The 144,179-nt window shown below is 42.3% G+C and overlaps 2 protein-coding genes across 4 annotated transcripts; both read left to right on the top strand.

The window, feature by feature from the left end:
• Positions 1-68,402: 68,402 nt before the first annotated feature.
• On the top strand, positions 68,403-112,781 carry AGR3 (anterior gradient 3, protein disulphide isomerase family member). 3 transcript variants are annotated; one of them, XM_083705433.1, is made up of 8 exons: positions 68,403-68,554; positions 104,117-104,252; positions 105,003-105,066; positions 106,564-106,616; positions 107,537-107,613; positions 107,722-107,785; positions 109,334-109,417; positions 111,237-112,781. In XM_083705433.1, the coding sequence occupies exons 2-8, from the start codon at positions 104,150-104,152 to the stop codon at positions 111,284-111,286; spliced, it is 495 nt and encodes a 164-aa protein (XP_083561559.1). In that variant the 5' UTR covers positions 68,403-68,554; positions 104,117-104,149; the 3' UTR covers positions 111,287-112,781. The 3 variants fall into 3 exon arrangements, with proteins under 3 accessions (XP_083561559.1, XP_083561560.1, XP_083561561.1); XM_083705434.1 differs by lacking the exon at positions 68,403-68,554 and adding an exon at positions 101,945-102,043; XM_083705435.1 differs by lacking the exons at positions 68,403-68,554; positions 104,117-104,252; positions 105,003-105,066; positions 106,564-106,616 and adding an exon at positions 107,025-107,260.
• An 18,016-nt stretch (positions 112,782-130,797) lies between these two features.
• Positions 130,798-141,615, top strand: AGR2 (anterior gradient 2, protein disulphide isomerase family member). Its single transcript, XM_083706169.1, has 8 exons — positions 130,798-130,867; positions 134,545-134,688; positions 136,328-136,391; positions 136,590-136,642; positions 137,476-137,549; positions 138,355-138,418; positions 140,458-140,541; positions 141,304-141,615. Exons 2-8 carry the CDS (start codon positions 134,553-134,555, stop codon positions 141,351-141,353), a joined length of 525 nt encoding a protein of 174 aa, XP_083562295.1. The 5' UTR covers positions 130,798-130,867; positions 134,545-134,552; the 3' UTR covers positions 141,354-141,615.
• Positions 141,616-144,179: the final 2,564 nt, after the last annotated feature.

The raw sequence follows: 144,179 nt of genomic DNA, 5'->3' as shown, positions 1-144,179 counted from the left end.
CAGTGTCTCCACTTCCCACATGATTTGCCAGGGTTTCACATCAACACATAAGCCTCCATGCACATTTATCATGCAACACTGAATATCAATCAGTAGTACCATTCAGCTGTGAGAGATTCTATTACTATCACTCTCTGAAATATGCATTAATGCTAACTGCCATTCTGAATAGCTCGGGTAGACCTTCCACTAGGAGAGGGAGTGGGGAGTGGGAAGCCACTTTTTAAAAGGGTGACATACTGCATAAATATCTTGCATATGTTTTGCATTGCTGCACCACTTTCAGCCTTTACACAAAATCAAGCAACTGAGGGTAGTGTTGTTCATTCACACAGTATTATCTCCCCAATTTTAACTATGATTCCTATAGGGAATCTTTTCAGAACAACTGGTGAAAGTTAAGTATATTGGCTTGGATGCCGACAAAGCCAGTTGCACTCAGTGCCCATTGAAATCAACAGAATGGCACCTCGTTGTGGTGTCCCAAGAGTATGGTCTGAAGGCACATAAATCCCTCACCTTGCTGAAGCTAAGCAGATCTGGATCTAATCAGTGCCTGAATAGGTAACTACCTAGGAACCCTGTGAATGTTGCATCAATAGTGGTGGTGGGGTATCCTTTCACCAGGATCAATCCTAATGGAGTTACAGTGGTACCTCGAGTTACATACGCTTCAGGTTACACACTCCACTAACCCAGAAATAGTGCTTCAGGTTAAGAACAGAAATTGGGCTCTGGTGACGCGGTGGCAGCAGCAGGCCCCATTAGCTAAAGTGGTGCTTCAGGTTAAGAACAGTTTCAGGTTAAGAACGGACCTCCGGAACGAATTAAGTACTTAACCTGAGGTACCACTGTATCAGCCAGCAAATGGGTTGGCTGATTCAGGCTACATACCCAAGGCCTATGCCAAATCTGACTTACATCTGTAATCAGTAGAGTTGTGGCCATTTCTATCTCAAGTTGGGTGTCACGTTTTTCCTACTGCATACACATGGTTAAGCCCCTCCCTCAGTAACCACTTGCCTGCTGTCCTTTGGCCCATTTCACTCATGTTCACTTCTCATGGCCTTCGGTCATTTCACATTAGTTCCTTTTAGTTTTCCCGCAGAACTTAGTTGATTTCAAGATAGGTACTTAAGGAAGTCTTCTTTCATTTTCCCAGGGCAATGAAACCCTCCAGCAAGCAGACATTACTGTAGGATTTAGGGAAGATTAAACTTTTACTAGCCTGCCAAAAAGGAATAATTAAAGTAACCAGGGTCTGCTTATGTAAACAGCTGTCACTTCACTTTAACTGGGGCTTTTGCCTTTTACCAGTGTCAAACTGAATAAGCTTTCACAAGACTCGGCTTTCAAGAGGCTCTCCTAAGCAACATTATCTCTTAAGAAACATTATCTTTTCTGAAGTGTTAATAGAACATGCTGAGCTACTGCAGAGTGGACATCATCCAGGATGTGATTCTAAAAGGGTTGGGATTGTTATAGTACACACACACACACACACACACACACACACATCACAGCAAATGTAGTAGCTCTGTTGCCAAAAGGTTCTAACCTCAGCAAATGTCTTTGCTTCCTTCCTGCATGGATAAGTTGGGTTTCAGCTTTCATAAACACACATCAAGCTGCTTTATAATGAATCAGATCATGGATGCATCTAGCACAGAACTTCCTACTCTTACTGCCAATGGGTCTCCAGGGTCTCTGGTGAGGGGCTCTTTCACAGCTCTGGTACCTGAGATGCTTTTAACTGGAGATTCCTGTGAACCTGGGACCTTCTGTATGCAAATCAGGTGCTCCTCAGGAGAAGAAAAGGCTAAGGAGTAAACCTGACATACCTATGGAGTGGAGTCCCTATTATAGTTGGCTGGCGTCTTGTACGCCTCCTTCCGGCAACTCCTGCAGCCAAGCTGGTCTCAAATGTATTGCTCTGATTTCCTTTGGACCACATCAGGGAGGCTGAGAGGGAGGGTCTTGTTGTCCGCCCAAGACCTCTATATACACTGCCCAGTCTTGTACCCCAGAGAGGTCATTTCGGTGCTGCTAATGGAGCAAAACAACACAGTTTGACTTTGCCCCCAGAGGCACACTCCATTGTCTTTTGAGAATGATAGATGCCAGCACACAGCACATACAATACTGCAAAATTGTGCTCAAGCATTTGTGCTTAAATCGCCTTCCTAAGAATTCTTGCAGACAAGCATCTAGGAAGATGAAGTTTGCCATTTTGTAACAAGCAACTGGCTTATCCAGTTCATCACCCCATCTGCGAATGGAATTGGTAGCAAATAGCCTAGAGGAAGCTTGATGAGTGGTTTTGATAAAGCCAGAACTTTCTAATCTATACAGAACTAGAGGAAGGGTTTTAATTTATCTAGTTCCCAGTTCTTGCTTTCTCTCAGTGCTTTCAGGTAGCTAGATGAACAGCAGAACAGAAAGCAATTCTGCCACACATTTCAAAACATGTTGAGAATCAGTAGAGACTTCCGGAGGCGGCGCGAAACAGCAATGGCGGTCCTCTTCGCGCTGTGAAGAGGGGCTCCGCGAAAAAGGGTCGTCCGCTATGGCAAAGCGGAGACCCATCAAGAAAAACCGCAGGCAGAGCGAGCCTGCGGCCGTGGGACTCAGCGGGCGCCTTGAGCCCCCCCAGAAGCGGAGAAGGAGCCTCGTAAGAGGCTCCGGAACGTGAAAGGGGGAGCGGCGCTGTGAGTTCATCGCTCTTTTCGTGGATGCAAAGCCGCGCTGCTGCTGCTGATGAGCGCCGACCTTTCTTCTTGAAAACATCGAAATTGGAGCAACATACCCGTGAGTAAGGGGTTTAAATTTTTAACCAAATTGGAGAAATTTGGCTGAAAACGGGAGGCGAGTAACAGGAAGTCCGCCTCCCGACTCTGCTAATTAGATCAAAGCAAGGGCTCTGAAGTGAGCTGAAGTGTTTAAAAGGGACTGTAAAAGTGGAAGAAAGAGTGCATTGATAGACTGTATATTTTTGAGGAGAAAAGGGAAAGAATTGTGAAATTTATGGACTTTTGTTTTCTGGAACTGTCCCCCTATTTTTGAGCTAAACGGAATTAAAAGGGGTAACCCCGTCATCGGGCTGCCAGTGTATAGAAGAGAACTGTCAAACTGCTGTCAAACTGACGACATTGTAGCAGAGACTTAAACTGTTGCATAGACTGAGATATTAACGTTTAACATTGTTGCTGGGACCTCCTTTGACACCTTGTGGCTGGAGTTTAAGAAACTGGAAGCTTTGGAAACCTTCCTTTTGTGCATTGGAATTACAAAAATTTAACATGGGGAATATAGGAACTTCAATGGCAGAAAATAGTTCCTTCCTTCTTTGAAACTTTGAAATACTCCCCCTAGAGGATTGTGGAAGTATAGTGGCCTGGGAATTGAACTTTATTGAAATTCTTTGTGGTTTAATTGTTTATACTGTGGACTCGTCTTTCTCATGGGACAAAAGATCATCTGACCTTGAACAGAGGCAGGTGTGGAATGAGCGGCTCAGGGAGAACAAGAGCAGCTAAAGCTAAAGATAAAGAAAAAGAGAAAAAATCTGGGCAACTTATGCAAACAACTTTAACTCATCATCGTAGATCATCCGTCCCAACTGTGCTGACAGCACAGGAGGTGGAATTTGTACAGCCTGCTGCAGAAGATATGGCAACTGGAGGATCTGAAACAGTTTTGAAACAAATTTTGGAACAACTGGCAGTTTTAAATCAAAAAGTGGATAATCAAACATCAAAAATTGACCAAGCTACATCCTCTATTGGCAAATTAACTGAACAGGTTTCGCAGCACACCCAGGCGATTGAGAAACTGCAAGGAGCTACGGCTGAAAACTACAAATTAGCTGTGGAAGCCAACCAAAAAGCAGAACAGGCGAACATAAAGGTTGATGAGATTAAAGGGGAAGTAAGGCCTCTGAAAAGACAGGTAGGGGAACAACAAGCCTACCTGTCATTGGTTGAATTGAAAAGTAAAGAAAATAATCTCAGGATAAGGGCTATCCCGGAACTGGAGAAAGACAACCTAGAGGGATTTCTGACACTTTTGTTCTCCAACTTCTGGGGAATTGAGGAAGAAAAGGACTTTAAAATTGTGACAGCCTTTAGACTGGGAAGATCTGTAAAGAAAGACAAGTCCAGAGACTGCTTAGTTATTCTGAGATCAAGAGAAGAGAGGGATAAGATATTAGGCCTACATTTCAAGAAATCTTTGGAGATAGAAGGCAAAAAGGCTGAAATTTACAGAGATATACCCAAATATCTCTTGGAACTTAGGACTACCTATATAGACTTGACTAAATTGTTGAGACATAACGGAATTCCTTATAGGTGGGAGTTTCCACAAGGACTTTCATTTACTTACAAAGGAAGGAAAATAAAAATTAAATCACCTGAAGACCAGCAGAAGTTCCTATACGACCACGAGGAGGACCTGCAAAAAGGAGCTGCAGCTTCTTGGCCTCCACCACCACCGGGACCACCTTCAAAAGTTACACCACCTGGATCTGGACCAGTACTACCACCTCCGGGATCGGAGGGAAACTTAGACACCCCATTGTAGGACCCGTCAATTGAATCAGGATGTCTCTGCAGCTTCTTAGTTGGAACATAAATGGCGGAAATTCCCCGGAAAAAAGAAGAAAAGTTTTTCATATTAGGAATATACGCTCCAAATGAGGGAAAATCGGAATTTTTCAGGAAGCTGCATGAGACTATGCTGGATTACTTGGACTACAATAACATCATTATGTTGGGTGATATGAATGGGGTTGTGTCTGTAAACATGGATAAGTCACAAAGTGCCAACATATCGAAAGATGGCAGACTACCTAAAACCTTTTTTGAAATGACTGACAATATGGACTTAATTGACATATGGAGGGTTAAGAACCCTCTAGGGAAAGAAGGAACTTCTTTTCTGAAGCTCATCTGACATGGACACGAATCGACCAAATATGGACAACTAGAGGACTGGCACCTAAGACTAGAAAAGTGGAAATCTGCCCAAAAACTTGCTCTGACCATAATGCTTTGAAAGTGGAACTGAGACTAAATACAACCGGATCCTTTAGATGGAAAATGAATGACACCATATTAAGAGATCAGGAGATTGTCAAGAAGGCCCAAAAAACTTTAAAGGACTATTTTGAGATAAATTTGAATACCACCGTGGAAAAAAGAATAATCTGGGACGCAAGTAAAGCAGTCATGAGAGGGTTTCTAATACAACAAAACACGATTAAGAAAAGGCTCTGGAATGAAAAGAAGGAGAAGATATTGGAGAAAATAAGAGAAGGAGAGAAAAAATTAAGATCTAGGCCTAAGTCGAAGGATGTGCTAAGAGAAGTGAAATTTTTCCAGGCGCAATATTCGAAATTGATAAATCAAGAGGTGGAATGGAAAATTAAACAAATGAAACAAAGATCCTTTGAATCAGCAAATAAGTGTGGGAAACTGCTAGCCTGGCAGTTGAAAAAGAGACAAAAGCTTAATACAGTTACAAATCTAGAGATTGAAGGGAGAATGGTTCAGAAACCTGAGGAAATTAGAAAGTGTTTCCAGAGATATTTCAAAGAACTCTACTCACAAGGGCCGCAAAAAGCTTCCGAGGTGGATCAATTTCTTAAAACTAATGGATTACAAAAAATACCCCAGGAAATGAGAACAACCCTGAATTGCAACATCACACAGCAAGAAATTGAAAGTGCCATTCAGAATCTTCAATTGGGCAAGTCTCCAGGCCCTGATGGTCTAACCTCCAAATATTACAAAGTTTTAAAGGATTATTTGATACAACCCTTGATGGAGGTTTGTAACCAGATCATGGAGGGAAGGAAGGCACCGGAAACGTGGAAAGAAGCTTTCATCACATTGATACCTAAACTAGAAACTGAAAAGACTCAGCTTAAGAACTACCGCCCCATCTCACTCCTAAATGTGGATTACAAAATTTTTGCAGATATCCTGGCAAGTAGATTTAAAAAAGTATTAAATGAAGTGATCCATAAGGACCAGGCTGGCTTTCTCCCTGGTAGGCATTTGTTTGACAATACAAGAAACATTATTGATATTTTGGAGCTTCTACAAACAAATCTTAACACTAGAGCGGTCTTAATCTTTATTGATGCAGAGAAGGCCTTTGATAATATTTCTTGGATGTTCATGAAGAAAAATTTGGAAGGGACGGGAGTGGGGCGGGGGTTTGAAAATGGTATAGAAGCAATCTATTCAGAACAAAAAGCTAAATTGATAGTAAACAATGTGGTGACAGAGGAGTTTAAAATTGAAAAAGGGACACGTCAGGGGTGCCCCCTATCCCCCCTATTGTTCATCTCAGTTCTGGAGGTGTTGCTAAACATGATTAGAAAGGACCGGTTGGTCCAAGGAATTGAGGTCAGAGTGAAACAATATAAATTGAAAGCATTTGCAGATGACCTGGTATTAACATTACAGGAACCAGTCTCTAGCACTAAAAGGGTGTTAGAATTAATTTCTGACTTTGGTCGGGTGGCGGGGTTTAAGTTAAATAAGCAAAAAACTAAAGTTTTAGCAAAAAATTTGACAGTTACAGAAACAGATGAGTTCTCTAAAGAAACGGAACTAAATGTGGTTAAAAAAGTAAAATACCTAGGGGTGTATCTGACCTCCAAAAATTTGAATTTGTTTAAAGATAACTACGAGAAATGTTGGTCAGAAATCCAAAGAGATTTGGAAACATGGTCAAGATTGAAACTTTCCTTGTTAGGCCGAATAGCCGCTGTAAAGATGAATGTATTGCCGAAAATGTTATTTTTGTTTCAGGCCCTACAGATCGTGGACAAGGTGGAATGCTTTGGAAAGTGGCAGAAGGATATATCTAAGTTTGTTTGGCAGGGCAAAAAGCCCCGAATAAAGTTTAAAATATTAACTGATGTGAAAGAAAGAGGGGGATTTGCCCTGCCAGACTTGAGGTTATATTATGAATCTGCAGCCTTCTGCTGGTTGAAAGATTGGATTTTATTGGAGAACACTGATGTCCTAGATCTGGAAGGGTTTGATAATGCGTTTGGGTGGCATGCATATTTGTGGTATGACAAGGTTAAAGAGCACAAATTGTTTAAAAACCATATTGTCAGAAGAGCAATTTTGATGGTCTGGACAAAATATAAAGACTTATTGGAGAGTAAGACTCCGAGGTGGCTCTCACCGGTGGAGGCCAAGGCACGTAAGAGACTTAACATGGAGGCCCATTGGCCTAAATATTGGGAAATAATCGAAAAAATTGGAGACAATTGGAGGTTGCTGAGCTTGGAAAAACTGAAAACCAAGGTGCGAGATTGGTTGCACTATGCGCAAATTCAGGAGGTCTTTAAAATAGATAAAAAGGTTGGATTCCAGGTGGAAAAATCGAAACTAGAGACTGAATTGTTAGAGCCAAAAAATAAACTACTTTCGAGAATGTATAACTTGCTGCTTAAGTGGAATACACAGGATGAGACAGTCAAATCCGCCATGATAAAATGGGCGCAGGATGTGGGGCACAACATTATGTTTGTAGACTGGGAAAGGTTATGGAACACCGGTTTGAAATTCACGGCATGCACTGCCTTGAAGGAAAATATTATGAAAATGGTATACCGGTGGTACATGACCCCAGTCAAGCTAGCTAAGATATACCATCTGTCTGACAATAAATGTTGGAAATGCAGAGAGGCGGAAGGGACATTCTTTCATCTCTGGTGGACTTGCCCGAAAGTGAAGGCCTTTTGGGAGATGATTCATAATGAACTAAAAAAGGTACTTAGATTTACCTTACCTAAGAAACCAGAGGCCTTCCTTCTGGGCATGGTGGACCAGAGAGTGCTTAAGAAGGATAGAACCTTTTTCATGTATGCTACTACAGCAGCAAGGATCCTGATTGCAAAACATTGGAAGACACAAGATTTACCCACGCTGGAGGAATGGCAATCGCAGTTGATGGACTATATGGAATTGGCCGAAATTACTGGCAGAATCCGAGACTTGGGAGAAGAAACAATCGAGGAGGACTGGAAAAAGTTTAAGGAACTTTGAAAAAACACCATAAGCTGTATGAATGTTAAAAAAAAATGCACCTTTTAGGAAACTCTAGCTTCAGCAAATGTAAGTTAATGAAATGGAAATTAAGACACAAGAACTTAGAGGTAAAATAATGAAACAACTTTATTGTGTTTAATATAAAACGTACAAGAATTGGGTTACAGTATATTTGAAATCAGGGAACATGATAAAATGGAAGATACAGTAAGCTTTGAAATAAGTCAACAAATTGCTGATGTTTTATATGACAGAGAATGCAGGGTTTGGAGGATGCGGGGAAGTCCTTTAGATTTGATGAAAAAAGAACATGGAAATTTGTTATTCTTCTATTCTATTTTCTTACATCTATCCTTTATTCTTTTTTCTGTATTTCTTAAACTCAATAAAAAATATTATATAAAAAAAAGAGAGAATCAGTAGAGATGCAAAGTTTATCCTAATGGCTGGAGATGGCGACAGCAGTAAAATAACAATAATGGTTGCTGATCCAAAGAGAGAGAGAGAGAAAGGAAAGGAAAACGATTTTTCTCAGTATTAATTTGCCTTTCCCCTAGAATTACTTGGGAATTGTTTGTCTAAACCTTGTGGGTGACATTGAGTAGAACCTAAGGAGATTTTTATTTTCGCTCCAGGGCAAGGTCAGATGGTGGAGGAGTGTTAGCTTTTTCCTTTTCAGTTCTGCTCACAAAGTGTGTTCTGTCACTCTGGATGCTACTCAGAGCAAATTGTGCAGACATGTCTATTGGGCTCATTCTGAGGTTACGTCCTGTTGTGTCGTTGCTTTTTAAATGCTCAGACAGCTGAGCTCAAAACAATAGTGTTATCTTATGACCCAGTGCTATAAGAGGCTGCAAAAGCCAGTAAGTCTATATAGGACCTGCCTGCAAACACTCTTGAGGCATTGCACTGGGAGTGCCAGCTAGTCAGTTGCATCAGCGCTGCTTTAGTTTCGCCAGTAGCCTCACAGCTGCCATGCATCATGGTTTTATAAGAATGAATATCATGCTTAATGGATAGATGTGACTGGATTGTTCCAGGAGCGCAGGGCAGAATGGTTCTGTTATTCTGGAGGCAACCATTGTGGTGCCTTCCATAAACTCCAGCCAGCTTAGCTAATGGCCAGGGATGATGAGAGTTGTAGTATTTTGACTCCCATGAAGCTAACTGTAACCGGATTTTAAACAGACAGCAGCAGCAGAAAATCACATTTCCTTACTTGTGTGGCATCAGCTATTTTATCAGAAAAATTTCACTGCATGCCACTGCTTCTGATAAGGATGCTTGGTACCAAAATGACATCACGAATGCAGCTGTGATGCTTGGCTGTTTATATGACCCTCGTTTGCAGGCATTTGATGAATTGCCAAAATATACCGTAGTCCTTCACTGAGCACCAAACCTGGCTCCTGCGTGATGCAGAAGGGCAAAGACGAGTCTGGAGATGAGGTCTCTTGATTGCTCAGATCAGTGAAGAATTTTGACGCAGAAGCTTTTATAAGACTCAAATGCTATTAGATGACCAACTGATATGGGTTACCTCCTTGCAGCTCTACTTTGACCAGAGTAAGGTGGTGGGACAAATGTTAAATCCTCAGTTGCCACCTCTCAGATCATGGCAGGTTTGGGATCCTATTTCTCTTGATCATTCTATGACCTGGGTTTTGCAACCCAGCTCCCAGAGATGATCCCCCCTTTCTTTTTAAAGAGAAAGGCCAAATTCAAATCAAATCAAATTTATTTATTTACGGCTATTAGCCCATAAAATGTGTACAAACCTAAAAGCACAGAAACATAAAAACCAATACATCTAACAACAGAAGGGGAACACCACGATGCAAGGGTGGGTCATTGAGCAGTGACAAATAACAGCTTGGGGCCCGGAAAGATCCAAGGGACGGTTCCCAGAAAAAGGAGAACTGGAGACGAGATCCGTCATGCACTCTCATCATAACTGTCCGATTAGTTTTTGTTGTTGATGTTGTTTTTTGGTGGTTTTTGTGTGTGAGATAACCGCATTCAGGAATCTCGCCACCTGCAGAGTTACAGAAGGATCTGTATCCTGCAAAAGCAGTGCGGCATGTGACTCAACAGGCCTGCCAACCAAGCGCAGTAAAGCAGGACCCAGGAATTTAGTCCTGGCTATGCTATGTAAGGGACAGTTGAACATTATATGTGGAAGAGATGAAAGGCCAAAGTTTATACCTGCCTGGAACTTATGCTTTCCAACATGCAAGTCTTCTTTCCTAATGTCAGATGTAAGGAATTGGCTATGGTTATTCAGCGTGAGATAAACTTCTGCATATGGTTGGAGGGCTTCCATGCTTCCCTTTGTTGTTACTTCGTATATCTCAAGGCTAAGGGAGGTGCACTATACCAAGTTAGATCTTAAGTCCATTTAGCTCAATATTGTCTTTACTGGCTAATGGTAGATCTCTGGGTTTTCAGATGCGGCTCATTTTCAACTGTAATGGAGGATGTAATGGGCTCATTTGCATACAAAGTGTATGCTCAACTGCTGCATCTGTTCCCCAGTAATAAAGATTTCCCAGTAATTGAGGTTATTGTATATCCCGCCTTTCAAAGCAACTCACAGCAAAGCAATAAAAATAACCCAAAAAAGTGCAAATCTGCCAATTCCAATATTCAAATGGTTTTCCAATGGGAGGACTTCCAAATACCTGCGACTTCACTGAGGTTTCTTGCAGGTTACCGCTTTCTGCAATGTATTTCAGAGAGAAGACTGGTTCTTGGGGAGGGAATTAGCAAAAGAGCTTCTTCACAGAAGGAAATGGATAGTGCTGAATGGCATGTGGTCAATGACATAATAGTAGTGGTTAGCTGAAAAACAAGAATGTCCTCTTCAGTCATGATCAGTGGGGATTTTTTAAAAATTGTTTTTTATTAAAGATTTTCTGGGGTTACAAAAGTACATACACCGTCTCTAAAGAAACTCAGTGTTGAATGCACTGGAGGGCTGGTGGTTGACTAGTGATGGTCTGCCAATGACTCATTCTGGAGGAACAAGTAGAGAAAGCATCAATGAAAAGCAAGACTGGAGAACCTTCTTCAGCCCCAGGATCATATTCATTCATGTCTAACCTTCTGGGGGCCACTTACAGGTTATGGGTGGGGCTACAGCCCAAAAATAGGTGGGACCAAAACAGAAGTGGGAAGGGCACTCTATACACCCACTCTCACATGAACATATCCATTCATACATATCCACCCATCCCGCTGGTGTAAATGGAAAGATTTTCCCCCAAACCTAACAGCTGAAGGGGTTGGCATCAGACAAGGGAAGACCGGGAGGAAAATGTGTGGGGCAGAGAAGGCCCTTTGGAATACATGAAGACCTCTGGAGGTTCCCTATACAGTGGTACCTCAGTTTTCGAACATAATCTGTTCCGGAAGATCGTTTGAGTTCCAAAACATTCGAAAACCGAAAACTCAATACGGAAGCCTCAAAACATATAGAAAACTCAAACAGGAAGCCTCCTTGGAAGTTTGACTTCTGAGGCATGTTCAAAAATGGAAGCATTTATTTCTGGGTTTATGGCATTAAGTTCCGAAATGTTTGTCAACGGAGATGTTCGAAAACCGATGTACCACTGTATCTGATGTAAAGAAATGTATATAAATTCTGGGTGCGATTCATTTCTTAGAAAATGATGGTATATGTCAAGCACATTTATTTGGGTAGCCATCACTGTGAAAAACAAACACATTCAATTTACTAAGAACAGGAACTGTTGGAGGAAAGCAGTTACGGTATATGTAAAGAACAATCTAACAAGATGTTCCCCTGCACATTCTCCACTGAACTGATTGGAAGCTCTACAAGAGCACTGCCCCATGCCCTCCAATATTTTCATCCCCCAGTTGGCACTCTGGGACATGTCAGAAGAATCCAGAAGGTGTTTTGGTACAAACCTAATGATTATTGACAGAATGAGTGTCTTTTGGTTCGGTGATCTGGCGCGAGGATTTTCGCCAGAGCACCAGTCCAGAAAATTAGATGTTCCAGGATGTAAACAGAAGCCAGGAATGGCTTCTGTGATTCTGGGATTTCCCACTTAAAATGGGTCAGTTGTGGGGTTTGCTGTCCTGGTATATACTGCCATGATCTAATGTGAAAATGAAGAACACCAGGGATTTTGTTTCTAGCCAGAGCTCAGCTCCAGCACCTCTCAGGTGGGCACCATTGCCATTCTAAGAGAACAAGGGTAAAGTTCGTTGAGAATGGCACCTCTTTTTCTGGAAGAATAGCACTGGGAGAACACCATCCTAAAAGGGGCATTCCATGTTCTCACAAGGGATGGAAGACTTCTCCTAAAATGTCTCCCAATTCGCACACGTGCATCATCTAAGGACAAAGGAAGGGTGTTCCTTTTGTTTCAGAACTATCATTTTATTCACATGCAGATTCAATAAATTGCCTGATTGTAGGGATTTACACCTTACCCTTCAATCAGACTGGCAGGATGACTTACAAAATGCAAAACTCAATTAAATAAATTTAAAATATAACACACAAAAAGTAACAGAATCTGTGACAGGGGTGGGGAGCCTGCAGCCCTCCAACCCTCATGTGCCTCAGTCAGCATGGGCAATGGTCAGGGATGATGGGAGTTGTAGTTCAGCGACATCTGGAGGCCACCATGTTGGCTGCGCATGGTTTACATCTGAAATGACAAATAGCACATTGATGAGAACTTAATTTTCACTCGAATTTGCAATGTTTTGGAAAACCAGTATTATGTATTATGACTTAACGTATTTCACAAGGATTGCTGCTAACAGTCAAGGAAATACCATACCCCCCGACCAGAACCTGCTGATTCTGCCTTTAAAATGCGTAATTTACCCTTTAAAAATATAAATGACATATTTATTCAACATCCTCAAAGTGGTTAAGGACAGGACTCTGCTAAAGGGTTCCAATTAGGAACCAGCCAAATAAGCATAACTGTGGGGGAAAAAATATGGGGGGGGGATAGATGACTGGATGAGTCACAGTGAATTAGAAAAAAGACTGGCAGCTTGTTGTGTATGAAAGTCTACTTTGAAACTCTTTCCTATTTCGCTCAACCAGAATCCAACCATAGGTCAAATCGGCAAGTGTGCTTTCCCATTAAACTGAAGTGCAGTCAAGTTAAGAGCTTAGAAGGTTGGATTTTAAATGTTTGCTGTGGTTAGAAAAAAGCAACCCCTGTGAATGTCAGATGAATAAGAAATAAGTGTGTGTGTGTGTGTGTGTGTGTGTGTGTGTGTAGAAGGGGCAAAAGAATTTAGCAAACTCAATAACAGGATTTGGAAATAATATTTAATAAGGAGCTATGAATAAAGTTTGAGTCTGCAAGACGGAAGAGGGAATCAGAGATTTAAACATGAAAACCTCAAGGCAATTTGAAGATGACCAGTACTGCATCTATGATGGGTGTGGTTTTGTTTTTTTAATCCATATTTTTTCAGAGATCTGTTTAAATTCTTACACCAAACTGATTGATCCACAACACATTTCAAGATGCAGATGCCCACTGAGAGAGAGCATCTCAGCTCTACACATTTATATAATTTGTGGAAGCAAATGAAAATATCTGGAAAGGCATCAACACTGTAGGAAAACACTTGAGGCCTGGTTCTGCTATCATTTACACACATGTATTCCATTGACTTCCAGTTCCATTACATATGTATAAATGGAGAGCAGATGCTAAAGAAAGTATCATAGTTTTGACAGTCATGGTATCTGGGCAACACTGGGGTACGTCTAGAGGCTTTTTGTGGGGAAGGGGGTTGTTGCTGTTACTGATATTAGTTTTGTGCATCTTTATTTTAGATCTTACTAAGATTTACGCAGAACGTGATTAATTTGGTTGTGCGCTTCTTGACGTTTCATTTATAGTTTATTAAGACTACTTGTGTTGTTTGTAATTATGTAATTGTTTTTCGTGTTGTAAGCTGCATTGAGCATGGTTTTAACTATGGAAAGGCGGCATGCAAATAAAATGATCTATGCAAGACAACAAGAGACTGTCTGCTACTTCAGACTCATTTTCCATGTACCGTATTTTCCAGAGTATAAGACGACTGGGCGTATAAGATGACCCTCCAACTTTTCCAGTTAAAATATAGAGTTTGGGATATACCGGTACTCGCCGTATAAGACTACCCCTTTTTCAACGCACACCAAATAAAAATTTAAAAAACCAGTCTCCAGTCTGGCTCAGAAATCCGCTCCACTTCCCAGTGGCCGGGGGCTTCTGGGGCCAATTTTCAGGCATATTTCTGTTTCATCTAGAGAGCTTGGTGTCCTCTGATTTAATTTGCTGTCTTTTTATCCTTTGGTGGGGAGTTGCTGCAGGAGCTGCTGCTGTAGCTGGCGTATAAGACGACCCCCAACTTTTGAGAAGATTTTCCTGGGTTAAAAAGTAGTCTTACATGCCAGAAAATACAGTAAATGTTTTGCTCAGTTTTTGAGGCTGGAGTGGAGTTACTGAGCAGTCAGCTATGGGCATTGCAGGGGGTTCAACAAGTTGATCCTCGGGGTCCCTTCTAACTGTACTAACTATGATTCTATGACTGTTATATGATTGTTAGTGTGAGTAAGGCAGATTTTATGCTATATCACAATATGAGGGTTGTACAGAAGAATGTTCTGGGGCAGGACATTCCGTAATTGTCCACGAATGTCCACTTTTGGGTGAGATATTGGGATTCCTAGAAAGAAGTGAGCTAGAGCTCTGTGTGAAAAGAATAGAGACAAAGGGGATAAAGTTTGAGAGAAGTGAGAGTTGAGCTGGGATCTGCTAGCTAAAAATATCTGGAGGTACTGGTGTGATTTGGGACAATGGATTTCTTCCTTTGTAGGACCACTTGTGTGCTGTCTGTTTCCATTAATGCTCAACTTGTTCCCAATATTACATAAGAATACAAGAAGAGCTCCAGGCTGATGGCTCATCTAGTCCAACATCCTGTTCTTACAGTGGCCAACCTCATGCCTGTGAGGTGCCTACAAACAGGACCTGACTGTGAGGGCTGGAGGGTGTGGAAGGAGAACATAGTGTGGTTAATGGGATCATCTTAATAGATGGTCCTGGTTGCGGGCAGGCTCTCCACCTGGTTCCCCCCACCCTGGCGTGGGTGGAGCTATCGCCCTCACGCTGGGGTGGCACCACAAAAGCCCAGGGCTATTGCCCAATCAAGTCAAGGGTAATAGTGGGGGAAAGTATAAAAGCAGCAGCGCGACGTGTGCCAGGCTCCTGCTTCGTGCTTCCAAACACCCGCCCACCCTCCCTTTAATTTAGATCCTTTGGCCTTGCTTTGGACTTTGGTTGGTTGAGTCGGGGGCCGGGTAGGAATTTTTTCCATTTGGCAAATTGGCACGGGCCACTTGGTTTTTGCCTACCTCTTAGCAATCGTCAGAACTTTGTAAGGTTGGCGGTTGTTGTTGTTTAGTCATTTAGTCGTGTCTGACTCTTCGTGACCCCATGGACCAGAGCACGCCAGGCACTCTTGTCTTCCACTGCCTCCTGCAGTTTGGTCAAACTCATGCTGGTAGCTTCAAGAACACGGTCCAACCATCTCGTCCTCTGTCGTCCTTTTCTCGTGTGCCCTCAATCTTTCCCAACATCAGGGTCTTTTCCAGGGAGTCTTCTCTTCTCATGAGGTGGCCAAAGTATTGGAGCCTCAGCTTCAGGATCTGTCCTTCCAGTGAGCAGTTTGGCGGTTAGGCATTAGCTTATGGTGAATGGGGGAGGGGAGGTCGGCCATCATCTGCCCCTCCATTTTCAAGGGTATTCCATTAAAGGAAGCCGGGGCCTGGTTCCTGTCCAAAGTCCGCTTGAAGGGTGAGGGCCATGCCAGGCCTCTGGGAACACCGGGGAGATGCAGGCGGGTTCCCCCGAAGCCATTTCCCTTTGGGTGGCTTACCCTTACAGACTTCCTGCAAAGGGGGCAGGAGTCAGATATAGTCTTGCCAATGCCTAAGCCAATACCTCTCTCATTCCTGTAATCAATAAAGTTGTGGCCAAATTTTTGCCCAAAAACCTTAAACAAAATATCCGTATCTGTGTGAATTCATTTATCTTACCATGCAAGTAGCTATTGATAGCCTTACCCTCCAAAGTGCCATTCCATCAGCCAAAAGCCGGCTCAGGTAAGCACTGCCCTTGAAAATTCTCAGTGCTCAGGAAATTGCAGAACATGTAAAAGCACACAGAAATGGAAATAAGAGGCTTGCTTTCTGAGACTTTTCTGAAATGAATGTCTCAGAAGTCAGTGCCATAATAATATTCATTTTCAGGGTGGCTTACTTATATTAAAAAAACCCACCCCCACACAATTTATTTCCTGATTTGACTTTCATCCTGACGGAAACTCCCTTTGTCAGCCACATTGCAGCCATTTCTTTGATTATCAGTTCTGATAAAGATGAACACAGATGTTAACTGAAATGCTCTTGGTTTGGTGTCATTTTGTGCTGGAGAGCTTATAAAAGGGGAAAACATCTTATTAAGAAAATATGGTGGTGGTATTTTTACATTTCACAAGTATACTGGGAGGGTAAAACACATCAAACTCTATGAAACAAGAAAGACTACAGAGTATGGTGCGGTTTGGAGTGAAAATTATAAGCGACTTCATTTTGTTCAACAGAAGAAAGAATCTTGGCCTCCAAGCTCATAGCCTCATTTTCTAAATTTAAATGCTCTTTAGTTTATGGTAAATGTTAAATACTTACATTTATAGTGGGAAGGAACAGGGCAAGGAACTCATTCTTGCTATTGCTAATAATTTATTATTTATTCTTACAAAGTTTCGTCCTACTAGAAGTCCCATTGTTTCCAATGGGCTTTCTCTCAGGTAAATGTTTCCTGGAGAGCAAAGTTCTGATATCCTTATGGCCAGCGCTTTTTTTCCTAAAAAAATATTTAGCGGTACTCTCATTTTGACTCAAGAAAATCACCATTTTATAGTTCAAATCGGGGAAAATAAATACAGTAAATGGACAAAAGTACAAAGATTCACAAAATGTTTAGGGGTATGCGTACCCCTGCATACCCCCAGAAAAAAGCACTGATTATGGCTCCATCTGCACTATTTTTTTAAACCTGAATCACACTACTTTTAACAGCCCTGGCTTCTCCTGAAGACTCCCAGATACAGTGGTACCTCGGGTTACAAACACCTTGGGTTACAGACTCCGCTAACCCGGAAGTAGTACCTCGGGTTAAGAACTTTACCTCAGGATGAGAACAGAAATCACGTTGTGGCAGCGGGAGGCCCCATTAACTAAAGCGGTACCTCAGGTTAAGAACGGTTTCAGGTTAAGAACGGACCTCCGGAACGAATTAAGTTCGTAACTAGAGGTACCACTGTAGTGTAATTTATTAAGGAGACAGTTGTTAAGAGACCCGTATTCCCCACATGGAGCTACAGTTCTCAGAGTGGCTGAACAGTCAATCTCTCTGTCCAGGGAACCCCCTTTTCTTTTAAAATTATCCCCTACTCAGAAGCAAAAAGCTAGCAATTCCACCACTCCTCCTCCTTTCCCCTATCTCTATTTACACGCCACTGCCAGAAGTCCTCAGTGTGTGGCTCCTCAGAGTTCCCCTGCAAGTCTTGCAAAGCAACATTGGGCTCAATGCATTCAAGCAAACACCTGCATATCCCATTTAAATCAGTGTTAAAAGTCAGTCATGACCTAAGTGCCATTAATTTTCAATGGGAACTAATTGCAATCAGCTTGGCCTGGCCCTCACCCACCATGACCTAAGCTGATCTGCATGGATTTATGTAGAATTTCAAGATGTCAAAAATCCAGTCTTCAAGAAGTATCATTGAAATGATGCTTTCTCCCCTGGAAAAAAGAGAGAGATCCATATGGCTGCATGGAAAACATCTAATTTCAGAGGAACATAGAACAGAGCACATCTCTAGGGCGAGCCAGCTATAGGAAATAGGAAACAAACAAATAACACAAGAGATGAGTGATTCAGAGTCACTGACTCTTTTGTTTAAAAAAAAAGAAAAAGAAAAAGCTTCATTGATCTCCCTGACACAAACCATCATCTCATGCCAAGGGGAAGTGCCAAAAACAATAACAAAATTGAGCAGGCATTTAGCGAGAAAACATAAAAGCATTTTCCAAGGGAATGTCATACAAATGTACACATTCGCATCGCTGTTCTGCCTAAGCCTCAGCGACCTTTGGAAAGTCACTTTAGGATCTTCTGAAGGGAGAGCCTTTGCCAAAATTACGTACGTTACTTGGGGTTATACAGTATGTTGCTAATGTTTGCCCCCTGAAGAGGAAAGCGATGTCTCCAGCAAGATGTCTCTTTGATGTGAGTGTTGCTGTTCCAAGCTGAGCTTGCCAGCTTTTGGTGCAGAAAGATGACATCTAACACTTGCTTGTCAATATGACAACCTCAGCACAATGAAGGAACTGAGAGGTCGTGCCCCCAACGGGTCTGGGACCGAGCTGAACTTTAGAGAATGACTGAATCAATGCCGTAAGACGAAACAGAAGTGCAAGTGTGTGGAAGATAAAAAAGATTTTTTTTAATGTGGCCATGTGCCTTACCACATGACTTGAGATGAAGAAGTTCGCAGAATCGGTTTCTTGAACAAAGGCCATTTCTATTCCTTCCTTTTTGAAAGCACTTTACATTATTTAATTAGCCAGCTTTTCATCTCATGCTTCTTTTTGTGTGCGTATTGTAATGTATGTAAATGAAAAAGTAACCACAACTGAACCAATGGGAAATTACATGCTAGTTTTGATCAGGATGAGAGTTGGGTGCCTATTTGACCACATTCTATTTCCATTCACAGTCATCAAAAGCAGAAAGAGTCTGGCTATGGCTAGCCTTGCTCTGGTAAGCCTCCCGCTAGACTACTGCAGTGTATTGTACATAGGGCTGCCTTTAATGACTGTTCAGAAAAGATAGTTAATCCAAAATGCAGCTGCCAGGTTTGTAACTGGCCAATGGGTGAACAGAACATATTACTCCAGTGCTGAAAGAATTGCACTGTTGCTGGTTCAGGTTCAAGCACAATTCAAAGTGTCCCAAGCTTACCATTGAAGTTTTAAAGCATGACTTGAAACCAGGTCCCACCAGCAACGTACCAGCAGGATCTTGTGTTGTGCTATGCTCTGGAGGCATTCTTTACACTGACCCTACAGAATAATATAGGACCTTGATAAAGAGAGAGCAGCTATTCTCTGTGGTAGGCATACCAAGGACAGAGTTTCTTTATAATGGCCAGATTGTTCTGTTGCTCTAAGTCCTTCAGACGCTGTCCAATTAGCCTTTTTGCTTTAATAAAGCCCATCGTGAGAAGCTGATGTGTTGCTATGGCCGTTGGCTAATGCGAATAAAGTTTATCTATATCTATCTATCATCTATCTATCTATCTATCTATCTATCTATCTATCTATCTATCTATCATCTATCTATCTAATCATCTATCTATCTATCTATCTATCTATCTATCTATCTATCTATCATCTATCTATCTATCTATCATCTATCTATCTATCATCTATCTCTGTGGTAGGCACCCGACATCTATGGAACTCTCTTTCCTCAGATGTTTGTCTTTTCTGTACCAGGCATAGACTTAATCTTTTGTAACATGGCGCCATGTGCAAGGCCAAAATTTGGTGCCCCTCCCCCAATGGATCTTCTCAGATATGCATCTTTTCAATTTTGTGCCCCCTTGGCTTGGCACCCTGTGTAGTGGAACTGCTGCTCGTGACCCTAAATCCAGAGCTGATTTATTTATCTTCCCCAGACTTTTTAACATCCAGTGTGATCTAAGCACCAGCTTGGTATTTCATTTTGAGGCTTCCCCCCCTGTGCTTCTCAAATTAGCTTCTCTTCGGCTTTCTGGTTTAAGAGATTAAAGTTGATATGCTGTGGATTTTGCTGTACACTTCTCCTGTGGAAAAACGAAACAACTTACACTCTGATTAAAGGAAATAACAGGAACCCTAGATCAGCTCGTGTGTTCTTTTTTCCTCCTTTATTTTTTAGACAATAAAAACTCGTTCACTTTTGGCTTGCATTAACTACTGGTCATTTTCTAGTCACAAATTATTTTTCAGCCCAGGGCTGATTCAGAGCAAGTAGAATATGACATTTCGGCCTACAGCTTAATTTTTTGATACTTTAATAGAATAAGAAAGCTCTGGATGGGATTTATTTGTGGTTCCCAAAGTGGAACGCTGATTGGCAAACTGAAGATCCTCAAATTTACTTTTGGCAAACCGAAGATCTTCAGTTCACATCAAAATGGCAGTCTTCCTTGGGTTACTACCATTCAACTAGCAGATAAATAGAGCAGAACCTCCATGATATACACTTCATTTATGCTCAGTACCTTGAGCATTGTTCTAGTGTTAGCCTAGTTCTCACAAACCATAGATGAGGTGTTAATGCTGTGTGTGAATTGTACCATTTTAGACTATGGCCCCATCTTCTCGCTATATTTAAATTAGAATCATACCACCTTAAACAGTCATGGTTTTCCCCAAAGAATCCTGGGAACTTTAGATTATTAAATTTGCTGAGAGTTGTTAGGACAACCTTATTCCCTTCAGAGTTCCCTGGTAAGAGGGATTGGCGGTTAAATCTGCTTCTGCCTGGGGTAGATCTTGAACCCATAGGTTCCCTTCTCCAGGTCACCAGAGACCCTTCCTCTAATAGCAGGAGGTCTGAATCTTGGGCCATGACACCAGTGGAGGAATGGCTCATGCTAATGAAGAGAATATACTCTATCTATCATTTATCTATCTATCTATCTATCTATCTATCTATCTATCTATCTATCATCTATCTATCTATCTATCTATCTATCTATCATCTATCTATATCTATCTATCATCTATCTATCTATCTATCATCTATCTATCTATCTATCTATCTATCTATCTATCTATCATCTATCTATCTATCTATCTATCTATCTATCTATCTATCTATCTATCTATCTATCTATCATCTATCTATCTATATCTATCTATCTATATCATCTATCTATCATCTATCTATCTATCTATCTATCTATCATCTATCTATCATCTATTTATCTATCATCTATATCTATCTATCTCTATCTATCTATCTATCTATCTATCTATCTATCTATCATCTATCACCTATCTATCATCTATCTATCTATCTATCTATCTATCTATCTATCTATCTATCTATCTATCATCTATCAATCTATATCTATATCTATATCTATCTATCTATCTATCTATCTATCTATCTATCTATCTATCTATCTATCTATATCTATCTATCTATCTATCATCTATCTATCTATCTATCATCTATCTATATCTATCTATCATCTATCTATATCTATCTATCATCTATCTATCTATCTATCATCTATCTATCTATCTATCATCTATCATCTATCTATCATCTATCATCTATCATCTATCTATCTATGTATCATCTATCTATCTATATCTATCTATCATCTATCTATCTATCTATCTATCTATCTATCTATCTATCTATCTATCTATCATCTATCTATCTATCTATCTATCTATCATCTATCTATCTAATCTATCTATCATAGATCTATCATCTATCTATCTATCATCTATCTATCATCTATCTATCTATCTATCTATCTATCATCTATCTATCTATCTATCTATCTATATCTATCTATCTATCATCTATCTATATCTCTATCTATCTATCATCTATCTATATCTCTATCTATCTATCTATCATCTATCTATCTATCTATCTATCTATCTATCTATCTATCTATCATCTATCTATCAATCATCTATCTATCTATCTATCTATCTATCTATCTATCTATCTATCATCTATCTATCTATCTATCTATCTATCTAATCTATCTATCATCTATCTATCATCTATACCCCACTTTTATTTTATTTTTAAAGACACCAGAGTGGTTCAGAGTAAGTACAACACTTCCATTTTTCTTTCTTTCAAAAAGGCAAGTTCATCTCCATTTCACAATATATAATGGGAAGAATAGAGGAAGTAGACATACTAGACAGCAGAGCAGCAACGTTGTCTGTCCAGGAATCTTCCCCTTTTCAAGTGATCAGAAGGCATGATTAAAAAGAAGAAGAGAGATTTTATCCACTATTGATGATTATGTTAGAAATTCCTAGAGGTAAACAGTAAAAGTCATGTATGAAATATTATAACACCAACAACAATATCTTCAAAGAAAGACAGTGGTTAGAATTTAGAGTATTCTTGCTAATATTGAAAGGAATGATATCTAATGCAAGAGAAGAGGCCTTATTTCATATGTGTGTCCTGGAAGACCTGCTCCCTGCCTTGCAGACCTTTTCCCACCTGACCTTGACTGACCCCAGCTACAAAAGCTGAGAATTATGGTTTTCTGTTGGTGGTGGGGTTGTTGCTGCTATCAATATTAATTTTTTGTATCTTTACTTTAGATCTCATACATATACTGAGGTACAGTGTGTAAATAAAATGAATACGCTAGTGAAAGTAACCTATAAGAATGCATTATGTAAAGGGGGACTTGCTTTGCCAAAAAAGTGCACATTAGGCAAAGTTTCACACAAAAATGCCAATATTGGGAGAAATTCACTCTAACATGCTGATTTATTTCCATGATTTTTTTTCCTTCAAAGATCCACCAATGTGGAATTGATGTGGAGAACAGAAGTTAAGATTGGAAAAATGAGAAACTGTGGGAAACAGAAATGGTCAGTTATGCCCAGTTTAGATGAGTGGTGATATGGGGAGGAGGACAAACCCTGGCATATATATATATATATATATATATATATATATATATATATATATGTCAGAGCCACCCGAGGTCCCAGCTCACAAGAGACCAAAATCCAGTCCAAGTTATATACAAAAGGTTTTATTGAAGAACATTGTTGTCGTTACATCCAAGCTCCGTGGCTCAGCATCTGTTACCCTTAGATGTTTGAAGTCCCCTCTGAGTCAGTCCCGCCCCTGCACCAGCTTAAGAGGCTTGTACTGCTCCACCTTTTCCTCTCCTTCCTTTTCCGCAGGGTCTTCCTGCCCCCCTGTGCTCCCTCCCTCCGGGACTCCCCCGAGGCTGAGTCTTCTGACGCCTGCTCCCCCCTCCTTCGTGCTTTGGGACCAGGCTCCTCCTCAGGGCTCTCCTCATTTCCGCGCGCCTCCACATTTGAACTTGGCGTGCGTACGTTGCTTCTGACCTTCCTTTCGACCGTTACGCTACTCTCGGTACTACACTCCTCCCCTTCCGGCAGGACGTTCTGCTCCGAACTCCTTCCCCTCTCTGCTTCCTGTTCTGCTCTTTCTGACACACTGGCCACTCCACCCCCTTCACTCCGTTCCGACGGAGAGGCCGGTCCCGATCTCCAACCCCCACTGGGGATTCCCTCTTCGTTCCCCTGCTTCTGACTGCTTCCCTCTCTACTGCCCCTTGGCCTGACCAGGGGGGCTCCCTTTTGGGAATCCTCGGATTCACTTGACGGACTCACTGACAACCTCGGGTCGTCGTCGTCCTCTTCCTCGTCACCCTGGGACCCCTCCCCCTCGCTCTCTGTCCCTGAAACCCTGACAATATATATATATATATATATATATATATATATATATATATATATGCAGGTTTTGGTGTCCTCGGGTGTCTTCCCGTGTAAAAGTTGGGGTGTCTAGGCGACGTTTCGACGAGGTCTCACTCGTCATCTTCAGGCTGGTGCTTTCGGCTTCTTGTTACTGGAACAGAGCGGGATCTCAATGTTTGAGTTCCTATAAATACTGTAGAGGGGGTGTGGTGTCTAGCCTCCAATGTTCTGGGCAGAGAGGAAGTTCCCAGGCTAGTGTGCCTTTTCACCCGAGGACACCAAAACCTGCATTCCTGTACCCGTGAAAATCTACGAAAGCATATATATATATATATATATATGCAGGTTTTGGTGTCCTCGGGTGTCTTCCCGTGTAAAAGTTGGGGTGTCTAGGCGACGTTTCGACGAGGTCTCACTCGTCATCTTCAGGCTGGTGCTTTCGGCTTCTTGTTACTGGAACAGAGCGGGATCTCAATGTTTGAGTTCCTATAAATACTGTAGAGGGGGTGTGGTGTCTAGCCTCCAATGTTCTGGGCAGAGAGGAAATTCCCAGGCTAGTGTGCCTTTTCTTCTTTTGTTCCTTAATTACTTGAGAGATACCTTGAGTGATTTCTTGAGTGATATCCTGAGTACCACTTAGGTGGGTCATTAGATGCTGCACCCCCCTGCAATCCCTACACAGATCTGGCTGACACAAGCCACAAAACCACAGCTCGCCCCTATACACGAAGCCAAGCCAAAGCACAACTAAGTGCAATACAGCCATCTTCTCAGGAAAACTCTTCACAAAGTTCAAGAGGTCAAGACACAAAGACTTTAGCAACTAATCCACACCTAATGACCCACCTAAGTGGTACTCAGGATATCACTCAAGAAATCACTCAAGGTATCTCTCAAGTAATTAAGGAACAAAAGAAGAAAAGGCACACTAGCCTGGGAATTTCCTCTCTGCCCAGAACATTGGAGGCTAGACACCACACCCCCTCTACAGTATTTATAGGAACTCAAACATTGAGATCCCGCTCTGTTCCAGTAACAAGAAGCCGAAAGCACCAGCCTGAAGATGACGAGTGAGACCTCGTCGAAACGTCGCCTAGACACCCCAACTTTTACACGGGAAGACACCCGAGGACACCAAAACCTGCATTCCTGTACCCGTGAAAATCTACGAAAGCATATATATATATATATATACACACACACACACACCCGCTGCAATGAGCAATACCAATGAGGTCCACTTCCCCACCATCTTAATCTCCACCCTCTCCCTGAGACAAATTAAGGAAGGGTTAAGGAATGCTTTTGATAACATAGATGGACACATGACGTCCCACCTTTTATGCTCATAATGAGTTATTACCTTGTCTTTTTTATTGCTTAATCTTTAATCATTTTATGCCACTATATCGGTGAAACACTGCTCATTTGTCCCTATGCAACATTCTACCTTTTTTCCTGCCTTCAAACTCCACCTCCCCTCCAATGGTATTTGAGGGGCAGTGTTCAGGGAGGGAGGAAGAATTAAAATGTGACACCAGAGGGTGGAGCAAAGCAACCGCCCACCAGCAGCAGGGAAAGAAACAGCATTTTGGAAGATGGTGTGGCTGGACATTACTTACATTTGACGGGGAAAAACCAAGATAAAAAAGGTTTTAATTCACAAGTATGCCCTGTGGCATTTTAGAACAACATATCTAATATTGTTCTGACAGGGGGAAATAACGTTAGATAGGTAAGTGTAGATCCCGCCCAAGAGCCAAAGGGTTTTATTTTCTCTTCTGGAAGTCCGTCAAAAGCCGCATATCTATATATAAATTAGCCTTGGCATATTGTATGCAAATCTGTGTCCCCCGAGCCTTTTAAGTTGTTTCCAGTGCACGTTTAGAGATGCTGATGATCAAGACAGGTCTGCTTTCATAAATGATCCATCCATTAGAAGTAAATCAAACTTTTTCTCATGCGCTGAGGCTGTGAACTCTGCATATCTTGTGCTTGTTGTTGGTTTGGCGTGGGGCTTTCTGTACATGATCGACTGAAGTGGTTCTTTCCCTTTCCACAACTCCCAATTGAGTCTTAAAGATAACCGGGTAACATTGCACTTGCAGTGACTCAGAGCGTAAGCAAAGGTCTATTTGCTTTTCGAGAAAATGTGCAGCAGGGAAAAAAAGACAATTGCTTCAGACCACACACAGCCTCAGCAACTCTCTGTTATGTATACCTGGCATTGAAATCAACTCAAATCGTGGCTGAATCCATTTGCTGCACTGCATTTGAAGGTTGTTTAAAATATGTAATTGAAACAGTCATGCTGAGAAACCATACTAGGCATGGTTTTTATCTCTTGTAAAAAAAAAAAAATCATACCCAAAGACATCTGGCTGCAATGTCATGTGTATCTGTTTAATTCTGATACACAAATCTCTGCTCCTCGTTGGCTAGTGGAAAAGCGTGGAATTCGCCTTCAACACAGAGCAAAGCATAGCTAGAAAGGGTCTTTCAGAGGGAGGACTTCTTGATTGCTTAACTACAGCTTGAACAACAAGTGACTCTAGGAAGCTCTCGTGAACAGGGTGGGGTTTTCCCCTCTGACCTCAGAGTTAGAGAACTGCAGGTTAGTCAAGGTCATTGATCAGAAACAAAGCATTTGCTCTGCACACAGAAGGCACCAGGTTCAATCTTCAGCATCACTCACCAGGGAGGGCTGGAAATGTTCCCTGCTGGAAATCCTAGATCAGGGGTCAGCAACCCTTTTCAGCCATGGGCCAGTCCACTGTCCCTATGAACAAATTCCTATGCCCCACAAATAACCCAGAGATGCATTTTAAATAAAAGGACCCATTCTACTCATGTAAAACACGCTGATTCCCGGACCATCTGCGGGCCGGATTGAGAAGGCGATTGGGCCGCATCCAGCCCATGGGCCTTAGGTTGCCTACCCCTGTCCTAGATAGCCACCGCTGCCAGTCATTGCAGACAATATTGAGTTAGCTGAACCAATGGTCTGACATGGTATAAGGCAGCTACATTCCTGTGTTCCATCATAATTTTGCCCCCCTCTGCCAGCTGTTTGCTCCAAGGCAAGAAGATGGATGATGTCCTCCTTTGCCTCCATCAACCCTTCAGAGCAGATGGGGGCGGGGAGTAGAAATTGCAAATTCCTGTTGCAATGCCTTTGTTGGATTCAACCCTACATTTCTAGGGTCTCTAACATGGCACCTGAGGTCACTATATGCTGCAGCTCTTTGATAACTGCCAAGACCCTTTGCCTCTCCCTAGATTTCTTTTAAATTAGATCTTTTCCATTGATTCTGCAGCAGATTGTCTTCTTCTTTTTGTCTGTGTTTTATTTGTATTTTGGGGGTCTGCAGCTGCTTTGCCAGTCTTGGGGATGTTCTGAGCTTCACCAGTTTTTCTTCTGTGAAAGGGTTCTTTTGTAGTACCCACAACAGTTTCTTAGATAGAACCCCTGCTTTATTTTATTTCCCCAAAATTTCATAGCACTCAACATATAAATACCAAAATGGTACACAATTTGAAAATCTAAAACCCAGTATAGCAGATACAAAATAAAATGCAATATATACAATGAACTGTTATCAGCAGTGTAGACACATGCTGAGGAACTAACTAAGCTGTGAGGTGAGATAAGTCTTGATCAAGCACCTAAAACATAATACGGTAGGCATTTCCCAAATGTCCAATGGCAGAGATTTCCATAGAGTTGGTACAGCATGCTGAAGGCCCAGTGATTATGGAGGAGACCTTGGGAACACATGCCGTAGTAAAAAATGCAACTCTTGAAGACCACAGTGACTGCTGAAGTGGGAAGGAAGAAAGTGGTCCCTCAATTAGGCCAGTCCTAAGTAGCAGCAATGTTATTTGCCCATGAAAAATGCATTTTTTAAAAAATTGTATTTTGACAAAGTAATAATCATAAATGAATCAGAATAAAAATGTGCACCCCACCACCGAGACCATTCCATTGTAACTACCCAACCTCTCAAAATTTCAACACCTCTTGTGATGGTTTGATCCCTTTACATTTTAACAGTACAAATTCTACAAACACCCTCCATATCTCCTCAAAATCATTTCTCCTGCATGTTCCCCATCTTACCTTAATGGCAAATATAAATTTATCATTAATAGCTATATCTCACACCTCTTTATACCATTCGTCCATTTTATATTCTGCTTGCCCCTTCCACTTCCTAGTTATAATATTGTGTGCAGCTGTCAATAAATTTGTGAGCAAGTCCTTCATAGCCTGTGAACTTTCTACCTCATCGTAAATTGATAATAATTCTACTTCTGAAAAATGTATCTTGATAAGGTCACCTGAGGTGAAGCACATGCAACTTATAGTTGCTGTTTTTTTATATTAAAAAAATTCATGTGCAGTATATAAAGTATACAGAATGTTTTATACCACCAGTGGCTTTGAAACTGGTTTTCCCTTTAAAAAACAAAAAAACCCCACAACGGTAGAAATTAACTTTCTTGTAGCAGTGAATGTACATAATGTTGAACAGCATTCATCTATATAGCATTTTTTAAACACACATAGACATATAAAACCTGGGTTTTGCCCTTCAAGTTGTGCCTTTGAGGATACAAATTGAATTTCCTGATTGCAAATGGCAAACTCTGCTATTACATACTTTGTGATTTCAGAAAGCATCTGTCATCACACAAAGACAAATACATTTCTCAAAGAAACATCTGGTGCTTTTTAAAACAAGCCTCAGGCCAGGTCTGTGCAATGAATGAAGTATGTACTATAGATAGAGTGTTATTTAGTGCTGCCTTTCATTTAATCAACTGTGCGTGGAATTTTTGCATTGAGTTAACTATCTCTGAAATATTGGCTCTCAAGAGATTCTTGATAATATAGATATAAATATATTAAGATGATGCCTTTAGGATGTCAACCAAGAGCAGTAAATAAACTCGACTTCTTTTCTTGAGCCCCTTTCAGCAAAAGGCAAGACAAGTATTTTTACTTTAGGAATTAGAAGACCATTCAGCCAAGCATTCAAACCCCAGCTAATGCAATATTCTCAGTATCAAATCTGAAACATAAAACCATTAGCCCCAGCTGGCATAAGAGATGTTCCCACCCTGTACATACAGCTGTCCTCTTACCCTGTTACCAAAAGAATGGAATTTGATATAACATGCCTGTCATTTTCTAACCTGTCACTGGTGTGGGATCTTTACTACTGGGCCACCTGCTCTCTTTCAGGCCGTCTCTGTGATGTTCTCATCCCCCCCCCCCCGCCCCACAATATTCCCATTTTAGGAAGAGTTGGTGGCCTCCATAAATGGTGCAGCTGAGCTGCGGGAAGGAATAGACTTCCAAAAGGCTTGTGCACGATTCACAAAATGTATAAGGGAACTGGATAAGATCCAAGTGAAAGAAGCAATGCAGAGGGATGAGAGAAATGCAATGCCATGCTTAAATAGGAGCCAAATGAACATAGTACAACATCTTTCCAAATGTCATCAGGTGGTTTGGCTTAACTCCATATTGGCTTACAGAGTCTCAGGCTACCCAGTGTTTTAAATGTGAACCTTAACATTTGGGTTTTGGCTTCGAAATATGCTGGAAATATTTGTTTCACCCTATACAGTGGTACCTCGGTTTTCAAACAGCTTAGTTCATGAACAACTTGGAACCCGAACGCTGCAAAACCGGAAGTAGGTGTTCCGGTTTTCAAACTTTTTTCCGGAAGCAGAATGTGCTCCATTTTGAGTTCCCTTATGTTTCCTGTTGCGCTGCTAATTAGTCCCCCCCACCCATTGTAATTCAAGTCTTCCATTTTCAACTGCAGTGTTCTAATGTGGTATTTGGAGCTTATATTTGGTGCTTTTGTTTTTGCTATTTATATTGTGTTTTTTGTTTTGAGGCTTTTTCAGTTACTTTGTTTTTGTGACTGTGTGGATCCCAGTTCAGCTACTGATTGATTGATTGATTGATTGATTGATTGTGTGACTACAGAACAGATTAAGTTTGAGAACTAAGGTACCACTGTAATTGCAATCTGCATGTTAAATAAGATGATGCAAAGAATGTAGAGTTAGTTGGTACTCAAGAGTGCTTAGGAATATTTGACCTTAATATGAAATGGCTTTGGGCTTGAAAACTTGGTTGGCTGGCTGACCAAACAGCATGCAAGGAGTAGAAGAAGTAACAGGCCTGTTCACTTTCCTCCTGCCAAAGTTATTTTCCTGTTCCATGTGCGGAAAAGAAAGCGTGGCATAAATTGTTAATTGTTTGACATGTGGGGAAGGGCAGAAGCTCATCAGTAGAGCCAATGACAGGCAGAGCCAATTAATTCTCCATTGTCTTCCCTGCTGAGTTCTGCAATGGCAACACTAAGACTAAGGAGGAGGAAGCTGAGAGGCAGTGCCACCCTGCAGACTGGGTAAGAAGGCAGGCAGATGGGGGTTGGTTAAGGATAGATAGAAGTTTGTGGGCAGTGCCCCATTTACCATAATGAGCTAGACTCCACTGCTCCTAACAACCGAGGATACAGCAGACCACTTATTGAATTAGATCTAATAATCTCCCTTGCAACAAACAACAACAACTCATGTGTGTCAAACAGGCACTTTAACAGCTTTTTGTATTACGTTGTCTAGCATGTGAGTTAAAGTTTTCATCTGTGATAAGGAGACATGCAGATATGCACTTTGATCTGCTCCTAACTATTTCTGAGTGTATACGTGCTATAGATAAGTCATTACATAAGAGATTGCAGCTGCCGCTGACATGCTAGCTATAACCATATGATACATATTTACATTTAAAGCAAAGGGTACCAAATTCAGACTTGCTACAGGCAAGGCAAATTCCATTTCCATCACTGAGACCAGACCCCCAGCAGTCCATCACTTGTCCTAACGTGACCTGGCAATAATTTTTTTCTCAGTTTTGCCAGTTTTTATTGAACCTTCTGATCTATGCATTCAACACCTCCTTGCACTCTCTACATATCAAACTATTACTTTAAAAATACATTTCAATTTTTTTGTATAAAAACGTAGGGGAAAATTGCGCCTAAATAATTCCAGCATGCAAATCAGGAAGACCACTTTGCCTAGTGGTTAGCGTGTTGGACTAGGATCTGGGAGACCAGGATGAAAAACTCCACTCAGCCATGAAACTCACTGGGTAATGTTTGCGTGGACAGGCAGAGCCCCCCCCAACTCCAGGCGACTCCCTAGTGAAATAATGACTCATGACAACGTGTTATGGGATTAAAATTGGCCACAACTTTATTAAAGCTTCAGATGTAGGGAGACCTTGGCCTAGGTATTGGGCGTTTATCTCTCCCAGTCCCCAGCCGGGGATCTGGGGAACATCAGGGTTATCCAAAATGTGTGGGGATTGGGCTGACTCTGGAAAACGTATGCTTAAGCAGAGAGCCCCCCCCATTTTGCCGCAACACAGGGGAGACCACTGACAACCTATCGGCGTATGGCCAATGACTCCCCTCAAACCAACCCCTTTAACGGAGAACCCTGGGATCGCTGCTGCAGGGGGGGGGGTCACCACTTCAGACCCCCCCCCATTTAGGGAAGATAGACTAAAGGATTCCGCCCAAGGCCTGAAACTGCCAAAGTTGTGACATTTTGCTACGGGGAAGGCAAAACCTGCCAATGCAGGGGAATTCCTTTCCAGCCCTTCAACAGCTACCATGACATAGCAGCGCCTGGATACCTGTGGAGAAGAGGTTAACCTGCAAAAAGAAGGCATAATCGAGGGAGGGCAGGGTGGGAGAAGCTTTGGAGCCAATTGAGGACTCCCAGGTAAATTCACCCTCTATTGTGTGGGCAGGGCGGTCCCACCCTACCTAGCCAACTCCCCTGGCAATGCCACATCCCCCGCAGGGATTGGTTAACTGTCTGAGGTTAGGCAGGAACCTCCAGGTATCCAGTGTGGGAGGGGGCAAAGCCAGGTTGTATCTTAGGGAGCCGCGTAGGATGGAAGGGGGCTGCACAGGACCACGCAAAAAACACCCTCCATTTGATGTGGGGAGCCATCATTGATTAGTCACTGCCTCTCGACCTACTACACCTTACAGGGTTGTTATGAGGATAACATGGGGAGGAGGAGGAGGCAAAGTTGTATATAAATGTAGTAAATACTCATCTTCTAGTTCTTTTTTGGTTCATTTGTTTTCTTACACACATTCTCTCTTTTGCTTAGTCTCAGTGCTAAATAATTTTAAATTTAATTGTGAATCTTAAATAAACTACGGTAGGCAATCGAGCAATTGCCAGAATTTTTTTGTCGCATCTGGGAAAAAATCTGTTTTGCTGATTTCAGGGGCACATTGGATCTCAGGCTTCTTTTGTTTACACTGGCTAATGTTTGGGATTATTATAAAAGAGCAAAGGAGAAAGAAAAAGCTAAGCCGAGGGTATGCAGACAAAGTGCTTGATGTGGTCAAAACAGGAAGCCTGTAAAATTGTTCGGGCTGATGGTGATGCTAGCAAAGATAAGAAACCAGTAAAAGAGGCAACATTTTTAAGTTAAGGAGAGCAGACTCTCATAACGCAGGCCATTACTAAGAGTTGGGCTGGCTTTTAGCATGCACAAGATAAAGCAAAATGGTGCTGTGGGTTGCTTCACTAATTTCCAAATGCAATGAGCCAGACCTGTTGCGTTTGGGGTCATCTTGCTCATTCTGTGGCCCTGGGCTTCACCCCCAAACTCCTGCTCTGATAGCACCATTGAAAAGCACTGACAGCTCATTGCTGAAGTGCACATTTACCAACTTTGTAATATTTCCATGTAGAAAGAAATGCTTCTAGCTTAATCTTGCATCAAGGGAATTTGTTAGAGTGCCATACAGGCATGGCTGTGACAACACTATGAGGTATAAGCCAGCAGAAGACACAGGAGCCGTCCATATCTGTGTCCAGGAATGGGTCCAGAAAGTGACACTGACCGCGAACTATTCAGACACAAGCATTAGGATACTGGCCATAGGCAGAACCGTGGATACTAGCCCTTCATCTACAGCTTCACTAAATATAGCAAGATAAGGTTCCTTCAAAACAATAAACATGGATGTGACAGCATGTCAGACTAATTGGACGACGGTAAGTGATGAGTGTCCGAAGCATTCCAAAGAGCGTATAAGAAAACCTTCATATAATATTAAGTGTCTGATGAATACAAGCTCACACTCCATTCTCTTATTAAGCTCCCCCCCCCCCCGGGCGGGGACACTCACGTCTATTGGCAGAGATGGTATACAAAAAATAGAATTTTTAAAAATGCAAAGAAATGTTTCATTGAAGGCCAGTCTATTTATATTTTGCTTAGCTAAAGCCTGGTGACTTAAAAAAAGGGAAAGGAAATAAATTTCTAGGGGCTAATGTAACCCTACTGAGCTACAATCCAGCAAATATTGCAAAGTTCACACTGACTTGTGCCTTTCAAGTTGAGCATATGCATGTACGAAAAAGCCCTTTTAGAGCAAGGATAAGTCCCTCCAGATGTCATCGGATGGGAACACCCATCAGCCAGCATGGTTAATAATTAGGGTGATGGAAGCTGTAGTTCAACAACATATGGATGGCACCAAATTGGTCACCCTTGCTGTCAAGTCACTTGCCACTCTGGTATTATAACCCTCTTCAAACACCCTCCCTCCATGTTTGCAGTGGAAAGCAGAACCACATCTGTTGACTTTGCCCATGGCCAGTTGTCCACCCCACCTCTGATATCCGTGTGTTTGGTGCAAGGATGCCTACATGTTTACAACTCTCCATCCAGCTGGGAATCCCAGTTGTGCAGGGTGGCCCAGGAGGAGGAAAACCTAAACCTGTGCAATTTCCAGTATCATGTAAGAAGCGCTTTCAGAAGTTGTGCTAACTGCAAAGACATGTGGGTTGAGGCTGGGGGGCTTGGAGGAACAGGGGCGTAGTTGCCTGGGCTGGTCCCATTACCACGTCCACACATTGGCTTCTGGCATGGAGGGTTTCTTTGAACACTTCAGCTGTAGCAAATTATTACCATGATATTTAAAATGACACCCTAAATTATGACATCCCTAATAAAGAAACCCATCATCCGTCAGTGTCTGAAACTGCATGACTTGCCCACCAGCCATTAGCAGTTCTTACAGGGAGTTTCATAGCTTATGGAGCTCCTTCTTGCAAAAGCATTCCATAGATTCATTCCTTGGAGACAAAAAGGATAATGACTCGCAAAGTGTCATTTCAAACTCAGCTTTATTTATTCTTGTTGTCAATTACATGAGTGAAAATAATCTGTCGTGCCGACAATGATTTTTTCGAGATGTGTCATGTGTTTATGGTTTAAATATGTTGAACGTCACATGAAAGTTGACAAAGTTATGGCTCAAGGGGGGAGCACTGTCAAACGTCCTCCAATTCAGAGGCGGCTGTTGTCATCAAATTGATTGTTTCTGTTTGATTCCAGCGTGTGGGGCCCCCAGTTTTCATATCATGACTTTTTGAGAGACAAGGAGCTGTTTCCAAGAAATGAATCTGGTTGCAGGCAACAGCGCATATGCGCTCACAGCTGCCTCACCTAGAAGAAACTAAACCCAGGAGAGTTCTCTGAGAGAGACAAAGCCGTGCAGACCAATCTCTTCCTCAAGGCAGGATCTGCAGTGCAGGGTGCAGCAATGAGACTCCATTCATACAATAAACAGTGGAAGTTTAAAGTGCTTTGCAGGTGTGGATCCAAAATGGTGCAAGGACCCCAAACCCTCTAAGTGCCTCTGTTTTCCAGGGACATTCCTGAATTTACAGAAGCCGTTCAGGTTTCTGATTTGATCCCAGAATGTCCCACTTTTCCTTAGGACGTCCCTATTTTCTTCGGAGAAATGTTGGAGTGTAAGGAGTTATGCAACGCCCAAGATAAGTAGATAAGTAACTCTACAACCTTTAGAAGACATATGAAGGCAGCCATGGATAGGAAAGTTTTTAATGTTTAATTTTTTATATATATGTTGGAAGCCACACAGAGTGGTTAGGACAACCCTGCCAGATGGGCAGAGTATTAATAAGAATAAGAATATTGGCATCCCTATTTTCATCAGAAAAATGTTGGAGGGTATGCAACGGCAGCGGTAGGCAACACCCCGCCCCGAACCTTCCTATGGAGGTAATCTGTCAGAGGTTGGAATCTGTCAGTACTGGGTGGCGACAGAGCCCATAAAGGTAAAGGGACCCCTGACCATTAGGTCCAGTCGTGGCCGACTCTGGGGTTGCGGCACTCATCTTGCTTTATTGGCCAAGGGAGCCGGCGTACAGCTTCTGGGTCATGTGGCCAGCATGACTAAGCCGCTTCTGGCGAACCAGAGCAGCGCACGGAAACACCGTTTACCTTCCCGCCGGAGCGGTACCTATTGATCTACTTGCACTTGGACATGCTTTTGAACTGCTAGGTGGGCAGGAACAGGGACCGAGCAACGGGAGCTCACCCCGTCGCGGGGATTCGAACCGCCGACCTTCTGATCGGCAAGTTTAACCCACAGCGCCACCTGCGTCCCTGACAGAGCCCATAGTGTTCTGAATTAACTTTTCTGCTTCAGTTTTCACCATGGTTACCACAGATTAGCAGGAGTATCCAGCTAAACAGACCTGTTAGCACCAGGATTTCCACTTGTGCCATGCAAATTCCCTTCACTCACTTCTCCCTGTGCACTTCCCATGCTCTCGACAAAGCTGTTCCAGAGAGTTGGGAAGAAACTCCAGAACAAATTTAGGAGGGCATGGAAGGTGCAAGGGGAGAGGAGGAGGGGAAGTTCTTTTGTACAGCCCAACAGTCTTGCCCTATTGAATCTTTTTAGCTGGATACCACTCTCAGATTCTGAATCCTATGCAGGTCTTCTCAGACCTAAGTCCCACTGTATTTGATGGAGTTACTGTCAAATAAGTATACAGATTTCATTTTTCTAGTTGCAACTGATGAATTCAGGTACTGGTCTGGAAAGCAAGTGACAGCAATTCCTTTTTTAACTTATGTGGGACATGCACCTGCACACACATAAAATATGCACAGCTATACCCATGGAAGAAGCTACCAGTTTGTTCTTAGACTGCAGAGGGGCATATTTTCCACGAGCCCCACAACTAGGCAAAAAGAGGGGAAATAATCAAAGAAACCATGGTTATGAAAGGGTGCTGCGTTCACCTGCAATGTTAAGCCGTAGTTAAAATAGACCCAAGGTTCATAAGCTAACAATAAACCATGACCTCAATGTCACTGTGACCTGGTTCACATGTGACATGAAGTCAAACTATGGCTTAGCACAAATGCACAGGTGATGTGGAAATCTGGAGAGCATAAAGTAAGGAAACTGAAACTGAGAGAAACCTAAATTTGCCCATTGCTCTTCACCACTCATGTGCCCTATTTGATGTAAAAAGTCAGAATTCCTGGCTTGCTTTATGCGTGAACAGAATGGACACATGTATAAACAAACAATCATGACTTCCCTAAACTTAGGCCCTTTAGCTGCTCCATATACTGTACCTAGTTTGCCCTCTGTTTGACTGAACAAGTCCTGCTGCTGATACATTAGGAATAATCCTAGTGAAACCGACACTTTTGCAAAGTGTTTGCTTTTTTTTCATATTTAGTCTCCTGTGGTTTTTAGCAAACTGGCCAACTTCAGTAGCAGTTGACTCAGAGGATTATCGCTGCTGTAAACCATTTTCCATGGTGATTTATAATATTTTAATTATGTTTAATACAGGGATTTCTAACACAGCTGGAGCAGGATTGCAAGCACACCACGAATCAGTATGAGCTGGCAGCTAAGATGTGACTTTCAGCCAGGGAGATTTTTATCAACAGTCCAGTCCCTTCCTCATTAAGAAGGATCATATTATAAATACCTCCTATATTTACATGCACATGCCATTTTAAGCACAGATGATTCACATTTTATAACATCCAGGAGCCAGCATAACATGTGCTACTGTGGACTTTTTAGAAAAAATATTTGCGCTGCCTCTTAAAAATGCAACAAGAAAAGAATGGTGATGCATATTTTCCAGAGGACTGCATGCATGGTACATGCGTAGAATATGAGCTAATTTGAATGAGCCACCTACAGAAGTCTTAGGTGCCCTAATCGGAGTCACGCTGTCGCCTCTTCTCCTGGGGGCTGACGGATCTGCTAACCTGCAGAGCTACAACAGCTGGCATTTGATGCACAAAGTACTGGTACCTAGATACCTTCCAGTCAGAATAATTCAGCATCACTTGAATCATAAAGCTGTCCAATGATGGAAGCAGAAGACATCATCCAATTTGGGGATGATCCAGCCTCAGTTGAGCATTTGATTTCCCCAGAGGAAGGCAGCCCCTGTGTATTACAGGGGTGGAATCCCACTCCTGTTGTCTGTCTCCCCTCTGAGTGCTGAAAGGAAAAAAACGCTCTGCTGCAAGGCCCATTTGCATCTGGCCTAGGGGGCCGGGCCCAGACTCACCTTGGAGGCTGGAGGAACATTGCTGGAACAACTCTTGGGTTGGGGCAACTGGCTAAAATGTTTTAAACGGTTCTAATTTTGGTTTCTCTGTTTCCTTTTTGTCAGGTTGGTATTGGTTAAATGTTTAGTAGGGGTTGGCAGTGATTTTAATTTGGGTATAACTGGAAACTGTTTATTATTGCTATTGACTGTTTTTTGCTTATATAGGATATTTTGCTTTTTAATGTTTGATGTTTTGTTGTGTTTTTATATATGTTGTAAGCTACCCAGAGCGGCTGGGGAAACCCAGCCAGATGGGCAAGATATAAATTTTAAAAATATTATTATTATTATTATTATTATTATTATTATTATTATTATTATTACTACTACTATTATTAAGCCAGCATGGCTTAAAAGCTGTTAGTCCTCAAGGTTATGATTTTTAAAACAAACCAACAAGAGGATACTTTTTTCACATAACTACTTCCATCACAATACTTGAATTTTCCTTTCTTTCTTTTTTTTATCCACCAAATTATGTGAAACTGTGATACCTCGACACTTACGACTGCTTTGCTAAAATGTTTATTCTGCTCTTAAGTAATCAGATATGGATCAATACCATTGGGATATTTACTAATTATTCTCCTTAGACTTCCTGTCAACTTGGATCATATAACAGACCATGGGGGTGGGAATCATTTGATATTCATTGTTTGGTCCCTTTTAAAAAGAAAGAAGCTAAAGAATCTAAGTTCCAAGGCATGTGAAAAAGATTTCACACAAGGAGTTATAGCTTGTTCTCACTTTCCTGCTTGCGATAGTTCCTGTCTTAGCTCCTGTGCCATATCCTTGACTACAGCTTTGTTTATGTTGGTTTACTTCTTTTATAGATGTTACACCTGCTCCTACATCTCTTTTTCAGCACTGCTTTGTTCCAGAGACAGTGTCTGGCATATTGTTGCCCTGGAGCAAGAATGGGATATCTGTGACCTTCCACATGTTGTTGAACTCCAGCAACCATCAGCCCCAGCAAGTATAGCCAGTGGTCAGGGATAATGGGAGATGGAGTCCAATAACTCTTGGAGGGCACCAGGTTCCCTAGTCCTGTCCATGAGCTCTCTGTCCACTCATTGTCCCCCTGGTTGGACTTTACATTCCCCAAGAGCAACTTCATGTCTCAAATCTAAACATACACATCAGCAAATTGTCCCTTGTTGGCTGCTTGGATCATTACCTCCACACCTCTCAGTAACTTTTAGGGATGTAAGAAGACTTTTGCACAGTCCACAATTTCCTGTTGAACTCCACTGCTTTGTGTGGGGAATTGCAGACAAACGTAACGATGCATGAAAGCTAGTTGGTGCATGAAGGAGTTAAAACCAGAGAGTTCTGTTCCTAGACTCAGCTAGGTCACATTCCCTTTTTCCCCCGGGAGAAAATGATGTCAGGTGTGGGACAGGCAAAGGCTGGGCTTGGCTGAAAGGAGTTTTGGTGATTTCTGCAAAGCCCCTTGGAAGTGCTTCTCGAGGGCCGGCTATCAGCTGTTTCTCAGCTCTTGGGAGATGCTCTTGTCAGCTCTTGTGAAATGCTGCACACATTTTTTTTTATTTCATTGTCATGTCGGGCAATTGGCAGGTGGACAGCCACACCCCCTTGGCTCATGGATGTGGGTCAGATCCATTTCCCCACTTCTGTTTTATATTATGGTAGAAGATCTAAACAGCAGATTCTTGTCTGTTCTCCTCTTCCAGTTATAGAATTCCTTTCCTGGATGCCTACATATAGTATTCTCCAAAGAAGACAAACTGCACAATAGCTGTGCTCGTTCACTAGGTGGCGGTGGGGATGGAGGGGTGGGAAAACCATGCAGGGGTCGTAAAACATAGATCAAAAGATGTTAGGCTTTATTATTTGATCTTTTGAGGTCTGTGCCAAAGACTACAAGCTCTAAAAGCTGTTCAGTTGCCTCTTTTGGGAGGTTATCTCCAATTTATCTATTCTTTCCATGTTATTGGATCTTTGAGAATTCAGAATTAATGCATTCAATAGCCGAAACCCAGCTTTGGAGCCCACTCTTAATGCAAACATTTAGGCAAACATTGGATATGGCAGGTTGAATGCTGCGGGTAAAATTCAACCAAGAATGTCTTGTATTTCACAACTCCCAGTGGATCATGTTCTATTTTGGAGAAAGGAAATACGCGAGCCCATATAAAACACGTACAGAGAAGCCGTTTATGAACAAACACAAAGGCTTCAGTTCAAGGTTGAATTGCAAGTTAGACTTTTTGTTTCGCATGCTTGCATGGAAGGCCTTTCTGTTTGGAAATTGCTCATAGGCTGCAAACTGTGATAAGCAGGTATGTGTGCCTTGATTCATGCACTTGCCTCTTAGCAAAGCAGCCACAGGGAGCCACTAGCTCTCCCATCCATCTCTGTCCTTACCTCCTCTTTAGGCACCCAGAAAGCTGTTGTCCCCATTATGCTTTCCTTCTTCTGGCATAAAATGACAAGATGTAACATGGCTGTGAGCACCAGCAGCACCTTATCTGAATGGCAGGATGAGGAAAGCAATAGGATGAGTGATTTCAAGGCAGAGTTGCCTGTACAGTGGTACCTCGGGTTACATACGCTTCAGGTTACATATGCTTCAGGTTACAGACTCCGCTAACCCAGAAATAGTGCTTCAGTTTAAGAACTTTGCTTCAGGATGAGAACAGAAATCATGCTCCGGCTGCGTGGCGGCAGCAGGAGGCCCTATTAGCTAAAGTGGTGCTTCAGGTTAAGATCAGTTTCAGGTTAAGTATGGACCTCTGGAACGAATTAAGTACTTAACCCGAGGTACCACTGTAGTTGCTTTGAGGACTGGCAACTATTACAGGTATTGAAAGGCTTCATTATGCACAATGCCTCAAATACGTGGATCAGGGCACATGCCAGGAAAATAACTCCAGCTGCAGCATATTTCTATGGAAATAGAAATATCCTTACACATACATTTTCAAACTTTAGAAATCTCAGTCAGATAAGCATCCCAACTAGAAGATCAATGCCCATAAACATAACTGATTAATGGGACATTTTTTGCTCCTGTTAATGGAGGCTGGATGTATTTACTTCACGGTGACCACAGACGTGGAAAAACCAATGGCCAAACACATAACAAGTATGCCGCGTAATTGTAAATCCCAGCCAAATGCTGTGATGATAAAGTTGGGTATGGTTGCGATTACTTTCAAAGACAGAAACAGGAGAAGACTTGTCCAAGATGATACAAAGGAGGATAATTAAATGTTAAGGGAAGCAGACAACAATTTAGGTGATTTCCCCCCCACTCAGACTTTTTTTGACTAAAAAAAAAGTTTTTTCGGGGCATGTTATTGCAGTCTCATCATTTTCATCATTTAAAACTAGAATGAGAACACTTGTTAAAGGAAACAATTCCTGATTGTTGTTTCCTCTAGAAACAACCAAACATACAATCGAAATTACGAGATCTAAGAACAAATGTCCTTTTCATTCCTGCTGCAAAAAAATGTGTCGAATTAAAAATATTTCTGTTTTCATCCTGCTGTTAGGCTGGCAGCCCTGAATTCACTGGTTGAAATTATGTTTTTACCTGTTTTCTAATGCTTTTTTATTTATTTTAAAGAAGCTATTATTGGGTCCCCCACCCCACCCTGGGCTTCTTCGGGAAGAAGGCAGAGAAATAAACTGAATCAACAACAACAACAAAAAAGTAATGCTTTACGTGCAATCATGTACATATCTAGTGATAAATGTTTCACTTATGTATTTATTTATTCAACTTCTAAGTCACCCTTCATTAATTAAGATCCCAGGGCAGTTTACATACAACAGATGAAGTCAGTGGGACTTTCACCCAGGTAAGCATTGATAGGACTGCAGCTTAAATCTGATGGACTTTATTAACAGACAACTGTAGTCATTTCGTGGGATCCATACATAGTCATACCTAGAGCAGACACATTTGGAATCAGTGAAAGTCGAGCTAGTTATGACTATCTTTGAAGGTTTGGCATCATTATAAGGAAGATTGTTAGACACCTTTGATTAACTTTTAGATAGACAAGTGGGGTGTAAATGCCTTTATTGCATTGTAAATCTCTTTCAGATACCTCATCAGAAGTGATCAATAAATGAAATAAATAATTGTGCAAAAATCTATTTATAAAAAGTAGATGCCAAAAATGTTGTAAAGCACATGAGAATGATTGGATTTCAAACAGAACAGAATTTATCTGCACAGAAAAATAGAATTATGTGTGAGCAGAATTTATCTGCAAATTCTACCATCCCTCACGTATAGCTAGACTGGCTGGGACTGATAGGAACAGCTGTACAATGTCTGGAGGAGTGCAAGTTGCCCATCCCTGATCTAAGGGAAACTCCCTACATCAGCTTCATTTTACATTCCCTCTTGATGCTGTCCGAAATTTATTTATTTATTTAGCAAAAATTATATTTCACTTGCAGGTAGGAAAACCTCAAAGCTGTTTACAAGAATCCAAAATGCAATGTTAAAATTCTCAATGAAGAAACAGTTAAAAACAGGTACTTAAAAGCATTCAAAAGATGATAAAAATGAACAGATAAAAAAACACACATGCAGCTTCTACGTGTCTGGATAGGCTTGCATGAACAAAATTGTTTTAAGCAGGAGCTGCTAGGTGCGAACACACCTACCTGATGTCGCTAGGCAGGAAGTTCCAAAATGTAGGTGCTGCCACACTAAAAAAAGAAGATTTCTTACAAGTACTATGTGGCACCTTTAACAGTGCAGCTCATAGTGGTTAATTGAGCATATTTGAAGGGAAGTGATCCCACAAGTAAACTGATCCCAGGCTGTTTGGGGCTTTAAAATGGATTAGTTTTAATTTGTGCATGGTACCTAATGTTTTAGGAATGATTATGATCTTTGGTGTGTTATCTCTACAACTGAAAAAATAGCTCCAGTATGACTGGTCCAGATCCTAGAGCAGGATTTATGTCCAAGAATACTACACAGATCAGACAGTGGCTTCAGCTTCATATTCTAGATTTGTGTTATGGAAAAGACAAACCCTTGTATGTCACCGTTGACAAGAGAGAGGCTGACATGGTTGACTTTATGAAAATGCGGTTTCTTTTTAAATAGACCTTCCATGGTTGCCCCATCCCAATAGTTTTGGGGTAGCTTTGCCAATGTTTGATTCATGTTTTGGCTAGAATGTCTGTGTTTTCAATGCTGGATTTTATGGTTTCATTGTTACCAATAGCAGTCATTTTCCATGGTTAAGAATACGACCATGGCTGTGGTCTTTTGCACAAATTGTTAGAATTCCTGCTCCATGATTGCAGTAATGGGATTTTTGTCTATCACATGACGGTATATGTTTTGATTCCACAGAGTGGGAAGTGACGAAGACAGGATGTTTGTGTTACTGTGTTCCGTGAAGTGAGACTATTGTCCTTTGTTCTTTTCCTCTTTGCTGTCTGATGCTAGAGAGAGAGGGAGCCATGTTGTAGTGCTCTGTGTGTGTTTATATGTAAATAAAGTAGATTAGCCAAAATGCTGAGTTGCTGAGGTCTGTTACGCTTGATGCGAAACTCTGCAGGTCCCTAAGTGTGTCAGTGCCAGTTGGCATTGGTCGCTGTGATGTTCAGGCTGAAGAAAGCTTTTGAAGCTCCCAAATGATTGACCAGGAGGGAGAGAACATGCCAGTCGGGCATGTGTCTCTATCAGGGTCCTACTTGAGTGTGGGATTTGCTCCTGACACAAATGCCTAGGCAGTGGTGCCAACTCTAGGGGACCAAAGGGACTTCATCTCCCCTCAAAATTTGTTTTAATGGGGCCAGGTCCCCTGAATCTTCAGACGACCTTGCATATGTTGTGCACATGAGATGTCATGTGCACAATGCATGACGCAGGTCCAGTGGGCAGTTCCTCCAGAGTTCTTGGCCTCCTGCATCATGTGCAGGTTGTGTGTGCAACATTACACATGCATGACGAGCCACAGGCCCTCCAATCTTCGGGGCAACCCAGTGCCTCTGTCCTTAGGAGTAAGGAGAACCTGCTGGATCAGGCCATTTGTTCATCTTTTACAGCATTCTGTTCTCACAGTGGCCAAGCAAGCAGGACCTGAGCAGAAGACCACTATGCCCTCCTGCAGTTTCCAGCAATTGGTGTTCAAAAGCACCACTGCCTCTGATTATGGAGGCACAATGTACCCATCTTAGCAAGTAGCCATTGATAGCTTAAAGACAGTGATACATCCTTCCAAGTAAACATGTGCATGGGACTGGCCTATAAACATTTCATCCACATGCCAGGGTAATTCAGCAAGATCGCACAAGTAATCTTAGAGGATGTGGGGGGAATTCTAATGCAAATGCACAAAGGTAACAGCAAATCAGTTGTGACCCATTCCAGGAGTGTGTTTGAGAGAGCTTTTTCTTCTTCAGCTTACAATGACAGGCTTTTGTTGGCTTCTAGTAAGCAAACATTTCATTCGGGATGCATTAAGTCATCTGTGGGTAAAGGCTGCATTGTTATGCCACCCATTTCATGTTTGAACAGTTAAGCTTGAATCCTGGGCCCAGTTTGCTTAGGTAACCATGACTCGAGGAAGAACAGAAATCTCTGGCCCTGGTGTTTAGCTGCTGTCTGTCATGGCACTGCCTCCCTGCTCCTGCTGACTCATGCCGTGTATGTTCAACAAACACTTAGAAACATCTGGCAAGATGGCAAAATGCAGGCAAGGCAGGTTGTATTTGTTTTGGACTTGAATGGGGTAGATTTCACAGTCCACCCACTCACGTCCTGCATGCCATCTTGCCAGCTTTTCATTTCAATGCAGAACCCCACGGTAGAACATTCAAAACTGATTTGACTATGAAGGTAATTTTGATCTGTTTTAGTGTTTTAACTTTGGCATGTTTTAAAGTATGGCTGTAATTTTTCTTGATTTTCTTGTTTCATCTCGTTGTTAACTGCTTTCAATGTGCTTTTTTATTATTACAATCAAGTGGTGCATACATTTTATTAAGTAAATAAAAATAAATGCATCACCTTCTCCCATTGCTGGTAGTCAGCAGTAAGCTCCCAGCTAGGACATCATGGAGTGGATCCAAAGTCCCAGCAACTCTGCTGATAAAGAAGGGTGGTGAAGAAATTTAATAAATAATAGTAATACAATCCTGTAAGTTATCCCCATCAGGTATAGTTCAGAGGTTGCAACACATGTGCCCACAGATGCCTTTCTTAGCACCCAAAGAATCTTCTCTTCCCCACCATCTACCCACTGAAATTAGGGTCAAAAGAAGCACGCTATTGTAGCAAGCAGACTAGGTTGCAATATAGGCTTGGTTGTTGTGGCTGTGTGTGTGTTTGTGTACATGAACTCAAGGGCCCAAAAAGATTTGCAATCCCTGTTCTAGGAGAACAGTGAACAAGTTTTTACCCTCTTCTATGTGGCAAGTATCTGCTGTCTTCTATTGTGTCCTTCAAAACCTCTAAGTGAAAATCTTTTTTCAGTCAACTCTGTGCTACTTTTCCCCCTTCCACAGGGCATTCAGATGCCCTACTTGAAACTTGCAAAATGAGCCTGTTTCTATAAAGTCTGCTCAGAACAGGCTTCAGAAGACTTGCAGCACTAAATGCAGGAAATCCCAAGGATAGAGTTACATGACTTTTCTGAACAAAATAGAAAAGTGACGTGGCCTTGTCTTAAGAAGAAAGGAACAAGAACGGTACCATTCTGTTCAGGGCCTGGGGTGAGGGAGATGACAGAATCAGATTGAAACCAGAGTAGCTATTGGAATTGAAGCCAACACAATTAAGAACAATTAGGAGAGAAAAGTGGATTTAAAAGAAAATGATCACATGGATATAATTTGACAATACCATTCAACTAGTAAACAAGGGAATAGCTTAATGAAAAGAGGAAATTGCAAGAGTGGTGAATTTTAAAATGTGAAGGAGCCATACAAAACATGAACACAATTTAATAGCTTTTAAAAAAAATGCAAATAGCAGATGAAGGGAGATCCAGAGAACAACTTGGGGACAACCAGGGCAGCAGAAGTGGTAAGAGGGAGGTGGCAAAGTTGAGTGGCAAAGCTTAAATCTTTCTCTCTTCGCCATAATTCCAACAGAAAAAGCTTTTCATACTACTTGCATTAAAACCCTAATTAAACATAAGGTCAAGGGCGGGGGCGAAAGGAGACACATGCCTCCTCCTCACTCCCAGCATGTTTAATCGGGGTTTAACCTAATTAAACATGTGGCTGGTGGGGAGAAAAGGAGATGCACATACCAATGCGTCTCCTTCTCCTCCGCTCCTGGCCACCAGGCCACCAACCTTCTTGACCTCTCCTGATCACTCTGGGTTGACCCAATCCAACCTGGGGATAACTGGGGTTGCCTCTGTCTGATCCAGCTGAATTAGATCCAGCCAGATTGACCCGAATCGGCCTGATTTGCTTTAGGATCCAGGATTCAGCTTGATCCAATGCACAGCCCTAGTATACAAGGGACATACAGTGGTATAGTATACAGTAATGTGTGTTAGTTCACTTATTTCAACATTGAGTAATTTACCTTTGCTGCTTTCCACACACCCACACCTTCTGCTGAATTTGTGCTCCGGTGCCCTGTGCTGATCACACAGCTAGAACCAAAAAGACAATCAAACTTGACGGAGGGATTTGCCAAATAATCTGTCTGACTTTATGAAGCACAATATAATTGCGGTCATTGTCCGTTTCCCCATATTTTTGGCTGTTCTGTCACTAATTAAGGTCAGATTTAGGTTAATTTTGCTGCATGCTTTGACTCCCTGGGTCTTTCTATCCTGTCACCTCTGTTCATTCTATCAAGCAATAGGTGTTTCTAGGGGTAGGTAGATTTCAGGCTTAATTTGTTGGTAATATACAGTTCTTTTTCTAAAAAAAACATGTTTAGGGGTACTCTCATTTTCCTACTCATATTGAAGTACTGCCCCTCAATGAGGCCAAACTTAGATTCACAAAATGTTTAGGGGTATGCATACCCCCAGAAAAAAAGCACTGGTAATAAATCACAGCATCCATTCAGGTTTCTTTTTTAGTAGATCGAAAAACCCATCTCTCTACATTTCATTGAGGTTTGGTTTTGTTGTTTTACCCCACCTCATTTATTCTTTAAAATGTATGTCTTTTCATGCCGTGACATTCTTATGTTTGCAATCACTCTTGAGTTATTCCCTTTTTAATATGATGCATTACATAATTGCTAATTTATATGGAGATGGAATTTCCCATTAGTTTCATTTCTGCTCTCTCTGTTGGATTCACAATGTTTGCTAGCGAATATAAAGTTCCAACATCACTTACAAAGGATTACACAAGGCTATTGTATTGTAATGCAATTTTCGGCAAGACTCCACATGCTGTCTTGCCAAGTGTGTGCCTTTGTAATAAAATAGATACATTTGTGACTTTCTGGAAGTGTTTGATACATGCATCTTAAGATGAGAGGCTTAACATTGTCCTCCTTCACGTTTCAGTTCCACAGACAAAAAGAACTGAATAGGTACTAGGTTACCAGAAAAGTAAGGCTCAAATATTCAGGCAACTTACTCTGGACCAGATCTGTTTATTTTTAAAGTCCTAAACGCAAGTAAGGTAAGTTGTTGACTGCAGCCAGTTTAACAATTATCCCCATTAAATGGTAATTTGCAGACTTGGTTATCATTGGGACAGGGATTTAGGAGATCTGTTTCAGCTCCATGGAAGCCAGTTGGTAGTTTGAGTTCATTCATTAGCAATCATCTTTAGTTCTTGTTGCAGTCTATCTCACATGAAATGTAAAGTGCTGAGGAAACCATCTTTACTAATAATACATAGCACATAGAAAATAAGCCCATTTTGGAGTCACAACGTGTGGATAAGACAAGTGGTACATCCCTTATTTTCTGTGCAAAATGATATAAGCATCTACTCAGAAGTAAGCCCCAGTGAGTTCAACAAGACTTACTCTCAAGGGAGGAAATATTCCAATGTTACTCATAATTCCAACTTCCACACACCTGAGAGTATTGGTCCATCACTACCTCTGATATGTATAATGACATTGTCTGAATCTAGCAACAACTATTCACATTTATAGCTGCAAGAGATCACCAATATTTCTTCACGGGTGGGTGTGCGGTGATGGATGGGAGGGAAATCAAAGAATGTTTAAGTAGTTACTATGAGCATTCAAGAAGGGAGCAGAGAAGCTTGTGCTAGGCAAGGTCACAAAATATTTAGAACAGTTCCATTGTTTCTAAAGCATTTCTGGCAAGGAAGAGATATGAATGATTCCTTTTTTATATATAAAACACACACACACAACTTCCCTCTCCAGGCAACTTTTGAGTCAGCATTCAGCAATCATGAAACAAATAATTCAAAACTGGCATCAGAGGCAGCTTCAGAGCTTAATGTCAGCAGATGACAGTGAAAGGAAAGGCAGACATCAGAGATGGTTCTCATCAAATGAGTTTTTGGATCTATCTTGGGTTGTCTAAATATAGGTCTGCTGAATTAGTCATCTTGCTCTTTGACTTATCTTTTATTCTACTATGGGGAGAATTCTCCTTGATATTTTCCTGTTATTCTCCTTGATATTTTCCTGTTTTGATTTTAGCAGCAGTTTTGGGGTGACAGGAACAAGGTGCCATCATCCTGACAGCAGCAAAATCTTTCCTGTTTGGAACATTAAGAAGTTTCAAAACCAGTCAACTGACTTGCACCTAGAAAGTGCTACTTGAAAGTCTACAGGGCCTAGGTGAGACTTGTGTGGTTTAACCAACAGATTTGCATCCCAAGTTCCTTTAGCACTCTGAGCATTGGCACCGCCAGTGGCCATGAGCTAGATGAACCATGCCTTCTGCACCAAACAGATCAGCGGTGACATCACAGCAGGCCAGCCATTCATTGCCAGATGACTCACAGCTTGTGGCCTCTGAAGTGCTAATTTTTACCCTGCACCATTCTGAATCGCCAAGGCATGCACTAAAAATGTCAAAGGGAGAGAGACACACAGAGAGAGGAGAGAGAGAGGCAGGGAGATGAACTATGGTGTGCAGTTTTCTTTCAAAAGAACAATTTTAAATCTGACATTGTAATATGTGAAACTTTTAATGGGCCAAAGATAAATGACTAGATAAAAGGTAATGCCTTACAAAAACATTATTTTATTGAACCCCCTCCCCGATATCCCTGCCAAAATTCACTGCAGCTAGTTTTTCCACAATATGTCAAAAAGTATCAGACAATCAGGCGTCGGTATGATTAATATCACCCCTCTTTCTTTTTTCCCTCCAATTGACCTCTGGGAGCTCTGGCCTGCGATGAATAAGCTTGCCATTCCAGCATGTTAACGGAAATGTTTGTAAACATATGACATCCTTTTCTCCATTAGCTTGTCTCCAGTCAGACATCTTGACCTATTATATCAGAATGATTAGTGTGAGTAATCGCTGAATACTGCTCTCCTGTTTCGATTTAACCCCTTTGCAAACCTAAGTGGGGAAACAAAATTAGCACTGGGCTGCAGATGGGAGCTAAGAACCTAAGTGATATTTTTGCACATCAAAACTTTGGAGGAACCGCTCAAGATCAATCCACTATGGCAACTGAGCTCTGGATTGGATCTAGATGTCACAAGGCAAATAAGAAGGAGTCCCTTCTTAAGGGAAATGAAGAGTAGAAGGTAAATCTGCTCGGTAGAATATGTGAGTATGTAGAAAGGGATACTGAACTGTTCTCCTTCCCAATGATTTGTCCCTGAAACTACCTCCTGGTCATTTAAAACATTTTTTGTTGTATTTCTCCCCATCCAGATTCTTAAACTAGAAGTAAAAATCAGCTGGGGTTGGTGAGGCAGATCAAACAGCCGCTGCAGGTGGGACTAAGTACTGTTCTCTTCCATAACCCTTCCTCCCCATAAATTAACTAATGTGGGGCTGGGATCATGCATTTGGCAAGATAAAGTCTAGTTGTACCTCCGGACTGAGATAGCATTGTACAGTCATACCTTGGCTCCCAAACGCCTTGGGAGTCAAACATTCCGGCTCCCAAACGATAAAAAACCAGGAATATGTGTTCCGGTTTTTGAACGTTCTTTTGGAAGCTGAACGTCCTAGGGGTCTTCCACGGCTTCCGATTGGCTGCAGGAGGTTCCTGCAGCCAATCAGAAGCTGTGCTTTGGAAGTTGAGTGTTTCAGAAGTCGAACGGACTCCCGGAACGGATTCTGTTCAACTTCTGAGATATGACTGTATAACAGTACCGGTGGTCAGGGATGATGGGAGCTGTAGTCCCAAAACATCTGGAGGGCCAAGTTTGCCTATGCCTGAACTATTCTATGCTCCATTGGAAACTTCAGTTATTCTTCCATTGTCATTGGCCTCAAATTCCCACCATCCCTTGCAAACATAAGCAGAAAGAGGCTGTAATCAGGGCAAACCTCAGTTCCTCTTTGGAAGAGAGTTTCTGTCTTTTCCCATATCTGTTCTTGGTCCTCTTTGCCTCTCTTCATCCCAAATGGTGTAGATTCCTTACATGTGTTCCAAGGGTAGGCACACAAAGGACTGGTATTTTGCATAGGCACAAAGTCAACATGTGCAAAATAACTCTCAAAGAGCTACAGTTTTCAGGGTTGTTTAACAGTCAATCCCTCTTCTTGGGGAACTCTGGAAACTGCTACTCTGTGAGGGAATAGGAATCTCCTAAAAAGCTCACAGAACCTTTAACAAACTACAGCACCCAGGATTCTTTGAGGGCAGCCATGACTGTTAACGTGTCAGGAAAGTCCTCTAAATGCATGGCATAGATGTGACGCTAATGACAAAATCTGAGAAGGCCCCAAGCAACTCAGAATGTATTCAGTTCTCTCATGTTAACATTGCTGCCAGAATCTGGCTCCTAACTCAATTAAATGCAGTTATCATTAGCCTCATTATCCTAACCCACTGTTAAATGTTCCACATGTTTGGTTCAAAAGAAGGTGATATAATAGGAGCAGACAACAATGGGAAAGTTCTCTTTTGCCTCAGGAGGAACTAAAAGTATTTCTCTCTCTCTTTTTTCCATTCTTATTTCTGTCCTTACGTGGTCTTATTTCACTTCCTTTGTGGTTGCATTGCAATAGATCTATGACGGCAATCCTTGGTAAGGGATACGTACAATTCAGCTTCAGATTTATCAGTAAAAAGGGAAGAGCAAAATCACATTTACCAGAAAAACAATTTGGAAGGCTTCATGAAACTTCCTCCTTTTGCTTTCTCTCATTCTCCCCTTTTTAAAGGGTCTAATTAGGGTGAATAATAGTTCCTTGTCTTGTATTTCTGCTGGGAAGATTAAATTAGTTGCCCCGAAGGCAATATGTTCTATTCCAAATTGGGGGGGGGGGGGGGTTTGAGCACAAAAAAAGTTAAATGGAACCATCTCGCTCCTAATCCTTCCTTCACCAGAAGTCAAAATTCTGTGTTTTATAGTTTCTTCCCACAGAGACAAAAATAAATGCCAGTTTGAAGTGGAGAACATAAGCAAAGTATCAGCCTCCCCAAAAATTATGCCTTAAATCTTTTTTTAAAAAAAATTGTTATAGCTGAGTAAATCAAGAAGAATGCATTTCAAACTCTCTCCCAAAGCTAAGTAAGGGCCAGTGGCTTGAACAAAAGAACATATTGTCATGAAAAAGCCTCACCCCCAAGTTCTTTTTCCTCACAAACTTATTAGAGATGAAAGAATGTTAAAGGGCATCTATAGTTCAAGCCACAGAACGGTTGGAGCCACTTCTAGTAGTGATGACCATTTCATTCATTTATTTAACATTTATATCTCACCTTCCTATAAAAAAATATACATCCAAGGTGGCTAAAAAAATACAATTTTTACATCAAATATATCAAATTAATCATTTAAAAGAAATAAAAAAATATTAAAGCAAGGTCACAAAGTAGTCTAAGAGAAGCTGCCGAAGCAATCTGAAAGTCATCACACATCATGCCCATCAGAGGTAAAGGTAAAGGACCTGTTTGTCCACAGACAGCTTTCTGGGTCATGTGGCCAACATGACTAAACCGCTTCGGGCACAATGGGACACCCTGATGGAAACCAGAGCGCACAGAAATGCCGTTTACCTTCCCGTTGCAGCAGTATCTATTTATTTACTTGCACTGGCATGTTTTCAAACTGCTAGGTTGGCAGGAGCTGAGACAGAGCAATGGGAGCTCACCCCATTGCGGGGATTCGAACCGCTGACCTTCTGATTGGCAAGCCCAAGAGGTGCAGTGGTTTAGGCCACAGCGCCACCCTCATCAGAGCATATTAATGGCACCAGTTCCAGTTCAATGGGAGGGATGCATAGGATCCCCTTATGCTGTAATAAGCTGGGTCTAGGTCAAGGTAGGAAGCTGAATCTGATTGACAAGCAATATGCTTATCTGCCACTATGGGACCGAGTTCGGCAGGGTTTGATGTTTTCCACCCCTTGCTTTCATTGTAAGACTATCCACATCCACTGCAATCCCTCCACAGATTAGCATGTACAATGTATATTTGTTGTGCGCTGCCAAGAGCTAGCAGTAGCAACTAGAGATTGGGGAGGGGGGGTTCAGTTCACATTTAACTGAGAACCTGCTGAATTTGCATTATTTGAAAGGATAAGCAAACAGCCACCAAATTCGCCCTCCTCCAGATGTTGCCATGCAGTCCTCCAATGAATGTATTAATGAAAGTAATGTACAAAAAGGGCATTACATGAGGGGGTGAAATTGCTTGCAAAAGAAGTCAAAGCTGCGTCCAAAAATCCTTCTGTTAGTAGAAAGTCTTACTAAACTGCTTACAAATTTTCAGGAGAATTTTTATTTTAAGTTTCAAATCACTGCAGAAATGTGGAGAACTGCACTGAAGACTGGAAGTATGAGAAATTGAGAGAAACTGAAATGGAAAGATTCAGAGTAGCAAGTGATTCAAGTCATGCACCTTTTCTACAGAGACCTCATAAATATTGTGTTGTGCTCTCCCTGGCCCGTTCAGTTGCTATGGCCCTTGATCTTCTTTGCATTTGTCCCCATTTGAATTCAATCCACATGACCCTGGGTGACTCAATTCTCAAATAGAAGCTACAGACTCAAGCTTTTTTCTTTCTTTTCTTTTTTAAAGCGGCCAACATTTTAACTTTGTTAATGTTTGGTGTTCTCACTTTGGGGTTCAAACTTCCAATGGCTGTTTGCATGAGTGTAAACTTCAGCCAACAGATTCACCTAATTTATTTTGACACCACAGGGATGTCGGTAGGTTTGCAAGCTCTTTATGTAGAAACTGAATGGACAATGGTCTAAACAACCTAAACAAACACATCTGCAAAGCGAACGTTTTGCAATTATTCCTCTTTTTTTCTTAAAAAGAAAAATTGTGAAATGTGTTTGATGCGTTCATGTTACAAAGACCAGACTGCAAATTTTTGCCATCCTCTTTGTAAAAAAAAAGAAAAGAATGTAAACTGACCTTTTCTATTGCATTTGTGAAAGCCAGGAGCTTTTACAAAAACAATTAGAAATGCTAAGATGATTTAATGATTTTTATTTGCACTTTTAAAAGAAAATGTGTAGGAGTTGGTGCCCTTTTCCATTATTTTGCAAAGAAGGAGAAAGCTAAGTATCTACAAGGAAATATGTTCCAATAGATTAATTTAGCTAAAAGAAATATTTGCTGTTTTTTTGCAGGCAGTGTTATTGGCCTTGTTGAGCTGCAACATACATGTTGTTGTTGTTGTTTAGTTGTTTAGTCGTGTCTGACTCTTCGTGACCCCATGGACCAGAGCACACCAGGCACTTCTGTCTTCCACTGCCTCCCGCAGTCTGCTCAAACTCATGCTGGTAGCCTCAAGAACACTATCCAACCATCTCGTCCTCTCTTGTCCCCTTCTCCTTGTGCCCTCCATCTTTCCCAACATCAGGGTCTTTTCCAGGGAGTCTTCTCTTCTCATGAGGTGGCCAAAGTATTGGAGCCTCAGCTTCACGATCAGTCCTTCCAGTGAGCACTCAGGGCTGATTTCCTTAAGAATGGAGAGGTTTGATCTTCTTGCAGTCCATGGGACTCTCAAGAGTCTCCTCCAGACCATAATTGAAAAGCATCAATTCTTCGGCGATCAGCCTTCTTTATGGTCCAGCTTTCACTTCCATACATCACTACTGGGAAAACCATAGCTTTTACTATACGGACCTTTGTTGGCAAAGTGATGTCTCTGCTTTTTAAGATGCTGTCTAAACTTAGACAGCAAACTTAGACAGCAACATACACAAGTTCCTAAAATACTACTTTTTAAACATCCCACTTTTACCTTCCATTAAGTGCTTATATGTAAATGTAATCTTACTCGTTAATGAAAACAGCAACAAGCAAGGCCAAGTCACTAGTCAAATCTACACCGCACATTTAAAACACACGGCTCCCCCCCAAGAATATTGGAAACTGTAGATTACCCCCTCACAGAGCTACAATCCCCAGCACCCTTAACAAAATACAGTTCTAAGGATGTTTTGTGGGAAGCTATATGTGTTAAGTATATGGAATGGATGTGACCGTACATAATTTTAATAATCAGAACACAACATTTTACAAAATGCTATTTTCATAATCTAAACCAATGTAGAGACACTGAAGGTCAGAGCAAACCTATGTAGGGCCAGGAAGAGTGGCGTCTCAGACCTTGCCAGATTATGCAGGTCAAAGTTAAGGCAGAGAAAGATCAGCTAGCACAGGAGGCCATCAAAGACCAGATTCCTTTTAAGTTCCTGGTAATGGTACCAGGCTTGACTTTCTTGGGTAGCTCCAGTATCTCCAGGCAATTTGTTTCATACACACTCATAAAGGAGTGCTATAGATGTTTCAGTCAGTGCCTTTGATCTGTTTCCAGAATCACCTGTGGTTTCAGTTTTCACCAGATGGAGGGAATATGGGTACACACCAGGTGTGAGGAAACTTTGGCTCAGAGGTTGCTGAACTTATCTGAAAAAAAATCTCCTCTTATATGTAAATCTTGAGACTGGTTTAGAAAGTGTTTAATAATAATAAAAAAGTAATAGTTAGGGATTTATTTCAGTGGGAACTCACCAGAACTCAGTTCCGGCACCTCTCAGGTGGACACCATTTCCATTCTAAGAGAACAAAGGAGGTGTTCATGGTGAGTTCCAGCACCACTTTTTCTAGAAAAATAGCACTGGTAGTAATAGTACAGGTAATAGTAATAGTAATAGTAATAACAACTCCTGTTAGCCCCAGCAAACACGTGCAATGGCCAGGGATGATAGGATTGTAGTTCACAACATCTGGAGGGGCAAAGGTTCCCCACACCTGGTATACATAAAAGTTCAGGGCATTTGTCATTGAACACTTATCCCCATTGTCAACAAGGAGTTTTTGTGGGTGTGCTGAGATCTGACTCCTTTCATACTCCATTCTCTGCTTTCACTTTTGGGCAGCATATTGGACCATTGTATTTTGCCTGTTGTGCTATCTGGAAGCTCATACCCATCAACTGTCCCAATTTGAGCTGGACATTCAGGAATGACAGAAGCCATCTCAGCTTCTGATTGGATCCTGGGATGTCCCATTTTGGTTCCTGTGAGAGTGTAGCCCCCAAAGACACCCATTTTGGGGGGGACGTGATCTCACAAGAGTCACCCAGCTCCTGCAAGAGCAAACCCCCCCCCCCCAAAAAAAGGGTGTCCCAATTTTCCTCTGCGGCAGTATGGAGGGTATGGAAATTTCCTAGAGGAAAAGGCTTTGCTCTATAGTTATAACCGATTCCTGTGGGAATGTGTCATGTTCTATTTCACAGTAGAAACAATGACCCTTAAGGAATGCTTGTTTCCCTTGGAAAATGTAATATGCTAAAATGCTAAACAAATAAAATGTTGCCGTTTTAGCCAGCACGACTAAATATCTCAGTTTTAGCAACACTTTTGATATGGCCTGTAACATGAAACAAAGCAGTCCACGACAAAACAATAGGATTCAGATGGTAGAACTATCATCCAAGAATGCAGTTGTACACACAATAACTAAACGATACTTGAGATTCTACTCCTAAGTAACTATGCATGAAACTTTCTTTTTAGGCTGCAGAAAGGCAGACAAGATTTTTAATTCAGGAAAGTCCCAGTCTCATTAATGCACTTCCTTTTTTTTTTTTCCAGATCAAGAGTTTAAAGCATTCTCAGTGCTGAAGTGTGTTGCCATCAGCCATGATGCTACAGCAAAGGTTCAGGTCGCTACTCAGCAGAGGGGCCTCCAATTGCCAGGGCATCAAAAATGTTCAAGCAAGTGAAATTGAAAAAGTAAATAAAGCAGGGCCAGTCCTGTCATTAGGCACACTGAGGTGGGTGTTTTAGACAATTGATTGTTGTATATTTACTGTCAGGGGCCAGGAAGATATGTTTGTGGGATCTACTACCTCTGGTTGGCCTTGTCTTGCATGTGGGGTTGGGGTGGGGAAGGGGTTGCTAATTTATTTCCATTTCAGGCACCAAAATGTCTTGGGCCAGCCCTGAAGGGGGCCCTGTGGGGACATTAAATCCAGAGACTAAAATTATTTAACGGCACCAACTCAGGCCACTTCTGTGCTCTGTGAGGTGGCGCTGTGGTCTAAACCACAGAGCCTAGGCTTGCTAATCAGAAGGTTGGCGGTTCGAATCCACGCGACGGGGTGAGCTCCTGTTGCTCGGTCCCTGCTCCTGCCAACCTAGCAGTTCGAAAGCATGTCAAAGTGCAAGTAGATAAATAGGTACGGCTCCAGCAGGAAGGTAAACAGTGTTTCCGTGCGCTGCTCTGGTTTGCCAGAAGCGGCTTTATCATGCTGGCCACATGACCCGGAAGCTGTATGCCGGCTCCCTCGGCCAATAAAATGAGATGAGTTCCCCAACCCCAGAGTCGTCCATGACTGGACCTAACAGTCAGGGGTCCCTTTACCTTTTAAAAAAAGCTCCCATGATTCTTTGGGGGAAGCCATGGCTGTTAAAGTGGTATAATAGTGCTTTAAATGCATAGAGCAGACATGGCCTGATACTGAATGGATTCTACCTAGATGCTGACATTTCTAAGGAGATGCCAGTGTCTGGGCTTTCCCTTAGAAATGGGATAGTTTGAGAAGTGTAAAACACAGTCTGTGTTTCTCAGTCCATGCCAGACAGCGACATTTACTAAAGGAAAAGGAGACATGTTTGGCGGTGATGCACCTTCATTAGAACAAATGTCTATAAACCTCAGTAGCTAGACTGCAATGAAATGCTCTCATTAGTGCATACTACAGCCTATCATTAAATTGCTTTAATCCTTTCTTACAGCAAAGCAACTAACACCACTTACGTTTAAGGTCTTCTGCTCTCGTGATACATCAGAGGGTAATTTGCGTGCAGTAAATAAACCAGAAGGAAATGCTAATTCCAATTACATATTTCCCTGTCAGATACCGAGTTGGCTGCATATTTTTCTAACATAGACAGCTAAAGGAGGATTTGATTGTCTAATGTGCAAGATTTTGAAAACTTCAGACTCTCTATTAGGAGCAGCCAGCTATACGGTTAAAAGGATAGGTAATAAACATAAGCAAGCAATAGTTATGCATGTGAATTATGCTAATTAATGAAATGGGTGGCTTTTAGAGCTCTGCCTACTTCTTCATTTCCTCTTCCCCACTGTTGACCAGCATCAGCATTATATTATGGATCAGGAATGCCTGGCTTTTTCAGCACAGTGAGTAATACTGGCAAGCTCATCTTGACAAATCCCTACAGCAAAAGGGCAAAATGGATCCCAGAGGAAAAATGTCAGCATGGGAAATATCTCTTAGGCCTGTGAGTCAGTGTGACAGGGTCACAGGAGCAAGGCCACAATAAAGCAGGAAAGTCAGAAACTGCTTTAGGCTGTAATCCTATACCCTCTTACCTGGGAGTAAGCCCTACTGGACTCAGTAGGATTTACTTCTGATTAGAACCAAATAGGATTGCACAGTGGGGGCAGGGGACAGCTAGAGGGGGAGAGTCTGTGATCAAAGAATGAAGCAAAAAGAGGATGCTAGGCAGTCCAAAGAGAGCATGCTACCTGAGATGCTACACAAAGGAAGGAGGAGTTTAGAGGAGCAATGTTATTTATTTTGTATAAAGCTAGTAAGCTGAGTCCCATGGAAAAGAGAGCTACATCTCTAAGGGGGTTTAAAAGTGGGTGGAAGCCAAGGTGGCCAATTATGCACTGCTGGAAAAAGATGATACCATGAAAAGAGTTATACTGATTTCCATATGTTAGTATATATGCATCGCTGCCAATTTAGGGGGGGGGGGAATACTGCAGTTTAAACAGAAATATAATCAAACTCACCATCATGGGGAACAAGAGCATGAATGCTTGCTTAGTCTGCTGTCCAGGTGCTAATCTGTTCACAATCACAGTTTGCTCTCCTTTATAGGATTCTTTATTCATAAACTAGACTTGGAGCAGTCAGCCCCAAAATAGAGGGCACCTGCAAATAGAAGACTGTCCTCTATAAAGTAGAACTTTAGTTCTGAACTGACTCAGTGCAGACACAAAGGCACTCATGATTAAAAAGAACTTGGAGGTGGTGGTGGTGGTAGGGAGTAGCCCCCAAAATGGATGCAGCTGCCCAAAGATCTTTTTAGTGGTCTGGAAACCCTAAAGTGAAAGGAAACCCAGGTTATCTGTGTTGCAACCATAAACACACACTTGTGAGGGAGCCCAGTTAGGCAGTGGCGTAGCGTGGGGGTGCGGGGGGGCCCAGCCGCACCGGGCGCAACATCTGGGGGTTAGGGGGCGCAAATCCACAGGTTAGGGGGTGCAAATTACTTGCCTTGCCCCGGGTGCTGACAACCCACGCTACGCCACTGCAGTTAGGGTTCCCTTCTGAATAAGAATGCGTATTTTGCCTTGTCAGGTGAGTACATTGTTGGACCACCAGTGTGTTGAATAAGATCAAGGCAGCAAAAGTTTGAAAGGAGGTACCCACCCTTAGAGGAGGCATTGGGACCCGGTGGACTTCCTGATGTTGGACTCCAGCATGGCCCCAGTGGTCTGGGATGAAGGGAACAGTAATCCAGCACATCTGGGCAGCCACAGGTTCCTCATCGCTGCCTTAGAAGCGAAGGGGGAGCCACTGGGCCCATTGCTTAAGATGCTAATGATGAATTAAAAAAAGGGATTGAGATTGCAATCCTAAGCATTTTCACTCAATAGAAGTCCTGTTGTATTCATTGAGGGCTTGCTCCCTGGGCCCTTGGGTGCCTGATCACCCACAAAATTCCCCATGAAGGGGCCGGGCACCCACAAATTTCAGTGCCAGGGCCATGCATGCTGCATGGCACCCACAGCCCTGGGTACCCATGGTTGTGGGGCCAATTTGGCACTCCTGCTCCCTATAGTGTGTTTTAAGATTGCGTGTTAAATTTTCAGCAATGTTAAGTTTCTGCCTTCAGAAAAGGAGGCCCTTGTGATGATGAGGGGATTAACAGCAGTCGAGAAAAAAGGAAGAAGAAAAGTCGCAGCTGAGGATAATGGAGCATATCAAATAATGTTTTTTCCCCCTGCCTGAATGAGCACTGAGGTCTGAGGAAATAAACCCGAGGCATCTTGAAGAAGTTAGTGCATCAAAGAATTGCCCGTCTAACGGTCGTATACTGCCCTGGCAGATGAACAGAGGCCTATCTATAAGAAGAAAAGTAATTTAGGGAATTGCAGGCCTTCTCCCTCTCCACACTCCCCCCCCCCCCCCCGTTGGATGGCATTCCAGCAAATAAGAATAAAATGACTTTTTAAGTTACCCTAATGGGAAATGGAGCATTTACTAGCTACTATTGTCGTTATATAAAGATCAAATCATGCTAGAACAATTCAGTTTCCTTTGACAGAGCAACTGGTTGGGAACACACAATGTGGGTTGAGGTGATGCTATCAGTTCATGCCTTGCAAGAATTTAGAGGTCTCTTAGCAAGACTAGAGCTACCCAAGGACCAATCCAGCTTTATTTTGGCCTAGCATAGACTCCAGACAGTCTGGAGCCCAGGCCCAAATGAATTTGTGAGAAGGAAAAACAAAAGAAAACCCGGGTTGCTTGAAGACTTTGCGGGAGATTCTAGGGCTTGTGCTACAATTGATAAAGGAGGTCATTGATGTATGGTTGATTCCATAGACACCCAGGAAACAAGAGGCATTTAGTAGAACTGCATGAAGGCAACAATGGTTAAATCCTTCATTTATGTGAAGTGGATGAATGACCCAGGAGCTGCAGCGGGTTGTAATAATCGACACCTGTAGAACATCCGGTCTAATCTGTTTGCAGAAGGAGCAGCTTGCCCAGTGGGGTGGAGTCACAGCAGTAGCCTCCTGCAATAGTGGCTGGTAGGGTGGAAGTCACAGAGACCAACAGTAGGTGGAGCCAGAGCCAATAACAGGCAGAGTCGTCATAGATGCGGGCTGACTGTGGACAGATTGAGGTTGGTGGGGCAGTGACCCATTTACCCTAACAGACCAGCTCCCACTAGCTTCCTGGCAGTGGCATTGCTGCTGCTGCTGCTGCTTACCTAGAGGGGGAGTAGCAAGGTACAGTGTTTTTTGCTTTAAAAAAATGTTTAGGGGTACTCTCATTTTGACTTAAGAAAATCACCATTTTATAGTTCAAATTGGGAAAAACAAATACAATAAAAAATGGACAGGACAGAGAAGACTTGTTCCAAAAGGTGACTTTTTTAGAAAAAGGAATCCCAGAGGGGAAAACACAAATCCTCAGACCAAAATTTGTGGTTCTGCCAAAAAGAAAAAGAAAAGAAAAAAGGAATGAACTGATTATTGAGGACCACAAAAATTATTTTTTATAAAAATATCCAGAAAAGAAGGGGAATCCTTCCAAAAGCCTTCCTGTATCCAAAAATAAAAGGTAAAACAGAGGGGGACAACAACCAGACACTGACAGATACTTCAACGAGAGGGAGGTTCTTGCTTAGCTATGGCTCTTAGCTATGGCTCTGCTACTGGTCTGCTGTTCTGCTTATTTCTTCTCCTCTCTGCCAAAGACTAAAGTAAAAACAAAAAGACTATTGGAAGACCATAGCCCTAAATCACATTCCTTTCGGGAGCAGAATACGGGTGTTCACTTAAACACAACGTACAATTATTTTATGTTGCTAAAGGCATGAGCACATTTCTTGGGAAATGTAAGTACTCGGAGGCAGAGATGCAGTGCAGGTGGTCCACGGTATTCCTCAGCCAGGTTGGCAACCTCAAAAACAAAAAACGGTTGAAAAGGAAGTGTTTTGCAAGAACCAGTCTAGAAGCTTCAAAGGTTTGGCAGTCATAGTGATGTTTTACATGCTCCCAGGAAACTGCAACCTTCTAACAGACTGCTAAACGTTGCACAATGAAGCAAAGCAAATAATGAAAACTATTTGTAAATAATTAGTTTCTAGTAAGTTTAATCAACGGAATTATAGTTATTTACTTATAAATATATATATTTTAAGTACATCCCACCTTTCTTTTAAAAAACAGTCTAAGGTGGCTCACAACATTTAGGAAAAGCAATGGGTGAAGTCTAATTAGAATATAATTGCACTCACAGGAGGATTTTGATCCAGTGGACACTTCCACCCATGGAAGAGTGTGTGTGTGTGGGGGGGGTGATTCTTGGTGTTTTGTCCTCCCCCCCTGCAATCCCCCTTCATGGCGACTTCCACCTGGTTCTAGAGGGTCCATCAATTCTCTGGGCCAGTTTCAAAGACTACTGGGGGCTGCATGTGGTAGACAAAAATCACCCTAATCTTCCATTAATTGAGGGAACTTGTGGATCAAAAAACCACAAACCTTCTCTAAGCGCCAACTGGATTGCACTCAACAGTACAAGTTCAATTAACACTTTAACAAAATCAATTAGAACAGCAAAACACGAATGGTGAGGTAATGCCTAGACTATGGTCCACAAGGAAATCTCTATGAGCATTAAGGAAAAGATTGTTTATGTGACTTTGTTGTTTTCATAGTTGCTGTTTGAAAGTCCAGACAAGAATGTTCAGTCCAAACCACTCTGTTTCTGTGGATTTGTGGACCTTCAAATAATAACCTAGCAAGAACTGCCAGACTCAACTGTCAAATAAAAACTCAAAAATCTGGACCATTTGTCTCTTCAAGCCTCGTACAACAATATTTGGACTATTGCAATATTGGAGGAAAATACCCACAGTATACGCCTATTGCAAGGGAAGAAGAAACCACAAACATTCAGTGCCATATGGTAGAACTTTATTTAATGTGCCAATACATCAGATGTGCAGAAATGCATGTCAGTTATGGGCAAGAGACTTGGGATCGCATTAGGTTTTCTCTCCTACCCTATACGTGGACCTTGTCCTTCTTACTTCTCCTCTTTTCTTATTTTCCCTGAAATGTCTATGTTGTGATCTGACCATGGCAACTTCCACCTGGTTCCTAAAGATCCACCAACTCTCCAATACAATTTTTAGGGACCACTGTGTTGGGAAGGTATTGAGGTTTGTTTGGGTTTTGTTTTTGTATATTCTGTTCTTTTTTGTTTGTATGTTCTTACATATTTGAAAGCCTAATAAAAAATAATTTTTGAAAGAGTCCATCAAAGCAGCAATAAGTAAACAAAACAACCAGCAACAACATACACAGAGCAGCAAGCAACAGTTGATCTAGATGTCTTTTTAAAAGACCTATCTTCTTCTCAAGGCTTTCCCTGACTCATGAGATCAGATTCTGTTTTTATTTGTATGAATTCCCTGAGTTCCTGTTTTCAATATGCTTTTACATAACCATTTTGCTGGTTTTATGTTGTATTTTTCTAATAATGTTTCTTTTTATGTTGTACACCACTTTTTAAATATTATGTGGCTTATGAATGCTTTTAAATAAATATGTAGCACTCAGCATTGCAGTCAGGCTCAGTCATGCAGCTTATCAAAGAATGATCTTCAGCATTCAGTGAAAGGCACATAAGCCCCTCTCATCTGGTAGTTCTAGGGACCAGGTGCTACTGCCACAAAGGCTCTGTCCGTAGTTGTGACAGACAAACAGGATGGATGGAACATGTAAGACTGCCTCCACTGATGACCTAGCAAGTAGATAGGTTTCTACTGGGAAAGGTTGTCCTCAAGATAAAAAAGGCAAAAGTAAAGGACCCCTGGATGGTTAAGTCCAGTCAAAGGTGACTATGGGGCTGTGGTGCTCATCTCATCTTCAGGCCGAGGGAGCCAGTGTTTCTCCACAGACAGCTTTCCGGGTCATGTAGTCAGCATGATTAAACTGCTTCTGGCATAATGGAACACCATGACAGAAACCAGAGTGCACGGAAATGCCGTTTACCTTCTACTTGCACTGGCGTGCTTTCAAACTGCTAGGTAGGCAGGAGCTGGGACAGAGCAATGGGAGTTCACTCTGTCGCAGGGATTCGATCCGCCAACCTTCCGATTGGCAACCCTAAGAGGTTCAGTGGTTTAGACCACAGTGCCACCCACGTACGGTACCTCAAGATAACCTGGTTCCAACCAGGAAGGCTTTAAAAGTCATAATCAGTCATTGGAACTAGTCCTGGAAACAAATCATCAATGGGCTATAGGAAACCCATGTAGAGAGTGTTGCAGATGATATTATTAAACAAACATTCATATTATATGTTGATTTGTGTGGTGATTATCTTAATCAGTGACTCTGATGAAGAAGCACAGTTATCGTTTTTGTGGATAATACAAAACTGGGAGAGATATGCAACATTTTTGAGGATATAGCCTAAAAATTGTCTTTGTGATCCGGACAGCTAGGCAAATGTCCACAGTTTTGTGTTAACCACGCCCAATCTAATGTTTCACTTAGATTATCTGCATTACAAATAAAAATATATAAATAACAAGTAGAACTGAAATGGAACTTTTCCTGCCCTGCTTCTCAGACCTAAATACCATCTTTGGATGGTAGCTTTTGGAACATGCCATCTTGGGTGGTTTCAAGAAAAGAATTGATCAAGCATCTGCCAGAGTGCCTATGCATTCCTGATGGCAACATCTTTGATAGGAATGCCAGTGCTGGGCCTGAATGTTCTCCATGTTCTCAGTATTCCTTTTCAGAGTTATGGTTCTTGTTCATATCTCTGTCACCGGCTCTTTGTAATAAACAACAACTTAGTTTACAGAAAATTCTTCATAAAGCATGCTTTTCCTGCAGAAACCTATTCATGTTAATCCGCCACAAAAAAGCATTTGATATATAACTCTGAACCACTTGGGAGATTAGACCATCATCAGATCATCCCATATATTATATAAAAATCTGCAGTGCATTTTCTAGCTAATTAACAAGGCAAGTCTTCAGTGCTGAAATCACATCTTCCTTTAATAAGCACAGTGAGCACACTTTTTATAAAATAAGATACATAGGTTTTAGGTTGTTCTTAGGTTCTGAAGCCAAATCCGAGAAGCCTTAGGAAAGACTCGATTTTTTTTGTTAGTAAATGCCAAGTATTTTTGGCTTAGTTTGGAAATTTAACAGCTGAATCATCATAATTCAGCAATGGGTTATGATGATATTATCAAGCTTGCATAGAAAATGATAGCCTAATTTATTAAAGAGGTCTTCATTTAAATGTAAATTAAAAGCAGTTTAATATGCTTTGTTATGTGTATTTTGTAGTTCCAAATGCATATGCACCCTTTTATTCTAATTTAGTGAAGAATGTAAAACATTTTTGAGCATGTCTGGCTAGGATTTAGCAAACTGACTTCTAAAAATGTATTCCTGTGCTATGTAATTGTTTTCTGTCCAATAGGGGAAATTTGCTTAGTGCTAATTGAAGAAATTAGCATAAAGCAAATTTTTGATCTGAAGGGCAAATCACCTGATGTTTTGTTTGCCCCTCACTACCTGTATAGCATAACTTGCACTTCTTATTCTCATTTCTTTCCTTTAGGGAAATTCAATTTGTGTGTGTGTGTAGTTTTGCTAACGTTGCTCTGTAAACAATGTGCATATTGATGGTGATATAATATAAGTAGCACAAGGGCAAAGTGACAAAGCACATTACTTTAATATAGCGACTGAAATGATCAAATAAGAATTCGCTGCAGCTGAGTCCAGGGTAGTTTCTCTCTTAGGCAGTTCTCTGGCAAGCCGTCCACTGCGGATATGCAGCTGTGGTCCTTCCATTCCTCAGGGACAGAAGAGTAACCCTTTCCCTGCCTGTTGTCAAAAGTGGACATTTTGCACAGCATTACAATGACTCAGTAGGAAAACCACATTGCGCAGGCTGGGAGATGCTAAAAGCCCCAGTCATGTTCAGAAGGGCAGTAAATACCAGGCTTGCTTAAAACGCCATAATTTTGCCTCATGCAAATGAGTTTCTATGGGCATCTCTACCAGTGCTGTTAATCTGATTGTGTTTTGTGATGCTGTGAAAGTGGGTGTCATTTAGAAAAAGCAAGAGCCAACTTGCCAACAGAAACCCTGGAAATAATAATAATAATAATAATAATAATAATAATAATAATAATAATAATAATTTGTTATTTATACCCCATCCATCTGGCTGGGTTTGGCAGCTTCCAACAAAATATTAAAAATACAATAAAATATCAGACATTAAAAACTTCCCTAAACAGGGCTGCCTTCAGATGTCTTCTAAACGTCAGATAGTTGTTTATTTCCTTGACATCTGATGGGAGGGCATTCCACAGGGCGGGCGCCATTATTGAGAAGGCCCTCTGCCTGGTTCCTTGTAACTCTTCTTGTAGTGAGGGAACCGCCAGAAGGCCCTCGAAGCTAGACCTCAGTGTCCAGGCTGAAAGACATGATCCACACAAACTGATGTGGAATTATGGAGAACTAGAATTAAGATTTGAAAAATATGAAGCTGAGAGAACCAAAACTGACAGGTCCATCCATTCCTAGTCCTGTGTGACATCACATAGAGGGCAGGTAAAGACATGGCTGTAGAAAGATAGATTGAACTGCCTCTTCCTTCCTCAACGGGTTAAGGTGATGAACTCTGTGCAAGCCGAAATCAGTAGTGTGATTTTTTAATATTTGCAATCAAGAACTGGTCTTAACACTTTTATTGCAGGGCTCTGAATATCAGGGCTACATAGTTTTAGCAGTGCCAGTTTGTTAACTTCCATGGATTCCATTCCTTGTTCAAAACAGGATCTAGCAAGATAACCCATCTGGGCAATGTAAATATTTTGCAAAGTTTATTGCACTGTGTAACAGGGGCAGTTGACTCAAAGTTACATTACATCCTTAGTGCTGGTTTAAAAGCCTATTGTCTTATAGGCTTAAACCTCTCAATAGATGAATAGATAGAAGTGTGCCTCAGATTTGCATTGAAATGTGAATTCTTACAGAGACTTTTCTGCTGTTTGTTAACATAAGCAAGTAAGACAACAGAAATACATTAAAAGAGTTTTCAAATGGAAAGACAATGTTTTTGGAACTCCAGAACCTATACCAGGAAAAGCTCTCCACAATTAGCATTTGTGAGAAGGGGTGATGGAGGAAAATGTTCCTTCAAATAAGTATCTGTTTTCATTCAGCAATCCATAGCTTTTTCACAGCGACTCATGAATATCAACAAATTCAGAGAACATGGAGCTCATGCAAAACGAACAGAGAATTCCTGACAGGAACAGGCCAAAGGGCAGATTTTACAGGAGGGAATTGCAATGGCCGTATTAACAGTAATGGTGGTTTAACAGCTCGAGATGTCTTAGGTAACTCAGAAAATGGCTGTAACCCAACAACTTCTGGCTGACCTGGTATAGCCCATTCACTAACAGCAGCCATAAAGAATGTTAGACTTTCTTTTCAGATTCTAATTTCAGTTGTGCACATGGAACCCTATTCCACTAAAGTCAGCAAAGAATCCCCAGAGCTACACAACAATAAAATGAAATGGAATTAGGCATATCTCTGGTTTGGCATCTTCTGTCTGCTTGAATTGCCAAATAGTTTGTAAGTAGAACTACTGCCAAGGAAAACATGGACACGCGCATCAACAGTAAATGAAATCTAAGCATCATCCATCATTCTGCAAGCCAAATCCTAGTGGCTCCCAAAAGTGAACAGATCTGTTGTTTCCACTGGATATGATAAAGCATAGATGCTGCCTTTCTGAGCATCATGACCGATGGCTGAATCTGAGAGTGATGTCTGGGGAATGAAAACACTAACTATAAATGCCTTTATTTTTGTTTGAAGGAGATTGGAGGGAAGCAACTGTGCTTGTGGGGCAAGGTTTACGTTCTTTGAATAGTTGAAACAATACCAACAAACGAGAAAATGGTATCTATAGGGATATGGTTCTGAGCAGGATTGCCAAGAATGATCCCAATACTCAAATGCAGACACATAGACAGTGCACAATTTTTCAAAGAATCATGTTCCTCGAGACCATAAGCTGTAAGAATCACCTGCATCCTTTTTGTTTGAATCAGTTAACAGGAAACCACTCCTGCATAGTCACTCAGTAAGCTGGTCATCTGAATTGTCTTGCCAAGTGATGTGGAGAATATTCCCTTGTTCTCTGTGGCAGGATTTTTCCTTACTATACAGGTAAACAACTTACCAACCCTCTTGGCCAGCAGTTATGTTGGTAGAGCATTCCTGGCTGATACATTTCCAATGCTACTTATAGAACTTTTTTAGAAAAAACCAAAAAACACAATTTTCCGCCAAGTTGGACATTAAGAAAACTATACATTTTGAATCTGATCCTTCCATAATGAAGTCAGTTTCTACTAAGTCCCACTGAATTCATTCAGGCCTGCTCTCACGGAAATATGCATAGAATTTCAGATCTAGGTTGCAAACCTACATTCATTTATTTGGGAGTAAACCCTATGGAACTCAAAAGGACTTATTTCTGAGTAAGTGTGTATAGGAGTGCCCTGCCACACTATAACTCCTCTAGCCATTTGTTTGAAAGGAGGCATGGTTGAAGCCTTCAGGACTCCCAAGTGGACACATATAGGATCAAGCTGCTGAAAAATACCATTAGAGGTTAAAAGAATGTGAGGTAGACCTTTCTTCACTCAATGCAATAGTGTTTTGTTCTTCCCCTGTAATGTCTAGGGTCCAGGACCTCCTTCAACAAGTTTGTTAGATTTGGCATTATGGTTTTGTCCTTGTTTTCCTAAAGTTGTGCAGTACAGATCTTGGCAGGGCTGAAGAGAAAATAAGGAAGATTTAATGTGGTGACATGTTGGGTTAGGACCTGGGACATCAGGTTTCAAACCCCTGCTCAGCCATGAAACACACTAGGTGACCTTGGGTAAGTCACAAACTTTACTTGCCTCACAGAGTTGCTGCGAGAGGAAAATGGGGAGGAAGAGAACCACATACACCGTCTTGAGCTCCTTGAAGGAAAGGTAGGATATAAATGCAATAAAGAGATACTAAATGAAACCATATAGCAATTTAACAATTAAATCTACTTTCTAGCTCAAATGTAGGCCTCACACTTCAGTTACCAGCTATGAGAAGATGCTCAACCCAAATGTGGGTGTCATTTGTGAAAATGGTCTCTGTCAACCCGTTATTTCACTCCTTTTTGTTATTAAAACAAAAACAAACAAAAAAAGAACAGGGTGGTGGTTTCACAGTGCTCCTAATATTTACAATACACACGCAATTGTCTTTATTAGCTATTGAGTTTTCCTTAACAAATTAACATCTGAAAGACGGCATAATTCCCTTCAGAGGGTCTGTTGTGGGGAAAACAACCCCCTACAAACGGCCGAATTCCTCACGCTCACTGCAGTCATAATCGTTTGATGTAAGGTACAGATTGCCTTTGTGTTTCCCTAAATGGAATTAATGTCTGGAGGATTCAGTAGTGCCTCATTAACAGGCAAAATGACTGAGCGCAAATGACTTCCAGCTAATGACTTTGGTAATATTAACAGTGTGCCAGAGAAATATATACCCTAAATGGCTGAGCTATTCCTTTTGGCTTCAGCTTCATATCTGAAAGGCTAATACTGTGTGAGCGAGCATAATTGCAGAGCATTTTCTTATTATCTCTGCCTAAATCTCTGTGTGGGCTAAACAGAGAGGCAAAATTCTAATGCTATTTCCTGTCCCTGGAGAAAGAAGCTGTAAATATACCGTGGAGACTTTTTTTTTTTTTTTTACAAAGGAAACATTATATGTTTAAGTATGGTAACTGGCCTGCGGCATGAAGCTACCGCTTTCCTATAGAGCAGGGGTGGAGAACATTTTTGTCAGGGGCCACATTCCCTCAGAAGTCATCTGTCAGGGGCCACATGCCAACAGGCAATGGTGAGTAGAGCCAAATATTTGTTTCTTTGTTTCATAAGATTTATCTGTCACTTGTTTGCAGCATACAAAGATGTTCTCAATTAATTAGTCTGATTAAAGACCACCCTTCTTCAATTTTCCTCATGGGAACCACAGATTCACAGTTCAATACAGGTCTACTCAGAAGTAACTCCCACTGGGTTTGATGGTGTTACTCTCAAATAAGTAGGCAGAGGAGTGTAATTTTATTTTTTAGTCCAACAGACCAATACAGATCCTGGTCAGGAAAACAAGTGAAAGTAATTCCTCTCTGACTTCATTGTGTTAGATACATACACATGGCAGTATCTTACTAAGTTGTTTTCAGACAGGTAGGCGTGGATGGGTGAACTTCTTTTCCCCAAGTCATACAACCAGAGAAAAAGTTTTTAAAACTTATTTATTCTTATCAACTATTTTTTTAGTAAAGGGGCTTCCCTGCAGATAAGCCAGAAACTCAAAAGCAAACCTGACATGGTCCGTAAAGACATTATTCTAAATATAAATTAATGTCGTGGTTTTGTCAATTAAGTGGAAAACAAGGCCTCATAATGTTTTCATTCTTCATAACTTCCTAAATTCTGCACCCCAACAATGTACATTTTCAATAGAAATCACAGAGGGGTCAGTGTCTACGCATTTCTTAATCCCCAGAAATTTAAAGACTACCCTTGCCCCCATCTTTCTGAAATTCAGTAGGCACCATCCCTATAGAAGGGGCAACAATGCCTGCAAATTTTATCTAATTATGCCAAAATGGTTATACACTCCCTCCACCCCGGCCATTTCTCCATGTAAGTCAATGGGGAAATTTTGGAAACCTCTGATTTTCCAAAGCAAGGTTCCGATTCAGCCCTGAGGCAAAACACGTTGTGCCTGAAACATTCTGTCAGACGGATCTGCTTTCCAAAATGGGGTCTCAAACTGAATCATCTTTGTTGCACCCCCATTTTGGAGAGAAAATGACAGGAAAGTCTATGGGTAAATGTATGTTGCAGTACAAACGGAAGGGCGACAGGATAGGAATTTGAACTTCTGCTTACAATCCCTGCTAAAGCTGTTTGTCCTAAGTTTCCTCAGGTTAAAAAAGAAATGAGGATGTGAAAGGAGATAAGCTAACGGTAAGCAATAAAAGTGCCGGGTCTAGAGAGACAGGTTCTGATCTGCAGGTCACAAGGAGATGCTTTGAAATCCTTAGATCACCGATGAATTCTTTCAGTGCTGCTTGATCAACAAGCATGCTATGAGTGGCCTCAGGCCACAAAACAAAAAGAGCAGTAGCCCTTTTTAACTTGTTAAAATGTGGTTGGCAGGGTTTGCAATGTGGGAAACATTCATTTCAAATACGAATTGTGAAAGGAGGAAGTTATAGGGGGGGAAAGGCTAAACACTCCCTCCTCTTCAAATTGTCCCTCCCAAGAGCTTCAGTATGCTCAGCCACAATATAAGATGGTGCATGTTGCCCTTACCAACATTGTGAGACATCCTAGGAATAGTGCTTACTTGGGCGTGGCTTCCTCTGGAACAGAGAGATCATTAGCCATTTCAGTAATATTTGAGTTTATTTACAAGTTGGGAACAGCCTAGTACTCCCTACCATGCAGCACATCTGCTGTCCTGGATCAAAACTCCAGAAAGGCATCCAAAATGTTGACCAAAGTCATATCCCTCTTCCTCTCTTTTCCAATATTACTCAAACTCCTTCCGTTCTTTTAGCCCTTTTGCACCAGTTTCCCCCAATCTGGTTCCCCTCAGATGTCGAAGGACTCCGTATCCCATCAGTCCCAGACAACTGAAAAGGATGGCCTGCCTGTGGACTTCTCAGTACATCTAACTGGCCTCAGCTGAAGAAAGACAGGTGGACTAGATCGTGGGTAGGCAAAGTAAGGCCTGGGGGCCAGATCTGGCCCAATCGCCTTGTAAATCTGGTCTGTGGGCGGTCCGGGAATCAGTGTGTTTTTACATGAGTAGAATGTGTGCTTTTATTTAAAAAGCATCTCTGGGTGATTTGTGGGGCATAGGAATTCATTAATCCCCCCCTGCAAAATATAGTCGAGCCCCCCACAAGGTCTGGGGGACAGTGAACCTGCCCCCTGCTGAAAAAGTTTGCTGACCCCTGGACTAGGATTAACCCTGAGACTAAATATCAAATGGGTAGTTAAGATTACCTCTGACAATTTAATTTATAGCTTTCCCTTTTATCAGCAATAGGAACTCTGTTGATGTAGTTGGACTACAGCTCCCATCATCCTCGACCATTGCACATGCAGATGGGATTTGGAGTCCAACATCATCAGGGGAAGCATAAATTCCCCATTCCTGCCTCAACTCTAAAGGATTTATTTCCTGCTAAGTGGCTCAAAGGAATGGCAAGTAGATGGATTGTGAGATATCAATTGCTTTTATTAAGAATATACCAGTATTTGCTCCAATGAACTTGCTTGGATGTTGAGGTCCTCTTCAGGGTCCTCTACCATGGATAGTGACCAGAAATAGGGTGTCACCACCAAAAAGACCCTATATTTTGAATATTCTCCTAAGAGAGGATCTCTTTTATCATTTTGATGCTAGAAGAGCCCACCACAGCTTTTAAAATGCTGTTTATTCTTGATAACTCTGGTTTATCTGTTTTTTTTTAACATCTAATTTTGCTATTTTAAAGTTATCATTGTCTATTCTGATTGCACTTGGTTGATTCAGTGCATTATGAGTGGTTAGCCACACTGGGAAACTTTTGGACTGAAAAGCATAAAAAGAATATATTAAATAAACAAGAAGCAGCAAATTTCTCTCTTGCCAACTACATTTGTGGGGAAACATTGTTAATTTGGGTATTTTAAATTCAGAAGAAACAATGTGATGCCAAATTGGATAAAAAGAAGGATTTAAGAATAATATTCACTTGAAGCTCATTTTGTGGAAGAATTGCAGATCTGAGGCATTAATGTCATTCACAGGGAGATAGATTCACTACAGAATGTGTCAATATCAGTTTCTCTCTAGTTATCATTTTCCCAATCTTAAAAGGCTTCATGCAAATTAAATAGCATTTAAATGTGAATTTCTCGTAACACACACATTTTTTCATGCTCTTTTTTGATATGCACATTTTTGCAAAGCAATTTCCCTATAATGCGTTTTTTAAAGTCATTTCCACAAATATGTGCATTTTTCTGCACACTACACTAGCACATGCATTTTCATGCACATTGCTTTGCTGGAGAACTGCATTGCAAAATTCAGAGCGGTGTGAATTTTAAAGGGTGGTTGTGTTTCGGTTCACATCTTGTTTTGAAAATTGCAAATCAGATAAAGCTGCCTTTAAATGCTAAATGAATCAGATTTCTTTCTCATCCCTAACTAAAGAAGTTAGTAAGTTACCACCTTCTCTAGTTGCAATAGCGTATCAGAAATCTAACAAAATGTCTCTTGCATGTACTCCAGTTGCCAATCTGCCAATGGACTCATACAAGTGGTCCACATTCAAAGTATCTTTTAAGTAGTCATGTTGGCCTGCAGTAATCTTAAACTCAGCTTGCTCAGTTGTAATAAATTTCTAGAAAATGTTAAATAGAGCATCTGGCCACTAGCCTATGCATGCGAATGAATTCCATCTAGGGCTACCAGAACATCCGCTAATCAACATGCCCTTTTCCTAATGGCTTATTTGTACACACAAAAACTGGTCTTAATGTCTAATGGCCCAAGAAACCAGAAGCTTATTAGCAAAATTAACTAGAGTGCAGAGAGTTTGCTATGTTTGCGTGAGAGATAGTGGCTTCGACGTGATCTCAACAGGAGATGTGTTTTGCTGAACTGCAGATCTGCTCTGAGTTCAGCCTGGGGGGGGGGGGGGAGAACATACAGAATTCCCTGCAATATCCAGATGCTACTTCAGTGATTGAAGCGAGGGAGAATTCATACTGTAGTCCACCATTTGGAAAAGACTGATATCTATCCCAAAACTGGACAAAGAGGCTTTTATCTGCACCGACAAAAGACCTCTTTGAAGCTCTGCCATTCAGTCAGGCAGCATTTTGAGTCTGGTCAACTTTCTGTTTGGAACCATGAAGACTGGATAACTACACAGACATATGGGTGGTCTCAGAACATCTGGATGAGAGCCAAACACATGCCCTAACTTAAAAAGTCAGTCACTCCAATTTTGAAGAATAAAATGGGAGTCCAGGATCATCAATGGAAGCCATTGATTAACCCCCAACTTACGAGATGCCACACGTATATATAATAACTTATAGAAACATGCAAACAAGTAAAAAGGCAGATCAGCTTTATTTGTTTCAGAAGGAAAATGATTCTATAAACGGCACCACAACAGAAAAGGCCCTCTCCATAGCTGACACACAAAAAATCTCAGCAGACTGTGACAAAACCAAGAGGAATGCACCTAACAATCTCAACATGCAAGAAATTCTAGCTATGTGGGATATGTAAAAGGTAATGGAAAATGACCCCTGGATGGTTGAGTCCAGTCAAAGGCAATTATGGGGTGCAGTGCTCATCTCACTTTCAGGCTGAGGGAGCTGGCATTTGTCCACAGACAGCTTTCTGGGTCATGTGGCCACCATGACTAAACCCTTCTGGCACAACGAAACACCATGATGGAAGCCAGAGTGCAGAGAAACACCGTTTACCTTCCCGCTGCAGCTGTACCTATTTATCTACTAGCACTAGTGTGCTTTTGACTAATAATAATAATTTATTATTTATACCCTGCCCATTGGCTGGGTTTCCCCAGCCACTCTGGGTGGCTTCCAACAGAATATTAACTGCTAGGTTGGCAGAAGCAACACACACATACACATAAACGGCCTCGGTCCTGTATACCTGAAGGAGTGTCTCCACCCCCACCATTCAGCCCGGCCACTGAGGTCCAGTGCCAAGGGCCTTCTGGTGGTTCCCTCCCTGCGAGAAGTGAGGTTACAGGGAACCAGGCAGGTGGCCTTCTTGGTAGTGGCGCCCGACATGTGGAATGCCCTCCCAGCAGATGTCAAGGCAATAAGCAACTATTACTTTTAAAAGACATATGAAGGCAGCCCTGTTTAGGGAAGTTTTTAATGTTTAATGCTGTATTGTGTTTTTAATATTTGGTTGGGAGCCACCCAGAGTGGCTGGGGAAACCCAGCTAGATGGGCGGGGTATAAATAATAAATTATTGTTATTGCTATTGTTATACATACATACTAGGGTGGACAACTATCTGTGGATGATATTGCAGATTCATTTCTGGGCCATGAAAGGGCCACCCAACCACTGAGTGTAGCTCACATAAACAACTTGTTCTGCATGCGCTATATTCCCAAGATAGCTGCACCCATCTAAAAGCAAGGCTAGGCAAGACAGTTGTCAGCCTCCTGAAAGCTTTCTTTTACAGAATTGCAGCTGGAGGGAGAGTGTGATTCAAATTTGGTGGAGTGCAACTCATCTCTTTTCCCCCTGCAGGAGGGCAAGCAATTGAGAGCAGACAATTTTGACACACATGAGAGGAGGGAGGGAGAGAGAAAGAGAACCAATGGAAATGTGTTAAGCACTCTTTCCACTCTTAACAGCAGAAACACATTTCTGTATTCTGTGATTGTGACAGCATTTGGGGAACTGCTACTGTCACAGAAACACTGGTGGGAGCAGCCCACCTTTTTTCCAACTATCTCCTGGTGAATCCTGAACACCAAATGCCAGTTTGTTATGCCTGCGTTGCCAGAAATCAAAACTTACAGCACTACAACCACCTTCCTCTGCTGGCACCAGACAGAATCACAAATGCAGATGCTGTGAACTGCATGTAGTTACATTTCTCACGGATGCCTCACACCTGCTTGCGGAGATACCCCAAAAACTTCCCTTAGGCAATATCTCATCTTTACCAGCGTCATGAAAATAGAGCCCGACTTCTAGATCTGAGCTGGCTAGATCAAAATGCTAGATCTAAGGTGCCTGTTGATAAGAGTGAAAGAGTGTATGCAGCAGCTTAGTGCATGCCACATACAGAGTTTGCGTGTTGTGCAGCTTTTGCATTTGGGGCACTTAAGAGCATTCAGTGCATGGAGAACAAGCTACAGACCAGGGGTGGGGCACATGGCAGTGTGAGCTGGGCAAAACCGGGCAGAGCAACAAAAATAAATTTTATCTTTGTGCAGTAGGGTTGTTACTTATGCAGAGTCTCAAGCAGTCTTCTAGCTATGCTCCAGTCAGGGAAGCAAGGGGCATTCTCAGATTTCAATGACAAATTTCTGCTTGGGAGAAGTGCTCAAGAAGGCTGAAAAGCAGGGTGAGAGAGGGGCATGACTGGAGAGGGTGTGTGGTCTGGGTGGAGTCCCCAAGGAAGTGGCGGAGGAACCCATTCTGTCACCCCCCCCAACGTGGCACCCGGGGCGGACCACCCTCTCCGCCCCCCACTTCATATGCCCCTGCCCCAAGGGCCTGGAGGGCCACAATTGAATACTGGGCCTAAGGTCTCTCATGTAGACATGTGGGCATGACAACCCATGTGATCACTGTACACTGTTGGAAGACTGTGAGATAAGAATCATAGAGTTGGAAGGGACAACGAGGGCCATCTAGTCCAGCTGCCTGGAATGCCGGAAGCTTTTCCCCAATGTGGACCTTGAACCTACAACCCTGACTTTAAGGGTCTCATGCTTTACTGACTGAGCCATCTGATTCAACCAATGTTGCATGCAAACATCTGTATCAGCAACCTCTTTGGAGAACAAGCTTTGAAAAATATTCTACAGATTATTATTTTTACCCCTTCTAATCAGCTAATTACCCCAGAAAGTTTATGCAATTCATCATGTGTCTGCAGAACAGACAAATAAAAGTTTTTATAGGGGGAACTAGCATTTTATTGCCTATTAAGTTGTTTGCCCTTCTCTAGGAGAGCATCCTTTTTATTGAGGTGTGTGCATATCTGTGTGTTTGCACTGAAATCCACTGGCAATTACACAGACATAAATAACGAATTGCATTGTTTAATGTTGTTTAAGAGTTATTAAACAGATCACATGCTCATAAAGGACTCATTTAGATTTCTTAGTAATTAGTATAATGGTTGCACTTTATGGGAACATTCCCACCCCCTCTCCTGCATAAATTTGAGCTTTATTCCTCCCCCCCCACCGTAATCTTGCTTTTAACCAAAAAGAGAGAGTAAAGAAAAGAGAAGAAACTCAAGGAGCAAAACTCTCATTTGGTGCCCTCTATTGATCAAATCATGAACAGCACTATCTGTCCCAAACTAAAAGGCATGGTTATGTTGTTTTCAGGTACATAACTGCCTTCTTGCATTTCTATCAGGGAAGGAAAAAGCTGATTCAGAGTGAGCGAGTGCCACTAATATAACAGAAAAATGCAAAAACTGAGGTTTGCAGTGTATAAAGGGTCCTAGCAAGTCTCCAAAATTCATGAAGAAAGCTGTACACTGAGCAAATGTCAACATACATACTGAAATTGGTCTAAATGTTTTAGCTTTGTCCCTGTCCTGCAAGAAACCACAGGCATTATAATTCTTGGGAAGGTGGCATTCTTAAGAAATTATACTCTGCTCCCAAACTTTGTCCTTTTAGCTCCTGAAGAATCATAAGCATTTTGCAGATGTTTAAGGGAAATGTATGTTAGCTTAAAGAATGGAGTCAGCACATGCAGGCTCACCTCAAAAGTTATCGTCTCTGCCAAACCTGTCTGCATGGAGAAGGAAGGTCTGACCAAGAACTCCTTGCGACCCAGAACCCTGATAAAACAGGGTTTCTGATCATTGGGAAGATCCGAAGTCGGTTCACCTGAATCCAAAAACTACAATTAAGCCAGCCAATCTATTCATTGATGCACACTGCAGCAGATGGGCATTTAAAATGATCTCCCATACAGAAATGCTCATCTCTAATCTGGTAGTCCCAACTGGATTTAGATTCAGAATGTCTATAACCTCCAGACAATGCTTACCTAGTAATGAGTCCCATGGCAAATGAACAGCAACGACAAAGATAAATAAAGTTTCTTGTGAATGAGTTCCCAAAAAACAATCACTTGGCAATCCATTTTAGGGCACCTTATGATACCACATTTCTAGAAGTGTTTGCTTTCAATTACAAATTTGTAGAGGGAAGTTAACCAGTCCAACATACAGTCCAATTATCCTGCAGAACTTTAGATGCATTTAAGTTTCATTTTACATTAAGCAGGCTGAAAGCTATGAACGAGTGTTAAACTGCTATGGATTGCTGTATAGTCACTGAATTAACTTCCTTCCTTCTGTGGAAAGCACATTCACCATACACAACAAACCACTCCCATGAGATCAAATCCATGTGCCCTGACAGCTGCTAGCCATATGTTATGTTAAAACTAGTTTTGTTCTAGGGCAATGCTATTATTCCTTATTCACTAGCGGGGGCTGATGGGAGTTGTAGTCCAATACATCTAGGGGCCGTCTGTTTGTCAAGGGATGGGCTAGACCAATATTGCTGTTGCCAACCAGGTCATTCCTTTCAGCCGTTACTTCACTTTGAAAGCTTGATTTTGTGAGAGACCGGTGTTGCTTACAGGAAGGAAAGTGCCAAATGGGAGTGTCAAAGCAAGACAGAACTTGAACCCCTGAGGGAGCCAACAGGTCTGCTGTCACCATGGCAAAGGAAATACCAATTAGATATGAAGAAATCAATGCTTTGGGGATGAAGCTTGGATCTTTTATTTATGGTGGACATAAATATTGGATTTGTTCACAAATACTGTTGTGGAATATTTAAATTCATGAATATTCCAGAATGGTGGTAGCTAGAGAATACTAGATTTGCATACGCTTTTCCTAGAGGTATAAGATACTAGAACAATTACTAGCAAACCTAAAGGATAACGATTTGGAATCCAGACTAAGTGAATTGTGATTAGATCCCCACAAATTAATGCAACACAAGCAATGATTATCTTCTCCCACTGGATTTGATGGGAATCAAGTTCAACTACTGGGATGCGGGTGGCTACTGGAATGCTGGTGGTGCTGTGGTCTAAACCACTGAGCTTCGTGGGCTTGCTGATCAGAAGGTCGGTGGTTCGAATCCTCGCGACGGGGTGAGCTTTCGTTGCTCGGTCCCTGCTCCTGCCAACCTAGCAGTTCAAAAGCACGCCAAAAAGTGCAAGTAGATAAATAGGTACCACTCCAGTGGGAAAGTAAACGGTGTCTCCGTGCACTGTTCTGGTTTTGCCAGAAGCGGCTTAGTCATGCTGGCCACATGACCTGGAAAAACTGTCTGCAGACAAATGCTGGCTCCCTTGGCCTGTAAAGCGAGATGAGTGCCGCAACCCCAGAGTCGTCTGTGACTGGACTTAACTGTCAGCGTTCTTTACCTTTTTAAGTTCAGCTAACTTAGTCTGGATCCAACCCAATATGTGCAAATTAAGGGTTTGGATTCAGATGTGGTCATGGTAAGAATAGACCCACTGAAATCAATGGGGAAAGTTAGTCATGACTTAGATCCCACGGCAATGAAGTACAATTAAATAGGGCATTTTGGATGCATGGTGGCATAGACATCGTACTGACAAGATGCTACACACCTTACAAGCTACTGCAGTTTCACTAGTGCTCACCCCATGCTGCTGAATGTACATGTAAAAAGCGAGGGGGAGAAGAAGTACATCTTGAAATACGCAATGGAAAAGCACAAGGAAACTACTGCTTATTGCAGTTCTCTGGTATGCAGGCATCACAGATATATAACCGTAGAATTGTAGAGTTGGAAGTGCCATCTAGTCCCTGCAACACAGGAATCACAACTAAAGAATCCTTGCCAGATGGTCATCCAAATTCTGTTTAAAAACCGCCAGGGATGGAGAGTCCACCACCCTCCGAGGGATTCCGTTCCACTGTCAAACAGCTTTTAGCGTAAGAAAGTCATTTAGTCGACATCTGAATCCACTGGTTCAGGTCCTACCATCTAGAGACACAGAAAATAGGCTTGCTCCATCATCTATGTGACAGCCCTTCAAGATATCTTGCAGATGGCTATCACATCACCTCTCAGTCTTCTCCAAGCTAAACAAACCCAACTCCCTCAACTGTTCCTCATAAGGCTTGGTTTCCAGAGCCTTTATATCCATCACTGTATGGAGATAAGCACGTCAAATACTGGATAAACACCACAACAAATACTGCATGAACACCAGTGACACTCGTGTGGAGCCGTTCTCTCTTATATGTAAGGACCATTTCATGTGTGCAACTTGACCACTTACTTTTTCCATCCTTCTAGTGGAAAGGGCTTATATGGAGAAACCTTTGCATGCAATGGGCTGCTCCTCTCCAGCAGCTAACAGTCAAGTCGCTGATGGATATACCATTTTCCTGACCATCTGCCTGACCTTCCATGCTAATATGCAGGGCCTACAAAACTAGCCTCAACTGGTAGGAGAGTCTCAGATGCTGAAATATGCACGTGTGCTTTGTTTTGGAGCATTTCGAAAGCTGGTGGCAAACCAACACACTCTCCATCAATGGCATAAATATTCAGCTATCTTGTCCAATCCAGGTCTCCATATGCAGAGCAGCAATTGCTATCAGTATACAGACCCTTTCATAATAGCTATGTGTAACTTAAAGCAGGAGTGGGAACCTTTTTTTATGTTAAGGGTCACATAAGACGGAGTAGAAATTCATTCTGGATTTCAATGCAAACCTATCTAATTTGCATTTTCTGAAACTGAAACGAAACATAGCAATCCTATGAAATTTGCACTTCTCTGAATATTGTGGTGCAGTTCTTCAATCAAATAATATGTACAAAAATTGTATGTTGGGGAAAGGGTCATAAAAATGCACATATTGCTGCATTATAAAAATGTATTCTCTTATTGCCAAATGTGTATATCTGGCAAATGTTAACCCCCCCCCCAAAAAAAAACCTATTAGAAAAAAAATCATAAAATGTTGATTAATTTTCACAAGGACCTTTTGAAAAAATAATTCACAAACTGATGCAGAAATGTGGAGAACTGAACTTAAAAGTGGAAAAATGAGAAATGGAGAGAAAAACAGAAATCAACATATTTGTCTATTCCTAGGGTCACATACCCCAGAGGAAATATCTTGGGGACTCTGTGTGTGTCCCTCCCTCCCTCTGTTTCCTCATGCTTTCTGCTACAAACCTTTCCACGTGGCAATGAGGCATGGATAGAACTTTTCTCCCTGAAGCCTTATTGACATAGGAGATGGGGGGGGGACCACACAACTGCAGTGCAAAATAAGGGTTATTCACTCTCCTCCACAGCTGCAATCCCTCCACCCAAACCTGCCCTCACCACATGGCAATTGGGTTTATAGGAGCCTAATAATCCTGCAGAGGAGTAATCAACAGCCACTAAAAACATACGATAGACACTTAAATATTACATTTCACATATAGTCCCACACCCCAGCTGGAAATTTATGGCAAAAAAGAGAGGACTGCACAAAACCAGAATGCTTGCAACCAAACTTTTGATGCTTCTTAAAGAACACATGAAAAGATTGTATCATTTGTGTTAACCATTAATGTAAACTTGCTGCATAAGCATCTCTGGATATGTCATTTGTGACTAATTACCGTTAGCCCCACCCATTTTATGGAGCCAGCTGCGGAGATGTGCTCATATTCTCCAGAAGAAAAGCCAGAACATTTAAATTTTGGCAGATGCTGTACCATCACAAAGGTTCCCCAGGAGGGGAAAATATTTAAAATGGTCCCACAGTTGAGTTCTATGTTCTCTTAAAACTATTATACAACATTAAACAAAAATAAAAATCTAATAGCAGCTCTTGTTAGAAATCCTTTCATTATGCTGATTATTCTAACCCTTATCTGGAACATGTTTAAAGAAGCTCACTACAAAAATACAGTATCTAACAGTAAATTTAAGTTCTCTTCCTCCTTTCTGAACCGTCAACTACCGTCACTGGGCTGATCATTGGAAAACACCTCTTAACAAAAGAAGAACTGAATCTGAAAAGACTTCAAAAGGAGAGAGGTCCTCTGAAAGCTGAAACCATTCTGAAATGCATTTATATACTTAATTAACTGGCAATGTTTATGTGCCATCTCATGACATAAAGCATTCACTTTAATGCCCCAAGCAACATGTTCAAGGACCATGTCAGCGCAAAAGCCTGAAAATAACCTTCAGATTGCCTAATTTGCAGTTACAGCTAAAGGACTGGGTTTTGTCCAGGGATGGGGGGAGAATTTTGATTCAGTTCACATTTAAAGGTGAACCTACCTGACCTGCACTTTCTGAAACTATATCAAAACCACAGTTCTTCTTCAACATTCACACATCTCTGAAGTTTGCAAAGGAATGGAATATTTTTTTTTTTAATAATAATTTTTTTATTGTTTTTACAAAACAAAAAAAAAACAGGGAACAAGGGTATAGGAAAAACAAACAAATCACAAACAAATACATAAAACATGACTTCCCCATACCTCCCCTTCTCTGCATCATTATTTTATAATGTGTCAGCAACCCTTCAGTCAATTTCTTTATATATTCTCATTAAGTTTCCCCCTTTAATTTACGATTTACAGCTGTAGTTCTTTGTTTCTAGCCTCTCGACATCTTAACCGTCCAATATTTTACAGTAGTTCTTAAGGTATACTTTAAATTTTCTCCAATCTTCCTCCACCGCCTCCTTCCTCTGGTCACGGATTCTGCCGGTCATCTCTGCCAGTCCCATATATTTGATCACCTTCGTCTGCCATTCCTCCAGAGTGGGTAGTTCTTGCATCTTCCAATACTTTGCTAAAAGAATTCTTGCTGCCGTGGTTGCATACATAAAGAAAGTCTTATCCTTCTTCGGTACCAATTGGCCCACCATGCCCAGAAGAAAAGCCTCTGGTTTCTTTGAAAACGTCCATTTAAGGACTTTCTTAATTTCATTATAGATCATTTCCCAGTAGGCCTTAATTTTTGGGCAGGTCCACCAAAGGTGATAGAAGGTTCCTTCAGCTTCCTTACATTTCCAACATTTGTTATTGGGCAAATGATAAATCTTAGCAAGCTTGACTGGAGTCATGTACCACCTGTAAATCATTTTCATAATATTTTCTTTCAAAGCAGTACATGCCGTGAATTTCAAACCGGTGGTCCATAACTGTTCCCAGTCAGCAAACATAATGTCATGACCAACATCTTGTGCCCATTTAATCATAGCTGATTTTACCGTTTCATCCTGTACATTCCATTTCAGCAGCAGGTTATACATTCTAGATAAGTTTTTTGTATTGGGTTCTAACAGTTCCGTTTCTAGCTTTGACTTTTCACTCTGGAATCCTACTTTCCTGTCCAGCTTAAACACTTCATTTATTTGGTGGTAATGTAGCCAATCTCTAACTCTATGTTTTAATTTTTCATAGCTCTTTAATTTAAACTTTTCTCCATCCTTTTCTAAAATTTCATCATATTTTAACCAATTTGAGTCCATGTTAAGTTTTTAAACTGCTTTTGCTTCCATTGGTGATAACCATCTGGGGGTTTTATTTTCCATTAAATCTTTGTACCTGATCCAGACATTATACAATGCCTTCCGTACCATATGGTTTTTAAAACTCTTATGCACTTTCACCTTGTCATACCAAAGATACGCATGCCAGCCGAGGTTATTATCATAACCTTCTAGATCTAAGATGTCTGTGTCCTCAAGAAGTAGCCATTGTTTTAACCAGCAGAAAGCTGCTGCCTCATAGTAGAGCCTCAAGTCCGGCAGGGCAAACCCCCCTCTATCTTTTGCGTCTGTTAAGATCTTAAACTTAATTCTGGGCTTTTTGCCCTGCCAGACAAATTTAGATATATCTTTTTGCCACCTCTTGAAACACTCCATCTTGTCCAGAATTTGTAAAGTCTGAAACAAGAATAACACTCTCGGCAATACATTCATTTTGATAACAGCTATACGGCCTAACAAGGAAAGTTTCAGTCTAGACCATATATCTAGATCCCTTTTCACTTCTGTCCAACATTTCTCATAATTGTCCTTAAATAAATTAGCATTTTTTGATGTTAAGTTTACCCCCAGATATTTAACTTTTTTAACAATTTCCAAACCCGTTACATTTTGAAATCTATCTTTTTCTTCCGGTGTCAAATTTTTCCCCAACACTTTTGTTTTTTGTCTGTTCAATTTGAATCCTGCCACTTGACCAAATATCTCAATTAGGTCCAACACTCTTTTCGTACTCTCCTCTGGCTGTTGTAATGTTAGAACTAAGTCGTCTGCAAATGCCCTTAATTTATAATGTTTCGCTCCGACCTGAATACCTTTAACCAGCGGGTCCATTCTAATCATGTTTAACAAAACCTCCAGGACAGATATAAACAGGAGGGGAGACATAGGGCATCCCTGTCGTGTACCCTTTTCTATTGATATATCATCCATCACCATACCATTCACGATTAATTTTGCTTTTTGTTCTGCATATATCGCACCTATACCATTTTGAAATCTTTGGCCTACCCCCATTCCCTGGAGATTCTTCATCATAAAATTCCAACTAATATTGTCAAAGGCTTTCTCCGCATCCACAAAGATCAAAACTGCCTTTTTGTTAATGTCCGTTTCCAACAGTTCCAAAATGTCTAAAATATTTCTCACATTACTTGACATATATCTCCCTGGGAGAAAGCCTGTTTGGTCCTTATGAATCTCCCCTACTAGCACTCTTTTAAATCTTTTTGCCAGAATGTCTGCAAAAATTTTATAATCCACATTCAACAGTGATATAGGCCTATAGTTTTTTACTTGGCTTTTGCCAGTCTCTGTCTTTGGTATAAGTGAGATGAATGCCTCTTTCCACGATTCGGGAGCCTTTTTCCCCTCCAAAATTTGATTGCAAACTTCTTTCAATGGTTGAGTCAACCATTCTTTTAACATTTTGTAATATCCTGCAGTTAAACCGTCCGGTCCTGGAGATTTCCCCAATTTCATATTCTGAATGGCACCCTCTATTTCTTGTTCTGTTATTCTCCCATTTAAGGTCATCTTATTCTGTTCTGAGATTTTTGAAAGTCCATATTTTCTGATGAATTCCTCTATTTCTTGCTCGTTTGTTGGGCCTTGCGCGTACAGTTTTTTGAAGAAGCTTTGAAAACAATTGCTTATCTCATTTGGTCTAGTGATTATTCTTCCATCTTCTTCCAAAGATGTTACAGTATTCAGTTTTTGTCTTTTTTTCAATTGCCATGATAGCAGTTTCCCACATTTATCTGCCGAGCAAAGGAATGGAATAAGCCAACCAGGGAGCACCCTACAATCAAGTCTACAGCAAAAGTCACACGAACCAGATTAACTGTGTTCTGCCTATTCCTACTGCAACTCTTGCATGAAAAATAAACTTTCATGTCAATGGGTATAGAAACCAGCCTTTCTATTACATATTAGATCTGATTATTTTATAATATGGGCTTCAGTTGTCAAAGAATTCGTGAGGTTAATCAGTGATCCTTTCATCACACCAGAAAATTTTTGACTTAGATACTGTATTATAGAAGCATCCTTCCCCAACATAGAGCCTTTCATATGCTGTTGAACTTCAACTCCCATCAGCCTCAGCCAAGTTGGTTGTTGGTCAGGGTCAATGGAAGTGGTAGTCCAAAAACATCAAAAGAGCATCAAGGTGGGAAAAGGGTTAAAAACTGATATTAGCTGTCATGTCTGCCTTATACGCAAGGTGACTAAGTGGGCATTGTATTATCCTGGTTCTTTCCCACAGTAACCTGTTGCAAGCTTAATCCACAAAGTAAAATATGAAAATAATTACAGTCAGGAATCCTCTTGTGTGTTTTGGATATAAAATACATTGCTTTGTCAGAATCAGTCATTCTCTCATATCCAAATATTTTAGTTGAATATTTGGCCTGTGCAAGAATAAACATTTTGTTCATGGCTTATAGCCTTTTTATTTTAAATCTCCTTGCATTGTCATATATTTGTCTAGAGTGTTACATTTTGACCCACAAATGCATGCAGAAACACCGGTCATTAAACTATCCCATGAACATGTCTGCATACCCTCCAACAATTCTCCGATGGCTTGTCCTATTCAATAATAATAATAATAATAATAATAATAATAATAATAATAATAATAATAATAATAATAATAATAATTTTATTATTTATACCCTGCCCATCTGACTGGGTTGCCCCAGCCACTCTGAGTGGCTTCCAACATATATAAAAACATAATAATACAAACTTTTTTAAAAAAACTTCCCCATACAGGGCTGCCTTCAGATGTCTTCTATTTTTTTTTATAATATTTTTTATTAGTTTTATGAAATACAGAAAAAAGAATAAAGAACGTATTATAAAAGTAAAAAAGAAAGGTTACAAATTTTTCTTACTCCTTTTTCCAAATCTGTTGGACTTCCCCACGTCCTCCCAACCCTGCATTCTCTGTGATGCATAACGTCTGCAATTTGTTAACTTATTTCAATACTTATTATATCTTCCTTTTTATCATGTTACCCAATTTCAAATGTATTATAACCCGAATCATGTACATTTTCATTTTAACACAATAAAGTTGTTTCATTATTCTATCTCTGACTCCTTGTACCTTAATTTCCATTTCTTTAATTTAACCTTACTGAAGCTAGAATTTCCTAAAGGGTGCGTTTTTTAACATTCATACAACTTATAATGTTTTTCCAAATAGTCTTTAAATTTTCTCCAATCCTCCTCGAATGTTTCTTCTCCCAAGTCTCGGATTCTGCCAGTCATTTCGGCCAGTTCCATATAGTCCATCAACTGCGTGTGCCATTCCTCCAGTGTGGGTAAATCTTGTGTCTTCCAATATTTTGCAGTCAGAATCCTTGCTGCTGTAGTAGCATACATAAAAAAAGTTCTGTCCTTCTTAAACACTCTCCGGTCCACCATGCCCAGAAGGAAGGCCTCTGGTTTCTTAGGTAAGGTAAATCTCAGTACCTTTTTTAGTTCATTATGAATCATTTCCCAGAAGGCCTTCACTTTCGGGCAGGTCCACCAGAGGTGAAAGAATGTCCCTTCCGCCTCTTTACATTTCCAGCATTTATTATCAGACAGGTGATATATCTTAGCAAGCTTGACTGGGGTCATGTACCACCGGTATATCATTTTCATAATGTTTTCCTTCAAGGCACTACATGCCGTAAATTTCATTCCGGTGTTCCATAACCTTTCCCAGTCTTCAAACATAATGTTATGCCCCAAATCCTGCGCCCACTTTATCATGGCGGATTTGACTGTCTCATCCTGAGTATTCCATTTAAGCAGCAGGTTATACATTCTCGAAAGTAGTTTACTTTTTGGTTCTAACAATTCTGTCTCTAGTTTCGATTTTTCCACCTGGAATCCAACCTTCTTATCTACTTTGAAGACCTCTTGGATTTGTGCATAATGCAACCAATCTCGCACCTTGTTTTTTAGTTTTTCCAAGCTCTGCAACCTCCAATTGTCTCCAATCTTTTCAATGATTTCCCCATATTTAGGCCAATTGGCTTCCATATTAGGTCTCTTACGTGCCTTGGCCTCCACCGGTGAGAGCCACCTCGGAGTCTTACTCTCCAATAAGTCTTTATATTTTGTCCAGACCATTAAAATTGCTCTCCTGACAATGTGGTTTTTAAACAATTTATGCACTTTAACCTTGTCATACCACAAATATGCATGCCACCCAAAAGCATTGTCAAACCCTTCCAGATCTAGGACATCAGTGTTTTCCAGTAAAATCCAATCTTTCAACCAGCAGAAGGCTGCAGCTTCATAATATAACCTCAAGTCTGGCAGGGCAAATCCCCCTCTTTCTTTCGCATCAGTTAGTATCTTAAACTTTATTCGGGGCTTTTTGCCCTGCCAAACAAACTTAGAAATATCCCTCTGCCACTTTCCAAAGCATTCCACCTTGTCCACGACCTGTAGGGTCTGAAACAAAAATAGCATTTTTGGCAATACATTCGTCTTTATAGCTGCTATTCAGCCCAACAAGGAAAGTTTCAATCTTGACCATGTTTCCAAATCTCTTTTGATTTCTAACCAACATTTCTCGTAGTTGTCCTTAAACAAATTCAAATTTTTGGAGGTCAGATACACCCCTAGGTATTTTACTTTTTTAACCACATTTAATTCTGTTTCTTTCACAAACTCATCTGTTTCTGTACTTGTCAAATTTTTTGCTATAACCTTAGTTTTTTGCTTGTTCAGCTTAAATCCCGCCACCCGACCAAAGTCCAAAATTAATTCTAACACTCTTTTAGTACTAGAGACAGGCTCCTGCAATGTTAATACCAGGTCATCTGCAAATGCTTTCAATTTATATTGTTTCACTCCGACCTCAGCCTTCAGATGTCTTCTAAAGGTTGTACAGTATAGTAACTTATCTCCTTGGCACGGGGGTCGCATAACTCCATACCCTCCAACATTTTCCGGTGAAAATAGGAAAAGCGAGACATTCCAGGGTCAAATCAGAAACCTGGGTGGCTTCTGTAAATCCAGGATTGTCCGTGGAAAATAGGGACACTTGGAAGATTTGTGACTATGGGTTCCAAACAGTAAGAATCTGACAATACAACCATTGTTCTCTTTAGGTCAGCTTGGTGTTTTACATTTTAAAATAGCATCTTTGCCCTTTAATAAGCTGCTACCATGTTATCATCAATACCATTCTTAGAAACATTAATCAGAACCAGTGTTTGTCATTTACTCCATTCTGATTACAGAGCAACAGGGGTAAATGGGAACTAGGGCCTTATTAACTTCAGGAGGCTTGATAGAATAAACCACCCAGATCACGATGGGCAGTCTGTAATGACAGACCAGATAGCAAGCAGTTACAGAAGAAAATTTATTAGAAACTTCAAGAGCATCACTCAAAGTACAGGTAGCTCAGCTGTGATTGGCTCAGGAAGGTTTGCTCCTGAGCAGGGTGCAGCTGACTCAGTCAAGAGTTCTTGTGTCTCTGAAGTGGTTTCCTGAAGCTTGGAGAAGCTGGAAGTAGCTGCTGACTATAACAGACCAGGTAAGGCAGGGGGAGACAGCAAATAAGGGCACCTGCCAGACTGGAGACCCCTTAAGATACTTATTTGAGGTTTGCAGTGCAATCTACTCATGTCTACTCAAAAGTAAGACCACTGGGTTCAATGGAGCTCACTCCCAGGTAATACACACTAGTGGCCAAAATTGTGGAAACCTTTTGGGGAAAGTGTATTTCCGAGGTCTGATGGCTTATAACACCTGGTTGGTTCTCTAAACACTTGTGCTCATTGGCTAGATCCAAAAGAAGGAAAACTACTGCATATCAACCTAAGCAAGTTGTGCTTCCTTTTTCTGGTTATTTGCCTATAACTTTTGATACAATACAGATAATTGAACAAACTTTGTTGCATTACATTCTTCATTAAAGTATCTTTCCATTGATATATAATGTTATGGCATTGCTCCCAAAAACGTGGTGTTATGAGCCATCAAACCTCAGAAATACACTTTTTCCAAAAAGGTTTTCACAATGTTGGCCACTAATATACCTCCCATTCAAGGGAAGATGCCAGAAGGTTCTTTAGATGGTAGTGTTTGAGGCAGCAGTTTGCTAGTGCTGCAAAAGCTGTTAATGAAATCTCTATTCAAACACTAGCTAGGATAGGAAACAAAGAGAAGAAATGAAAGACAACTTCCTAGAGATGTTAGTATCCTATGGAGAATAAAATCTATAGGCAACTGTACTGTAAATACATTTCCCCATCAGGACAGCAACAGAATGCCAGAATCCCTAAAAGCAACTTTCCAAGTATATATATCTCAAGACCATCCTTTGTTCTGCAGAGCGGTTTTTCTTAAGAGCTGGTAGAAATGTTTGGTTTAGCAGATGGAAACCATTAGTTTCAGGCTATGAAATAATGCTGGTTATTTGAACTGCAGCCGAGCAGGTGTATCCTCCTGCTTTGATTCTAAGTAGTGTCATAGGTATAGAGGTTCAATGAAATTAATTTGTTTTCAATAATGGGGATTAATTCAAAAATATCCACAGCATTGGCTAGCCTCGTCGACACACATGAAAAACATTTCCCATTCTTCCAAAACTGTTTCAAGAGGGATCTGGTTTTATTTGACTGCTCTGCGTCCCTTGTCAACCTATTGTTTTACCACTTCCTAAGTATCTCCTGCTAAATCTCGGTTCCCTCCTTGATGCTTTGACATCTAAGCCTTTTGCGATCAGCAGTAATGAAAGAGGATTGCTTGCAATCAACTCTTCTTCTTTCTCTCTCTTTGCTATCATACACTTCCCAAAATGCATACACAGATCTGACTTCCCCAACAGAAACATCTGTGGTATATTTCCTGTAATCGTGTGGTTGAAACCAGTTGCCTTATTAACGTGCAGATATTCTATGGAACAGAAAGATGGCAATTAACCGGAAGAATCTTTCTGTATGTTGTGCTGCCAAGATTAAGACGAAAGAGATCATCTGACAGGGGTGGAATAACCTAACATGTTTGGTGGAACTGATGAAATGGGTTGCCTCAGCTAATTAGATGTGGAAGGTCTGAAGCAAAGACTTAACGCCTTATATTTATTTAAAGACCTTGTGTCTATTATTTGTTTTGTGTATGGCTGAGCACCCCCATAGTATATTATCGTGGTCTATTGCATTCACAAACAAGATAAACAGGAGATTTAAACTTAATCGCATTAACATCAGGGTTGAAGTGCACAGAGGGGGAGGAGTATGCACATAATTCCCACCCCAAGTATCTGTGCATGAAAGGCTCACCTCAGATGTTCACACATTGAGTATGAAGATCTGAAGCAGGTTTCCAAGAGTGCCCAACTGAACATTGTTAAGAGCATGGGTAGGCAAACTAAGGCCCGGGACCCGGATCCGACCCAATTGCCTTCTAAATTCAGCCCACGGACGGTCTGGTAATCAGTGTTTTTAAATGAGTGTCCTTTTATTTAAAATGCATCTCTGGGTTATTTGTGGGGCCTGCCTGGTGTTTTTACATGAGTAGAATGTGTGCTTTTACAGAGTGAGTCGTTTAAAAGAGGCCTCATGGATACAGAGTACACATGTTCCAAGGGGCCTCTTTTAAAAGACTCACCCTGTATTTAAAATGCATCTCTGGGTTATTTCTGGGGCATAGGAATTCGTTCATTCCCCCCCCCCCCAAGATCTGAGGGACAGTGGACCAGCCCCCTGCTGAAAAAGTTTGCTGACCCCTGGTTAAGAGCCTCGTCACAGTTGGGAATCCTGATAACATACCCTCCAACATTTCTCCAATGAAAATAGGGACATCCTATTCCATAATAATAATAATTTTATTTTTTTATACCCCGCCCATCTGACTGGGCTGCCCCAGCCACTCTGGGTGGTTTCCAACATATGTAAAAACATAATAAAACATTAAACGTTTCAAAAGCTTCCCTATATGGGGCTGCCTTCAGATGCCTCCTAAAGGTTGTTCAGTTACTAATCTCCTTGGCTCAAGGATCGCATAACTCCATACCCTTCAACATTCCTCTGATGAAAATTGTATATTGTATTTTAAAATGGGGTTTCAGAGTTTTTAGGGGTTTTTGAATGATTTGTGTAGATTTCCAATTTCATTTTTCTGTATGGGACAATGACAATAAAGATATTGTATATCGTATAGGGATGTCCTAAGGACAAGTGGGACATTCTGGGATCAAATCAGAAACCGGGACAATTTCTGTAAATCTGAGACTGTCCCTGGAAAGTAGGGACACTTGGAAGGTCTGTGAAATGCAGGATTCCTGATCTCACAGGTGTTTCTAGCTACAGTCAGCTGAACACATGCAGAAGGTGCTTTCCAGCCTTTGTGCTCAGTGTGTGATGGTTTAAGAGGACCCTGCACAGGGACCCTGATGGTGGGGAGTTTTATATGCACTCCTGCCCCTCTACATACTTTTATTCCTCACATGTTCAGGCAAGCACCTGAAGAAGACTATTATGTCACATGAACTACTTCCTCTTAGCATGTTCCCAAAGTTAGTTAAATGAGTAAAGAATCTGGATTGGGAAGCTTCATTTTAAACGCATGTGCATTTACTGAATGATACCATGAAATGCTTGTGGTTCCATCACACTGTATAATGGATAAGGCATAGTAGAACCACAGTACTGCTAACTGTTACGAGGTTGAGTTTGACTTCATTATTTTTGCTGTCCTCATTTTTTAATGGTGAATATGGCCACTGGCTTTGACTGGAAATATAACAAAACAGGAAATGGTTATTTCAAGTCCAAGGTAGGAATAGATATTCACAGCACATGTGATGTTTCTATCAATACTCTGCCCTTCCGGCTTGAGAAACCTTCAAAAAGGTCAGAATACTAAAAAAAAAAAAGTGCTTGCTTGTCTATGTGTCAGCCATCAGCAATTAATTCAAACAACTGCCGCTTCTTGTTCACAAAGTTATTACATTCTGAGAGATAGTTACTGGGGTGTATTCTTCTTCCTTGCAAGATATGAAATAGCATTTTTAAATAGCATTGGACCATGAATGTCTCTTGAAAATATATTTTAAGTATTTTGTTATTATGTTGTTCCTGCCGCTGCTAAAAATACACAACAACATGACCTTTATATTGCACCAAGCATGCCTTGAAATTTCGCTCTGAATTGTCTTTCTAAACAATATCATGGTTAGTTCAGATGAAATGTTTGGTTTAGGAAGCTGTTGCCTACAGCCCACTGTGAAATTTCTTGTGACCTCTGCATGCCTTATGTAGACCCAGGAAGATGATAGCGACCTCATTGCTTATTGAATCAGAAAGAATGGCCGGTGACAGAAATGAGGGGGTCATGAGCCAACCTCACAAATTACCATGACTTAAAAGCAATGGCAAATGGCAACAGAATTGGAGCTCACAAATAAATGACCAGGAAGCATAGGAGCCAACTCCTAAGGGCCAAGGTCCATTTGGGCCTCCCATCAAATATTTGAGGGGGCCGCCCCCCCCAAGTTGATGGGCATTGCCATTCAAATGTGCCCCCTGGCACCCCTGGCAGGAAGTGATGTAAAGTAGAGCTAGGTCAATATTTTCAACTGGACCCTTTTCAGGGAGCTCTGTTATGGGGTGAATGGTGAAAAGACAAGCAGTGTAATATGCATTATAGATAATACAATTTTAAAGTAAGTGCAAAGTGTGGTGAAATGGTTAGAGCTTTGAACTAGGGCCATGGAGAATGGGGACGCAGGTGGCGCTGTGGGTTAAAGCCTCAGCGCCTAGGACTTGCCGATCGGAAGGTCGGCGGTTCGAATCCCTGCGGCGGGGTGCGCTCCCGTCGTTCGGTCCCAGCGCCTGCCAACCTAGCAGTTCGAAAGCACCCCCAGGTGCAAGTAGATAAATAGGGACCGCTTACCAGCGGGAAGGTAAACGGCGTTTCCGTGTGCGGCTCTGGCTGCCAGAGCAGCGATGTCACACTGGCCACGTGACCCGGAAGTGTCTCCGGACAGCGCTGGCCCCTGGCCTCTTGAGTGAGATGGGCGCACAACCCCAGAGTCTGTCAAGACTGGCCCGTACGGGCAGGGGTACCTTTACCTTTACCTTTACATGGAGAATGAGGTTCAAATCCCCATTCAACCTAACCAAACTAGTTATAATGATAAAATGCGATTGTGGTGGGGTGATGCATGTATACATTATTGCGGGTAGACCTTGTTCCAAACTGTCATGGAGGCCACAGTGGCACAGAGTGTCTATGCCACTTGACTACAGTGACCCATGCTCTAATATTCAATTTGAACGAAATTGCTTTTTTAAAATCCTCATGGTGGGATAAAAAAGCACCACATATCAGGGGAAAACACCATGGGCCCAAAAATTTGTTCCCACCAGGAAAATAATGCTACTCTATTAACCATAAAAATATATAGCTATGGCTATCAAATTGACCAATGTGATTGAAAAGTATATCTGCCATTTGTGAGGACATGAATCCCACTTCAGGGATGAGAACCTCTACATGATGTTGGACTACAGTTGCCCTCATCTTTGACCATTGGCCGTGCTATCTGAGAGTGATGGAAATTGGGAATCCAAAACATCTGGAGCACTACAGGTTCCTCATCCCTAAAGTGAAGGTACCAGACCCACCTCTGTGGGAGCGAATTCTACAACTTAGGGGCTGTCCCACAGAAGGCCCTCTCCTGGGCCACCACCCTCTTAACATCTGAGGGTGGTGGGGCTACCAAGAGGCCTTCTTGTGCTTACCTTAATACGTGAGAGGCTCTGTGGGGAAGAATGCAATCTTTCAGACATTTGGAGCCCAAGGGCTTTAAACACTGTTGCTGAGTACTTTAATATAGAACACTGCCAGCACCATATTCCCTTTCTCCCTTCAGTTCAAACAACAACACTAGAGATATAAAATAGGCAAACTTTTAAGAAAGAGGTCAAAAATATCCAGAGGAGAGAAAGCCGTCTTACAGATCCTGGCTCTCTACAACTTTTCTGTCTGGTTCTCAGCTTCCATTGTATAATCATTTAAAAGCTTGAGGTACAGTGTTATCAATACAGGAAAACTTTGATTTAAAAAGGCAACGAAAGCAAATCTTCCAGCAGATGCCTGGCTGACTCATTTAGCAGCTGCCCCAAAGTTCTCCAATCTGTTTCTGGAAAGCATTCTCATTTCTGAAGTCTTTACTGGGACCTTTAAATGCAGGGGAAATTAAGTGACTTTTCATTTCTCGTGGCATTCTGAATATTTCATTTGTGAACATTCAGCGGCTTCATAGCACAGCCTAATTTCCTGGCTCTTGACCTTAAAAATCTGGTTTGGCTTTTCCTCCATCACCTGCAAATTATTTTATACATAAATATCATAAAAAACCCACCCATAAAAACTACATTTCCATATTTGAACGAGCCTCAGGTTTTTTTACAAGTTTTTTTTTTACTTAAGTTATTTGAGTCAAATTAGTGCCACTCCTTCAACTACAAGAAGCCTTGAGGAGGAAAGCTATGGAATGCATGGATCATACTGATATCATGAAGATCAATCTGATGCAAAAACAGACATTTGATTGCATTTATTCTGAACACGTCTACTGCTCCAGAAATAGATCCGAGTTCCTGACTAATTTTGGGGGTTTTTTTACTTCCTGGAAAATTAGAAGAAAACCAAACACAAAATTGTTTGTGGTTTGCAACTCAGTAAAGGATTCTAAAATTATAATAATGAGTCAAAGATGCATCTGTGTGTGCAAATTCTAGGCAACGATTCACCCTATCGGACACAGTCATCGTCTCTTTGTGTCACTTGTATATCATGGATGGGGACCCCCTGGTCTTCCAAATGTTGGACTCCCGAAATCCTATTAACTCCAGCTAGCAAGGTCAATGGTTAGGGAAGATAGGAGTTGTAGTCCAACAACTGTAGGGCGAAAGGATTTGTATTCTGGCTTATATTACTTCACAAATTATCATAGCTGCACCTTGGGGCTGGTATTTTTAACTGTGTATCTAATCTTTCCCCTTCATGGATCACTGCCTTGTCGTAGTGAAGGGGCTTGAATGACTCCAAGAAGCTTTGAGTTATGCCATCACCCAAGATGGACAGGTCATAGCCGAGAGTTTAGACTAAATGTGGAGAAGGAAATGGCAAACCGCTCCAGTATTTTGCCAAGAAAACTCCATGGACATAAAAACGGAGAAGCTTTGAGAAGAAAGTGAGCATTTCCAAGGCATACTGTGGTTCATGGGGTCATGGAGAGTCAAACATGACTAAGATGACTAAACAACACACAACCAATCTTCCCATTACACTTTCCAAGCTTCTTCACTATCTCCATCTCCAATTCCTCCAAGCCCTACATCACAGGACACCTTGCAGACAGGAATGGACCTGGATAGCTCAGTTGGTTAGAGCCTGGTGCTGATAGCACCAAGGTTGCAAGTTCAATCCCTCTATGGGGCAGAAGCATATTCTTGCATTGCAGGCAGTTGTACTAGATGATCTCTTCCAACTCTATGATTCTATGACCTGAGAGAGTGGTGCACTGTTAGGACTGAGAAGAGCCATGCACATGGAAGCCAGGATTCATGCCTGAGAGCCAAAAGAATTGTCCCAGGAACAAGTGGGAACTAGAAATGAGACTTGGTGGGATGAAGCCACTGGCAAGACCCAAAGATGTAGAGAAAATCACTTGCGCTCAAGAAGAGCTTGTAACTGAAGTAAGGCTTAGTTGCAGGTAGGAGGACCATCTATGGTTCTTCCTTTCCAGGAGGCTCCTATTAATGGTCAGCCTGGAGGAGCTGGGTCACTCCTGAACTTTGAGATACTCACAACTGCAATCTGTAGTTCTGCCATTTACCACATGTTGGATTTCATGTTGTGTTAGTATGATGTTCGAATCACCACGACAGGGTGAGCTCCCGTTGCTCGGTCCCTGCTCCTGCCAACCTAGCAGTTCAAAAGCATGTCAAAGTGCAAGTAGATAAATAGGTACCGCCCCAGTGGGAAGGTAAATGGTGTTTCCGTGCGCTGCTCTGGTTCGCCAGAAGCGGCTTAGTCATGCTGGCCACATGACCTGAAAGCTGTACACCGGCTCTCTCGGCCAATAAAGTGAGATGAGCGCCCCAAACCCAGAGTCGGCCACGACTGGACCTAATGACCTATGCCTGATCTTCCCTCTTGTGTCATCTGCAAATCAGTGTTAGATACTGAGATATGAAAGCTAGGAACTAAATGGCACCTTAAACCTAGGTTGTGGGCGCAACAGCAGAATGAATGTCTAGGTGTCCTTTTTTATAACAAGAATACAAAGCTGAAAATGAATGAACTTCAGCTAAAATCTTATGTCCATTTTCCCCCATGGTCTAGTCCTCATCTGAAGACTGCAAAAAACAAAGGCATGCTTCCCCTGCCCACCCCTCTAATATTCTTAAGAGGGTCTCTTCTCCAGTCTTCAGAGAGTAGCAGGAAGTGGGGAGGCAGAAAAGGGTCTTCCTTTCCTTCCACTGTGCAGTTTTAATCTGAAAACCAGAGCTCAGAAACTGCTCATGCTAATGGACTTCCTTGTTGCAAAATGCACCAACAACAATGGGAGTTTCAAACACTGTTGCCAATTTAGTAAGAATTTCCTCCACCCCTTGATCTAGCACCAATTTTTAAAAGGTATTAAAGAGTGCAGTGCCAAGGACTGAAGACTGCAGCATTACATTTGAAACCTCCCTTTAGTCTGATAGGGAACCACTGAGGAGCACTCTTGAGTATTTTCCAACCAGCTGTGGATCCATGTGATGCTCATCTAGCCCACACTGAATCTGTTCTGCCTACCAAAGTATAATGGGGAACTTTGTCAAATCTTTTGCTTGAATCCAACTTTTAAAGCAACATGTATGATCAGCCTTATGGTTCAACCAGAGCATAAATACCAGAATTTTTCTTGGACTGGTTTCTGATGTTAATGATATGAGCAAATATAGGAAACGTCAGTGGGCTTCCTTTCCTGTTTTCATGCTAGATGGTTAAAATAATAATAATCAGAAAATACTTCCTTGCAGTTCAGAACTCTCAAACTTGATTTAACTCTTTTGAGTACCCAACAAGTCCATTTCCTCCAGGTGGAATTTAAATGATTATTAAAACAATGAATCAAACAGTGCCATTTTAAAAAATGCTCAATAAGAATATTTGCAATCATTTAATTTTGCAGCTCTGCGAAAACACTGTTGGAATTATTTCAATATTTGCATGGTGCTTTTGTTCCAGCAGATGGCGCCTGCAGCATAAATGATGAATTCATCTACTTTCACTGCCCCGCATTGAAGCTAAACAATAAAATAATTTAATCTTGCCATAGTTGTTCAGGAAAGTTATCTAGTTTAGCAGTGTGGAAGAGATGCTTCATTCTAAATACTCCCAATACTTGCTGTCAGAGATGGAAAGACTAGCACAACAACACTGGCTCTAAAAAGGCTATTTCTTCATTAAAGGGCCTCATAGCAAAATACTGGGATCTCTGTAGTGGTTAACATAGATAAAATGCATTTCAACTTCTTCAGACTGAGAAAGTGGGGTTGTCTGGGGCCAGTGCTGCAGGAAATTGCCTCCCCTACGCAATCACCTTCTCACAGTCCATGGTATCATCTCTCAAATATGGACAATCGGCTATTCAGTCTTAAATTCTATGGGTTTTCTCTAAGAACTGCAAGAGGAAATATTTATGTAGGCGTTCATGCAGTGTTACGATGCTCCAGATTCTATTGTTCATCTTTCTTGTATATCTGCCTGAAAGAACCCTTTTAATGAGCTCTTTTGATCCTGAAGTCAAGACTGAGCTGTGGGCTGCCTGAAGGGAGCCAGGAGCAAAGCATCATCAGGAGCTCTGAGGCCAGCAAATACTGGACAGAAGAATGCATCAAGAGGGCAAGCCAGGGGTCAGGCTAGAAAAGCAAGTCAGATTCACAAGCACCAGCTGATGCAGAATGTGGCAGCCAGATTGTTGGCCAGCTTTTGTTAAAAGATCTGAACCAGCTGCCCATCCACTGCTAAGCCAAGTTCAAGGTCCTCATACTCATTTTCAAAGCCCTGAACAATGTGGGTCCAGGGTACCTTAGGATCGCCTAAGCCCTTACATCTAAGATCAGCCACTAAAATAATCTGGAGCAGCATCAGTTGTTGTCTCAGTGTTGGCGAGTCTCATCTGTCAACAAGAAAACTTGCTCTTAGCCGCATTGGTCCAGTCCTGTGGAATGCTCTGCTAATACAGATTCAGTGAGTGCCTTCTGTTTCAACCTTTAAACACCTGCTGAAAACTTTCTTATGCCACCAGGTTTATGCAGACAATTAAGAAATAATGATTAGTTGATGGTCTTTCATTTTGAATTTTTGTGTGCTTTTAGTATATATAATTTTGGAAACCGCTCTGTGTGTTTTTTAATGATACAGCAGTATATAAATATTTCATAAATAAATAAAATAGATGACGAATCAGGAGGGAGGCGTAAGCCAGAAGAATCAGAATTGTAGAGTTCAAAGGGACCCCAAGGGACATCTAGTCCAACCCCCTGCAATGCAGGGATCTCAACTAATTCATCCAGGACAGATGGCCATCCAACCGTTGCTTAAAAACCTCCAAGGAAGTAGAGTCCACAGCCTCCTGAGGGAGGCCATTCCATTGTCGAACAGCTCTTACTGTCAGAAAGCTTTTCCTGATGTTTAATCAGGATTTCCTTTCTTGTAACTTGAAGCCATTGGTTCGAAATCTACCCTCTGTAGCAGGAGAAAACAAGCTGCTTCCCCCTTCCATGTGACAGCCCTTGGCTACAGGGCTACAGCCCATGTGACAGGCCTTCTCTGCAGTGGCTCCCCGTCTGTGGAATGCTCTCCCCAGGGAAGTTTGCCTGGCACCATCATTACACACCTTAGGCGCCAAGCAAAAACGTTCCCTTTTAACCAGGTCTTTGGTTGATCCGATTTACATCCTATGCCCTTTTAAAATGTGGTTTTTGTGTGTGGGAGGGGGGTGTTATTGGGTTGCTGTTTTTATTTTTATTAGGTATTTTGTGGTTTTATATCTTGATTTTATTATGTGAACTGCCCTGAGACCCCCAAGGATAGGGTGGTATAGAAATTTTAATAATAATAATAATGGAAGGTGGCTATCATATCATATGGAAGAGAACAGACTTTTGCTCTCCTTCAGCAGTTATCAAACACACATGCTTAATTTTATTATATTTACTGTACTCAATGGAGTCAACCATTACTTTAGGTTGTTCATATTTATGAGTTTGCAAGATGAGAAGGGCTCTGTAGGGCAGCCCTGTTTAGGGAAGTTTTTAATGTTTAACAGACTATTGTGATTCAAGGACCTGATCCCCGCTTGGGGAATAAAGACACGTGGACACAGAATGTAAGGTTAATGGGTAAGGTAAAGGCCACAACCTTATTGATTACAGCATATGAGAAGGTACTGGCTTATGCATTGGACCACGGAACATTAGACTCCACCCACTCGTAGAGGGGTGAGTCTGAGGTGGGTTTATTCACCAGTAGGGGAAGCCTGTTGATGCTAATCCAACTATAGGCTCTCTTCCTGATGTCACCAAGGGTCGTGCCATGGCCCCCCGCCACACAGGCATCGGACAGGATCCACGACCGCCGGATTCCTTTAGAGGAATACCCAAAATTGTCGGGGAAGGCGATGGCCACACCTTGCCACCCGAAACACCAACAACACATTCCAATGCCTAACCGGCACCCGAGCCAAAAGGCTCGCCGCCAATACCCTCACAGCTGCAACCAATCCCTAAGACTATTGGATATGTTAGCCAGCCATATGTTGTTTCCGCGATCTGAAAGATGAACACCATCTTCCTGCTAGCCAGGTCGCTCTCACCCAGCTGAATGATTAGAATGTTAGGGGGGCCCAACAGCGCAGCTTTTGCCTTCAGCAGTGGCATGAGTTCTTGCCAGCGCATGCCCCTTCTCGACAACCAGGAAACTCGCACCCACGATGGTAGCCCCAGATTAGGCATGAAGCCGGAACTTGCTGACTGGAGGCGGGCCCAATGCACGATACTGTGGCCGCAAATCCACACTGGACTACCGAAGACAGCTAAGAATAAAGAAAGAAAAGACAGGTAAGCGGAGCGTTCTCAGAATACTTTTGTAGACATTAGATTTCCAGCGGCCCATCTCCTTGATCCTGTCTGCCGGAAGGCCCATGAGGCCATTGTGGCCTCACCAATCCTAAATGAATGTGCCGCGTAGTCTTTGGAAGGGAAAGCGCAGGCATCTATCGCTTTGCAAAGTACCCTGGTGAATTGGTGCCTCATCAATCGGGATCCATCCTCATGAATGAAGAGCGGGCCAAGGTCGGGAGGTCTGAAGTAAAGGTATCGCCTGGTGCCCTTTACTGGGCATGGGCCCTTCTGACCGGAGGCCATGAGTTGTACTACAGTGCCCTTACCGCCCTGGTCTATCTTAGACTGATGCACCCGCACCATCACGCCTGAACTGGACACCTGCACGTCCTCCAGGAGGAGGCTGTGCGTTGTTCCACTTCTGCTTCTGCTACCACCTCACCAAACCACAAGGCACCAAAGAAGGCTATAGCATATGCCGCAGAGAACAGCCGGGCCTCAAACTTGGACCAGCAAATTGGCCTAAGTTTTATACGATAGGTGAAAGGGATGATACTTTGGACCTGAAACTTGTGAAATCGCACCATACTTTCTTATAAGACCTGAGGGTAGAGGGTGCAACAGACGCTAATACTCCCTTGATCACTTCGCGTCTCCAAGGTTCCGTAGGTGACCTTGGGTTCTGGCAGCAGCTGAGCCCAAGGTGCTAACGACCGGAAGCAAGGCATCGGAGCACAAATGATCGAAGTAGGCAAGACCCCTCTCAGAACGCAATGACTGCTAGCCAGTATGTTAACCACGGCCTGGTTATCAGTCCTGAAGCACACCCAACAATTCCGGAACTCCTCGGTCCATATGTGAACCGCCACAACTATGAGAAAAAACTCCAGAAAAGTGAGATCCCGAATGATGGCCTGCCCTTGCCACTCTGCTGGCCATTGTTGCGCACACCAACGTCCCTTAAAGAACAGACCAAAGCCCAGAGACCCTGCCGCATTGGAGTGGACCTGGAAATCAGAGGCCAAATTAAGGATTTCCTGCCATAGGGAGACTCCGTTGTAGTGTTCCAGAAATCTGATCCACATCTCAAAATCCGCCTTGACCGACTTGGGGAGTCTTACTCTATGGTGCGGATGCTTGAGGCCTGCTGACAGCCTGGCTAAGTGGGAGCAAAGTGGGCGGCCTGGTGAAACTACTCTACATGCGAGGTTGAAATGATCTAGGAAGGACTGGACCTGTCTAAGAGCGACTTCTTCTTCTTCTTCTTCTTCTTCTTCTTCTTATTATTATTATTATTATTATTTTGGGAAGGGTTTGACGAATTGTTTCCTTAAGGGCAACTATTTTCCCCTCTGGCAAGCAGGCGGATTGAGCTGCTGTGTCAAGCTCTATACCCAAGCAAGTAAGATGCGTTGAGGGTCCGCCTTATCTGCTGTGAGGGGAACTCCCAGCTCAGTCGAAGAAAATGTGTGTGCAATGGTGGGGATCGCTGGCGCGGCTGCGTTTGAGCAGCAAACCACACCCCCGTCGAGCTTCCCTATTGGGTGCCCAACTGGGGAGGGGCGTGGCACCAGCCCTGGAGTTGAAGCAGGGGGCGAAGCACCCCCTGCATGACGTGGGAATCATCTCCCGATCACAACCCCTCCCCTCCTGGGAGGAGGAAAGGCTTTGTATTTTAATATTTTGTTGGAAGCCTTCCAGAGTGACTGAGGAAACCCAGCCAGATAGGTGGGGTATAAATAAATTATTATTATTATTATTATTATTATTATTATTATTATTATTATTTCAGTCACCTCTTTCCAGGCTAAACATACCCAGCTCTTTCAACTGCTCCTCACAAGGCTCGGTTACCAGCAATAACTAACTACACATCAGTGCTCAGGAACAGAAAAATTCACAATGGTCAGCTGGAACAGGAAGGCTTCTTATACTCTTTCCTGTCCAGGAAGAGCCAATAGGCAGCCTGGGTAGGCGGACTCAGTCTACTTCTGTGGCAAAGCTGGCACCTGTAATTCAAAGGTTCACCACCTGGGAGAGCTGCCCACATATCCAGGATTTCCTGACACCTGATCGGTGACCCAATTGTCAGTGTATTCCAAGCAACAAAAAGGGGCAAAGATAACATAGGTGTGTAACCAAAGTAAACAACCCTCTGTTAAAAGCACAATGAAGTCAGCAGAACTGCATTAGAAAACACATTTAAAACTCTCGTCCTCCTTACTCATCCATAGCTCAATCATTATTCTGTGAAAGGTGAGGACTTTGGGTTTCCCCCCCTCCCCTTCTCGGTTAAACCTTTTTTTTTTAACCTTGATTTCTTAATTACATTTTTTCTGCACAAAGGCTAACTGTTGTATCTTCCTATTAGTTTCATCCCTAATCTCAGAGTCCTAGTGAACTCAGCCATTCATTGGAAACAATAGCACCTCCAGTTCCAACTTTCATTGCTGGTTTCTTATTTCACTGAACTGGAGCCAGGCTGTAGCCATTTGGGAGGAAAAGCCACAGATGCACACAAAAACGCTACTTTTCCTCCGTTCCAATGCAATGACACCTGATACAAGCAAAGACGGGGAGAGAAATCTGAGCATTCAATATGCCAGGATGAGAACTTGCAGCAGTGAGAAGTTTAGGGAAAGGAGGGAGGGAGGAGGGAGGGAAGGATGGGCCAGGGCCAGGCATTGCTATCCCTTTTTCAAGGAACTATACTGCTGTAAAATCTGGATGAAGGGACCAGGCAGGTCAGCTGCTCTCAGATCTATAAATCACACCCACTTTAAAACATTTGCTTCCTTGGCAAGGAATTTTCGCCAGTGCAACTGATCAGCTCCGGTGAGCAAAATCCAGAATTTTTAACATCTTTTAATTGCAAATTTACCTTAAACAAAAGAAGCAAATAAACCGGGGCAGGAAGAAGTTACACATGGTCTACCCATTTTCTGTGAAATATTCACTAAGGGGCATCTCTTGGATGCAATACCTGTATTTGAAGCAGATTTCATAGTGTTGTAAAAACTTGCTGACAATGGGACTGTGTTTATCCAGGGTGGGGTCAAAGGTTTCCAATAGCAGCAGTTATTACTTGTATTAAGGAAGAAGGTGGGAGATTTTCCCAATGAGAAACATGTTTCATTTTAAAAAGAAAATTATATTTTAATGCCAGGGTAAAGTTTAGCGGCTAGTGATTTGTGTGTCTTTGAAGCATCTTGTCTGCCATGGTTGGTGTGAGCTTTGTCTTTGCAAATCGGAAATGGTTTCTCAACAATATCTTATTAATTTTTTTAATTAATAAGATATTAATAAGAAATTTCTTTAATTTCTTATTTAAACAGGTGTGCTTAGTGCTTGCTGTTACTAACCTCTGCATCTGACAGCGATAATATTGATTGTTTAAAGTCTCCTTTTATCCGTAATAATGCAGAGAATTTGGAGCTAACATTTTTGTCCCCAGGAGAGATTTCTTGGCTGAGAACAAATGGAGGAAGGAGCCATCCCATACAACTGGAGTCAATGGCGCAATCCTATGCATGTCTACTCAGACGTATATCCAATTAAGCTCAATAGAATTTACTCCCAGTTAAGAGTGTACAGGATTATAGCTTAATGCTGCAATCTCATACCAATTTATCTAGGAGTAAACACTTTGGAGACTTACTTCAGAGAAAATATGGATAAATTGCATCAGTTCTCTTAAATGAAGTATTTTACTTGTCTACAAAAGCAAATACTTCTACAATTTCAGAATTTCTGGAGAATGAAGAAGCCACAGCAGAATCTTGTGACAACTTCTCAGTAGACGTTTGCGACTACGATCTGTTGTGACCCTTTCAAAGTGCATTTGAGAGAATTTGCCAATATTAGCAGAATTCAGGTTGCAATTTTAGGTCCACCTTTCCCTGGGTCAGCCCCACTGAACTCAAGGGAGACCAACTTCTGAGATTACAAGATTGTGCTGCGACCAGCCATGTTTACAAATGGCCCATTTTGTCCAGGTCTTGTTAAAAAAGAAAAGAACGAACAGCGGAGATTAATTGCTCAATGAAATTTGCAATTGTTTCTTTACGGAACCATATATGGAAACACATAATTTAACATGAAATGGGCTGGTGCAATGAAAGGAAACATTCCTTTGAATATTCAACAAGAAGGTCAACCAAGTTCCTATGGGTTTATATATTATATTGTTATTGTTGTTGTTATTGTTGTTGTTGTTAACACTGCCTAGTATTGGGCAAGCCTAGCATTTGCATTTCTGGTTAGATGTGGGAGAAAAATGAATTCAAATCACAGCTATCGTCAGAAGCTTTGTGGCATTTTTTTGTGCCTAGCATCGTAGAACTGTGGAGTTGGAGGGGACCACGAGGAGCATCTAGTCCAACCCTCTACAATGCAAGAATCTTTTGGCCCAACATGGGGCTCAAACCCACAACCCTGAGATTAAGAGTCTCACACTCTACTGACTGAGCCAAACTGAGCCATTTCAGTTCCGTTAAACATTTCATGTTCCATAAAACAAGAGTGAGGGGGTTGTATTAAATTACTACTATTTTAAAATGCAAAATTAACCTTCGATAATTCAAACATTTCCCTACAAAATGAGATTTTTGAATATCAGACAAGTATACATTTCCTGGTCACCATCTGCTCATAAGAATCAGAGGGATTGTTCTTAGTGATATTGTGTTAATGGGCAAAAAATAAAATGAACCTGAAATCACTATTAATCATTCAGCGTAATCTGCCTCTCTTTTTTCATTAATACGAGGGTTAGGTTTCAGTAGTTCGTTAAAGGAAATTCGTATCTCTTTCTTAGAATAAAAAAAGTATCTTATCAGAACACATACAAGCACAGCTTCTCAGGAAGATACCAGCTTAAAACATTGACTTTCTCTTCCATTTATCAAGGTCTATCTTGAAGAGGGTTGAAAGAAGACAAAGATGCACTCAGCGCTGGGCTTATCTTTCATGCTAATTGCTGTTTCCTCCAATTTTGCAATGGCAATCAAAAAGGAAAAAAGAGTTCCCCAGACACTCTCCAGAGGTACTGTAGTGTCACTCTCTTCTTGGATCCCTGCACAATCTGATTACTTTTTAAAGTTCATTCAAAACAAGTAGGTGTTTAACGAGCTATGGAAATTTTTAAAGATAAATAAATTATTATTATTTAAAGAACCACTGGATCAGGAAGGTGGTTTGAAAGATGAACACCATTGCTTGCTGGTTCTAGCCTGAAAGCATCACTTAATCCAGACTCTAACCTAAATAATGATGATGATGATGATGATGTATTACTCATACCCCACCCCATCTGGCTGGGTTTCCCCAGCCACTCTGGGCAGCTCCCAACAGAATATAAAAACATGATAAAACATCAAACATTAAAAACTTCCCAAAACAGGGCTCCCTTCAGATGTTTTCTAAAAGTCAGGTAGTTGTTTATTTCCTTGACATCTGGTGGGAGGGTGTTTCACAGGGCAGGCGCCACCACCGAGAAGGCCCTAGAAGAATGTGCCGTCTCCTTGAATATGGTGGTGGGTTGGTTTTTCAAATGGTGTGAAAACACTGTCTCACATGCTCTCACCTTAATATATGTGTGCCTGGTATGTGCCAAAAATGTCATGAGGAAAGTGGTGCCTAATAACAGACAGGATAACGTACAAACTACTGATCAGCCTCTATAAAAAGACGGAAAGGGTGGACATTTGCAATTTTCATTGTTGGCTTAGGTTACTTTGAAAAATATATTGGATGACTGAATGGACAGTGATCTACATTGAATCTGTTGTTCCAGGATGGGGAGATGATATAACTTGGGTACAAACGTATGAAGAAGGGCTCTACCAGGCAAAACAAAGGTAAGATCCCATCCCTGAAGCTGTTTGGGAGAAGGAAGTTTGCTCTAACAAAACATCCCTTCTAGGCTGACAGTGTAAGAATTATGCATATACAGTGGTACCTCGGGTTAAGTACTTAATTCATTCCGGAGGTCCGTACTTAACCTGAAACTGTTCTTACCCTGAAGCACCACTTTAGCTAATCGGGCCTTCCGTTGCCGCCGCACCGTCGGAGCACTATTTCTGTTCTCATCCTGAAACAAAGTTCTTAACCCGTGGTACTATTTCTGGGTTAGCAGAGTCTGTAACCTGAAGCCTCTGTAACTCCATGTACCACTGTATCTCCGACACCTCAAGGATGGGGAAGCAGTTTCCATTCAATGGAAGCTGATTCTCCCTCCCAGTGCTGCACTTTGAAGCAGCCGCATGCAGCTCCTTTCAGTTTCCAAAAGCAGCAGCAAGGGAAAACTTGCTCAGTGTGGCTCCTTTCCATTTCCATCTGGGGTGGAAAGGAGCAGCGTGGGGAGACTTGCAAAGCTTAGGGCTGGCAACACCCTTGGAGCTGTGCTTCCCAAGCTTGGGAACCCCGCACAAGGGATTTTGGCAGGTGGGCGGGATAATCCACCTGTCAATCGTGCGGCATCATGATGACATCGTGTGAATGACAGATGGGTTGCCCCGCCCATGTTTCAAAGTTGGCCCATGGGGTGGGGTCACAGTCAAAAAGGCTCCCCACCCTTGCTGTTAGGTGTGGTGCCATTAGTAAAATTCCCCCCAGTGATCTAATGGATCTTATAGGTTGATAGAGGAGTAAGTAATCTTTCACATAATTTATTTCCAAATTGTTATGGGCTTTATGTATGAGGTAGAAGTCTTGAGATGAAATATGGAAGGTGGTATTGTTGGCTATTTGCAGATTAGTTGCGCTGTAGAGAGCTTGCTGGGGACACCTTACATTACAAGGAACGCAAAATAACTTTAGCTAGGTTTTAATAACAATAACGAAAACTCCTTTACACGAAATATATCAATAAGCATGACCCATCCCCCAGGGTACTGAGAGAGCTAGGTGCTGCTCTTTATATACTATGCCCAATTGCTGACACAGCTTAATTAACACAACTTAGCAGTACCTGCTATACTGTTTCACAGCTGTAAAACTAGATCATGTTATTTGCTCTGGCCCTTAAAGACATCTTGTGGAACAATAATGAACCTTCAGATTTAAAGAGACCATTCAACAGATATCAGACATTCAAATATGGCTCTTATAGTTGCTCTGCAGGTTTCATGTTTCACCAGCGCCTGTCAGGGAGGGGAATTCTACTATGGGACGGCGTAAACAAACGTACACTGCTTACTTTTCTTGTCCCTTTGCAGAGGATTTCTCTGAGCCTGTTCAATGTACTTTGTAATCGTTACTTAATTCATTGCCACACCATTTGCCCATCATCCCATTTATGATAGAAAAATGTATCTGCATTTAACCTAATATGTTTTTTTCTCTCCTTGGAAAAGTAATAAGCCACTGATGGTCATTCACCATTTGGAAGATTGCCCGTATTGTCAAGGTAAATCATGCATGTTTGATTTGAAGCAACAATTTCTTGTATCTCTCTGCAAACATAAATGATTCTACTGTGTGATGCACTTCAGGTGGCTGCTTGCATATTCCCTGCAAAATAGAAACAGGATACACATTTGACTCTAATTTAAGGTTACCAGATTTTTTTCAATGAATCCGGGGACATTTTTCAACTTCACTAGGAATGATAGGATTTTGCATTGGGACTGATTTGTAAATCAGAGGACTGTCCCCAGGAAACGGGGACATCTAGTAACCTTACTCTAATTCAAATACAAATACAATGTCCCTTACCTTGGTGGGAAAGTCTTTGACTGGGGTGCCTGTTGTGTCTTCTGTTGTGAAGAGGAAGACGGGGTCATGGAAGATATGACCACAATGGATGGTTCTATTTTGTATTGCTCTATGTTGTAGTCTCGTTGTAGAGCAACAACATGCAGAGTTCAGTGGAGCTGGGAGGCCAGCCAACCAGAAGAGTCTCTGAGGTGTACTTGCCTGGAGGTCAGGCAAGTCAGCAACCCAAGTCAGGTCCAGTCCAAGGATTGGGCAAACAGCAATCTATGTGGTCAGATGGTCCAGGGGTCAGGGAATCTGATGATCATGGGGTCAAGACAAGCAGGAAGCAGCAAGGTAGGGCCAGGAGCTACAAGAGTTGTTGCCAGCATCTGACTGCTGCTGTAATCTCTGCTTGAGAAGGCCGAAGCCAGCTGGTTCTCATTAGTGCCTTCTTCTCCTCTGTGTCCTTGAAGGCTGATCAGCTGCAAGTGGAGTGACTCTGCCTTCTCCCCCTTCAGACTGCTGTTCAGCAGAGTCCAAGACACACTAATAAAGAGGAATGCTTGCCTACTTTCTTTGCATTTGTTGTATTTCGCACTTGGAATGACGATCTTCCTTTGCTCTCTCCAGCACTGAAGAAGGTTTTCGTGGACAATCAAGAAATTCAAGAGATGTGCCAGAATAACTTCATCATGCTTAATCTGATGGTGCGCACATATAATGCACAGATTAAACTTATTGTTTGTAGTTACAATGCTTGATTTAGTGCTAAAGGTTAAGATGGTATGCATTCTTTTCTTTTTCCCCCCTGCCAGCATGAAACAACAGACAAGAACATGTCACCTGATGGACAATATGTGCCTCGAATCATGTTTGTAGGTATGTGTTGGATGTGACTATGACCCTAAAATGTAACCTCATCTCAATGAAGCATGAGGTTTTCCAGCAGCTGATTGACACTGCAGGAGAGTCCAGGGGTGGTGAAGGGAAGGTGAAAGTCACCTGCTCCTAGCAGTAATGTAAACTTAAAATAAATACATGCCTAACATTGCAGCAGCAGATCTCTACAAAACATTGCAAAGGTGGTCAACTACAGAATGCACATTTAACACAACAAAGTTAACAAAAAAAAAAGATTATCTGAAAGATTTCAAAAGAAAACAAAACTAAAGGGATACAAAATACTCATCTAAAAGAGCATAATTAACAAGAGAATACAGTAGTATCATAAGCATAGTACATATCTGCTGTTGTTGCTGCCACTCTTGCCAATGTTGGTTTGTTTAATTAATAATAATAATAATAATAATAATAATAATAATAATAATAATAATATATTTATTTATTTATTTATACCCCGCCCATCTGACTGGGTTTTCCCCAACCACTCTGGGCAGCTCCCAATAGACTATTAATAATAATAATTAAAACATCAATAAAACATCAAACACTAAAAACTTCCCTAAACAGGGCTGCCTTCAGAAATCTTCTAAAAGTCATATAGTTGTTTATTTCCTTGACATCTCATGGGAGGGCATTCCACAGGGCAGGCACCACCACAGAGAAGGCCCCCTGCAATGAACAGGGTGGTGATACAATGACTACTGCAATCAACACAAGATAATATCACCAAGGCACCTATCTGTAAACAAACACTAAACATCCATAAAAATGGCAAAGGTAGTTTCTTTCCCAAATAAGTTTTATCTTAAACAATAGCAAACACAGAGTCCATTTGTGACATACCAGTGGTTCAGTGCTCGGACGTTGTTCTGGTAACCCGATGTTTCATCACTAAAGAGCTTAGTCATCGAGCTTTGTAGTAAATAATATACAAGAGAAGACAGTATGTAAATGACTTGAAGCAGGTAAATCTGTCCCCATCTGCATGTTGCCATTGGGAAGAGCATAGAAAGAGGATACTGTCCTTCAATTTGTTAAACCTCCTGATGGTTTGTGGCAGGTGGCAGCGGTGGAAGCTCAGGCTCAATGACCTGGGTCTTCAACTAAGAGACAGCCAAGATAGATTCCTACCCACATCCCAACCGTCCATCACTGTTGTGCAATGGGTTGGTTCACACTTAATACTAATCTATTGTTTGGTGCTATAGGAACAAGTTCTTACACACATGCTCTCTCATCCCTCTGCTTCCGTCTCCTTCAAGTGCTGTACTAATTAATTAGTAATGTCCAGGTGTTCAGAAAGCCATAGTTTGCCATTACATCCAAACCAGCAAACTATGGTTTGTCCTTGCCCTGAGAACCATAACCGGAATCAGACTCTAGACTGAGCCATATTAAAATTAATTTCATTACAGACTACTGAGTAACAGCCTACAAAAATCTTAATTCCTAGCTCTTAGCATGAAATTAGAGTATGATGCTGTTATATCAGGGATGACTACAATATTTTGTTTGCTTTTCCAGATCCTTCTCTCACGGTAAGGGCTGATATCACTGGAAGATACTCTAATCGACTCTATACTTATGAGCCTCAAGACCTGCCAGTCTGTGAGTTGATCCCTCAAAACAAGCTTATGTTTGTGCTGTCCATACAGGGAGTGCTCAGGTGAACCCCTCCAGGAGATTACAAAATACCCAGAGTGAGAAGCAGGTCTGCACTTTCTGCTTACTGCTGTGCCAAAAAATTACCTCCTGCACTTTAAAAACAACTAAAAAACAACAACCCTCTATTAATTAATGAGAAAAGAAATGGCTTTCAAAAATTATCAAAGTGGGAAGAAAATGTTACAGAAACTCTCACAGGTTGGGTGCAGGATTTTTTGTCTTGCTCGCCTTACTTTTGAAGAAACCAAGGGGTGTTTATGTGTGAAATATACTCGGAGTCGAGAGTGGATTTCATGCTCTTTATTCAGCTCATAGTGGTGAAGAGGAATGGAAGTTCCCCCAGAATGTCTGCTTTATATACATTATTTACACAGTGGGCCCCACGTGATTGGCTAATTCCAGGATTTTCCTGTAGGCCAATCAGGTTGCGGATTCACTTCCACCTGGAGCTGGATTGGGTGGCTCCTGTGGACCAATCAGACTGCTGCATTCTGAATCCTATTGTTGTAGGACCAACAATGAGGTTCCTTTTTTCACCTTACATATCATCCCAGCAGTGGTCTGCACTCTGCAGCCTTCCTGGACATGTGCATTTCCATTAAAGCAAGAAATTCTAGAATTTTGAGGACAGCTGACAGCACAGCACTAATGTCTGTATGCTTTACTGGCCCCATCCCCTGATGTCTGCATGTGCAGCATTCAAAGGGGAGCTTTCATATACTTACACGCACAGGTTGCCGTTTCAGATGTGCTGAGCATATGGACATTGGCCAGGGGAGCAGTGCACTGCTATCCTTGTGCTGGTGGCATATATATACAGTAGAACCTCTACTTATGACCGCCTCTACTTGGGCCCGATCAAGCTGCGACCACGGCAAAACTGGAAGTAAATGCTGGGTTTGCAGCGATTCGCACATGTGCAGAAGCGGCTTCTGCCATTTGCGCACGTGCAGAAGAGGCTGACACTGTCTGCACATGCTCAGAAGCGTGCCGCCACTGAATGCACCTGCGCACAATGGCGCTTCTACCAGCGACCCAGATCAACTTACGGATGGACCTCCGGAACTGATTATGTCCGTAAGTAGAGGTTCCACTGTATATATATTTGAACTGCTAGGTTGGCAGAAGCTGGGACAGAGCAACAGGAGCTCACCCCATCAAGCGGATTCAAAGCCCTGACCTTCCGATCAGAGAGAGAGGGTTTTTTCAAGAAAAATAGGCGCCTGTATGCACCATGCCTCCACCATCCCCTCTGCCTCCGTCGCTTGTCCCCTCCACCCACTCAATCCCTCCCCCTGCACCTTGGCCGCTGCCACTTCCCACAGCTACAGACATGGCCTCCCGGAGCCACACAGTTGCTAAAGCGCCTTCCAAGGAAAGTTCCTGACGATTGTGAAAAGGTCGCGCCACCCTTTTATGGTTGTGGTTCAGACAAGATCCGGATATGGGGAGCCAAGCACATTTCTCCCCTTCCCCGCACTGGCCCCTTCTGGGAACAGGGAGAACAAACAGAGGTCTGTTGGGCCCAGGCGGAGATTAATTGGTATGTGGCTGTACTGCACCTGCACCTGCACTTGACTGGATGGAGCTCAAAGCATTTCTGGGCTCTTTTGTTTTGCTCTCCATGTGCAAGAAGATCCCAGCTGTTGCTTCCAAAGGTCAGTGGGGTGGGGAAAACAGCAGGATTTTTGGTAGTTCCTTTTCTCTATTTTTAACCGTGATCATCATTCACGTCACTATCTTTTTCTCTCCTTTTTTTCAGTAATAGAGAACATGAAGAAAGCATTGCGTCTTGTTCAGACTGAACTATAAGCGCAGCGGTGAGATCATCGCACCCCAGGGAGGCAATGTGAATCAAGAAGTGTCTATATGACCCATCTCTCTTTTCGCTCTCTGGAATTTTATTCCCAACCTGCCGCTATCCCATTCCAGGCCTATCTTGCCTCTTCCAAGGGTGGTAGTAGTAGTAGTAGTAGTCTTCAGTATCATGCCACTTTAAATAGTCATGGCTTCTCCCAAAGAATCCTGGGAAATGTAGTCTGTTAAGGGTGCTGAGAGTTGCTATTCCCCCTACAAAGCTATAGTTCTCAGAGTGGCTTAACAGTCTATCCCCCTTTCCGCAGAATTCTAGGAATCTTAGCTCTCTGAGGGGGATAGGTGGCCTCCTAACAACACCCAGCAAATTTAATCAACTACAGTTCCCAGGATTCTTTGGGGGAAGCCATGACTGTTCAAAGGGGCATCAAGATGCTTTGAAAGTATGGAGCAGTTGTGGCCATGGATGCAGTATCAAACCTCAGTTAGTGAGAATGAAGGCACAGTTTTACCTCAGGATCCTTCCCTTCCTGTAACTTCATATCACAATACTCCCCTCCCACAGAGTCTCATTCCACAGTTTGAGAATCTGCAGTTGGAGGAAAGCATACATAGCAATGCTTATATTTGTGAAAATAAGATACAAAGTATGTTAGGATGGGGGAAACTGCTTTGCAGAAATGTGTATAGTAGGGGAAATTATGCACAAGAATGCATCTGTTTGGATCAATTAGCATGAAAATGCTGGTGAATTTTATATACATGGAAATGTGGAGAACTGAATTTAAGATTACAGAAGATCAGAGAAATGGAAATTGACAGATTCACCCATCCTGAAAGCCACTAGCTGGCAATTTCATACAATGCCCATGCAAACATATTAGCATAAATGTATAACTATACACTGGAAGCTCCCATAGTTTTCAACCTAGGGTGCAAAATGCTCTGTTTTAGTGCATCCCAACCATACAAGATGCACAGATGAGCATCAGTCCATGCTGGATTATTAGAAACTAGTGCAAACCAGTGCAGGTTCTGCAATCTAAATAGCTAGGAGCTGCTTCTAGCATAGGCGTGCTGGAGATGAAAAGGTATTTCTCTTTTCCAGTGATGCTTCTCGTATTCCTGGTTACCTAGATGAGAATCTACTGCTGCATTTCGTATGTCCATTAATTTACAGTAGTTAGCTCCCAGTCTTTATAATGCTGTGTAGAAATAGGCTTTTGTGCAGAGTTATCTTGAAGATTTCATTGCAATCTGCATTTGCTAAGATAGTGTGAATGAGCGGAAGATCAATTTCATACAACGCAGTCCTAGGAAAGTTTATTCAGAAATCATTTCCACTGATTTCAGTGGGGTTGACTTCTTAATAGGTGGCTTAAGAGCACAACCTTAGTTGTTCTGCAAAGGAATTGGTTGTGTTATCTGCACAAATTACTCCAAATTATTTGAATTTTCTATGGAACCCCCCCCCCCCAAATAAAATAATAAACTGCTAACGAATCCTTCAGACCTCTCTTCGGTGTTGTTGGTTTGTTTAATAATTTCTGCCTCTTGTTTCCAACTATAGTTCAAAGCACCCTTCATCAAATCTGAAACTGCAAAGCTTGGGGGTGTGGCAGGCAAGGGAGGGGGCACTGGGCAGGCTGTGACCCACCTGAAAGTGACCCAAGGCTGTTTGAGAAACACTGGCACAGAGGATGTGCAGTCCCCATCAGTGCCACAGGTGGGCACTGTACTCACATGGAGGTTTCTCCAAGCAGAAATCACTGGGAAAGAAACAACTTCTCTGCTCCAGACCTTTTAAGCACAACTATTCTACTTGTTAAACCACATTCCCACTCGGAAGCCCTTCCATCTACTCTTATTCAGTAACATCTAAATCCTTTTCTCCGCTTCCGCACCACCACCTAGTTGTTCTGTGACCAAGTGGCCATTCTAAACCTCTCCGTTCAGCCTCAAGCACCAACAGTGACTGCATCCATCTAAAACAGACGATGGGGCTCTTATGAAGGAGTCTTCTCAATTCTGCATTCTGAAGCAGACAGCGGGAGCCAGAGAAACAAGAGTAAGGAAAGAAGCAGACATGTCAACAGCACAGGTCATTGTGATATAATGGGGAAAGGCAACATCTCCTGAGACGTAAACAAGACAGGCAGGGCACCTACTCAGAGGGTGCTTAAGCAGCAGTGCGTTTCTTTGGAGATTCTCATCTTCCTAGAATAGATGCAACAAATCAATGTTTTTCTTCTTTTTCAAACTGCATCCACACAGAGCAGCCGTCTCAATCACTCATCACTTTGGCTCATTGCACCCACTGCCCCTTTGTCCTATGATGTGGGAAGAGAGTTCCTATTGTTCTTTGATCACATTTAAAGTTTGTCCCTTGTAGACTGACTTGATGGCACTTCTACCCTCTTGTGGAATTTCTGTAGAATAAGAATTAGAATTATCAACTGAAGCTTGGAACAAAAGGTGGGTTGACTATGGAATCCTCTTGTTCTCTTCTGTGCCTCCGTTCTGCTCTGCCCCATAACCAGTAGTCAGGATCCCACAGCCACTCATTGGCCTGTTTTATTGAGGGGGGGGCACACATCTCTTCCAATTATATTTTTTTCTAAAGTGTTTTTGTACTTTTGCGAAACTTCTTCCATGCCTGTTAAACATTGATGGTGCTATTTTGCGTATAATTTTATTAAGTTTTCTGTTTTACTGTTTAAAATGCGCATTTTACATCCTTAAGATATCAATGACTTCCCTTCTTCTCTTTCCATGGTTCATTTTACATATCATAAATCCCTGCATATTTTACAAAAACTATACCATTCAGTATTCCAGTATTGCATCCATCAAAACTTGTTTACATTGTTGAATTTATCTTAATACTGCCAGTGTTTTCTTGATGGTGCTGTTTTGGCTCGCGCCCTGAATATTAGGAATGGAGGTAACAGGGGGACTTGTTGCAACAAAATGCAGCAACGTTGAACATTCCTAATCATAGAACCACAGAACTGTAGAGTTGGAAGAGACCACGATGATCATCTAGTCCAATCCAGGAATTTTTTGCCCGATGTGGTGCTCAAACCCACAACCTTGAGATTAAGAATCTCCTGCTCTACCAGTTCAGCTGCCCTATTCAGAGTTCCAGCCAACCACCCATGTCCTCTTTCAAGAGCCTCTCTTTCATTTTCCCTTCCTCCTGGTTTCCCATTCGCCCATCCAACAATCAGCTGGGCATGCTTACAGCATGCATAGCACCCTCAACAAACTACAGTTCCCAGGATTCTCCATGACTGTTGAAATAGTATAAGAGTGCTGTTAATGTGCAGTGCAGTTGTGACCTAAAGGAAACACATAGTCCTAAAGACTCTTTTTCTGTGCATTCTAAAAATGCACGTGGAGTCTCCAGCAGTACAATAGGCTGCCTGCTTCAGTAGACAGGTTCCTTCTATGAGTTGTAAGGTAATAGGAATGGCAATGGGGGCGGGGAGGGCAGAGTTTGCACGCTAGTCCCTGTTCCACCCACCACATGCTTCCTTTACACTTTCTCTGTAACTCCTGCAGAGAGCTGTTGTAAATGCCTACAAAAGGACATGCCCCTCCACTGTGCCGAGTTTTCCTTCCACGACACAGCTAAGAACTTGTTTCAGACTGAAAATGATGTGTGCAGAACGGGGTGTGGGATAAGGCTTGATACGATTCCCAAGCAAATTTGCGCGCACCACATTCTTTCCTCCTCTTATCGGCAGCCTGTAATCTGAACAGGAAGCAAACAAACTCCTCCAGCTTCAGAACTGCACACGGACAGGGATGCAGAGAGTCGAAAACTGACGGAACAGGTCCTTAGCCTGTATCCGTCTCCTACCAGGTGGGTGGTGGCTCCCCTCAGCAGATGGCAGGTCCATAAATATATGGGGCTGAACATTTCACTCTGTACAAATATTTGCTGTTGGCTGTAACAAAAGAGGGAGAAAATGTTTGCCATGGAGACCAAAGGCTTTGGAACACCTCAGCATTTAGGTGACAGAAAAAGCATGAACTGGATGAATGAGCTCTGGGGCTGATTTACGTTTCATTGTTTTACGTGTTACACCTCCTTGTAAGCTGCTAAAAAGAGCCTGTGAAGAGGAAAATTCCAAATGCTGATGTGTCTTAACCTGAGGACCAGTCAGATCCAGAAACACAGCTCTCCTTTATTTGGTTGTAGCAAGTCGCTGTGTTCCTTCAGACATAAATCCTGAACTCTAACTCTGACTGCCTACATACAATACAATTAAAGCACATTTCTCCCCTCTCCCCTCTCCCCAAGAAGCCTGAGGAATCTAGTTTACTCCTCAGAGAGCTACAATTCCTAGCACTCTTAAGTTCCCAGGATTCTTGAGATGAGGGCTTTAACTGTATGGTGTGTACGCCATCTCTATTTAAAATCCTTCAAGCCCAATCCTAGCTCTGTTTACTTGGTGGGGGTAGTTGGGTTGCCCCCCACCCCCGTGTAAATAGGACTTTAGCCTGAGACAATTGTTATTACAGCAGGTGACTTAGGGATTCTGAAAGTTGCTTTTCTCCAAGGAGGTTCAGGGGGAGATGAAATTTCTATCCCACATGATTACATAAATATCTGTAATTCCCAGGTAATTCCACTTTAGATATCATGCTATGTTTATCTATTTATAGGTCAGGGCTCAAAGAGTTATGTTATTGTCAGAGCTGCCTCTAGGTCCCAGCTCACAGAGGACCAACGCTAGGCTGTCGTAATGTACAAAAGTCTTTATTGAAGTTCAGTTTCCATTTCAAAGCCGCAGCGCGCAGCCCTACGTCTTAAACCCTAGATCGGCGAAGTCCCGTCTGAGTCTCCTCCCCTTTGACACCAGTTTAAGATCCTAGCCCTGCTCCACCTTTTCCGCTGCTCTCTCCTCCTCTGGGTCCTCCTGCCCGCTGGGGCATTGCCCTTTCTGGACTCTTCCGACGCTGAGTCGCTTAGCTCCTCCCCCTCCCTCCGGCGGGCTTTAGGACCCGGTTCCCAATCCTCATTCTCTGCTGTCCCGCGCTCCTGTACATTTGAACTTGCCTCTCGCGCCAACCCAGTGACCTTTCTCCTAACCGTTACACTACTTCTGTCACTGCTTCCCTCTTCCGGGATACTGGCCGGATCTGACCTCCCCTCCGTTGTCCGACTCTCCGATGGAGGCGTGGTCAGCTCTGCCTCGTCTTCTCTCCCTGGTGGGGAATGCACTGGCCCCGATACTTGGGACTCTTCCCCCCCACTATGCTCTGGTGGGGAAGCTGGTCCTGATCTCCAACTGCTGCTCTGGGAGTCCCCGCTGGCCCCTTGTTTCTGGAGTGTCCCCCTTGGGACCCCCCTTGCCCTGGCCACCGGCGCCCCCTTCTGTGAATCTTCCGATCCACTGTCATCTTCTCCTACGCTCCCCTCGGATTCCTCTCCCTCGCTCTCCATTTCCTCCCCCTCCTGTGCCTCTGCTCCTGAGCCCCTGACAGTTATGTTTGCCCCTGAGCATTTGGAAATGCCCAATGGGATCTGTAATGATGATGATGATAATAATAATAATAATAATTATTATTATTATTATTTTGCAGATCAGAGACACATGCACACCCACAGAGTCACATATTGCAAACTGCTTCGGTAAATTTCCTTCAAAAGAGGTTTGCCAACAGCATGGAGAGTTCATTTTCAAGAAACACAAGCCCACATTCCCTTTGAGCCAGCCCAGCCAGTTGTACAGCTGTTTGAATCCTGCCATAGGACTATTTGCAAGGGGGCATATGTCCTACATTATAGAGGACAGTCCTCTGTTTGAGAGGGCTGTCTGTGATTGGTTGAAAGAAAGGAGAGCAGAGGCCTTGAAGCTGTCCGTCAACCCTTACCACCCAGTAAGCACACAAGTCTCTTGGTCCCTAATATGGTGAGATGCATTGCATTTCTATTTAAATCACAGTAATTATTTCCAAATTTTCACATACCAGATTTATGTAAATCCTCTTCTCTTTTTTTGGAGATACATAAGTGGCCTTCCTAAGTATTGCAACGGTAGGTTCATAAGCCTGTTTAGGAATGGGGAAATCTGTATTTTACTGCATTTTAAAACTTTGAGGCCCAGTACACTACCAGCTTAAAACAAGTGGCTTTCTTTTAGGAAAACTACAAGTGGAGCCTCACCCAGACCCTGCAGGTGAGTACAGACGGGAAGCCTGGTGAGTGATGCCCTTGCTTCTGGTGGTAGTGAGAAGCATAGATGGACTGAAAAGCTCTTTGTCCATCCTCAGCAGTAAGGCAAGCAAGGCAGGAGGGGAGATGGGGACACAAAGAGAGGTGGCCGACAGGGTCAGCAGACTGGTGAGAGGCTCCAGCCAGGTTCTGCTGCTCCACTTGACAGCAATATACCGTAGGTCTGTAAAGGGACTCTGAATCTCCTCGACCTTATGCAAAACGTCCAGGCTTGCAAACGTATTCCAGACTTGGAAGCGGATTTTTTCTTCTTCAAGAAGATAACTCCAGAGTGAGCTCTAACTTGTGATTTATTTGGTGGTGGTGGTGGTTGTTATTATTATTATTTATGTACCACCCTATACAGGGATGCGGGTGGCACTGTGGGTTAAACCACAGAGCTTAGGACTTGCCGATCAGAAGGTCAGCGGTTCGAATCCCCATGACGGGGTGAGCTCCCGTTGCTCGGTCCCTGCTCCTGCCAACCTAGCAGTTCGAAAGCACGTCAAAGTGCAAGTAGATAAATAGGGACTGCTCTGGTTCTGGTTCGCCAGAAGTGGCTTAGTCATGCTGGGCACGTGACCCGGAAGCTGTACGCCGGCTCCCTCAGCCAATAAAGTGAGATGAGCGCCACAACCCCAGAGTCAGCCACGACTGGACCTAATGGTCAGGGGTCCCTTTACCTTTACCTTTACCACCCTATACCCGGAGGTCTCAGGGTGGTTCACAGAACAAAATCAAAATGTAGATTAGATTTCCGGAAGAGACTTTTGCAGTGTGTGAAAGCTCAAATATAAGGCGGAAATTAACTGGAAACACCAGGGAAGTGGAGTAAATGGCAGCCTTACAGTGCTTCCTATTAGAATGAAGAATGAGAACCAATCTTCTCTTGGTCTGAGAATGGTATGTTCTAGGGCAGTGTTTCCCAACCTTGTGCCTCCAGATGTTTTTGGCCTACAACTCCCATCATCCCTAGCTAGCAAGACCAGTGGTCAGGGATGATGGGAGTTGTAGGCCAAAAACATCTGGAGGCACAAGGTTGGGAAACACTGTTCTAGGGGCTTCATTTCTCACGCCTCTTCTAGGTAAATCCAATATAATGGCTAATTAAACTCCTTTCTTTTCCAGCAAGGCTTGACTGTAACTGCTGTTTGTGTTTCCTTTCCCTAACTCAAGGCTGCTTTTCTTTTCTTAAGGTGTAGTTTGTGTTGTGCCCCCCTTTTTTTAGTATTTTATTGATATGTGGGCTGTGGGTTTTTTTGGGGGGAAGTTTATTGTTTTACTGGCACTTATTTTATTTTATTTATAAATGCATCGGCCCTAGTCAATTTCATTTTGGAGGTGAAAATCCGGGGACTAGTGTGCATAAAGCTAATTCAACAAAAGGAAATCTCCAGGATGTGTGCTCCTCTAAGAATGAATCAGCAAGCGGGCTGAGTGCATAAATGACCTCACAGCATGCTCTACCAAAGCATGAAAATACAAAGGCATTATCATCACCATTGCAAAATAAAGAATTCACATAGGTGCAAACTGGGGGCAATTGCATGCTACAAAAGTCCTTGAGACAAGTAACGGCCCCCTTATAACTCAATGAAGAAGCCAAGCCTGCTCCAAAGGATGGGGGGGGGGGGACCCAGAACATGGGGACGAGAGGGGGGGAGTCTCATTGCATAAAGGAAGCCATCCTGTTTATGCAAGATGCCACTTAAGTACAATCCATGGTTTGCAGGGTTGTGCTGGGGGAATGTGAACCACACTTCGCTTTTCCTGTGCCTATAAAGCTCTGGTGCAATAAGTTTTCTACTTTTTGTGTGTGTCAGGCAGCACAGGAACCAACCCCCACAGCAGGATGAGACAAGGAAAAGTTCTTACCGTCTGCTTTTTATTCAACGTTTACAGAGAGAGGCTTGGGAATGCAGCCTCTTGGAATAATGATGTTGCCCCAAGTGGCGCTTCACCCCCTTTTCTCCCACTTCTTCATTCATCACCTTCTCCCATATGGGTGGCACTGAGGGCCCTTTGCTTCTGAGCACTTTGCTCTCCTACTTTCAACGCTCGCCGGGTTCTGGGAGAGGGAGGAATCTGGAATGCTTTCTAGCGACACTGTTTCCGTCAGCTGTTGCCCTCCTGTTGCTTCTTCTTCCTCCTCCTCCTCTCCCATTATTTCCCAGCTTTCCCCCTCATCTTCCTCTGAGCTGTGACCTCCCTCAAACCCCTGTTGCAATTTTGAACTGCCTTCCTCTTCTCTGGAAGGGTCAGGGTGGGGATGCGGGTCTCCACCATTGCTCCTCTCCCCAGTCCCTGACACTGTGCTTTCTAGGCAGAGGTCCAAGTGGTTTTCCTTCCTCCCTCTGGCGGTCATTTGAGGAAGGGTATGGAGTGGTGGCGCCCTAGATGCCCAGACTGGCTGCAAACATACGCTATGGCAATTTCCCTCAATAATTTTGCATTCCTGTATTGGCAGCAAAGAGCAGTAGCACATTTGGAGGAACATAGGAATGTGCCTTAAACCATGCCCTCAAATCATTTGCCCATTGAGCTCAATACTGCCTACACGGGCTGGCAGCAGCTCTCCAAGGTTTCAGACAGGACTCCCAGGAATACCTGGAGATGCCGGGAATTAAACCCAGAACCTTCTGGAAGCACAGCAGATGCTCCACACGGAGCTACAGTCCTTTCCAAAAATCTGTTTATCTAATTGTTGTGGTTTCAAACTGTTGAATTTTAAGCTGAATTTAAGTCAGTGGCTTGTCATGCCCTGAGGGTGGGGGGAACGACCTGTGAAAATGGTTAGATTTGATTAGCTTAGTCCTGTCAACTTTCATTTTTAGAATTAAATTGCAAATTGAGTGTGCTTAAGAATGCACAACACCTCGCCCTCTGAGATCTTGAGCTCATTTGTCAAACCAGTCTTACTGCAGTTTTAACCTACATTGCCAGACCATTCTTGATGTTGCCTTTTTAAAAGTTTTTTTATCTCTTCTGGTACTGCTTGGAAAAAGAGCAAGGCACCATCAAGGCGCACAATAAATGCTTTCTAAATCTCCATGAGCAACAGATGAAGAATATGGAGACTCTGAGGAAGAATATGGTCAGTTGCTCAACTTGCAGATCCACAATTTAACCCACTAATGCATAAGGCTGGCCCTACCATTGGACAGTTGTCATAGGTTGTGGATGCTGGGTGTGTGTGGGGCGCGGGTAATAGTCCTGGCTCTCTTTGATGGATGAAGAACTTGAGCTTACAGCACCAGTTCTGCCCAAGTCTTTAATTTTCAGATTAGATCAGTACATAAAGCATATCCCAGGTTACAAGAATGCGCAGCTATGTGAGAGGTTAAATGCATGGATAAGCATAAGCTAAGATGTTGATCCAGCAAGCAACACACACTCCCTGCACCTTCCTTTTGAAGAGTGGGGCAGGCACACCTTTAGCACGAGAAGCGGCTGAAGTCCTGAGAATGGGTGAGCCATTGAGCAAATCTTCAGGTGGACTGGGCTTGTGCTGGTGCTGGCATCTCCATGGTGAGAGATAATATCTGGATCAGCATCACACTTTCTGCTAGCCACTTCCTGGTGGTGATGGGGGAGGAAGAAGGATAAAATTCTCTGTTAGCCCACTTGGATCATCACCGGGGTCCAGGTCTCTATTGCTCAAGCCCCTGGGCCCTTTTGTTCACGTCTATGACCACATAAAAGAAAGAAAGTGATAGGGTCCTTTCCCACGATCAGAAAACCTCTTGTGTCCCAGAATCAATGACCTGCAACGCACTGTGACATTTCCTGGAGTTTTCCAGCACCTATCCTCTAAGCTCCTCCCATTCCTCCTCTGACAATGCCCTCCACAGCGCCTCCTAGCGATTCAGGTCAGGAGCAGCAGCAGCCTTCTAGCTGAGCCGCACAGCCATTCCCTTCTGTTCTGTACCTCAAAGGGCAGACAGGTGTCTGCCTGCAGGTTCAGCTGGGGACACTGTCTCATCTACTGTGTTTAAAAGTCAGGTGTCAGTCCAGGTCGCATCCAGACTCTCAGCTTTTTTGCAGGAGGGAATTACAGCAGGTTGCAGCATATAATGCTGCTTTCTCGCGCTGCAGCGTATCCATGGAGTCAGAACAGGTGCTTTTAGAAACCTCAGCCACTTGCTGTTTATCACACGGCAGCCTAACCGAGGTCATTGTCTGCAGTCAATAGAGATTCCAAATGTATGAGTATTCAGAGCCACCCTGCACAGGAGGAAATGCTCTCGGTTCCTTCGCCTATGAAAATTGAGTGCAGATACCATGCCAAATGAGATGATGGTGCCCAAGAGTGAAAATGATGAATATTTTCAGACAAATATTCATTTATTTGCAAATGTTACACCCCACCCTTCAATACTGCCATTTAGAGGACGGCAAATATAGACAACTTCAAGGGACGTAATTCAAGTCTTCTAAAACACTATTTGTGGCCTCCAAATCTGGATCAGGCCAATATGCAGCACAGTTCTAAATCTCATTCAGTTTAGCAGGAAGGCCATGATGTTGTTGCGTAACAACAAGTGGCTCAAGTGAGGATTCAATCTCAATACAGAATTGTAGAGTTGGGAGGGACCACAAGGATCATCAACTCCAACCCCTGCAATGCGGGAATCTTTCACTCAAGGTGGGGCTAGAACTCACAACCCAGAGATTAAGAGTCTTATGCTCTCTACCAGCTAAACTATCCCAGCTGCCTAATTGAGCAGATCGCCTTGGGTGATTTCCCCATAATTTCATGTGAATCACCTAGGTTGTATAAAGAAATAAATAAAAAACAGATTTTTGTTATGGCTCTTCTTACTGGAAGAAAATAACTGGAAGTCAGATTGTCCCACGAGAGCACCCCCACCGCTCCACTGACCAGTGGGGTGTAGTGGTTAAGAGTGGTAGACTCATAATCTGGTGAACCGGGTTCATGTCTCCGCTCCTCCACATGCAGCTGCTGGGTGACCTTCGGCCAGTCACACTTCTTTGAAGTCTCTCAGCCCCACTCACCTCACAGAGTGTTTGTTGTGGGGGGATGAAGGGAAAGGAGAATGTTAGCCGCTTTGAGACTCCTTCGGGTAGTGATAAAGCGGGATATCAAATCCAAACTCTTCTCTTCTTCTCTTCTTCAGGGTGCACCAAGCACGACTTGCCCAGAAGGAAAGGATTGCAGCTTAAAAGCTCTTTTTGCACTAGGCTTGTTTGGGGCTTCCAGCTTTCTTTCGCCTTCAGTTATTCCCTTTGCTAGTCTTCAGCTGCGTATATTTGAAATAACGTATGTTAAATGTGCATCCTATGCAGGTTTTAAAGGACGCGGGTAGCACTGTGGTCTAAACCACTGAGCCTATTGGGCTTGCCAATCAGAAGGTTGGCAGTTCGAATCCCCATGATGATGTGAGATCCTGTTGCTCTGTCCCAGCACCTGCCAACCTAGCAGTCCGAAAGCATACCAGTGCAAGTAGATAAATAGGTACCGCTGCTATGGGAAGGTAAATGGCTTTTCCGGGCACTCTGGTTTCCATCACGGTGTCCTGTTGCATCAGAAGTGGTTTATTCATGCTGGCCACATGACCCGGAAAACTGTCTGTGGGGAAACACCAGCTCCCTCTGCCTGAAAGTGAGATAAGTGCCACAACCCCATAGTTGCCTTTGACTGGACTTAACCATCCAGGGGTCCTTTGCCTTTACCTATGCAGGTTTACTGTACATGAATGCATCCATGTGAGAGATTTATGGACTTCTCTTCATCACTTGATCCTAGGATGGTTTACAATAATAAAATAAAATGCATAAAACTGTAAAACCAACAATAAACAGCCATAACTCGCAAATCCCAGAGCAGCAGTACACAGAGCAACTCTTGAGGAATAATCTCATGTGATCTGCAACATGGCGGAAGCATTCTGTTATTTTTCTTCAGGGGCATCCCTGGTCCTTGCTGATTTCATATTAAAAAAGCGGTTTCTGGGTAAATAGAGCAGCAAAGTATTTCTATTCCAAGTTCTTATATGCAGACTAATCAGCAACCACCCTGCTCTGAGAGGGCTTTGAAACAGTAACGAACTGGTTTGCTATCGCTTAATGAAATATTTGCAAGCTGAACTAAGCATGCTTAGCACTTGTTGTTATCTGACTCCCCTTGTCCAGCTTCCAATACTACACACTAAAGATGGCAAAGATACAACATTGATTTCACCATAGTTGAAACATCAGACGGGCTACAGAAATAAGTACAATTCTGCCAATCAGTTTTGTAAGCAAGCAATAAGCAGGAACTGAGTGCAACAAAGTTCCTGGAAACTTGCACCAGGATCTTGTTCGTATGCCCACACCATTGTCCATGACATTTTTCAGGGTTATATATTTTTCCCACTAATTTAATAAGTTTTTCTGCCTTGTGGATGTGGAAAAGGAAGTAAAAGTTGTTCTCAGAGATCAGGATACCTAACAAAATGATGGTGTCTATCTTTATAAGCACACCATACACTTAAAGCACAATGATACCACTTGAAACAATCATGACTTTCCCCAGAGAATCCTGGGAAATGTAGTCTGTTAAGAGCGCTGAGAATTGTTAGGAGACCCTTATTCCCCTCACAGAGCTACAATTCCCAAGGTGGTTTCACAGTCCATCCCTCTTTACAGGGAGCTCTGGTAGTGCTAAACCTTGCCAACATGGTCATCCCCATCCCCATCCCTTTGCTCACCAACTCTGCCTACTCACTCACCAAAAAATCCTCACCAAAATCCCAACTACACCTTGGTTACCCTCCATCCACCTTCAGACTTCACCAACCCCCTCACAGCTTGCAAAAAAACCCCACCCTAGATCTTGTAAAACAGACACACACACACACACACAAACAGACAAACAAACAAACAAACAAACAAACACACACACACACACACACACACACACACACACACTATACTCCACAAACCCCTTAGACCTTCCCTTTCTACCCCATGCCACCACTGCAGCCAAGCAAGATGAAGAGTCAACCTGGCAGAAGGAGTTCCACAGGAAGAAGGCCAGACAAGACCCTGGGTCTGCTGCCATCTTATCCAGGCTGACTATCCCAAGAGGTGTCAGCAGTGGCAGTGGATAACCAGGCTGAATAGACAGCACTTTAAGCTGCCTTCCTTCTTCCTGAGCTGTCAGACCCTCCAAGTGTCCCTATTTTCCAGGGACGTTTGTGATTTAGAGAAGCTGGTTTCTGATCTGATCCCAGTATGCCCCAGTTTTCCGTAGGATGTCCCTATTTACATTGGAGAAATGTTGGAGGGTATGGTGTTATGCAACCCCCCGAGCCATCTGAAGGCAATCCTGTATAGCAGCCTTTCTCAACCTGTGGGTCCCCAGATGTTGTTGAACTACAACTCCCATCACCCCAGCTAGCAAGGCCAGAGCTCAGGGATGATGGGAGTTGTAGTCCAACATCATCTGGGGACCCACAGGTTGAGAACCACTGCTATATAGGGAAGGTTTTTTTAAAAAAAAGTTTAATGTTTTGTTATGTTTTTATATATGTTGGAAGCTGCCCAGAGTGGCTGGGGCAACCCAGTAAGATGTGCGGGGTATAAATAGTAAAATTATCAATAGGAATGGGACATCCCTATTTTCATTGGAGAAATGTTGGAGGGTATGCGTTGCCAGACCCACTCTTCATCCTAATCAGTGCCAGCAGAAGCAGCAGATTCCCAGACTGACAAGAATGGGAAAGGGTAGCCAGCAGCAGTGCCAACTGGCCTAGAGATCTGGGTACTGGGGTCAGTGGCCTGACATAACAGACCTGGGGCTCGGGGCCACTTTCAAAGATCAGTAATCCTGAAAAGAAGTACAGGCTAACATAGACTATGCATTAAAAACACACTTATGCCTTTCTAAGAGTCAGCAATCACTCTTCACAGTCTCCTGTGAAGGGAATAGGGGTCTTCTAAGAACTCTCAGCACCTTTAAACTACAGTTCCTATTATTCAGGGAGGGGACACTAAGGTAGAACGGTGCTTTAAATGTATGGTGCAGATGAGGCCCAAGCCTCAAAAATCCTCAGGTAGAAATAACATTCTGTCAAGCCTTGGAGTGATGACTAGGCCTTAATACCTTAACAAAGCACTGTGGTTGTTTGTTTTCCGGGATGGGACACTCAGCAAGGCTAGTGCAGTGTCATAGCTCAGCCCAGCAGGATTTGCCCTAGAAGTTAGGTACACATCATCCAATGACATTTCCGGTCTGGGTGAAGCAGACTTGACACATTCTTGCATGTTTCTAGAAACCCGCAGTGAAGTCCAAGAAACCCGCAGTGAAGTCCAAGCGCTCCCTAGAGCTTTTTCTGTTGTGGCACAGGCCAGTATTTGCATTTGCAATGGCGAATGTTGCATTGAAAGGAAGGAAGAAGTCGATGCAGTCCTTAGATGACCTCTGATTCTGAACATAAGGAGTAAAGAACAACACAAAAATGTTGCACAGACCCAAGGAATACCTCAGTTTCTTCCACACTATAGCACAGAAGCCATTTTCACATTCACTGAATGCATGGAAGGGAGAGCTTAGGGTCACACTCATTGACACTGCTCAACTCAAACCAAAGACTCAAGCTGATTGTGCTTAAGAATTTTTTTTGGGGGGGGGAGTTTAAGTACATAGTGCCCCTAAAGGAGGATTTATATTTAAATGTGTTCACTTCACTAAACATGTATCTGAGCAACTTGGAGGATCCATCTTTTTCTGCATGTAGTGCCATCCTACTTATCTTTTTCCATCACCCCACCCTATCTTAAGCTAGCGGCTGCCAGTTCTTAAAGAATGAGCAGCTGTTGCATTTATGAGTCAAGGAAGAAGCAAGGAAAGAAGAATGCATCCAGCGAAGCAAGGTGAACACCCTTTTTTACCTGGATAATGATGACTGGACTTTGTAGCCTGTTACAGTCTCCACCTTAGGAAACATGTTTGCTATGGCATGAGAGACGGTGAGATCTGCAGCTGGGCCTTAAGTCCACGTGTCTTTACAATTTTTTGGTACAGCACACCAACCAGGAAAAGATTATGTGGACATTACTGATTCTAATCAATTAATGCCCATAAGGCAATTGTAACTACAAAGAGTCTTATGCGATGCGTTAAAGACTGGTTAAAGACTGGTTATGGCATAAGCTTTTGTGAACAAGAACTGGCATACTGCCCTAAGTATGTGCATTTTTAGTATTAATCAATATTCCCTGGAAGGCTTACAAACAAAGGGTAAAATACAATGCAGTCGTACCTTGGTTTTCAAACAGCTTAGTTCATGAACAACTTGGAACTTGAATGTCGCAAACCCAGAAGTAGCTGTTCCGATCTGCGAACTTTGCCCAGAAGCCAAATGTCCGGCATGGCTTCCGCAGCTTCCGAACGTTTCAAAAGTTGAACGGACTTCCGGAACGCATTCTGTTCAGAAACCAAGGTACAACTGTATAGGATGAATAAAATCATCAACAACAAAACAATAAAAGGCAGCAAAAAAAGTATGTCAATTATAGCAGAGATAGCATGAAACAGCTAAGAAATGGTGGTGGTGGTTGTCGCAGAAAACTACTGTGACTGCCCTTTCCATTTAGCAGACTCTGGACCCCACTGTTTACAAAATTTGCTTCCCCACCCATACACTTCTGTAGCCTTCTGTATACATCCACCAAGGATAAATGCCTCATTCATTTCACAAAGTGGGAACACTGGGCACTGCCTCCCACTGAGTCAGACCATTGGTCCATTTAGCACAATAATGTCTACACTGGCTGGCAGTAACTCTCCAGGGCTTCGCAGAGGGGCTATTCCCAGTCTTGTTTGGCAATGCCAAGAATTCAATCAGGAAGCATTTGCATTAGAAACAGGTGCTCTATTGCTGTGTAAATGCCCCTTCCCCATAGTTAGCAAAACTCATGAGAAGAGAAGACCCCCTGGAAAAGACCCTGATGCTGGGAAAGATTGAGGGCACAAGGAGAAGGGGATGACAGAGGACGAGATGGTTGGACAGTGTTCTCAAAGCTACCAACATGAGTTTGACCAAACTGCAGGAGGCAGTGGAAGGCAGGAGTGCCTGGCGTGCTATGGTCCATGGGGTCACAAAGAGTCGGACATGACTAAACGACTAAACAACAACAACAAACCAATGACTGCATGCTTGTAGCAGGCAGTATGGCTCATTTTAGTCCATGGAAACATACGCTACAATTATTATGTTGATCTTGAAGGGGCCACAAAATGTGTGTGTGTGTGTGTGTGTGTGTGTGTGTGTGTGTGTCTGTGTGTTACAGAGGGTTTACCTGCACTATCAGGCTTTTATTACTGTGATATCAAAACCTGTACAGATTTTGTTTTTTGTTCCTTTTTTGTACAGGTATTTCACAAAGATTATTTCAAACATCAATTAAACATGGTAGTTACATGTGGATCGGGGGAGGGACTATAAACGATGGAGTCAAATGCCTGTGAAATGTATAGAGCACAGTTCTACAACAATTAAACTTTGGCTGGATTTTCACAGACTATGCCTTTTGCATTTTACAGGCATTTTACCCACTGGCGGAGGAAGACAAGTGCGGGGGGAGTGCACCGCCCCCGGCAGCGCGATCCCCAGGGTGCCATCGCGTCCCACTCTGGGACATGCGCCAGCCCCCCCTCCTGCTCTCCGCCCCCCGGTGCTGGAGCATGAAGCTCCGCCACTGATTTTACCCCACAGTTTATAATGTTTTTCCCTACAGCTGCATCTGCTGATGATAACACTTCTTGCATCTAGTGAAGTGGCCTCTAATCCACAAAATCTTATGCCATTATATATTCATACGTCTTTAAGGTGTCATAAAACTCTGTCATTTTTTACATCAGGAGAACACTGGTAGCTGTTAAGGCTTAATGAGGGCAGCAAATATCTGGAACAATCTGTGCCAAACTTGGTGTTGTCAGGTGATGCTTTAACAGCTCTCGTGGCTTCCTCTTCCCTTTCTAGCACAATTCAAGGTGCTGGGTATTGATCTAGAAAGCTTTAAAATGGCTTGGGCTTTACTATTTTTGAGAGTGCATTACGCTCTCTGTTCAATTACAGCCTTGAGAGATGGCAACTCAGAACGGGGTCACTTGCAGTTCTCTGTTCCGTCTCCAATCTTCCTGCTCTTAGAAGCTTCCCCACAATCAGAAAACCTAGTAATGTAGAAGCCCTGATCCACAGAAGGACGGTCAATTAGTTTATTTGAGCCCACCTTGCTAAGAATCTCCCTTCTATGGGAGAATTCGAATGATTTCTGTATAAATTAGTAACCAAAAATATCATAAGAAGGATACAAAAAGATGTTGGAAATTATAAGACAATACTCACAGTAAAGGTAAAGGTAAAGGGATCCCTGACAATTAAGTCCAGTCGCGAACGACTCTGGGATTGCGGCGCTCATCTTACTTTAAAGGTCAAGGGAGCTGGAGTTTGTCCACTTCCACAGACAGTTTTTCTGGGTCATGTGGCCAGCATGACTGAGCTGCTTCTGGCGAAACCAAAGCAGCGCATGGAAACGCCATTTACATTCCCACCAGAGTGGTACCACTGCGTGCTTTCGAACTGCTAGGTTGGCAGGAGCTGGGACTGAACAACAGGAGCTCACCCCGTACATTATACTAACAGTATAATGTAATAATTATTACTACAACTGGAAAATAGAATCAGCACACACATTGGGGGCGGGTGTGATAGGAAGTCTTATGTAACTGAGTAAGAATGTTTGGTGAAATGAATTGTTAAGGAATGAAGTAATTTTTACTTGTATTTTTTGTTATACCATTCATAAGAATGTTTTGTTATCTACTAAATTCAATAAAACTTTATATATATATAAAAGAATCTCCCTCCAGACCTTCCTACTCAATGCAGTCCCTGGCATGTGTGTTCCTCAGTATTCACACACAGAAGAAGAAGAAGAGTTTGGATTTGATATCCCGCCTTTCACTCCCTTTAAGGAGTCTCAAAGCAGCTAACATTCTCCTTTCCCTTCCTCCCCCACAACAAAGACTCTGTGAGGTGAGTGGGGCTGAGAGACTTCAAAGAAGGTCACCCAGCAGCTGCATGTGGAGGAGCGGAGACGCGAACCTGGTTCCCCAGATTACGTGACTATCGCTCTTAACCACTACACCACACTGGCTCCTAGAACGCCTGCAAAATTAAGGGTATGCACTTGTGAAATACAACGTTCACCACATCAAATTGCATGCATGGTAGTATTGATAAGCCTCCCTTATGTAGAAATTCACTTAGCAATCTGTTCGGTTCAGCATCTATTCCTTTCGTTGCTAGGAAACAGCTACTATTCCAAGAAGAACACCAGGTGGGATTCAACAGTGCACTAATTTGAGTGCTCCATCAATGCAAGCAGTGGCAGATGGGATGACCTCCCCTCTCCTTCCTCTGCCTGCTGTCCTGGGGGTTCTCCTGACTCTCCAGAGTAGATTTGGGGGAGATGGGGTGCCCAGGCAAGAGGAGAGGGAGGCAAGCCCATTGAGCTAGCAGGAGTCTCAGCACCGGCTTCCACTAGTGTACTGGCTTAGTTGAATCCAGCCCAATAAAATCATTTCCCACTGAAGGCAAAGGGTCTGGGCAGCTGCCTCCTTAAATGATGAGATTCATATTTTCAGCATGGTTTCCAACACTGGAGTGATGTAAAAGGCACTTTAAAGCAATGGTGGGGAACCAGTGACCTTGCTGTTAGGCTACAAGTCCTATGGGCAATGGGAATTGTGGGCCAACACCGCACCCTGCTTTGGAAGATGAACTGTCAGGTTCCATTTTCATTTGGCATTTCCCTTGGGTTCTTTGATCTGGATCAGTGCCCTGTACTCAGTAAAATGACCATCTAATTCACACTTAAATTCATATCCAATTTCAACTTCTCAAAGGAATTGCAGACCTGTGCTTTAGAACGAAGCTTCTGTCCAATCACAAAAAGCCAGATCAGCCTTCAGGCAAATCAGAAGCCTTGATTTATGCTTACCTGGATTTGGCTTATTGCCCACATCAGAAAATTTATTTTCCCAAACTCTCATATACACCTATAAATTTTACTTTTCTAGAACTAATGATACACTGTACGCTGATGGCATTTATTTGTTCCAGAAATTACTTGCAAACGTCTTGTCTTTTATTTATTTTCTTTTAAAAAGTGAAATAAAATAGAGGTTTCCCCCTGCATCAGAAGTATTCAAATGCCACAGCTTGTGGGTGGAGATGAGGTGTGCCCAGGTGCATAAATAGGCATACCCTACCTTCCTTGTTCACACTGAAACTTGGAACACTTTAGCAGTTTCTCAAAGGAGGAGGAGGGCAGAGCAGGTAAGATGATCAGCTCTGGGCTTAGCAAAGCACCTGTTCAGAGTCCTCTGAGCTTGTGAGTCAGGTTACTTATTGATGGGCAGGTAACAAAGAACAGGCTGGGAAGACTGGAGCAGTGAAAGGGCAGTGAAAGGGCTGTGCAGCAGTTCTAAGAAAAGCAGCTAGAGTGTTTTGCTGTTTCTTCCACTAACTATGCTGACGACCACAAGTGTGTGTGTGTGTGTGTGTGTGTGTGTGTGTGTGAAGCTTTACAAACCTTTGTAACTTTTGTCAGTCATTGCTTTCCCACTGGATCTGCTAACAGCTCTGATCCCCACCCCTTTGTCTGATTTCCTGCTTGGCAAGTGCAAGCACTTTCTAATGCATGGGTAGGCAAACTAAGGCCCGGGGGCCTGATCTGGCCCAATCGCCTTCTAAATCCGGCCCATGGACGGTCCAGGAATCAGCATGTTTTTACGTTAATAGAATGTGTCCTTTTATTTAAAATGCATCTCTGGGCTATTTGTGGGGCCTGCCTGGTGTTTTTACATGAGTAGAATGTGTCCTTTTATTTAAAATATATCTCTGGGTTATTTGTGGGGCATAGGAATTCGTTCATTTTTTATTATTTTTTTCAAAATATAGTCCGGCCCCCCACAAGGTCTAAGAGACAGTGGACCGGCCCCCTGCTGAAAACGTTTGCTGAACCCTGTTCTAACGCCTTTGTCGAAGCTCTGTTTTCTTCTATGGTGCTATGGTTTCTGTATATTACATTTACCAGTCTTGAATCTTCTCAGCTGTCTATCATTGGCTGCTTGGAAGGATCGTGCCCCATACCCACTTACTTCTTCCATTTCCTGCCCAGTTGTGTTTCTTCCCGCTTCCCTGATGCTGACACAGTGCCCATTGACATCAGCTGTGCCATAAAAAGGGACTCCGCTAGATGCATATTGGCCTACTTAAATGCCCCTGTGGTTTCAAAGGATGACAAGATGTCAGTGCAGCCTGTTTTCTTAAAAAGCCAAATACGCCTCCAAAAACTTGCCTATTTTAATTTTCCCCATGAAGACATAAGGATGTCTGTCACATTAATAAAACCTGTGCATGCTTATTCCACAAAGTAAGTCCTAACATACTACACGGCATTTACTGTCATGTAAGTGTGTACAGGATTGCAGTCCCTTTTTAAAAAAATCACCCACAGATCCAAAACCTGAAAATCAGCCCCATTCGATATCATTCAAACTTCCTTCCAAGTTAATATGCTTAGGATAGAAGCTTCAGAATGCGCATTTTGGCCACCATTGTTTCCTGATTGTTGTAGAAAATCTGAGAAGAAAAAACGGAAGATGAGTAACATGCTTGAAAATTGTATTTCCTGGTTTTGAGCATAGTAGACTTAATCCTGACCATATCAGCCACACTTGACCTTCAAAGCAGGGACTTGATTACCTCAAACAGTACCGTTATTTTGAAGCTTCCATCCTCAGCCAAATTTGATGGAGTTAGACCTACTCTCTGCAAGGCTGCCCCAGTGACCTAGGGCCAATCTAGAGAGACAAATGGGGTGTGCAGTTGAGACCCCTGTCTGCTACTTACACACAGCCCGTCATCCCAAAACTTTTTCTCCCAGCCCTGTGTGCATCTCCAGCATCAAAGCACACCTGGGTGGAGAGCATGTGGAGGGCATACTTCTTCTTAAGTTGGACATCTGCCCCCCTCTCTCTCTCTCTGTGTGTGTGTGTGTGTGTATGTGTGTGTGTGTGTGAGAGAGAGATAGCTGTCAACTTTTCCCTTTTCTTGTGAGGAATCCTATTCAGAATAAGGGAATTTCCCTTAAAAAAGGGGAAAGTTGACAGCTATGGTGTGGGTGGGTGGGTGGGTGGGTGTGGGTGTGGGTGTGTGTGGAGAGAGTCATGCCTTTAAATAAAACTACTGCTGTTCCTTGCAGTTGGGGTCTAAACTGAGATACTGATCAAAACTCCAGGGCCGGTCCTGCCATTGGGCAGAGTGAGGTGGACTCCTCAGTTGGAATGGAGGACCCAGCTCTGTGCATCATACACACTGCTGAATTGGTCCTGAGACCTACAGAAAACCCTTTGCTTCTCTCAAATTTGCAGTCTGCCACCTTGAGTGAGAATTGTCAGGTCTTAGCATCAACTGTCCATCCCCCGTAGCGATGGATGCTATTTTTAAAAGTCAGGATTTTGAAACCAACAGATCTATAATTGGACTAAAATGAGGTTAATCAGATTCATTGAGAATTATGTTCACCGTCAAGATAGGGAGCGCTGGAGATGCTAGCAGAATTAGCATTTTAAGATGCGTTCATTCGGAAACTTACTGCGTGACTTTTAATTGGCTTAGAAAACTTTAAGGCTTCAGTGCTCGATATATACACTTACAAGAGAGCAAGTCCAACTGAACACAGTGGGGCTTACTTCTGAGTAAACATGGATAAGATCAGTTACAGATAGGTAGCCGTGTTGGTCTGCCATAGTCAAAACAAAAAAAATTCTTCCAGTAGCACCTTAAAGACCAACTAAGTTAGTTCTTGGTATGAGCTTTTGTGTGCATGCACACTTCTTCAGATACACTGAAACAGAAGTTTCCAGACCCTTCTATATAGTGTGAAGGTGGGGAGGGGTATTACTCAGAAGGGTGGTGGGAATGGGTGATTGGCAGATAAGATCAGGCCGTACATTTGGGGGGTGGGGAATACATCATATGTGAAGACACACAGCACAATCTTAACATGTAGACTCATAGAATTGTAGAGATGGGAGGGATCCTGAGGGTCATCTAGTCAAACCCCCTGCAATGCATACTCTAAATTAAGTACCCCTGTGCTCAGTGGGTCTTACACAAGAGTAACTGTGCATAAGACTGCAGCTTTGGGGAGCATTAAGTGGACATTGGCTGTCAGAGCACAGCCACCTTGGCAAACCTAGGGGTTTGAAACTCCTTTGTTTTCATTGTCTCCTAAATATTTCCCTGTTGTCACTGCACTGAGAAAAGTGTTTCACTCCTCACAACCCAAGGCAAGTGCCTTGTAAAAACTTTGATTTGCTTTACATGGCTCCATTTCCTTGAAGTCCATGGTAAACACCAAATTAGTGACTGGGAAAGAAAGGTTAGTTTGGATTCAACTTTGAATATGACAGTAGAGTTACATTTAGCTCTGTTTGTCTTCATGGTGTAGCCATCAATGGAAGGTTTTGTTATAGGGATGGGGAAGAAATTGGATTCAGTTTGCTTTTTAAGGAAATCTACCTAATTCACACTTTCTAAAACAGTAAGCAAAATGAAACACAGCCATCCTTCAAAATTCACACTTCTCTGAATGTTGCAATGCAATTCACCAGCCAAGGAATGTGCACAAATATGCACATACCAAGGTAAATGGTGCATAAAACTGCATATAGTTTCCCATCCCTGTCTGAGCACAGAAGGACATACTTCTACGCATACTATACACTGAGTCCCAAGCAGAGTTTCTCATGCATGTTGTATGTAGCACCTAACATTCGGTTGCTCCTCTTTTTTTACTGACCAAGCTGGAACTAGAGTAATTCCATTCCATTGCTTGCAACTTAGCCAGCAAGATTGATTGCATGCCTCTATTGTTCCATACCTAATAGTCTCCTGTTCTGTAATGCAGCTGAATAAATCCTTAATGCTTTTTCTTCTTCCCCTAGCTTCAACCATGGAGAAGAGCCTCATATCGGTGTTGCTTTTGCTTGTCGCCGTCTCATACATTTCGGCGAAAGACACTACTGTGAAAAGTGAAAAGAAGGATGTAAAAGAAACCCGTCCCAAACTGCCCCAGACTCTCTCCAGAGGTAAAGGAATGCTAGCTGAGTGCAGTGGGAAGACAGGGTGTTGTTTTTTTTAAACCTTTCTTAAAATACTAGAACCCAAGACCATCCAATGAAGCAAAATGATGGGAGATTCAGAACAGACCCAAGTGGGTTTGTAGCAATTAGAGTGTTGGACTAGGACATGGGAAACCAGGATTCCAATTCCAATTCACTCATGAAGCTGACTGGGTGAGCTCTCTTAGCCTAACCTATCTCACAGGGTTGTTCTGATGGATCCTGCCCTGAAAACCTACAAAACTGAACAATCCGACATATGACATATGTCTACTTGGAAGTGAGTTTCACTGAGTTCAGTGAGGCTGACCCCTTATAGGTTGTTATAAGACTGTAGTGTAAGAGGGTCTTTTCTCAATAAGGAGGGGTGCACATTATTTAAATAAGGAAGCCTCAGGGGACATTCCTCCAACAGTTGATAATTTGTAGCAGGTAATTATCTAAATTTCACGTTGAACTTGAAATGAGTGCTAGTTCAGATTAATGGCAGCATTTGAAGAAATCATTGCAATTAATCAATGGGTTTGAAAAAAATAAATTAGCATATTTACACAAATCCAATGCACCATCGATTCTAATGCGCAGCTCAATTTTCAAAACCTTGAAACCAAAAAATGTATTTGCTGGCGAATGTAAATGCGCCACCAAATCTAAGGTGCACCCTAATTTTTGCAACGTAATTTGGCCGGGAAAGGTGTATATTACATTTGAGTAAATATAGTAACCCCTAAAAATATGGTGTTGGCAGGAGGTATTTGGGCTAACTGGCATAAGGTTATATAGCTAGAAATTTGTGATTTGTTTTATTTTATTTGCTTTATTATATTTCTATGCCACTTTTCATTTGAATGTATCCCAAAGCATCTTACAAACTATAAATAATAGCAACGTGACAGAACACAATAAACATGACAGAACATCACAAACACAGCATAAATCATATAGGATAATTCACAAATCATCAGGGAAACAATTGCAATCTATAAAACACTGTTAACAAAACAGCAACTAAAAAACAAGCCAAACATCACAATGTAAGCAAAAGCCATATTATATGATTAACAAATACAGCATCAACGTTAACAAAATAGCATTGAAGACTCATAATCTTTCACTCTGTTCAGCTCATTAAAATACACATACGCATCATGTGCATGGCTGCAACTCCCTTCTGAAGGTTCCTCGGACTGAAATTAAGGCAGCACAGATTAGAGCAACCAACCCCTGATGTCAAACAGAAAGTCTCTCTCCCCTCACAATTCTTCCTCTGGAAACAGCTCCCTTATCATAGCTTCTAGGGCTGGAGGGTAGGGCAAGGCAGGTGGGAAAAGCTATTGCCTGATGACCAGCTCTAAGCCTCAGAGTTGCCTTTGTTCAGGACTCAGTTCAGTTGCCATATGTCCTCTTTTTCCAGGACACATCCTCTTTTTCATGGGTATGTAAAATGTGTGTTGTCATAGCGATCCATTGTTAAAAGTAGAAGTCAGCAAATGGGCCCTCTTCCTTGCTCTTCAAAATATGGCAACCCTACAAGTGGTTATGGCATTAATGCCTCCTCAGTCACAATATGCTTTAAAACTAAATTCCATTCATCATTTCCTTTCAGGCTGGGGGGATCAGCTTATCTGGACTCAGACTTATGAAGAAGCTCTCCATAAAGCCAGGACAAAGTAAGTCCCCCTATCTCCACACAGTTTTCACTATGGTGTGTGAAGATCTCTTTCCACTCTAAGAAGTGAGAAATGTTTCAATACCTTTCTCCAGGACCTTAAATCTTAAGTCATTGAGATTTTTGTCCATCATGAGTTTTGCTCTTTTTATTGCCTGCTTACTGTGAGATTCTAAAATGGACCTTTTCTTCTTTTCAGCAACAAACCTATAATGATCATCCATCACTTAGAAGACTGCCCTCACAGTCAAGGTACCATTCTTTCTAACAGACACATAATCTTTTGGCCTACATCCAAGGAAATAAAATTGCTACCAACAACAACAACAACAACAACAACAACAAACCGACTCTTTTTACACTGAAAGTGTAATCTATATTTTTATCCCGTACTTAATAACTGGGGAGGTTTAGATGAATGGAAGGCAGAAATTTCTATTTACATTTTCCCCCCTCTCAGAAATGATCACAGTCAGAAACAGAGATTCACAAATTTGTGCCGAAGAGCTCATAATGATAGCCTGTCCACACATTGTATGAATGCCCAAACTCCATGCATTCATTGACAGTTGTTGATATGTTTTCTGTTCACTTAAGAGACTGGCTTTCAGGCAGGCCTTAGATCCAGCACTTCTCTCCTTAGAAATGAAACATTTATTGTATAATTCAAACTAGAGTGACATAGCATGAGTAAGTCAATAAGTGCAGTTTCCTGTCTTTGTGTCTACTCAGAAGTAAGTCCCACTGAATTCAGTGAGGTTTACTCCCTGATAAGTGGAATTTGGATTTCAGCCTCAGGCTTCTTGTGAATTCCTTTGCTAAGCAAAAGAATCCAGGTTTCAAAAACCCAAAACATTGATTGCGATAACCTTGACCTCCTTTCGTTCTCAGACCTGTTTCTAAACTTTTGAGTCTTTAGCTTATCTCTTTCATTTTACAGTGATTTGTATTAGGCCTTCAGGCCTTAAGCATTCATGAATTTTTATTTGATCTGTACTGACAATAGATACATAATGTTCTTTCTATGTTTCAGATGCTTTCTTTTTTTCTAATACTGAGTCTAATTTCTTCTTCTCCCATTCTAGCACTGAAGAAGGTATTTGCTGAACACAAAGAGATACAGAAATTGGCTGAGAAGTTTGTTCTCCTCAATCTTGTTGTAAGTTTTCTTTGACACTTGACCAAGTGCTCTGTTTTGTAATAAAGCAATTATTCTCTCGGCCAAGTTTCAAGTAGATCTACCGGTATTTAATTCTACCTAGAGCTGGTTCACACAGGGCATCTTTCCAAAATGGAAACAATCTATATAAGGGTGGTTGCTGTTTTGAGAAAAATAAGCAAGTGTTTAGATTGCCATGATTATTGGGAAAGTAATATATAGATAGGGTTGCCATATTTCGAGAAGTAAAAATCCAGACACAAATAGTTGTTGAGCTTTTTGGGGGGAGAGGGGGATCGCCCAAAAAATTGTTGGCCTATTTTTGGGCAGACACTTCCTGGTTCTGTTTGCAAAAACCTGGACACTTTGTCAATTTTTTAAAATCCCCCCGGATGCAAATTTCGCCATTGGAATTCTGAACATGTCAGGGGAAAACTGGACACATGGCAACCCTAGTATAGAGCCGCTTCCCAACAAAATGGATACCTGTGCATTCTTCATGTATAACAGTTTAATATACATTTTTCTTATGTGGATATTATTTCCATATAGGGAAAAATACTGTGTGAAATGTAGTGGGTGGATGTGCTTGCTAAAATAATTATAATGCTCATCAAATCCTCATTGTGGTCCAATTCTGTTATATTATACATTATGGGATGGCTGTCACATCATCATCTATTTCACCTAACCTTTCATTATGTTGAAGTAACTGGCAATGTTTAATACATACTTTGACTCTTCTCTGTGTGATCTAAATGGCTTGCATCACAGGTATTTGTATTTTCTTTTTCTTTTCTTTAAGTATGAAACCACAGACAAACATCTTTCACCAGATGGCCAGTATGTTCCCAGAATCCTGTTTGTAGGTGAGTAGTTAAGGGGTCAAAGAGTTCTTTTCTTTGAGGGTGGGGGACCATGCCAGGCTGAATACAGTGGCACCTCTGGTTACACACGCTTCTGGTTACAAGCTCTGCTAACCCAGAAGTAGTTGCTCCTGGTTGCGAACTTTGCCCCAGGATGCAGTGGGAAGTGTCATTAGCGAAAGCATGCCTCAGAATAAAAACGGTTTCAGCTTAAGAACGGACCTCTGGAATGAATTATGTTTGTAACCAGAGGTACCACTGTAGCTGAGATGAGTTAATATTTACTGTGGAACTAAAGTTTGATTTATCTCCAGGTTGCATCTCCAATATGGGGGAAACAGGGTTTTGCAAGCATTCCAACTGGAGAATGTGGCTGTTGCTAGCGAAACCTGAATCTCCTGTACCACTGGTGTTATTGGTGTTTTTGCTCAAAGACCTGTAGGATGGGTCCCATAAAACCACTCTTAACATGCAATACACTTGCCACATGTCCACCCAGTTTTTGTAATTTAGAGTAGCTTTCCCCTCTCCTGTTTTTAAAGAGGGGATTGATAAAGGGCCAAAAAAAGGTAGTTGTGTAAAATGAAACGTTTCACATTTGCATCTGCAACAATAACCTGCCCAAAATTTCTTTCCAATATACTTGCTTATCTGCAAACAATGGAGTATATGCTCCACTCTTTTTATTAAATTGGCTAAGGGGTGGATTTTTTACACAGGCTCCAAGGAGTTAATAAATGACACTGATCTTAAGAAGATTCCCCCTCAGGCTGATGCTGCTCATTGCTTTAACATCTACAGCTTACATTTTACTTGGTTATTATTTAGGATGGGGGTGGAGAAATCACCAAGTCCCATTTCTGCCCACCACCTGTTCAGTGGAAGCAGCTGAGAAGGAAAGCTTTGTTGGTGTATAAAGCCTTGCTATGGACTTGTGGGGAATTTAGATTTCCCTAAATGCCTGGGTGCCAGATTCTCTCCATAATTCCTGGATGTAGAATTCAACTTTGCCAGACACGGGGAACCCCCTGGATTTAGTTATGCTAACAAGCCAAGCCAGCTTGGCAGAGCGAGCTGAATGGGCCATTAGTGGAGGAGAAAGACTAGGGATGGCCCATCAAGGAAACCATCAAAGGGCAAGAATGCCAGGCAAGGGGGAGTGGAGCCCCTTCTCGGCTGGGTGCTAGTGGGCAAAGGCCAGGTTTTGGGTTTCAACTCGGAACAGAGGCGCTGAGTTCTGCCCAACATTGTGGGGCCCCATTGTGCACATGTGTGAGTGACATCACGCGCATTGTGGCACAGGGCCCTATTAGGGCCACCACAGCTGCCACAAGGCCCTGCAAGGCCTGCTGCCACTGCAAGGCCAGGCTCCTCAAGATGGAGGAGGGATTCAGCCCCATCCCAACAGACTTTGGGCGGTGGGGAAGGGGCTGAAGACATCTCAGCCCTGTGGAGTTGACACTGATGTCACTGAATGATGTAGGCTGGGGGAAGTCCTTGGACTCGGTTAGCAGCATGGAGGAGGAGGAGTAGAGCTAGAGAAGACAGACTGGAATGAAGGGACACCAAGGATGGCTTTTTGCTGTCCTTTGAATCCAATGCTGCGCTCAAGAGGGGAGCCAGACCTTCATAGGATGTGAATGCCCTACAATCCCTCCATCTAGGGGCAGGATGTTTATATGTGTAAATAAAACCATATGTCATAAGGACATCATAGTTTCAGCTGTGTCTTGTTGCCCAAAAGGGAACACAGACTTTGCTAAGCATGCCATATACCCCAGGAATCTCACGCTAATTGTGGAGATTCGAGTGGACTGTAACAGCACGCAACGACAGCTCCTTCCTACAGAAGCAGGGAAACATTTCTCAGTGTTTCCCCTGCAGATATGCAAAAAAGTGACTATGCATAATTCCATACTGGAGAATTATAGACAACATTCATGTGGTTAAGCATCTTTTGCATGGGGGCAGTAGAAGCCATTTTCATTGAGGGTTTTTTGACGGCTGCAGATGGAAAGTTAATGTGATCATTGTTTCTCCAGATCCGTCACTGACAGTTAGAGCAGATATTACTGGAAGATATTCCAACCGCCTCTATGCTTACGAGCCTTCAGACATTGCATTACGTAAGTATTTCCTAGCAGAGCTTTTTGCATAGATTTGGAACAAAGGAAGGTCTGAAATTCTACTTTGGAGCTCCCTCCAGTTGCACAATAGCATTGCAAAATGTGCATGAAATAGTAATAAATGCTGGTGAATTTTCATGATGACTTTTTTTTAAAAAAATCACAAACTGATGTGGAAAGGTAGACAACTGAATTTAAGACTGGGGAAATGTGGAATTGAGAGAAAACTAAATGGATAGATTTCACCATCCTAAAGTCTGAATAAATATGCATAGCAACACATAGAAAATGACTGACGCCATTTATGTACCGTAAATGGTTTAGAGTCTGCCGTTTTCAATATGGATTCCATGTGAATGTCACCTGAAACCAGTAATCCATCCACATGAATGGTCCAACATGGTGCAATTTGTTTTCATGCCACTGCCAAAATATTCCCAGAGCAAGTTCTGCACCTGAGATGTCCCACATGGTGGGATCCTATGCACAATAATGGCTCACCGCATGGAAACCTCAGCATGAAAAGCATCATTAAATCCATTTAAATCCATGTTATCCAATTTAACTGAGTTGTCAATGATGTGTGGACCATCAACAGTATGCACTGCTTCTGCTATTGTAAATGCTGGGAAATTAAAGTGAGATTTGGTTTATTGCAATTTGCATAATTTAGAAAGTTCAAACTGATGTGCATTACATGCTAGATTACTTTTTGTACAACTCCCCCGGCCTCCCTGATTTATGATCTGTTTGTTTTTCTAGTGTATGCAAATATGCAGAAAGCTCTGAAGTTGTTGAAGACTGAATTGTAAAAAAAGAAAACAGACACACTCTCAGGTCTTCCACCTCTATCGCAGCGTATGAAAAAATAGTTCTCACCGAAGAGAATGCGTAGGCTGCCCTTGGATATGCATATCAACAACTCACCGTATGCATAACTTCCAGGAGGATAACTGTGTTATAAATACTCATTTGTAACTGTGTGGTATTATGTATTGATTGCTTTTATAAAATAAGACTAAAAACACTGTATGCTCTTTTCTATAAATCAAGATTAAAAAGAAAAACACTTTATGGAGTTTGCACTTTTGTAATCTGTCTTATTTTGCAATCTTGTACAGAAGCATCTATAATATTTCCAATGAGAGAGCCAGTGTGGTGTAGTGGTTAAGAGCGGTAGACTCGTAATCTGGTGAACCGGGTTCGCGTCTCCACTCCTCCTCCCCGTGCAGCTGCTGGGTGACCGTGGGCTAGTCATACCTCTCTGAAGTCTCTCAGACCTACTCACCTCACCGAGTGTTTGTTGTGGGGGAGGAAGGGAAAGGAGAATGTCAGCCGCTCTGAGACTCCTTAGGGTAGTGATAAAGCGGGATATCAAATCCAAACTCCTCTTCTTCTTCAATGACACAAACAACAAACAAATTTTCAAGAACCTAATTCCATGCAGACCATCAGTCTCTGATATCTGCAGACAGGGCTGGAAAAGTCTCCTCTCCATTCCTGGGGAGTTGCTGTCAGTCAGTGAAGACCAGGGCTGAGGAAACTGTGCATCCCCCCCCCCAGATGTTGTTTCACTCCAACACCCATCATCCCTAAGCATTGGCAACACTTGCTGGGGCTACTGGAGGTCCAGCGACATACGATGGGCCACTGAGATAGATGCACCAATGGTCTGATTCGATGCAAGGCAGCTTCCAATGTCAGCAAATGGACAGCAGACTTCAAACTGCCCAACAGCAATGTGAATGATTGCCAGTTGTATTTGTGTGACTGGTGTCCGTTCCTGACCGCAGAAGAACAAGCAAACTGCCTGGTCTGCTTATATTCATTTTTGGTCAGAATTCTCTGACATCCCTACCTATGTGGGGACGCCTTCTCTACTATTACGTCCGCAACAACTGGCATTCACTGGACCACGATCTCCGAAACTGGCCTTACTTTCTACTTCATGGTATCTCCATGAGTTTATCTGGGGATGTGGAGCTGGTAGACCATTAGACATTGATAGCCTTCAACTCCCATGAGCCCCAGCCAGCCTGACCAATGGGAGTTGCAGTCCAGCAAATTTTGGAGTGGCCCTATTCAGCATTCCAAAATTTCCTACATGCTGTTTTTTACAGCCGCTCAAGTCAGCGGCCCTCTTATGTTGTGCTGTAAATTTCATGCAGTGATGACATCTTATGTGAAGAACTGCTTTTTTTTTTTGCCTGCCCTGAATCTGCTACCAATAAATTTTAGGGTGTGATTAACTAAAACTGTTCTCAACAAGTTTTTTGTTTTTTTTTAAGAGAGAGAATACACAAAATTGAAAAATCTACATTTTGTGCTTAAGCAAGAATTGCCCTTGAAAAAAGCCAAAATTACCCTTTATGTCAGGGGTGGGACTGATGGGAGTGGGAAGCCCTGAAGTGTCTGCAGGTCCACAAGTTTTCCACCCCTGCTTTACCCAGGTGACCTTGTGCTCAAGCCTAGCTTCTTCACTATTATCATTGGCAAAAGGGTCAGACTAGGTAACAAAATATAAATTGATGACAAAGCAGAATTTACCATTTTTCTTTTGGATCCCCAACAAATTATGCTTGACTCCTCAGGATTTAAACAGAAGTGTCACAGTGCAATCCTGTACATATCTATTTAAAAGTAAGACTTACTGACCTGGTTTGTACATGATGCTCGGCCCAGTATACCTGTTGGAGCGTCTCCAGCCCCATCGTCTAACCTGGACACTGAGATCCAGCGCTGAGGGCCTTCTGGCAAGTTCCCTCACTGCGAGAAGCAAAGTTACAGGGAACCAAGCAGAGGGCTTTCTCAGTAGTGGCACCTGCCCTGTGAAATGCCCTCCCTTCAGATGTCAAAGAAATAAACAACTATCTTGATGCTTAGAAGACATCTGAAGGCAGCCCTGTTTAGGGAAGGTTTTAATGACTGATGTTTTAATGTATTTTAAATCTTTTGTTGGAAGCCACCCAGAAAAGATGGGGAAACCCAGCCAGATGGGCGGGGTATAAATAATAAATTACTACTACTACTACTACTACTATTATTATTAGCTAAAGTATGGCTTAGCTGTATGTGTGAACCCAGCCCAGTCACTTAGCTATGGATTATTAGCCATGGTTAAAGCCATTTGTTGATCAAGGTTTGTTATTTGTTTATGAACATCAGTTAATGTTAGCCATAGCTTACAGGTATGAACCTGGACCTTCTCTATTACCATCACCATCAAAAAGCCATGCGTGAAGAGCAGCTCTTCCAGGTTTTAATGCAGGGAGAGGGGGATACATAATAAACCGAGCTTTGTCTGCCATACGCCTCAGCTGGTGATCATGAATTCAGGCAGGTTTCTGTCTCTTAATAATAGTCAGTGGTGGTGGTGCTGCCCTCTGGTGGACAGGTGAGGGTGCTGCCACCATTGCTGCTGGTGGAGGAAGAGAAATCATGGGGTTTGTGAAGCAAAACAGCAGAAAACCTTGAAGGTCAATATTTGATTTGGTGTGTTAGTGAGGATCCTAGCTGGGTGTGTCAGTTACATCCTTATAGGTGTCAGCATAGCTGGTGCAAAAAAAAAAAAAAGTGGCACAGAGGTTTGGCTCAGTTTTGAAGCAATACCAGGCTCTGGAAATCACAGTTAGCATCCC

The sequence above is a fragment of the Podarcis gaigeae genome, assembly GCF_964106915.1.
Source record: "Podarcis gaigeae genome assembly, chromosome: 12".
Lineage (NCBI taxonomy): Eukaryota > Metazoa > Chordata > Lepidosauria > Squamata > Lacertidae > Podarcis > Podarcis gaigeae.
The sequence above is the reverse complement of the archived record's forward strand: the minus strand, read 5'-3'. Positions and strand labels throughout refer to the sequence as shown.

Excerpts from the sequence above, each read along its gene's own strand:
- AGR2 (XM_083706169.1), top strand. The coding sequence starts at position 134,553 with ATGGAGAAGAGCCTCATATCGGTGTTGCTTTTGCTTGTCGCCGTCTCA. Across the intron at positions 136,392-136,589 it reads CTCCATAAAGCCAGGACAAA|CAACAAACCTATAATGATCA; the intron begins GTAAGTCCCCCT and ends TCTTCTTTTCAG. Across the intron at positions 136,643-137,475 it reads AGACTGCCCTCACAGTCAAG|CACTGAAGAAGGTATTTGCT; the intron begins GTACCATTCTTT and ends CTCCCATTCTAG.
- AGR3 (XM_083705433.1), top strand. The coding sequence starts at position 104,150 with ATGCACTCAGCGCTGGGCTTATCTTTCATGCTAATTGCTGTTTCCTCC. Across the intron at positions 106,617-107,536 it reads AGATTGCCCGTATTGTCAAG|CACTGAAGAAGGTTTTCGTG; the intron begins GTAAATCATGCA and ends TGCTCTCTCCAG. Across the intron at positions 107,786-109,333 it reads GCCTCGAATCATGTTTGTAG|ATCCTTCTCTCACGGTAAGG; the intron begins GTATGTGTTGGA and ends TTGCTTTTCCAG.